The sequence below is a fragment of the Eutrigla gurnardus genome, assembly GCF_963514095.1.
Source record: "Eutrigla gurnardus genome assembly, chromosome: 19".
Classification (NCBI taxonomy): Eukaryota; Metazoa; Chordata; class Actinopteri; order Perciformes; family Triglidae; genus Eutrigla; species Eutrigla gurnardus.
The window spans coordinates 17,390,811-17,533,829 of record NC_139930.1 but is presented as its reverse complement, the minus strand read 5'-3'; the positions used below and the strand labels follow the sequence as shown (position 1 = coordinate 17,533,829).

General features: G+C 42.4%; 7 protein-coding genes across 19 annotated transcripts in view; 4 read left to right on the top strand and 3 right to left on the bottom strand.

Moving 5' to 3' along the window:
* Positions 1-17,895: 17,895 nt before the first annotated feature.
* foxd1 (forkhead box D1) lies at positions 17,896-19,848 on the bottom strand. The gene has a single exon (XM_084035149.1). The coding sequence runs from the start codon at positions 19,497-19,499 to the stop codon at positions 18,444-18,446; it is 1,056 nt and encodes a 351-aa protein (XP_083891275.1). The 5' UTR covers positions 19,500-19,848; the 3' UTR covers positions 17,896-18,443.
* A 3,839-nt stretch (positions 19,849-23,687) lies between these two features.
* Positions 23,688-27,516, top strand: btf3 (basic transcription factor 3). Of its 2 annotated transcripts, none has more exons than XM_084035160.1 (6): positions 23,688-23,752; positions 25,026-25,094; positions 25,769-25,882; positions 25,972-26,173; positions 26,325-26,381; positions 26,994-27,516. In XM_084035160.1, the coding sequence occupies exons 2-6, from the start codon at positions 25,026-25,028 to the stop codon at positions 27,038-27,040; spliced, it is 489 nt and encodes a 162-aa protein (XP_083891286.1). In that variant the 5' UTR covers positions 23,688-23,752; the 3' UTR covers positions 27,041-27,516. The 2 variants fall into 2 exon arrangements, with proteins under 2 accessions (XP_083891286.1, XP_083891287.1); XM_084035161.1 differs by lacking the exon at positions 23,688-23,752 and adding an exon at positions 23,794-23,818.
* A 978-nt stretch (positions 27,517-28,494) lies between these two features.
* ankra2 (ankyrin repeat, family A (RFXANK-like), 2) lies at positions 28,495-31,549 on the bottom strand. The gene is made up of 9 exons (XM_084035153.1): positions 31,414-31,549; positions 30,823-31,158; positions 30,577-30,735; positions 29,899-29,964; positions 29,705-29,802; positions 29,480-29,605; positions 29,240-29,306; positions 28,977-29,057; positions 28,495-28,859 (listed from the first exon to the last, which is right to left on the bottom strand). The coding sequence occupies exons 2-9, from the start codon at positions 31,103-31,105 to the stop codon at positions 28,804-28,806; spliced, it is 936 nt and encodes a 311-aa protein (XP_083891279.1). The 5' UTR covers positions 31,106-31,158; positions 31,414-31,549; the 3' UTR covers positions 28,495-28,803.
* Positions 31,550-32,369: 820 nt separating this feature from the next.
* On the top strand, positions 32,370-40,519 carry srek1 (splicing regulatory glutamine/lysine-rich protein 1). Of its 4 annotated transcripts, none has more exons than XM_084035144.1 (12): positions 32,370-32,618; positions 32,777-32,910; positions 34,956-35,071; positions 35,257-35,312; positions 35,343-35,448; positions 35,731-35,909; positions 35,995-36,125; positions 36,213-36,321; positions 36,419-36,523; positions 36,901-36,972; positions 37,110-37,224; positions 38,244-40,519. In XM_084035144.1, exons 1-12 carry the CDS (start codon positions 32,491-32,493, stop codon positions 38,370-38,372), a joined length of 1,380 nt encoding a protein of 459 aa, XP_083891270.1. In that variant the 5' UTR covers positions 32,370-32,490; the 3' UTR covers positions 38,373-40,519. The 4 variants fall into 4 exon arrangements, with proteins under 4 accessions (XP_083891270.1, XP_083891268.1, XP_083891267.1 ...); XM_084035143.1 differs by having other exon boundaries at positions 32,371-32,618; positions 35,254-35,312; XM_084035142.1 differs by having other exon boundaries at positions 35,257-35,448.
* On the bottom strand, positions 40,252-47,035 carry LOC311029783 (leukemia inhibitory factor receptor). 2 transcript variants are annotated; one of them, XM_084035129.1, is made up of 16 exons: positions 46,898-47,035; positions 46,529-46,579; positions 46,305-46,358; positions 46,103-46,226; positions 44,991-45,139; positions 44,729-44,874; positions 44,274-44,415; positions 44,041-44,129; positions 43,604-43,808; positions 43,341-43,526; positions 42,747-42,878; positions 42,121-42,282; positions 41,834-41,977; positions 41,645-41,726; positions 41,491-41,572; positions 40,252-41,395 (listed from the first exon to the last, which is right to left on the bottom strand). In XM_084035129.1, exons 1-16 carry the CDS (start codon positions 46,929-46,931, stop codon positions 40,982-40,984), a joined length of 2,196 nt encoding a protein of 731 aa, XP_083891255.1. In that variant the 5' UTR covers positions 46,932-47,035; the 3' UTR covers positions 40,252-40,981. The 2 variants fall into 2 exon arrangements, with proteins under 2 accessions (XP_083891255.1, XP_083891256.1); XM_084035130.1 differs by lacking the exon at positions 46,305-46,358.
* A 3,775-nt stretch (positions 47,036-50,810) lies between these two features.
* On the top strand, positions 50,811-113,458 carry mast4 (microtubule associated serine/threonine kinase family member 4). 8 transcript variants are annotated; one of them, XM_084035101.1, is made up of 31 exons: positions 50,811-51,259; positions 60,973-61,126; positions 63,364-63,497; positions 75,765-75,796; positions 83,286-83,366; positions 91,838-91,926; positions 92,501-92,570; positions 92,725-92,745; positions 93,010-93,088; positions 93,677-93,813; positions 93,896-93,971; positions 94,190-94,399; positions 94,835-94,936; positions 95,506-95,638; positions 96,882-96,943; positions 97,057-97,148; positions 98,076-98,284; positions 98,358-98,496; positions 99,390-99,522; positions 99,623-99,788; positions 101,578-101,679; positions 102,458-102,580; positions 103,155-103,264; positions 104,104-104,225; positions 104,956-105,170; positions 105,454-105,657; positions 105,741-105,967; positions 106,060-106,182; positions 106,382-106,518; positions 107,282-107,466; positions 107,542-113,458. In XM_084035101.1, exons 1-31 carry the CDS (start codon positions 51,050-51,052, stop codon positions 111,216-111,218), a joined length of 7,554 nt encoding a protein of 2,517 aa, XP_083891227.1. In that variant the 5' UTR covers positions 50,811-51,049; the 3' UTR covers positions 111,219-113,458. The 8 variants fall into 8 exon arrangements, with proteins under 8 accessions (XP_083891227.1, XP_083891226.1, XP_083891228.1 ...); XM_084035100.1 differs by having other exon boundaries at positions 93,659-93,813; XM_084035102.1 differs by lacking the exon at positions 83,286-83,366 and having other exon boundaries at positions 93,659-93,813.
* A 24,790-nt stretch (positions 113,459-138,248) lies between these two features.
* The window catches only part of pik3r1 (phosphoinositide-3-kinase, regulatory subunit 1 (alpha)), a 24,066-nt gene continuing 19,295 nt past the window's right edge, over positions 138,249-143,019 (top strand). The window contains exons 1-2 of the mRNA XM_084035131.1: positions 138,249-138,507; positions 139,588-140,230. Coding sequence (XP_083891257.1) covers positions 139,894-140,230 — 337 coding nt within the window. The 5' untranslated portion in view covers positions 138,249-138,507; positions 139,588-139,893. The remainder of the gene's footprint in view (positions 138,508-139,587; positions 140,231-143,019) is intronic.

The window sequence follows — 143,019 nt, the reverse complement described above, 5'->3', positions numbered from 1 at the left end:
CTGAGGAGAAGGAGGAGGAGGAGGAGGAGGAAGGGGGTTGGGTTGGATGGTCTGAAGGAGTTTCACACCACCAACAACAACAACAACAACAACAACAACAACGCTTAGAGGGGGATCGGTGGATGCTCCTGCAGACGTTACCGACGGCGACATGAAATATGTCAAAATAAGGAAACGTTCAGGGGATCTGTGATCTGGTGGCTCTGAGCCAAGCAGCCGGTTCATTACCACTGAATCAGCTCCAGTAGACTAACACCCAGACTTCAACCCGGATACCTCACAGCTCTGACGAGACCCCCGCCTCCTCCTCCTCCTCCTCCTCCTCCTCCTCCTCCTCCTCCTGATGGTTAGAAACCTCCTCTCTTTTGTGCTTACAGCTCCGTGACCTCCGACGCAGTAAAAAACAAACCTAACAAGAGCTTTTCAGGTTGTTTGTGTTTGTGTGTTTTATCCGACCCCGGGAACACGTTTCTTTTTTTTTTTTAAACTTCCACTGGACCGGGTCTATTATTTAAGGTCAGTGTTGTTAAAGAAAGAAGCTTATTCGCTCCCCCACTCATCAAACAGCCCGGTCTCAAACAGTCAGGAAATGCAATCCGTGGAAAGTTAAAGCAGACAAGCAAATGAAATGATGCAACGGCCAAAGTGACGAAGTATTAGATATCAAGAAATGGTGGAGAGGGGTCCAACAACGACACCCCCATGTCCCAAAGAAAAATAAGTCCAGAAATAATATAGACAATTCGTGTCTCTTAGCATTAAAAGCAATAGCTTAAATTTCATGACATGTTTCACTTGTTACGTTGACGGTGTCTTTTCAAAATAAACCTCACAGAAAGGTCGCTCAAGATTTACAGCTACTCAGTTGGGTTTTAGGAAAAGATGTTAACATCACTGACTTAATTTAATTTTTCATTAAAATTGGCTAGGTCATCATTTTACTCTTCTTACCGAGGGTCAAGACAAATTCATGCTGTTTAAAAGTTCAGTTAATGAAAGAAAAGTTGAGCTTAGCTTAGTTTATGTGTGTTTATTTATCTATGAAAGAAAGAATGTAATGGTTGGTACAACAACTTGTAAAGGAAAACAAGAATATGTTAATTATTGAGCTTTTTTTTTTTACTTTGGACAGACGGGCTAGCTGTTTCCTGTTTCCACTCTTGTTTTTGACTTATCTACCAAACAGTCTTCTCGTGGAACACTGAAATAAAAAAATATTGCTTTGGATTTACTCAATCATTTAATTGCACAAAGATCATTTGCTTTGGCAGAAACCCATAAAACACAAGTAATGTGTGTTGAACAAAAGTGTTTCGATAAAGTAAATTCAACTCTTTGATCGTTTCACTCCTAAACAATTTCATCAATTTATTCCAACACAATTCATCCCTTTTTACTGGAACACTTTTTCACCACTTAATTCTAACAATATTTATGATTTAATGTCAGTCTTATAAATGCATTAGTTAAGTTACAATTAATGTATTAAATATTTATTTTAATTGAAATATAAGACAACATGCAACAAGAAGGCAAATGAGCAAATTTCCCAAATAGTTCAACTTTAATAAAGTGTAGGTTGTGTGAACGGGTCACATGATGTGCAGAATTCACTTCAGCGGGACTAAACAGCAGCAGAATCCGCCTCCGAAATCATCTCTGATAAATGAAAACATATGCAGCCGGCCGGCTCTTCTTAGAGGGGAAGAAAAATGATTGAGTGCCTCAATTGAAAGAGGAAGTAAAGAAGGTCAAAAAGTGATCTTTATTTTCTTAAGCATCCCTACCTCTGCTATTAGCCGGTGGTAGTTTCTTAACCTTTCTGGTCTTGAATCAAGGGCCTGCTCTGGTTGATCCCCCCCCCCCCCCCACCCCCACCCAACCAAAATGGAATTAGACTAAAATTACAGCATGAGGTCATGGCTCCCTGGCAATGAACTCAACAACTAAAAAGGAGCTAAAAAAAAGAGATTTAAACCTTTTGAAGAGCATGGCTTGGTATAGAAATAATCATAAAAAATGAAGTATATTCAGTGAAGTATGTCAGAGCACGTCGGAGCCAGAAACCTCAGAGTGGGAGGACCGTAGCGGGAGTTTTATGGAAGTGGCCAGTTTCGGCATTCTTGTGATATTCCCAAAGGAACTAAAGATAGCAGGGTTGTAAAGTACACATAAAGGCTGGTGTGCAACAAAGACACACACACACACACACACACACACACGTAGTGCCTTATGCAAAGTTTAAAGCTCAGAAAGGTACCGAAAATATGAGGTCTGTTTTCATTGTTTTTACAATCGCGTCCGCTCGCCTTCTAATTATGTGATCTTGCAAAACGGTTGCGGTGTTGCATAAAGTTTATATTGTCGAGGACGGCAGCAGCGAGAGTCCGAAAGCACCAAAGCGGAGGAAGAAACATCGGCATTGTTCTCAAACTTTACACTTTGTTTTGATAGCCGCGTACGACGATGGCCGGGGGAAAGTTGTGTTTTGCCTCTTTTGGGGTTTTTTGTTTTTTTTATAAAGTGCAGGTTCCTCCGCTTTGCTTGTGGTTCGTCTTCGTCCCCGACAGCTTCACTTATGGGCCTTTTAAAACAAACGTCCCGGGGCCATTGCTGTAACCGCGCTAGCTTCGTGATGCGGTCCTTTTGCTCGTTTTTAAAGAGCCGATGTCGGATGTAACCGCAGGAAAAACCGATGGAATTCACCTCACAACAGAACAGATCTTCCTCAGCTTCTTATATACAGGATATGACAACATATGACAACATGGCAACACACAACAAAACGTCATCAGCAAAATAACAAATACTATATAAAACAAATTCATATAACCATAGAAAAGTTTAAGAAGAAGTTGGTTTCATGAAAATGAGTAAAAACACGAGAATGTGGTCGAGCAACGGAATAAGGACAATAAAACAGTTATAATGATGAAGAAAATCCATAATAAACAAAAACACAAAGTAGGTGGAAAAGGAGGCAATAAATACAATTTGAGGGTGGAAAAAATGGCCAAAGTATTTGAACATTTTAAGTTGTTCCAGACGGTTAGAGGACCTTTCCTCAGGTGACCACAGCCGACATGAACGTTGAGGCTTCGCTGAGTAACGCCACTTAAAGTAATGAAGAAATGATTTTTAATGTGAAAGTGGGAGAACATAGTGTAATCAGGGTAATGTGAGCAGGCTGTTTTGATGTTTGTTAAAAAATAGTATTTTGTTCGTCGTTAGCGATGCCCTATCGTACACACACACACACACACACACACACACACACACACGAACAAACAAAACCTCCAACAGAGATGAACCCAAAAGATGTCCTATCAACACAACCGTGATGGACCCGTCTACGGCCAAAAGCAAAACTGCAACGCGAACAATTCAAGCTATTTATCACTTTTTTGTGATTACAGCTGAAGTAGATATTTTTTAATCAGTGAAATAAACGCCTTAATGTGTATTTCGGATGTTGTGGAAAATAAAAATGGCCGAAAATCTCAATATTGAACCAGTGTATGAAAAAAATGTTTTTATCTGAGGCGCCTTCCTTTTAATGTTCTGTTCTACGACATAAAATACGCCAGTAAATATCCTGTGAAAAGGGAAGCATTCTCTCTGCTGGCCACCAGGGGGCGACTCCTCTCTGGTTGTATAGAAGTCTATGAGAAAATGGTCCTACTTCTCTCTTGATGTATTATCTCAGTAAACACTGTAAACATTAGTTTATGGTCTCAAATTCTAGTTTCAAGTCTTCTTCAATCCAGCATGATGTTCATTTAGTACATGATGGTCCATTTAGAGTCCACCAGACCAGAAAGCAGGGTTTTCTTTAGGGGGCGGGGCTAACCTGCTGATTGACAGGTCGCTACCAAACCACCAATGCAGTTAGTTAATAAGATGACTTTAAAACTTAGCTGTAAAGTTGACCTTGAATTATAGAAGCTAACTTTGTTAGTCGCTTGTGTTTCTTCAGATCCACCCGTCGCTCCTCCGCAGCCCAAATATAGTCACTTCCTTCACTGGTTGCCAGAATTCCAATATGGCGACGGTGAAAATGACAAACTCCAGGCCGAAGTCTACGACGAAGTGGAAAAAGTGAGTTTTTCATGATATGTTCCTCCTTTAATGTGTTCATGTTCTTAATGTTGTCATGAATCATAATAATGTTGATGGTGGAAGATCTGTAAAAGGTGGGTGGCTGAAACAACACACACACACACACACACACACACACACACACACACACACACACACACACACACATGCTAAATCAGAAGAGGTCAGAGCGAGTTTGTGAAACATGGACCACATGTCACATGTCAAGTAGCGGTTAAGCTCCGGGATGAATTAAACATTTAATCTGCTGCTCTGCTGTGCATCATCGAGACGAGTGTCAAAAAAAGCGTGGGTGGTCGATCTGCACGCCGTTAAGACATCGCACGCCGCACGGAGGCTGCCTCGGCGAAGTCGCACACACGCTGCAGATTACTGGACGACGATGCGACGTGTCGTGAGTTTGCAAATTCCTTCCGATGAATGAGAATCTGTCTCTTTGTCTAATCCCACACGTACGACTTTAATGACCTCAGCTGTACAAACAGAGAGCGTGCTCGTCCTACGGCGGGTCCCTGGGGGACGCCGTTGGACGAGGGAGGGAGGGGGTTCGGGGGAGTTCGGGGGTCCCAGATGCACGGTTTGAAGGAAGCTAAATAACTTCAAGGTTCACTTAGCCGAGCGCCGTAAGACATATTTCAACACTTCCTTGGCTCTCTCTCGGTGGGAGCGCCTCCGCTGTATGTTTGTGCAAGGCGGCGCGAGAGTGTTGTTTCTCCAACGCCGATCAATCCGCTTGCATCCGCCGCCACCAAACGGCGTCTCGGGCCAGAGAATGTGACATCAGGAATCGAGTGCAATGCACGTTTTTAGGAAAAACAAACACGTGGTCGAAGCGGCGAATAGAAATGTTATGGTGAGTAAGTGCGAGTGAAGTAGTTAAACACTTCCATTCTCTCTCTCTCTCTCTCTCTTTGCCCCCTCAGGCTCCATAAAATGGCGGTGGATAGCAGGCCGTCCCTGCGGAGCATCGCTAGGATAAACATGCGCTTATGAATGGCGTGCATTGAGCCTTCGGCTGGAAGGAGGATGCAGGGGGAATACAGGGAGGTCACCGGCGGACCCCCCTCCTGCCCTGGGGGTCACCACACTGATCGGCCTCCTCGCAGCAGCCGAAGACAAGGAGGATGAATTGCTTGGTGAACCCCGTCCCAGCCCCCTCCTCACTCCCCTCCTCGCTCCTACAAGGCCGAGTCGATGCCCCCCCCTCGGCTACCGGGACCCCTATTGTTTGTTTAGACTGGGAAAGTCGTTAAGCATTAACGAGGGAGGATCATTCTGTCAGCTTGAGGTACACTCCGAACTGGAAATCAGGTAACAACAGTGAAAAGCACTTTAATGAAATGAAAACAAAGATGTGTACGGTAATAAACTTGCGTGACCTTATTTCGGAAGTAATAACGCACGATAGTCGACGGCGAGAGACGAGTACATTTCTGATCCTGTTTGAAGTGACAAAAACAAAGTCCTTTTGTCGTATAACTGTAAAAAAATCCCTCAGTAGAAACCCAAAATTATCGCCGGCGTGTTCGGTACCAGGATGTAACGTTACTCACGCTAACGACAGGAGTCGCTCGTTCTTCCTCTTCCCGGCTGAGAAGAAGAGTCGCTGGATGAAACGCATCAGGTAAGATAACATTACATTTGTGATGGGACCTAGCCACGTTAGCTAGCTATGCTAACTGAGCTCAGCTACCTAAGTTAGCTAGCTAGAAAACCAGGGTGACGTCCGTGTCGTTTTACGTAAGACGATGCTTTCTTACTGCAGCTTCGAAGGAACTTCGGGTCAGTAAGTTCTTCTTCTTCTTGATGTTTTCAGAGAAGTGCAACCGACTGACTTCTTTTTCTTCTGGTAAACATGAGTTTATGGTCTCAATCTCTAGTTTCAAGTCTTCTTCAATCCAGCATGATGTTCATTTGGTACATTATGGTCCATTTAGAGTCCACCAGACCAGAAAGCAGGGGATGTTTTAGGGGGCGGGGCTTACCTGCTGATTAACAGGTCGCTATCACAGTGTTGTCTGGTCTGGGATTGTTTTCATAGAACCTTTCACAGCTTTTTCCCCCAGTTCATTAACGTTAATTTGAACATTTCAGGCGGCTAAGCGTTCGGTTTGTACTCCACCTTCTCGTCACTTCTGGTTGCAAACATCTTATATGTAGTCTGTGATGCTTTTAGAGCCAAAGGCATCGATCAGTCAACGTAAAAGTGTGGAATCCTCCTTCCACTGCTGTCTAGAAGGAGGTGAGAAGTATGAGCTGAGGGAGGACAAGTTTGAAGGGTAAAAAATGAACCAGCGTTCAGTTGTATGTGTTCGCTGTGACATCATCACATCTGACCAGCACCGCACTTAGCCCCTCGTCCCTCGTCGGCACGGTAACCCTATCCTCCCCTCTCTCAAGGCAGGGAAATGGAAACACGCTGATCTGTGTAGCATATGTGCATACGCTGGACCGAGACCAGGTCCTGGACCCCCCTAGTCCGCCTGGATCCACCTGAGTGACAAAGGGAGTAGGATGGAAGAAGATCAAGAAGAGGAGACCAGTGAATCAATTAAGCTACTGTTGCTACCGTCGGCATGCCAACGACTTCAGACCACGTCTTGTTTTAGGAGTTAATATGCGAGATCCCCTTTAACGTATCTTTAATGAACAGGCGGTTTGTCCCATCAGGCTCCTTTTTGAAAGCAATTTCCCTCTAAGCCGTTTGTTAAAACCCTCCACTGTGTTTATCCGCCACCTAATAGCTTTGCTTTTCAAAACAAGAAAGTCGCTGCAGTCCAGTTGTTTTGTTGTCGAACGTTTCCAAATGTATTATGGTACGGTGTTTGAGTTGGCGGCGTCGGGCCGCAGCGCCAGCATGACTCAGCGAAAACCAAACAGCCACCGAAGAACCATCCGGGGCGTCGTTTCAGAAAAAAGTCCAGAGTTTTAAACAGATGTAAGATGTAAGACCACGAAATATTGTTTCCAGATAAGATGAGAACATGTCACCATGTTTCATGTCCAAGTTGTCGTGATTCATTTTGGTTGATTCATTGAAAAGGAAAATAAAAGTACAGAGCTGCGTGCACGAGAGACACCTGACCAAACACATAAACCTCATTCTCATTGTCTTTGATTTCAGCGCCGGAGAGCTTATTCTCTGTTTAAAACACCAGAACAGAACAATTATAAGAGATTAAACCCGGGTCGTACAAATACTGAGGTTTATAAATTCTCAACCCACAAATGAATTTCTATCATCTACCAAAACATTTTAAGTTTATTTAAATACAAACATAATAAAACAGTTTTTTAAACTAAATTGTTTATAATTGCAACAAATTATTATTTTCATTGTACTTCTGCTGGATAGCTTAATTTAGAACAAAGCATTGTGTGTTTGGTGTGCATAAAATCTTAAATTGTAAAGTAACTTGTAACTAAAGATGTCAGATACAAGTATAACATGTTTGCTTCTGGATTGTAGAAGTAGAGAAGTAGCGTGAAAAGACTAAAAGTAGCTGATATTTGTATATGTGTATTAATTGAGTAAATGTACTTCCATCACTGCAGCCTGTAGATGTTAATTAGATGTAAAATACAATATTATATTCTTTTAAAATTCAAATCAAAGATATCTAATCATCCATCACGTTTAATTTGCAGCATACAAACTAAGTTGCTCGTTGAAACGAGATGAAATAAGCATTCTGGTTTCCCAGAGCACCGTTTCCTGGTAAAACCCCGATATGTTGCACGTTTTGGGGAGAAGTCTGCTTGCAGAGCGATGGCACCGATAGTTCCCACTATCGCATGGCGATGGTGATGGTGATGGTGGTAATTAGTCTTGGTGTTTAAGAGTGTGTGTGCACCGATGGTTATGTGGGCGTGTAAAAGCCACTTTTCTAGCGTACGAGAGGCGAAAAAATGGAAACATAAGTGAGGCACTCTGAGCATTGGAGATAAAACATGTGAGAAAAATAAAGTGATTAACTGGGGATACGTGAAGCGAGTTCAGATTATGGGACTCCAGTAAACACACAAGATGGACCTCTTGACGGCGCTGTGATCGGTTCAATTTGTGGGAATTGAGTAGGAGTGCAGCTTTTTGGTCCCGATCACGTTTATTCAGTCGCATTAAAAAAAGCCTTTAAAACGTATAGACTTTGCTAACACTCAGAGTCTACATTTCTGCTGCACCCCGCCGTGATCCTGGATCCGGATCCGGTTACCTGCCATGGTGGAGCCGCTTCACGGATCCAACAGAGACCCAGCTTGACCACCCTGAAGCACGGGGGGAAACTGAGCACCCGAAGTTATACTTTGATAGAGGCCCCCTGAAAATGTTGTGACGGTGGGGGGAACAGGAAGTGCTTACCGCCTTGGGAGGAAGTATCAAATAGAACCGCGTCTTCACGTTGGTCAGATGTTTTCTATAGTTTTACTGCTTGTGTGCTCCGGACAAAAGGAGGCTTTCAGCAGTGGATCGACACCGTGTTGATACAGTTTCTCTCCTCCCTTTGAGAGAGGCAACATTGCTGTTACACACCAGGTGTGTGTTTTCTCTTCATTATTCGATCAAACCTTTGTGGAGGAAACGTCCGTCAATCCTCCAGAAAGAGACGTGAGCTGCACATGCACACATGCATGCACACATGCATGCAGCGGTTGGGGGGAAATGAACACTCAAATACTCACATTTACTGTACTTCCTCACACTCATCCCCCCCTCCCCAGTAATTGTTCCTTTTCCAGGAATTACCGAGTCATGACTCAGAGGGCCGGTTGACAATTTATTTCTAAAGGGATTTTCCTCACCTCGGCAATGTCATACATAACCATGCAGCGTGTGATCACGAAAATCAAACGCTCAGATCCTTAATATGTTGCAGAGGGTCATGGTTGTGTGTCTTTTATGTGGCTGGCGTTTTTCTGGCAGCGGCTGTAATACATCGGAGGGGTCGGGGGTGCTTGTGAGTGTATCCTAGAAGGCTCTGGATCTAATTGTGGGTCGATCCCGAAGAGCACGTATATGAAAATATCGAGACGGATTCAGGGCAAACGTCCAAAAAGACGCAGCGACACAGAAAAAGGAGGTGGGGTGCCTCGACCCCCCCCCCCCCCCCCACCCACATCCACCACCCGACCACTTAAACGCTCAGCTCCGGCGTCTCCCTGTTCCCTTTTCAGAGATCCGAGTCATCTGCCACGGACACTTTGTGGTCGAGTCAATGAGGCGGAGAGCTGGAGAAAGAGAGGAGGGTGGGGTGAGGAATATACAAACAGAAGGGAATGTTTCGGTGGTGGTGGTGATGGGGGGGGGGGGGGGGGGGGGGTGAGGGGGGCGGGGTATTTAGGAAAAGGAAAAGTGAGGAGCGAATGGTTCCTACATGCACTGTTAGAAATTTTCCTGTAAAAAACCAGTAAAGAACTGGCAGCTGGGTTGCCATTATGTTACTGTAAAATTAACATCTTTTTGCTGTCACTCAAAGTTACAGCTTTAAACTGTAAATAAAAAAACAGTGTGAACTGTAAAAAAAACAGTAATGAACTGGCAGCTGGGTTGCCATTATGTTTCTGTAAAATCTACATATTTTTACTGTTACTCAATTTACAGTTTTGTCTTGTAAATGAAAAACACAGTGTAAACTGATATTTAAAATTACTTTCACTGTGTTTTACAATTAAATGACTATTTAGTTTGTATTATTTATACATTTCAATAATCTATTAAAAAAATATGATTGCACACAGTTAAAGGCACTTTTGTTAAGAAAAACATGTTACATGTGACTGACTTTAGGTTTCACTAAATCTCTGTTTGAACCTGGCCACAAGCACGGAAGGCAAACCATAATAAATTAACCTACTGATATTTCAATCCTGTGATTAAAATGTAAGAGAAAAAGCAGCTTCTTATTGCACTTTACTTTTATTTGAATGTAAAGATTACATGTAAAAACTTCACACGCTGAACAAATTGCATGTTAAAAACAGTATTACATGTTAAAATGACATGTTAAAAACAGTGTTACGAACATTTATATATTAACAGTATTACAAACATATACAGTACTGTTAGTGTGGAAGTCCAAGAACATCGGCAGGAGAGTTACAGCTCACTCGAAGACACCAGGTTTCTCAATCCAGCCTGCAAGTAGCCGTGTGTGTGTGTGTGTGCGAGTGTGTGGGTGTGTGTGTGGGGGTGTGTGTGTGTTTGCCTGTGTGTGTGTGTGAGAGAGAGAGAGAGAGGGGGGGGGGAGAGAGAGAGAGAGAGATCAGCTCTAAAATAACTTATATTCGCAACAACTTACACTTATATTGCATACAAAATTAAAATTTCTGCCCCTCATTCCCCCCATCCTGATAAAAAAAATGTCCCAAGCCACGAACTAACACCTCAGCAAACCATAACATTCCAACCTTAAACATCCTCCTGCTACCTTTAATAGAAAATGTTGTTGCTTGCATATGCAGTGGTGTAAACATACCAAGTAGTATCAGACGAGGAGTTTCAGGTATGTTGATGGTCCTCTCAATGTCAGCTGTAGTGGCAGATCCCTAGGACATAGAAAGTGAATTACAAACTGTGTTGTTATAAGATGAGTCATTGTATGACATAGTATATGTATATATAAAAAGAAAACGTACATCTGCAAGTAGGATCAGATCTGTAATGTTCTCGGAAAAGTGAGCCATCAGAAGCTGGAGGACACAATATGACAGCTCAACATCTTCACAGAGAGAGAACTTCCTCATTACAAATTACCAGAGGTCCCCAGGTAATACTTATCTCGTGCGAATAGAGTAAATTACATAGACGGTAAAATGTTTACACAAACTATCATAAAGTTTCATTAATTCACTGATAAAATCCAGCGGTCAACAAACGTTAACTTTGTAGAAATTAAAATGTGCTCCTTGTGTTGTTTGACTATCAGCTTTGAAAATTTAGCTAGCTGCTAACCAAACTCATTCTAGCATGTGCATATGCTGTAATCATCAATGCTAACAAAACTAATCAAAACTAATCAAATCAAACAATAATATAATATGTAATATAAAACAATCAAATAAAGTTGCTACTCACCAAGTAATTAGTAAGATGGAGATGGATCAGGAATAGCAGGTAACTAGCTTCACATGTGCAGCTCAGGCAATGCTCTTCCCAGAATGCCAAAAATAATGCATGATACTGTTATCTAATACACTTTAACAGTAAAGTGTTGTATAATAGGAATACATTAGAGTTCTGTTAAAAAAAACAGTAAATGAGCTGTAATTTCACTTATTTTCTGTAATATTAACAGTAAAGCACTGTTTATTAAAAAACACCTTACTACTGTTGAAATTCCGCCGTAAATTTACAGAAATTGTTTACAGTGTGGGTGGCTTCCAGTGGTGATGTTTTTTTTTCCCTTTTTGAGTGACAGCGTCGTCGTGACATAACAGAGGATGCAGACTTCAAACTTGAACACACACACACACACACACACCATACACAAGCAGATTCTACCTGGTTGACTGGAACACAGCCCGACCATACTGATGGCCGGCGGTCTGCTTTAGCAGCTCAGAGGAAACGTTGGGGGGCTCTGCCTTGTGTCAGCATGCAGCCGCTGGTGTGGATTACCTGCGGGCGTCACCATGATGAACGGGCTGCAGGAGCTCGATGAAGTGTTTATGACCGAGAGGCGTTGTTGCGTGTAACTAATCAGGCCTGAAGCTGGTAGTCGGCGGCGCTTCTTGGGCCCCTTTTTTTCCGAAGGGGTAACGCGATGATGCTTAATGATGTGTAGGATGCAAACGGTCAGCGGACGCCGCAGTGACATCACGCAGCTGCTGCTGCCGCTGCTAGCCGGGATTGTGGGCTTTTTTTCCCCCAACTGGCTACATGTGCAGCCAAGTCCTTTTTTTAGTTGTATTTATTGTTGTAACCCAAGTAGGATATGTCGAGGTAACCTCTGTACTTTGTTCCAAGTGGACAGAATAATAAATTCTGCTGTGACAAATGGTTTGTTTCAAGCCGCCTGTTATTTTATCATCACATTCTGCACAAGCGTGATGGATCATCTATACGGGCTCCCCGGTTGTTTGCATGAGCCGATGGCGTGCCAAAGCAAACACCGTGCAACAAGAAAAAAGTGAAAAAGGAGGCAGCGACATAATTCTGCGGTGGATCCGAGGGCCGGGGTTCACACCGGGGTGAGACAGGCAAGATGTAGAACAAATAAAAACACCTCTGCAGAACGTCTTCGGCTGAATAAATGATGTGCAAGGACGCGTAGACGCTCGCACTTCATGAAGTGGTGAAAAGCGAAGCGTTTCTCCTCCGAGGCCACGTCTGAAGAGAGGCTTTCACTGCTCCGTCACACGGCAGCTCATGGATCTCTGCAGCTGTAGCTGGAACTGTGAAGATGCCTTCAGCTGCTTTGTTCATCTTCTGGAAGTCCTATACACCACTAAAGTCTTCATACCTTTATCCGGAAGGTGCTTGTAGATTTCATAGAGCCGTATTATATTACGGTGCATATGTTTATAGTGGCCTTTTTTAAATTTAGGGTCATTTTTTTTGTTTATTTATGTTCTTGACAGCAGTACTTTGCTTTATTGTTTATTCTTTATTGTTTATTTTTTGTAAATATCGTGCACACTGAACAGGAAGGCAAATTCCTTGTATGTGAAAACGTACTTGGCATTAAACCCCTTTCTAATTCTGATTCTGTGTTCAGGCGATATGAAGTAAGCCTGCTTCACTGCAGCGGTCGCTCTGCTTCGGAAACAAAACAAAACGTTGGGATTTAATTGCAATAAACGGATAAAGATCACGCCAAAGTAACGATGCTTACAAGTCCAAAGTCATGGTTTGTTAAGACAATGCGCAAATAACTTTTAAAATGCTTGTTTTGGCAATGGAGCTATGCTACGCTAACACCATAGCTATGCTACGCTAACACCATAGCTATAGGCTACGCTAACACCGTAGATGCTCCATAAACACTAGAAAATAAAGCCGTCTCGGCATGAATACGGCAGACCACAGACGGTCTCTGGTTTGTACTCACAGTTTGGTTCGGCCTCTGTATGAAACCGGAAGATTCTATCGTAGAGCTCCGGGAGACCCCAGACCACCGCTACGATACATTTTTGCCTCCATTATTGATTCGCCAGTGACGACATGAAGAGAATCTCAACGCCGGTTGGCTTCGCGTCACCAAATTTGTATCGCTCGATGAAAAGTTCCACCGCGGAAATCTCGTGGCGGTCGATGTGAAGGTTTAGGTGAACCTTTGATCGCTGCTGTCGGTCGGATCAGAAGAGCTACTTTGTTCTTCTTTAGCATAGAAGAGAAGAAAGACGGGAAATAAAAGAGAGAAAGTAATGGAAAGAGCAAAACGATGGCATTACAAAAGGAGGGGGGGGGGAGGCAGAATCTACCCCAAAGCCACTCTTGTGTAGCAGGTCCTTTGCAATTGTGAGCGGCCTCTAATTAGAGTAGTATTCAGGGGTGGCATTAGTTCCCAAACTTTTTAATGGGGTGGAAAGCGGCGCTCCTTTCTGCAGAGAGGGGATAAGTGTAGCGACTGTTCCATACACTGAATAGCCAGATGGAGAGATCCTGCACCTCCCTGGGAGGTATTCACTCGCTTTTTACGCCTTTTTCCTCCTCCTCCTACCCAATTTCAATCCTTTTCTTTTTTCAATTGCTCTCTTTTTCTTCATATTTCTGCTCTGTGTTCAACACATTTCACTTCCACAGATGTTGAGAGCTTCAGAGTGCTGCTGTTCGATGTGTCGCTGAGATCAATGAACCATTATTAACAGATGTAAAACTCGGTTGTATTTAGTATTTACATTTTTTTTTCTTGAATGGAGCTCAAACCTGATTGCATAAAAATAAATTCCTGACCTCAATGTTATCTTCAAAACACCAAATATTTTTCAAACTTTCTCAAACAAGATAGAAAATTGGCTTTTATTTAGGATATTTTTCTGTGTCTTCCCTTCGAGATGTCTTTTCTTAATTATATATATATTCCTTTGTGTTTTTATTGGTGTTGGACATTTTTTGGGGAAAGTTTTTTTTATGAGGTATAACATATTGTGAGAACTTATTATTAGTTTGTTCGACTTGTGCTCTAATATATAACAATTACTAATACATCCTTAAGTAGTATAGGAATTATTGTGACTATAATTGTTATAGTCACAATTGACTCAATTGTTATTATGAACATTTTTTATTGTTATGGAGAATAATAAAAAAAAACATATAAATCGCTTTGGTTCAGGACATCGGGTTACCCCTAATGCATTGCACCTGGGCTGGTAAATAATTCAACGTTTTATAAAGGAATTATGTGTCCAGAAACATGTTCACTATTACACTCCTTCATAAAAAAAAACTGTTTTTACTGAGACAAAAAATAAAAGATCAGGTCAGCTTGTATTTATTATTTATTAGTGAAGGATCATAAAAATGTTCGCTGTAAGTATTTAAATAGTTCTCATTAGGCAGAAACACAAAATAGTGTTAAAAAATCCTACTTTTTACCACATGGGGTCATAAATAAGTTTAAGTCATACTATGTTGAAAGTATTTCTAAAAAAGAAATATCAATACAATAAGACTTTTTTTTTCATTTTCAAATATTTGTGCATTATTTATCTGTTTTATTTCATAACAAGAACGACGTTTGAAGCCAGGACTCATTTATTAATCCTAATTTGCATGCATGTGTTTTGTTTTTTGCAGTTTGAATCCAGCTATGAGGCGGGTTGAGTGTATTTGTTGCAGGTTTTCTGCTGCTGTGTGAAGCTGTGGAGGTCAGTACGAGACTCATTTATTCATACAGGCGTCTCATGAACCACCGGTTTACCCCCCGAGTTTAAAGTATAGCCAAAAGTCTTTATGACTTCCTTTGAAATATAGATTATTCTCACAGCCCCGAATGCCCCGACACATTTTACCCAAAGCCCAATGTCTTTTATGGGCTGAGTGTGGTGCTTTATCCCCTCTCCTCATGACCTGTGACCCAGCAGGATAAACTGCTAACTGAGCTTCAGTCATGCTCAAGGAGGCTGATTCCCACATGATCCATGACATTTCATGAAAAGACCTCCTTTTCTCTTTCAAACTGCAGGACTACATTTCCCTCTGTTGTTGGTACACTGACCATGACAAAACAATCTATAGTCGACTTGATCAATTACACGTGTTTGTGTTTGACTGGTCTCTGATCAGCTTTGTTTGTCCTCGTTTTGTAGCTGCGTGGTTGTAAAGTGGAGTTAAACGCCTTGTGTGTGTGTGTGTGTGTGTGTGTGTGTGTGTGTGTGTGTGTGTGTGTGTGTGTGTGTGTGTGTGTGTGTGTGTGTATGTGAGAACTTAATAAAGCTGATTCAGATTCTGAGCTTCAAAAAGTACGTTTTTTTTGGGTTGCAGCAAATCAACACCCTTAAACATTGTCATCGAAGGACTTCCCCTTTATTTTAAATATTATGCACTAATGACGTGATCAACGTATTTAATTATTTATTCATTATATTTCAGAGTGGTGCTTTTACTACACTACTTGATATATTACTTATAATATAAGTATATAATAATAACGCTCAGAATATAGTAATGCATGTATTAACATAAAAAGACAATTTTGGCGATTTGGCAATTATTTTTGACTACAACATTATAATCAATGAAACTATTACAGACTATTTGATATATAGATAGATAGATAGATAGATAGATAGATAGATAGATAGATAGATAGATAGATAGATAGATAGATAGATAGATAGATAGATAGATATCGCCGTTTCGATCAATTGTGCGCGTATGTTATTATTATTAGTCTTTCTATTTTTTTAAGTGTATTTATTCAACTATCAACCTTTTTTTTTGCAGCGTAACAGAGTCACGTGACAAAAAATGAATATAATTTCCAGCGTTGCCATCCAGCTCAGTATAGCTTAGTAACGCAGACTCCAGGCCCTGAGAGGAGAGAGAGGCTTCTTCATGAATTCTTCATGAAACGTCTTTTCAACATGGCGTTTGGATGCTCGTGAAGAAAAGCAGTGCTTCCAATTGAACTTTATAAATAATTCCAAGCCCGAGGAGCCTATAGTCCCACATATTGGCATCTAATATTTGTCACGTTATTACCAGACCGCGTTTACTCCATTATCATAGAAATATGTCACATAGATGCCATAAAACACCATGACAGGGTTCACTAAAAGTGCAACACCTTTAAAGGTATAACACACACTGCTGGTGAATAAAACTACGTGGAATAGCTGAATATTATGAATTAAAATACCATAACAGCCACAATGTATATCCCACTGTTACTGTGGATAAAATAAATGAAGCAATTGGAAGGAGGAAAATACCTCGCGCGGCTACACACGTTAATACGGCGCTTATTGGGTGAATTATTCCGGCATTTTTAAAGCTTTTCTATTTGTAAACAAGCCCATACAGTACAACTGACCTCCTTCCCTGATCCCCCCCCCCCCCTCTCTCTGTCAGTGTGTGTGTGTGTGTGTGTGTGCGCGCGTGTCTCTCTCTCTCGTTGCGTGTTACATCATCACGCAATAGCTGTCCTCCCGTGGCCTAGTGAACTGGCTCTAAGCGCTGCACCAATTTAGCCATCCACTACACACACACACACACACACACGTCACACACACACACGTTGCCCTGAATCGGGAGGCTGCAGACAGTCACGGAAGCAGCGCGCCTGTACAGTATACTACTACTACACACACACTGTAGGCTGCAGAGCTCATGAAATATTAAAACAAAATTAAATAAAGGGTGTCCCATGAATGCATCATCACAATCACGGGGGGGGGGGGGCTAAGCTTCTGAAATGGGTTTAGGAAATGAATAATAATGAAGTAATCCAACATCTCCGTATGGCGCGTAATTTGCTTCGTGCGTAAAAACCCCGAAAGTCAAATGGCACTCCATTACAGTAAACACACACGACACGGTGAGTGGGTTTAACCCCCACAGCACGGCCGTGAGCCCCGCTGCCCCTCCCTTGTTGCCCCCCACATACAGAGCGAGCAGACGTGTCAGATATAAGAGCCCATAATGGAAATATTACTGCGGAGGAGTGTTTCTCTTAAGAGCCGTGACCGGCGTGGCGACACCAGGGCCCCGCACAGAATCACCGGCCTGGAGCGGCAAGAGGCTCGCCCTGCTGACACCTTCCCTGTCCGCTCACCGCAATTACGACGTGTGTGTGTGTGTGTGTGTGTGTGTGTGTGTGTGTGTGTGTGTGTGTGTGTGTGTGTGTGTGTGTGTGTGTGTGTGTGTGTGTGTGTGTGTGAGCGCGAGAGGTCAGGTGAACACGCAGGGTGCGCCTCCGTGTGCGCATGTGCCAACGCTGGAGAGCGTGCAACAAACATCTCAACAAACGGGTATACGATCCATGAACAAGTATGCTGCTTTGTGTGTGTGTGTGTGTGTGTGTGTGTGTGTGTGTGTGTGTGTGTGTGTGTGTGTGTGTGTGTGTGTGTGTGTGTGTGTGTGTGTGAAAACCCTCTCTATACCCTAAAGCCACACGTGTGGCTGATTCATAAGCAAGTGTAAAATTAATAATATTTAGCCTATAATTTCCTCCTGAATCCTGCAAACTCAACATTATTTACACAAATATATTCCCAAATAAAACTACCTTTTTTTTGTTTTGTTTTGTTTTTTTTTGCAAAACGAAATTTATTCTTGTTGAAAAACAAACCGTGTAAAAATATCACACTTCAGTTACACAAAACTTGCCCCCACCACCCCAAAAAATGTACAATGTTTTATTACTGAAATAAACACACACTGCATATTATTATTATTATTAATATTATTATAAATGTATGACTTTTGCTTTCTGTTTTGTTTTGTTTTGAATAAAAATCAAAACCATTTGAAAATGTTTTGATTTGCAAATCCAATCAGAGAAAAAAACATGGATGTGTTTGACACAAATAACATTATTTAGTCTATATTTTTTTTAAAACAAACGTGATCATTTATAAGCTGTCCGTTATTCTCCTGAGACGCCCTAAAACAGTGACTGAAATGAAATACTTCATGGAAAAACACAAAAAAGAAGAGTTCGTCTGATTCACACCGAGATTGAACATAAATATATCCTTTAAACAGCATGAATATAGGCACAAATAGTGTTTGTTTCGTTTCCATGTCCATCATTCAGCTGCGTGCTATAAAACAAACATACAAAAATAATCCTACCTTCAAAGAGGGGCGTTTTTTTGTTTTGCTGCTCTTTTTTTTTAAAGTTTAGTTTAGTTTCTTGAAAAGTTTGTAAGACATTTTTTTAACAGTCGCCGACGACCCTGCTGGGAAAGTTTTCTACCGGGTGTAAAACAGCTCCGGGGTGGACGGTCTGCGGCTGGGTGGCCCCTGGAGGCCCCAAAGAGGACGCTAAGACGACCGGAGAAGTCCTGGAGGGGCTCAGCGACCCCCCGATGATGCTCTCTATGGAGAAGGGGGACCGCTGCACCACCGGGGAGCTGGACTTCTGCACCGGGGCTGCAGCCTGCACGCCGGCTGAGCCCAGACTGGAGCTGAGCTGCGGGTAAAACCTAGTCCGGGCCAAGTCCGCGGAGGTGGCCATCAAAGAGGGCGCGGGGATAAGGGTCCCCGTGTGTGGATGCGAGTGCCTGGAGTGCTGCTGTTGCTGCTGTTGCTGCTGTTGGAACGCAAAAAGTGCAGAGTGCGTGTGGTAGGACTGGAGCTGGATGCCGTATCCCCCGCAGCCGTACGGTCCGTACCCGTACGCGGCGGCTGCGGCTGCGGGGATAAAGCTGTTGTGCTCCCGCAGCAGGTCCTGCGCCTGCTGCCGCTTGAAGCGCTTCCTCCGCCGCAGGAAGCTCCCGTTGTCGAACATGTCGGCCGACTCCGGGTCCAGGGTCCAGTAGTTGCCCTTCCCGGGGTTCCCCGGCTCCCTCGGTATCTTCACGAAGCAGTCGTTGAGGGACAAGTTGTGCCTGATGGAGTTCTGCCACGCCGGGAACTTCTCCCGGTAGTACGGGAAGCGGCTGCTGATGAAGTCGCAGATCTCGCTGAGCGTGAGCCTCTTCTTGGGACTCTGCAGGATGGCCATGGTGATGAGGGCGATGTAGGAGTACGGGGGCTTCACCAGGGTGTTCTTGCCCGCCGGCTTGTAGGCATCCCTCGGGGAGGTGGAGCCGTCCAGGCACGGCGGCGGAGGCGAGCCGGACAGCAGGATGCCGTCGTCGCGCATCTGCGCCACCTCGTCCGCGTACGCGGAGCGCGTCTGGCCGTCTCCATCCTCCCCCTCGCCGACCACGTCTATGTCCGTCTCTTCCGACAGGATGGAGGCATCCGACATCTCTGAGCTCAGAGTCATGGCTCTCTCTCTCTCTCTCTCGCTCACACACGCAGGCACACGGCTGGAGAACCTCCGACGCCAGATGAGGAAGACGAGGAGCTGCCCTGCCCTCCCTCTTCAGCAGCTCCTAAGAGGAGGAGGAGGAGGGGGGGAGAGGAGAGGAGCACGTGTCGGTGAGAGCTCTGCTTTCTCGCTATTTCCATATGCTTTAAGGTTGTTGTTTTTTTTTTATTTCGATCAGCCGACTAAAAAAAAAACACCGGTCCAGTCGACGGGCAGGCTGGAGAGAATGCGCCGGGAAAACCTGCAAACTGGGGGCCACAACCTGAATCACAGAGGGGGCGGATCTTCTCCCGGTATTTATACGGCCGTCCTGATCACATGGGGGAGGAAACGTCACCAACGAGAGAGAGAGAGAGAGAGAGGGAGAGAGAGAGAGAAAATAAATAACACAAAAGGTCTTTGAAAATTAACCGTGAGTGATTTAAAAAAAAAAAAAAAAAAAAAAAAAAAAGCTTAAAAAAGTTGCCTTCATCCCTTTTTGGCGGTTAATCGCGGTGACCTAGAGGCCACATCCGGTGTTTTTACACCGAAAAAATGGATGTTGGAATAAAAAAACCAGAGGAAAGTCTAATTAAAGGTTTGTACTTAAGATCGTATATCTTGCAAACCGATTTAATTATTTAGGTTTTATTACTGTGATACATAAGGGGAGCAAATTCACATTTAAACCTCAAAATAATGGGATTTTATTTTTAAAAAATGCTTTAAGGTTTCTCCGATAATATACAATTTAAATATCAAATTCGCGAGATTTAATATGAATGGCTTCTGAAACAGTGCAGACTGGTGCACCGTATCCAGGCAGCTCCGTTTGCGTGATCCGGTAGTTATCTAGATTATCCGCGAGCCATTTGTAATGGAAAAGAGTCAGCTGTTAACTCGAATCAGTCACGGGTCACGCAGAGCATGCAAGCCGCCACAGAGAAGGCCTCCGTGCGTCTGGAGAGGCTGGGTGTGTGCGTGCAAGCGTGTGTGTGTGTGTGTGTGACATTTATATTATTTTATTTTAAAAGGATGGAATAAATTATTATTATTTAAGGTGCAAAAAAAAAAAAAGTTTGCAGGTTACTCCCATAAAATAAATAATAAATAATAAAGCGAGTTAAATAAATAAATGCGTGTAACGTGTGTCCCATTAAAATGCACGATAATTGCCCACATCTACGTCTGTGTGTATTCAGACGCACCGAGATAAAGCACGTGAGGCTCATTCATGTTATTCTCCTCGCGGTTCATTTGACTTTTATGGTTTTTCAACTTTACTATGAGGGACAACAGAAGAAATACCAATACTATTTTTTATAATTTTATTTTAGCAAAAAATGTATAAATAAATTCACATTTACCGAAAATATGTCACTCGGCTGAATTGAATAATTATTGATAAATACATTTTTAAAAAACTCCCAAAGTTTTTTATTTCTCCATTTTTCTATTCTAAAATAAATGAGCTAATGTTCCTATTCTGTGTGCATCTAAACAGGTTATACTCCAAATAAAAATCTATATAAGAGGTTTCTTCTATTGCACTTTTGTTTTTAAGCTCCTGGATGCGTTCAGGTGCTGTGTGGCCCTTCAGGAACTTCAGGTTCACATTTAACCGGCGACATCTAGTGGTGAATTTATCTCACCATTAAAAAGCATAAAAGTTTTTTCTTTCTTTTTTTAAACTGTTGCAGCTGCATTTGTGACAGCAGAGCAGCTCCGTGCTGACTTCCCATAAACTTCACATTTTAATATAGAGTTTGGTGAAGAGTTTATCTGACTTGTCAACTTGGTAAAGCTCTAAAAAATATATACTGGCCTCTATGAATAATAAAGTTTTATGCATACTAATTGTAAAATAAATGAGAAAGTTCTTGGTGGGGAGAATACAATATTTTCTGTAATTTCTGCTAACATTTTTTATTTTATTTTCAATTGAAGCCGCAATTTTATATGTTATTCATGACATCACAATATGAAAAGACATGATAATACACATAATACATTGTATTTATTCATATTATTGTGGTGGAAAAACCTGTATACAGTAAATTAGTTATTTAATAATTAAATGAATGATTTTTCATTAGTTATATTCAAATAAAGTGAATGAGTCATGGACGCAGACAACATGTCGGGGTTTTTTATTATCGAATAGTTTTGCCTGATTAGTTTGATTTAGCTTAATAATCAATGAGCAGCAGTAAGATTGTGCGATGATGCGTTCAAATGTATTGGGAATGTTGGGAAGCTAAAAACAACCCAAGTTGGATTTATCAAAATAACTTTTTCAAGTGGAAGTTCTTTTTTAAATAAATAAAAAACTAGAAAGTTAGTTTAATTGTTAAAAAAGCAACAAACGTGTTAATTGAATGACGTTTTCAATGAAAGCACAATAATTATGTGAATTTACTGACTGACAGTGTCAGAGTTTTTTGGCTTTATAAGACCTGCAGACTTCCATCACTCTCGCATGTGTGCTAAACCACCTCTAACGTGTGTCTGGATCCCTCCTCGCGATCCGAGGGTCGCCCCCCCCCCCCCCCCCCCCCTGCCCGCCTGCCTCTTGGCTCTGACAACCCCTGAGTGTCACCGGAGCGGTCCGCCCGAGAGAAGGGGGTCTGCGGGGCCATGTGATCACATGCAGCCGAGGCGAGACGGAGGACCGTGGGTGCAGGAAGGGAACTCAGACTGAGTCACATTCAATATATATATATATATATATATATATATATATATATATATATATATATATTTACACAATTGCATTAAAAGCCTTAGAAATAGAGACACGTGTTGCAGATGAAGGATACAGATGGTTTTCATTTCTCAATATGGCTCTTAAAAGCTTCATTAGCGTTCCTCAGAGCTCCATGTTCAACATATGTCTCCTTTTAAATGTTTCCTGTCATATTACTGAACCAAACTATCAATTATAGAGTAAAAAATAAAAATAAATATATATAAAGTAGTATATATGGAGCGGAAAAGGAACTAATGGTTATTTATGGGTGTAGCCCCTCCCTAAATGTTTATTGTATATATACATCTAAAAGAAAATGTGCTTATTTGTTTATTTATTGTTTGGTGTTTCAAAGTTTTAAAGGTACACACACATAAAAACACAAACTATTCAACTAAATACTGTGGAAATATATTCATTATTTATGTTGTATTTTGTTTTTATATATATGTTTAGGAAGATCAACCAGGGTGCACTACTACTGCACGGGTGTCATTTTAATTAATTATTGATTATCAGACAGGCGTTACAGTCTAACAGCAACCTCAACTGACCAGAATGCAATGCGGCGACCAGACTACAGCTGATCCAAGGTGACATCCTGTCAGAGCTGATATGATGTCATCATTCACCTTCTTCATCAGGACCTTCATCACTTTCACTGCAGCAAACAGGTGAGCTGGGATTAAGAGGAAGGGTTGTGTTACTACTGTTTATACGTGTGTGTGTGTGTGTGTGTGTGTGTGTGTGTGTGTGTGTGTGTGTGTGTGTGTGTGTGTGTGTGTGTATTTGTGCATTTGTGCATTTGTATATGTTGTACATGATAAGATCTAATTAAACATTGCTGATACATTTCAATAATTGAATATAAAATTGAATAATGTTGTTCCTCATGAAACCGTTGCCTCTGATGAACACTGACTGTCACTATGAATCAAAAACAGGCCTCAAACCATCAAACCCAGTCAGGTCCTGGTACCAGATTCCCTTCTGCTCTCTCCACAGGTGTATGTCACACACCTGCAGATCAGCTGCATCTTTGGCCTGTTGGGCTGTTTTTCCATCAGACGCGGACTCTTTACTTTCAACCATCCCGCCAACAGATGACCTCTGAAAAGCTGTAGGGCAGAAAGGAGTGCCTCCTTTACAGTGAAGCTGCTGGATAAAGAAATCCCATTAACAGTTCACAAGATGTGTTTAGGGGGGTATAAATGGTTATATTAGGTCCATATCATTACTTATTTATGAGCTTAAACAAAGGTGTAGGCTTTATTATTATACGTGTCCTAATTATCTGACGTTACATTTTATTCATATGATTGTTTCAAGTGGTGAACGTGTTGCCTGCAAGCTAAACTGAGGGCTAAGAAAACACCCGCCTCTCTCGCTCTGCTCCTGCGCTTTTCGCTCTACGTCACTTCCGCCTTCCTCTCTCTCGCTTCCATCTTGCTCCGCGCATGTGTCTGCTGTTAGTTTACAGGTCAGTGTGGCGCTTTAAATACCTTCTTCCCCGCACTGTTTCCCTCCCCGATCCGACGGCAAAGAGGTAAACGAAAGCCTTCTCTTACTAAGATGGCCAACAAGAGCTAACGAAGCTAACGGAGCTAAAGAAGCTAACGGTTACTGTTTGACAGGCCAGGGCTAGCCCGGTTAGCCGAGAAGCTAGCTTTCAAGTTAGCTCGCAAGTTATCGCAACAAAAGCTCAACCACACCTGCTTGCCTCGGTAGGATTGTGAGTCCGCAGACGGTAGTTTTTAAATTTACACAACGTCACGCTACCTAGATGTCCTTGTTTGTTGTCTACATCACAGAAAAGGGCGTTAGCTTTCGGATGCTAGCTTTAAGCTAACACTTACAGCGCATTTTTTTGGCTGTGACACTGACAGCTCCTCCCCGGCTTTTTATTTAAAGTCTACCGCTATGGATGTGGTGTGGTGTAACCGCGGACTAACACACCGAGCTGCTGCTTCCTGTGTGTGTGTTGTATGTGTGTTTACATGTAGGAGCTCTCCAACAACAACATGGTTTTAACACCATGTTAATCACTAGGACAACAGGCTTTAAGTGAATATTTTAATTTATAAGGAAAGAAATGGTGTAAATATGGGTTTTTGACGTGGCTGTTATATAACTGCACATAAATCAGTAATTCGGCGTGGGTTTAGTGCATGCATTACCTGAATATAAGGATGTATATCATTGCTCTGTGTAGATTATTTAAATGCTTTTTTTAAGTGTGCAAACGTGCATGACAAAAAAGAAAGCGAAGAATAAATACAATCATCACTTTGTCAGGATGTCACATTTCACTTCCCATAGTTCATGTTGTCAGAATGGTGTGTTCAAGTACACGGCAACGTAGTTCTGTTGAAACCCCAGAGGAGAAATAAAGACCATGAAGCATTCACCTGATGGCACCATACATTTTCTATTTCTATTCTACTTCTTCTTACACACCGTACGTGTAAACCATAGATTGTGTTTGCAGTGATCAATGAGATCAGAGTCTTCAGTTGGCACCTGATCGAATCCGATCAGACCAGACCAGATCAGATCAGATCAGATCCCATCAGTGCTCGATGACCCTCAGTCAGATAACTTAGGATTTCCAGTTCGTTTTTAATCTCCTTTTTAATTTTTTGTGATATTTACAATATTGCCGTATTACACAATTGAATTGCTAAATATCCAAAATGTATAGAAAAAGGTTTGTTAAACACGTAGTAATGTACTTTGCTTTTTTTTCCCCCCAGATGAAAGAATCAATTATGAATCAGGAAAAACTTGCTAAACTACAGGCACAAGTCCGCATCGGCGGAAAGGTACGTGACAAAGTAGACTCGTCGTCATGGGTTTCGTGAAATGCTGGATTTTCTGATGTTTCTTAGTGCGCTAAGACATGTGAGGCTGTGCAGCTCAATACAACGGTTTCCATGACAACCGACAATTTCCGACACCGTTGATCGCGGCGAGCTTCCATTATCGGGATAATCGTAAATATCAGCAGCAGTGACTTGATTCAGCTGTCAAGCCTGTTTTCATCTATGAGTAGTGAAATAAAAATAATAAAGTAATACAATAAATACAAATAATTTGATTTATTTGACCTTTACTTATGCAGGGAGATCATTTATGATAATCTTATGTAATGTTATTTTATTATTTTTCAGTTAAAAGAATGTTTTATCTGTGATGCAATCAAAACTATTGTTTCATTACTAAAAGTAAAGGGATTCCAGCATGTTTTAGTGCCATATTAAGAGTTTTAAGGACACTTTGATGATTATAGGGATAATATCATAATTCACAATTCTATTGGCTAAGGATAATCGAGACGTGAGATATTCATATCATCCTGTGTGGATGACAGAGTAAGGTCAGCTTTCAGGCCAATGAAAGTCCCACATCAAGCCTTCATGACGATGGATACAGAAGCATGACTAGATGGTTCAGAACTGGAGGCTTACATACATGTTTGCATTAATCGTCCCGACAGGGAAGCGCCCGCAGAAAGAAGAAGGTCGTTCACAGAACAGCAACTGCAGACGACAAGAAGCTGCAGTTCTCCTTAAAGAAACTCGGCGTCAACAACATCTCCGGCATCGAGGAGGTAGGCGTAAAACTTTAACCTCGTCCCACTTCGTCCTTTCAGCTCGTCATATCGTTGTTAACAGTGCAAAAACCTTCGGCGTGTTGCAGGTTAACATGTTTACAAATCAAGGCACGGTCATCCACTTCAACAATCCCAAAGTGCAGGCCTCACTGGCCGCCAACACCTTCACCATCACCGGCCACGCCGAGACCAAGCAGCTGACCGAGATGCTGCCGGGCATCCTGAACCAGCTGGGAGCCGACAGCCTGACGAGCCTCAGGAGACTCGCCGAGGCGCTGCCCAAACAGGGTCAGGATCCCGTCACACCACAGCTTGTTCTGTATTTCCTGTTTAGTCCAAAACCTGTTGAATAGAGACGAGTCCCGCTGCTCTCGGGAGTTTAAGCTTGATTGTTTCGTGGCTGCTTCAAGCTTCTCACACGTCTCTTCTGTTCTTGCAGCTTCAGATGGAAGAGCGCCAATCGCAACAGTAGAAGAAGAAGACGACGACGTTCCAGGTGAGCGTCCAGTTAATGTCTCTTCTTCTCTTCCACTCAGTTATTTGTTCAACCATTCAAAATCCAAGATTGTTCCTCTGCAGTCTTCTTTGGAAATGCTTCTTCACGTTTGTCCTTTAATTTTTTTAGGGCATCATCGCTGACTTTAGAGTGATCTTTAGGGTCTTGTATGCAAATATCACGTTCACTGTTTATGATATCTTGAGATCCAGTTTGCGACGCATGAGGTTACCATTACAATGAGCTCAGCTCTTCCCGGCACTTCTTCTCACTAATGTAACAAACGATTACGCGTGGATCCGTCTTTTGAAGCCCGATGGCATTATGGAGGGGGGGGGGGGTTATGGAGTAATTGAAGACAACCATTTGAAAGTGTTGCCCCATCATTTTTTACAGCTGCTTTCAGCCCCATCTGTCGAGCACATTGCACTCTTATGTGGAAGTGTGAGCACATCGTTTGGATTACATTGCACCCCCAGTATCACGTTTCATTTGAACATGTTTCCTGAATTGTGAACACCTCCTGAGAATCATTTGTGCGGATAGTCGCGCCTCTCTCCCACGCCTCAAAGCATTTTACCACCGAATCTTTTTTTTGTTTTGTCGTTTCAGATCTGGTGGAGAATTTCGATGAAGCATCCAAGGACGAGGCTAACTAGAGGAAGACGGGGACTTTGTGAAGTGTCCAAACTTGACAGGAACATGTGAGGCACGAGATGTTTTTCTGTCTTATGTCGAGCGGTGGAAAAGCTAATCGTTAACGTACCTGAGAAGATGTCGACTTTTTCTGTGAAATGTGCAACACCTGAACAAACTTGCCTACTGGTATGAATTCTTTTGGAGTAATTTTCTAGAATTAGTACTCTGAAGTATTACAAACTAGGGGAGGGGTATTAAAGCGGAAGCTTTGTTTTAGTAGAACTCATTCCACTTCTTCTTTTCCACCAGACTCTCGAAAAAAAAAAAAAACGCTTGTTGTGCTCTGTATGTTCAGTTAGAGATTGTGTGTAAAATGTTGTGTTTAAGGCTCCTGCTGTACATCTTTTTTTCCTCCATGTTACTGAACCTTAATTCTTTTGTGGCCTCGCTCAAAACCACCATATCTGGAATAAACCTTTGCTACTGTCAATACATAGCCACAAGTTCTGTTTTTATTTTAGGACAATTTTCACATCTGAAATACTGTAGTTAATGGGACAGCATCATTAGTTTATACATTATTATACAACTTATTTAAAGGAGCACAAAAAATGTTTTCTTCTCGCCATTTTGTTTCATGTATTTTCTCTCACAATAATGGCCAAAATCAAAATAAGTCATGACAACCATATGAATAAGAAGGAACATTATAATATAAGGATTAATATATAAGACAATTGTGAAATCTGTATATTTTCAGGCATGCCAGCAGCATGTTATTAGATTCTTAGCTCATATTTAATCCTACAGCTTTAGTGATAGACTTTTCCTCTTCAGTTCAAAAAGATCTTTTAATTAAATAACAGCTTCATATCAGTGACTCAACAGTGGTTTGACCTTTTTTTGATAAACATCCGTACAGATTAGTCAAGTTCTTTTGTCGATCTGCCACTCATTTCTGATATAAAACACTAGCACCGTCACACAGTGGCAAAAAAGCACCGACAACCTTGTTGTATGTTTAATGAGGTGCAAGGTCTGTCTTTCTTTTTTTTTCTTTTTTTAAGTTCACAACACACCAGCGGACATTAGTATCACAATACAAAGGAACAACTGACTTAAAAGCAGTAATACTTTTAGCACATAACACTTCTAAATGATTCAAATAAATAAACCAACACAAAGATCTTCAGGATAAACAAACCAAAAAGCACTCGGTCTCTGTCGTGTCTTCCAGTCTGTACTTTCAACCCATCCAGGCTTCATAAGGGCAACGTGAAACCTCAGAAATGTGCTCGCTGCGAAGACCGGACCATAGGAACAGGCAATTTAACACATTATATTAATATTCTTTAAATGTTAAAATCCGTTTCTTATCCTGGCTAATAAGTTAGTTTAAAAAACACTTAATGGACCAATGATGGCATGTAATATACAATATTAAACGGAAACCTCCATGCTTGTTTAAAGAAAAAAATCAATCCTAGCTCTCCACACATTCAGCAGCATACTACAGGTGGAGTGCAATGCATGCTGGGGTTTAGTGGAGAACTCTTTATCAGTGTATCTAGATCTAGAGCTGCTCCACATTCACTGTGGGGGGAAAAAGTGCAGAGAAGGATGGTTTTAAATTGAAAATTGTCACGCAAACACAAACCGTCAACGAAATAATGTTGATTTAGATGCAACGCCATTGAAATATCCCCACAGCCTGAGCGCGCTACATGATTGTCCAGAGCTCAGCGCCGTCCCTTCGGTGTTCGCCTTCCTCAGGCGCCACACTTCATTCTCTGATTCCCATCAGTAACTTCAGTAAGTGTGCCTCCATCACCTGTTGGACTAAACAGAGAAAACCTACGGTATTTAATTTGACAGGGCTGCGTATCATTTTAGAATTCTTATATTGTCCTCACAAGACAAATATCCATTTGTGTGTGTGTTTATCTACACACATACCATTCCGGTGACCCATAGCAACGGCCATGTCCATCGCATTGAATCCAGAATCCGACTCAATGGTTGGATCAGCACCATTCTCTGGAAGACACACCCAAACTTTATTATTGCACATGTTTATGTCAGAGACCTGAACACAAAATAATGATGTTTATCCTGTGAGATGTATTCCAGGTTGATATTTCTGACCACAGGTGTTACAGATTCCCCGAACGGGACAATAAATCTACTTTCAATTAAAAAAAAAAAAGATTTGTCGTCACCTAACAAGATTTCAACACAGCGTACGTGGTTCCCGTGGACGGCATACAGCAGAGGGGCTCCTCCGTTCTGAAACCCAGAGAAGGAACATCATCCAAGTGAAGCTTCCACAGAGCTTCATTTGATAGCAAGACCAGCAGAGTGAGTGAAAGATCTCCCTTTTTAACACGGCAGCATGGTTTTTGTTGTTGTGACATTCTATGTAAGCAGACGCGATGCGATAAAAGCTCGGCGTTTCTCACCCAGTCATATTCATTGACATCGACGCCGCAGTCGAGGAGCATCTTCACGATATCGGTGTATCCCTTACTGCAGGCTAAGGACAACGCACTCTCCCTCCCTTTGGCCAGGAGGTTGGGGTCGGCACCCTACGGCCAAGAACGTGACGAGTGAATCAATATAATAATAACACTGATATAATAATAATAATAAATAAAAAAAAACGAGATTGAAATAAAATCAAGTACATTTTGGAGCAGAAACTCGACCACGGCGATTTGTCCGTGTGCAGCTGCCCACATCAGGGGGGTAAAGCCTTCCTCATCTTGGAGGTTGATAACTGTCTCTGTTAATACAATACACAAAATCCATTAAATTCTTCTATATAATTTCATCATCAATACCCACTTATCTGTTGTAGGATTTTAACAGCCCAGCTTACCTTGTTCGATCCTGCTGGCCAGAAACACCATTTCCCCCTGAGCTGCAAGCTGATGGATGGACAAAGCTGAGAGGAGGAAACATGCAGATATTGATTAACAATTTTACTTGATTCAAGTCTATTTTAGTCGGGGTTCCTACATCTTCTCCAAAGTCAGATTCAAGCACTTTTCAAGCATTTCAAGGTGCATTTCCATGCTTTTCCAGCACCTTCCAGCTGTGGTAAACTCCATATTTGTATCAATCCAATCCTCAGTATTCAGTCTACTTATTGTGTCACTCGTTCATCACATTAAATGAGATGTTATTGTCCTATAAACAACCAACATGATGTTTGGAGACAGCTTTTTACAGAAGGACCACAAATGAAAGGAAAACTAATTCCACTAACAGATCCACAGAAATATAATCACCAACTATTTTCATCATCTGTTCATCATCAAAAGTCATTTTTCATAAAGAAATGTCAGGAAATGCTGTTTTCAGTCCCTCAAATATGGAGATCTTCTTTTCTCTGTTCTATCATATATGTCATCACATAGAACACACATTTCAAGACCTTTATTCTAAATCCAAGCACATTTCAAACCTTGAAAACCCCATACTCATGAATTGCAAGTGTTTTCAAGGATTTCCAGCACCTGTAAGAACTGTCAGAATTAAAGTGAGCAGCACTTACAATGCACCAACAGCGGCGTGGAAGACACCTCGTTGCCCCGGTGTTTGTTGGTGAGTGTGGTGGACTGTTTGATGGGGGAGAAATGTTTGGTCGTGGATGGCGTGTAAACATGACGCACTTGTATTCCTGGGGAAGGAGACGTCTGGATGTTGCACTCGGCTGCAAGAGAGAAGAGGAAAACATTGGTTTGGTCAGTCAGCTCAGCCTCAGACTTACTCACATGATGAACAAAGCAGGACGTCCCACCTTTGAATAAAACGGAAGCCACCTCCAGGTCAGAGTTCACCTGGTCCTGGATGTTCTTGCTGTCCTCCTCGTTGAGCGACTTGACGAACCTGGAGCAGACGTTCATGTCGAAGCGGTTGGGCAGGATGAACTTTATGCCCATGGCCACGTTCTGGGTGCCCTGGGTGTCGTCTGGGCTCGCACCCATCGACTGCTCGGTCTTGATGGCACTCAAGTCCGGCATCACGCAGATCCCCTCCATGTCCTCCGCGGTCCCCCCGGAGCCGGACACGTTAACGTCCATTCTCTCCGACCTTTGAGCCGTCACACCGGGATGAAACAGGAGCCAGCGGCCGCCTGGAACACATTTAATTACATTAACATTAAGTTAAATTAACATTAAACAATACGTGATACGTTAATGTTACCTAGGTTTGGCTGACGGAGCTAATTTAAATACCTAAGGTCCCTAATGTGTTAGCTATCTGTTAGCATCCTAGCTATTGTTTTCGTAACCTTCCGTTAATCACAATAAAACATCTTGGCGAACACATTTCAGAATGTAAAAACGTTAATATTATTATTATAATTCGGCATAAAGACATTTCTTACTCGATAAGACATGATTTATTCAAATATCCTCATGCGGTCAACCCTCTCTCCGTTCGGTGTTATGATACATTCACGCATGGGCAGTGGATTCCACAACAACGGTGCATCCACTATTAGCCTCCCCGCTTTTAGTTCCGGGAGTTCCGCGGCGAGCGGAACGGGCCGGCGGCGAACCTACCAGGCCGGTACCAGGCAGGCCACCGGTACCGGAGGGTTCGGCGAGTGGAGCGGCACGGTACCGGCGGCAATCCCGGTCCGTCACTTCAAGAAACGTAAAGTTAAACTAAACATCACTGAGTGACAATCTAGGAACATAAAACATTTCACTTTTTCTTTATTCATGCTGGTCGGTTCTTGTGCTCCATTATTGCTCTTATTTATTTAACAGTCTTCTGTGGGGTTTAAGACCTTGGTAATACAATTGTAAATACTCTGAAATAAAATGTAAAAAAATAATAATAATAATTTATAACAGAATGGCTGTACCTCTGGTGCCACCTCCAGGCCAAACTTCTTAAAAAATGATAAGGGCAGTCTGCACAAGTTGAGTGTCATTTATTTTATTTTATTTTTTTATTATTATTATTTTATTTTTTCTATTTTATTTTTTTGTATTGTATTTTGTATTGTGCACTGCTCTGTAATTTGCACTCCTCACAATCCACAACTCAATTGTATTAATGATTTATCTTTCAATTCAACACACTAACAGGATTAAATAGAACTACTGTTTTTGTTTTTATATTCTTTACATTTTTATATTTATATATTTTATTTTAGCTGCGAACTAGAGACTAGAGATGCTCCTCTATCTCAATATTGTACTAAGATCTCCCTGCTGTAGCTTCGTTGAAGGCGCCAACCGTTTTGTTGTAATGTACCATCCGACACTGCAGGGGGCGATAGTGCACCTCAATGTTATTGTCAACTCTTGGAGGAAGCCAGTGAATTCTCTCGTTCCGCCTCCCTGGATGTACTGTGCATAGCTACGACTGGGGGGTGCCTGAGAGAGATACATATTGTATATATATATTTATATATCACACATTAAATATTGTTTTTTTATCTGCCGAAACAATGAGCGGGATTCCAGGGACGGCTGTCGTCCAGGTCACCAATCTGTCCTCGGCCGTGAGCAGCGAGCAGATGCGCACTCTGTTCGGTTTCCTGGGAGACATCGAGGAGCTGCGGCTCTACCCGCCCGAGTAAGAGACACCGAGTAGCTCAGGCAACGCCGCGGCTCTGCGGCCTTAAAAAAAAAAAAAAAAACGTAAACATTCCAATTAAGAACTCGCGGGTGAAATTAAAGTGACTAACCCCGTGTTGTATGTTGTTTTTTTCTGTCTTTTCGTTTCTCTCACAGCAATGCTCCTCTGTCTTTCTCGTCCAAAGTGTGCTATATAAAGTACCGAGAGTCATCCAGTGTTGGTGTGGCGCAACATCTCACCAATACTGTTTTTATTGACAGAGCTTTGATAGTAGTGCCATGTGCGGAAGGTGAGTGCAAAACATTTATTCTAGACAATAAAAGTATAAGCTGTCTCAGTGGACTTGGCTATGGCCTCCTCCTTCCCCCTTTTGAATCCAACGGTTTTTTGTTTTGTTTTTTTGGTTGAATTCTATTTATTTATTTTTATTTTTTTAATTCATATGGGAAAAAATGGTATGTTTTGCCATTTAGTCACCTTTTTTTGTCACAAGTATGTGATGGTTGTATCTAGTTAGATTATTTTGGGGGGGAAAAGCCCCCAAAATGTTTCTGTTTTTCTGGCACAAGGTGGTCTCTTTACATGTAACATTAAAAGCTATTTTGAATGTTTAAAAAGTCATTATGCAATATTTATGTATATGTAAAAAAAACACTGGATTCTCTTCAACAAAAGTGTGTATTAATGTGGAAATGAAAAAGTCCATTCCCATCACAGCTAACTTAATCCTCTCTCTCTCTCTCTCTCTCTCTCTCTCTCTCTCTCTCTCTCTCTCTCTCTCTCTCTCTCTCTCTCATATTATTGTTTGTGCTCTTTTTCTTTAAATTCCTCCCCCTTTGGTGCCACTGTTGTGTACAGTTAAAAAAAAAAAAAAAAATATGATATCACCTCTAACTTGATGCTTTTTGTCCACGTGACTTGGTGCTTGGATGGCTACTGAGTTTATTAATTTGGTTTTGTATGTTTTTTCTGTGTGATTATGTGTGCATATCAGATGACTAGACTGGCCCAGCTGTTACACTACACTAGCCTGAGTCAGGCATTGTTTTCCAAGCCACTATCCCCGATCGGGCCAACGCTGCCTTCAAGGGGGGATGTGACCAGGAGAATAGCCTGCTGAACCTTCCAAGATGGACACCTTGTCTCTTTTTTTTTATTTATTTATTTATTTTATTTTGGTTTGTTTCCTTTCATACTTTCCCATGTTGTCCACTCTCTACTGTCTCTATCTAGAAAACTACAGTATTGCTTATCTCTTAGCTTTTTGTGTTTTATATTTGTTATTTTTGGTTTTTGTTGTTTTGATTATTGTCCAACCCCCCACCCCCTCTCTCTCTTCTGCTACAGCTGCAGCTTGTGTGTGATTGAATTCTGTCCAGGTTGCTACGGCATACCGGTGGGATGTGTATCACACATGGGAGGCTAGGAGGATCACTAACACTTTACTCTATTGTCACCCCACTCCTGTTGACATAGTGAGAGGGGCTAGACGTTATAAAAAGTGAGACCCAGTAGAATCTTTTGAATTCTATTTGCACTTTTTTTTCACCTGTGCTGTAAATCTGTAGTCTAAAAGGTCCCCCCCCCCCCTTCTCATGTCACCACATTTAGTATTTAATTATAACACAGCCACTCTCCTTTTCAACGCCATTCTCTCTTTTGAACTTGTTTGTTATTGGTCTTAACGTAGCTCTCTTCTCCAGCTATGAAAGCAGCAGACTTTAATCCAGAGTGGAACGAGCAAAATTCCCTAATTGTTTTTTTTATACATATCTATATATATAGCTAAGTCTTGGCCTACAGTTCTTAAAATTGCTGTTCTTTTCTGTATCTGATGTCCTGTGTGCTATTAGTGATGCAGCCATTGGGGTTGTCTTGTGTTGCACACCTTTCCAACACTGCGAAAACGAGTCTTGCCCCCTCCCCCAAAAGCGTCCATGCTCGATATCGTATGGTTCATGACCAATATGTTTCCAGTACAGGTGACCCATGCATCAAAGTGTTGACTCATTCTCTGCATTGTGTTTTTTTGTTTTGTTTTTTTTCAATGAAAAGAGACCAAGGACAGAAAAAACAGTGTTCTTTTTGTTTCTGGGGAAAAAAACAGATATTCTTTGAGAATAATGATTGAGATTTGAGAAGAATAGTTTAACACAAAGCAAAGTAAAGGATGCTCGGTCTCCAGTAGTAGACAGTAGATGACTTGTAGGTTTTTGCAGGGAAGTGTATGCTCTCTTTCTCTCTAGAGTACAGTGGGATTAATGTGCAGACATAGAGGAGACAGAGAAAAGACTCCCTCTATTGCCTTCACTAATATTTGCTTCTGTCCTGCAGGGAAAATCCCAGAAGAGGCCAAGGCGTTGTCACTCTTGGCCCCGGCCGCCCCGGCACCCAGTCTGGTTCCTGGTGGGGGGCTGCTCCCGATTCCTGCGCCGACGCCGCTTCAGAATGTGAGTCTCCAACTCGTTCACACGACACGACAATCAAAGCTGTCAGATCGCCACCTTGTTATCGTGAGTCGGGTGCAGCCATATCTTCCCCTCTTGCCCCATGATTGGCTGTAGCTCCCTAACAGACTCCCTGACGACTCCAGATATTTAGTGTGTGTGTGTGTGTGTGTGTTTCACACCAGCAGCTGAACCTTCCCGTAGTGAACCGGCTGTCGGCTAGTCTGGACCCCGCAGCAGCAGCGGCAGCGGCGGCAGCAGCAGCAGCAGCAGCAGCAGCAGCATCATCGCTCGCCCAGCCCCCCCTCATGGGAAATGTGGATCCCTCCAAAGTGGATGAGATCAGGAGGACCGTGTACGTCGGCAACTTGAACTCTCAGGTAACGTGATGTCATGTGTGTGTGTGTTGGATGTTTTTAATGGTTTTAGGGACAAAAATGGAGCTCTGCGGCTTATTAATTAGGCTTAATTGATAATTTATAAGCTCTTTGTAGCCAGGAGAAATATAAATAAAGCCTTATTTTTGGTTGGACCACGTGGCACTGATGATGTAGGACAACAGACCACTAAACCAGGCCCACGGTCCAGACTACACCTGGACCCTGTTCCCGAGGTTCCCCCGATCCGAGTGCTGTTACACCTTTATGTGGTCTCTCCCACAGACCACCACTGCAGACCAGCTGTTGGAGTTCTTCAAGGCGGTGGGAGATGTCAAGTTTGTGCGGATGGCGGGAGACGAGACTCAGCCGACACGCTTCGCCTTCGTGGAGTTCGTGGAGCAGGAGTCCGTCTCCAGAGCCCTGACCTTCAACGGAGTCATGTTCGGAGACAGACCCCTCAAGTATGTGTTATATATATATCCTCAGTCAGCAAAGAAATGTGCTTAAAATGAAGTCCTCTTTATGTAATATTGTTATTTCTTTCAGGGTGAATCATTCCAATAACGCCATCGTGAAGCCCCCGGAGATGACGGCGCAGGCGGCTGCTAAGGAGCTGGAGAGCGTGATGAAGAGGGTGAGGGAAGCCCAGTGCACCATTGCTGCCGCCATAGACCCGGGTACGTGTCGCTCTGATGCGTGTGTCAAAGGTTTTAGTAATGCACTGAAGAAGATGTTCTGATGTTGAGACTGCCGTTTCTTTTCAGCCGACCTAAAGAAGCGTTCCTCCAGTCGGTCTGGAAGGTCCCGGCGGTCCCGCTCGCCGTCCTGCTCCCGCTCCAGAACACGCAGGAAACGCTCCCGTTCCAAACACAGGTGTTCTGAGATTTCACTCGTACGACGCTGTGATCACTATGATCGGGTCCAGGCACTGACTTTTTATCTCATTTCCCCTTCCTTCTTGTTGGAGCAGACCGGCGCCGAAGTTGTTGCCGAGGACCGACTCCCACAATTCCAAGAGCGGCCACAAGAGGCGTTCTCGCTCCCGAGACAAGAGACACAGTCGCAGTCGCTCCAAGTACGTTGTCCAAGACGCTGTTTCAGCTGCTACTGTAGTTTTAATTTAAGTTATTACAGTGGATTAATCCAGGAGGTCACATAATGTTTTATGAAGATGTGTAGTTCCTGCGCCGGCCAGCAGAGGTCACCGGGTCCTTAGTGAGTCTGGAGCTGCCTTGGATTGGCTCCTGTTATGTTGCATCTGGCACCATGGGTCAAAAATGTATCTGATGATCTTATAAACCTTATTATATCTGATTAACCTTTTGGAACAATAAGGTGACTTTGGACTTTGTGTCATTCATGCATATTTACTCACACTGACTAAAAGCCGCCTCCAGGCTACCAAATCACTGTGAGATCGGGGCCTTAAACCAGGTTATGTGTTGTTATCAGGGGCCACAGGAGGAGGAGCAAGGACCGGTCCAAGAGCCCTCGGAGGAAAGTCAAATCCCCCTCACCAAAAAGGTAAATCCACCTCTTCCCATCATCCTCCCTGATTTCAGATGTTCTCCATCGTTTTTATGTTTCAAAACATATTTTTGAGCTTGTGAGATTGTGATTGACCCCTTTTTTTTTGTTTTGTTTGCGTTGGCTTCGTTCAGAGGGAGGAAGGACAAGAGAAGGGAGCGCAGCAAGGACAGAAAGGACCGCTCTTCGTCGAGGAAGAGGAGCCGTAAAGACGAGGACAGGATAAAGAGCAAGGCCAGGCCAAAGAAGGTAATGACGCCGTCGATTTAATGAGCCGACGTTGTCAGACAACGGAGCGGAAAAACACTGTCCAAAAACAAGATCAATCTGGTTTCTTTGGTTCACCGTCCGGCTGGAGAACCGAACCACATGAACGCCGACCTACTTTTGAAAGTTCACTCTAAAGGTCACACAGAGGTGATGGCTGTGAGATAAAAGGCTGCTGTTGATAACGATCGCAGCGTCTTCATGCTGTGTGAAAATGTTCTCAGAAACGACTGCAAATCTGCAAAATGCTCGTTTTGTCGACGTATACTTGAGTTTAGGTAAATGATACTACACTCCAGATCCTCCTCCTGTAGACTTTATGATCACAGCCTGTTATTATTAAGCTGCTGTAAATGGGGGGGGGGATGTATTTTAAGCATCCATAGAAACATCGTACTCTTCTCTCTGAACCGCTGCCAGTAATCGACTCTACATATATAACGGCAAACTTTCATAAACGGAAATGGAGGTGAAACCTCATCGGCTGTTCATTGTGATTGTTTGCGGCGATTACTTTTTTTTATGTCTACAACTGTGTGTTTTTATAGAGGTTTAGTGTCGGATGCTGGACTGGATCCTAACTGGGAATAATAATAAAACCATTAAAAATCTGAAGATAAGAAAAAGCAGTATTCCTTTAAAAACTAGAATATTACTGAGTATATATATTAGAGTGTGGTCCTAGTTTTTCAGTTTCAGTACAGTTGTAGTTAAAAATGTTCTGTTTTTGTTATTTATCGTTTCATATTTATTCTCTAGCCTTGTTTTTGTGATGAGTAGAGGGCGTGTCCACCAAAGCCCATATTTTAAACGTTTTGCAATGACGCTTCAATATAAGATAAAGTGATTCCAGTATTGTTTTAGTGCCATTTTAAGCATATTTTGATGATTATTGGGATAATATGGCAGTTATTTTGGTTTGGTGAGGCCCTTATGTGTTTGTTAATGAATGAAAGGTAAAATAAATGAGAAGTTAAGCTCCGGCTTCGTTGGGTTTCCAGGTGGAAAGGGACTACGACCGGGAGGACTACGAGAGCGACCGAGAAGACTCGGTGGCGCTCAGCGAGGACGTGACGTCGTCGTCGCCCTGCGCCCGCCACAACGGCAGCTACAAGACCTCGCACTGCTGAGTCGGCACCTACGGGTGCTGAGTCGGCACCTACGGGGTGCAGCCGGCTCCCGAGTGATAATCACGACGCCGCAGGAACTTGATCACGTGATCTCAGCGCACCGTCGCGTGCGGATAACCACTCACACCGGTGTGTCTCTCACACGCCGTCATCTCCTGATTCTTTTGTTTTTAACAGCACGTTCTTTGGCAACACGTGGATTCAGCTGATTATCAGAATCTCACTTAAAGGGCAAGTGAGCACACAGTGGAGATCGAACCAAGCTGAAGACGGAAGTAACAGTACGACACTAAATACTACAACCTCAGAAAGTCAACGCCTCAACAACAACTGGACAGAAGCACGCAGATTGGATAACTGCATACTGCTTTTATGCAGGTGATATCGTGTCCCACCTCCTGTATGTGCTAATTACTCTAAATACCTGTTATTCTTTCTGTGTGGATACCAAACCTGTAGTACCCCTTTTTGCTTTTTGAAACTCGGTCAGAAGAAAGACGAGCCTGAGAGGAGACGGTGATTCATTCTCATCGATTTCTCATCGATCGTTGTCCCAATATTACAAATATTACACATTTTGTACCTAAATATGAAAAGACCACATTCTTGCTTCTCCATTCCTCAGTAGTGCAAAAGTCCTTTGACGCCCTGTGATCAGTATTGCAGTCATACTGTAGCGTGTGTGCTGAGTTTGGTTCACTACTTCAGGCAGCGTTTAATACGACGTATTAAAAAGTTGTAGGAAAAGTACTGCAGTAAAATTCGTATTCTGTAGTTTCTCATGACTTTCCACTTATCATAAAGCTTCTAGAGTTTTCGACAGTTGAATTTTGTCAAAACAAAAACTAACCTGCAGGAAAAAAAATGATTATAGTGTAATCCAGGTTCATTATCGTGTTTTCATCTTCTGTGTTACGTATTTAATACACGTTTCTCGTATGCGTGGGAACAGGAACCCAATCAGTGTATAGATGCATTTAAAACAAAATAAATGCTCACTTGCCCTTTCTGTGGTGTTAAATCTACCAGGCCTGTGAAGAGTCCTTTATTTCCTCTGTTCTGCAGCGTTTATTTTTTCCTTCAACATGTACGCTGTTGATTTTAAGACTTGAATGCTGTAATTATGAGAATGCAGAATCTGTTGCTGATATATTGATCTCATTTCATCAGACACAAATACAGTTTCCATTTTATGGTTCTACATTGCATTTTTTTTTAATGTTTCTGATTCGTCACGACAATATATCATCTTTTCCCTGTTATTGTTGTAATGCTGTGAGATAAAAAAAAATACTATTTACTGTTTTATAGATCCAAAATCAAGCCTATACTGTAAAAAATGCTAGTGGTGTGCAGAGCGTCTGTCGGTTCACATTGTTCAAGGTCAACTAACTGCTTGCAAGCACAGAAGGGTCAAAGTGCCTAGACTAAGATTGTACAGAATATTCTAATAAAATACGGAGACTTATTGACAAATGCAACCTGAATTTATTGTTTAGGATGTTAAAAAGCTAAAAAAAAAAAAAAAAAAAAAAGACTAATGATATGTTCTATTTAAGTATTGTCAGATGTCTTTAGTTATTAATAGAGTAGATTGAACATTCATGGGACTTTTGTGAATTTGTCTTTTTTATTTTATTTTAACATTTGTCATTTTTTGGGGTGTTTCAGTTTGCAGTACTGTGATTGTGTCAAAAATGTGTCGGCAAACATTGAGATCAGTGTTTTTTCTTTGTTTTCTTAAGTTTCAAGGGGAACTTTTAAAAGGAGATTTAAATTCCTACCTAATGCTTTTACAAACCTAATTTAATTCTTTTTTTATTGTACACAAGGCTTCAGTTTGAAGTGGTGAACTCGTGATACAGAAAAAGAAAAAAAATATTTCCAACACAACCAATTTTATTTTTTTATATCCATGTATCCACTGTGTAAGGTAAAATACTGTAGAACTGACTCATGGTTTCACTCCGGGGGGGCAGTGGCATTCGATATCTGTGTTTTTTGGGGGGGATTTGATGTAAAAAGGTTTGGAAACACTGTTTTTTGAAGAGCTCGGATGTGTGTATGTGGTCCTCGGTTTTGAAACTTTAACACCGGATCCGTTTCCCAAAAAAAAACACTCAATAAAGAGACTTTTCATTCAGTTATTTTGTTTCCGTGCCGTCGTTGTGTCGTAAATATTGGAAAAACCCCAAATAGTCCAAAGAGAGCTGGATGCAGTGTAACCGTAAAAAAGTGGCAGCAAAAAACTACAAAATTCAGATAAAATTACTTAGATCCTTCAGTGATAATATAATAATAAAAATATACCGACATCTCTTCCCCATTGTGAGTCCATGGGGAGGAAAAACCTCCATCCATCCTTTTTTTTTTCTGTGTTCTAGTAATGTTAATGTTCAATTGTTTGTTGATGACGTCCCGATATTCATGGTGCTCAGAGGATGAATCCCACGTCGGAGATCCTGTGGCTTTTCCCCTGCAGTTTCAAGGGTCCCGGCATAAATACTTCTTCTGGGTATCTCCTTCATCGTGACTTCTGGACCACATGATACGAGAACATTCAAACATTCGGAGGGTTCTCATGATCCCGTGTTCTTTGCTCTTCATGGTCACAAAATAGGCGACATCTCCTCGTGGTCCCAGATCGGACTGGTGCTAAATTGCCGAGTATAGTCCAACCCCGGTGTGACCTCCGGTTTTGTTTCCGTGACCGCCGTGTTCGTTCCCTGAAGCACCCCCTGCTGAAACAACGCCATCGTTGTGTAGCCACTTGAAAAGGCCAAAGGAGAACTTCGGGGTTCTGGTTGGTGAACGTCTGGGAACATTTCCGCGGTGATGTCCGATGGGAAGTCTCCGGTCGCGTCCCAGTGCCGAATTGATTCCAGCGAGTCTTCCTCGTCTTCCGAGGCGTCTAGAAGAGGCAACGTTGGCGGCATTGGGATGGTTTCTTCTTTCTCGAATATCCGAAGGCTGTCCGTGTCCCATTCTTCCACCTTCAGAGTTTTGATGGACTCCAGGAGTTCCTGATGGGGAAGTCAAATAAAAACTTCACAGTCTGACTAGTCGCTTGAGGGTTTTGTCGTAAGTGGAAAAAATGGTGATACAGTAACACACTTACCAGTTCACAGGGCTCTTCTATCTTCCGCATCGCTTTACTGTTCCCAGGGTTCGGTATGTTTGGCCACAGGATCGCTTTCGTTCTAGAAGTAGTAGTTTAGAATCTAAATTCTATTTTAAAATGTTGGGCGTCGCATGTAAGAAGGCGGCTGTACCTTTTTATTATCGGAGGTCCACAAATCAGCACCGTGGCCACAACTGCAACAATTGTGACGATGCCACCGAGATTTGAAAATTCTACGGAAAAAGAACCAAAAGGCCGGATAAACACGACACGTAAGTACGTTTCGTTGCAAATGTAAGTATCAGAAATGACATTTTATGAATGATTGACGGGATACAACCTTGATCTTTGGTTTTAAACAGACTTGCTGTGCTTCGTACTCCGACTCCCGCCCGGGTAAAACCCGACATCTGGACTTCGTACGCGGTGCCGGCTTTGAGGTGCCCCAATTCGTAACTGTTTAGCGTCGGATCGACTGTGACGTCTGCAATTAAACAAGTGAGTTTTTCATCATTTTCACAAATGCAACTTGAAACACTGGATTGTTAGTAGTTGTTAGTATATATGATTATGTTAATGAGCGAGAACGCCACATAAGTGACCTAGCTTCAGGTGGACGATGCTTACTTCTCTCCGCGGTCGTCCCTCCTCCTTGGTATTCGGTGTAGTAAATCACGTAACCCAGCAGAAAACCTCGGATATCGTCTTCTGGAATGGACGACCAACGCAGCTCCGCCGAGTTCAGCGTCACTTTGTGGCTGCTGATGTTTTCGGGAGCACCGATGGGAGCTTTGGGTAGCAAAATGTCAAGAAATCAGCTCTGGATCAGATAAGAAGGAGATTTTCTACAGTTTCATGGTCCCCAGAGGAGTTTTTGTATAGATATTCATGATCCCCAGAGAAGATTTTGTATATATATATATATATTCATGGCCCGAGAGGAGATTTTGTATTTATATTCATGGTCCCTAGAGCAGATTTTGTATAGATATTCATGGTCCCCAGAGGATGAGTCCTGATGCTGATTTCGTGACTACTACTACCAGCTGTCAAAATTCCACAGGGAATTTCCCCCGATATCTACAAGAAAAAGTTCTGTTCAGTCATTCGTGTTCCCAGGAGGATGAACCCTAAAGATTTTTAGCAATCACATGACTTTCCCCATACCACCACCAACATTTGAAAAGGTCTTTGCAACTGAATTTTTGGTGCAGACATCACGACGGTGGGAAGTCGGAAGGCCGGCGACTCACCTCCTTCGGCGAGGTAGAAGTGCGTGGTCCCGTAGGTGCTCTCGCTGTTGTTCACGTGCTTCATGTTGCAGGTGTTCTTGTCGGGCCGCGTGTGCAGCGTGATGCTGTATCTCTTGTACGCCGCCAATGGCTCTGGTTGTTTCAATGAGAACCAGATTCAGGATCAGGACACATGCAAATACAGATATCTGTCTTCCATATTTTACATACTCATTCACATTAGCAACACCACGATTTTATTTATTTATTTTAATAAATGTGTTGTGTTAATTTTATGTTTATGCACATTAAGGTTAAGGATGATTGTGGATCTTTTCCAAAACTTAAAGGCAGAGTAGATCATTTGGCAAAACCACAGAGATTTTGACTTTGAACGCATCGCTGAACCGAATAAGCCCCGCCCCCTTCGTTCAGACCTCTGTTCAAAGCCGGCAAACAGGAAGTAAGTATTGACAGACAGGCAATACGACCAACTTTTTTGATTGGACGGAGTTTTGTTTTTATTTTAATGAATAAATGCAATTAATGTATTCATTGCTGTCGGCATGTTACGAGGATTTCAAGTCGTATAAAAGAAGGTGGTGATCTACCCACCTGGTAAAGGAGTTAAGGTCCTGTAGTTGTTTGTTTTCTGGTAAAAGGACATGTACGAAGCTTTGCGTCCCGTCTTCATCCACTCCACAGAGAAGCACACGTAGCTTTTGATGAGATCGTCTCTCCAGAAAACCGTAAAAGACGTGTTGCTGTGGACCGTCACGTTCAGCTTCCCGTCTCCCGTATCTGTGGAGGAGGACACTGATATATTTATCTTCTTATTCTGCAGGATGGCGTTCTCCCAGAACAGGTTGGATCCCCACCGTTCCCGCCCCGCCGCCGGATCGCCTGCCTCACGGCCGGCGAGGTGCTGGCGTTGTTCACAGCGCTGATGTCGAGCTCGTACGCCGAGTCGGAGAGAATCAGTTTGATCTCAGGCCGTGTGGTGTTCAGGCGTTCCCGCGGTTCCTCTCCCGACGCTTTCCCGATGCTCACGCGGTACCCATCATGCATCTGGTCGGCTGGAAACTAATGTAACAGAGGTAAAAATGCACTTTATTCATCTTCACATTTGTATTTGTGAGTTTTATTCAGACTTTAATTATTCTTTCATGAATTTAATTGTATAGGATGCCTTTTATAGTGTTCATCCAGAATATATCTGTTCTCATCTCGTCTCTCATCAGTACTGTGCACAGTGAGTTGAGAATATATTGTACTGTCAAAAAATATATGTATGTATTTTGATTGAAATGTGTACCTTCCAGGTTAAGGTAAGCAGCCGGCAGCCTTTTCTTCCCACGACGTCAACATCTTCAATACTGACGATGAACGGCTGCGTGGTCAGTTCTGCAAGACCACATTTTTATTTATCGTGAAATGAGACATTTCAAATTCCATCTGCTCTTGTAATCGTAAAGCTTTTCTTTCGTCACAATTAACAGCATATTTATAAAAAAAAAAACTTTATTTTTTTGCAGGAAGCCAGCTGACCTGTCGGGACGGTGTAGTCTCCACTCCACACACACTGCGAGCATTTCTTGTTCGTGACGCATCGTATCTGTACGACGTAAACCAGCGAGGAGTTCAGATTCTCCGCCACACATTTCTCTCCGTTTGCCGGTTGATCCGGTGACTGTTAGGAATAAAACAAAACACGAGTTGTTTTTTTCCCCTGGAAATGCTCATCGTTAAACTCCTTTTTTTAAATCATCTAATTTTATCAAGATCGTACGTAAAAATAAAACTTGGTCACAGGCGACTAAAGATAAATTAAAAGGGGAAACTCATAATTGTCAGTTTACTTGTTTGTGGCCTTAAAACACGTCTTCTGCAAATCTAGAGCTTTACAAAGTTTATTGCTTTTAGCCATTTAGCACTTTTAGCGTTTGGAGTTAGTGTTAGCATGCTTAGCTAAAGACCGTGAACATGATGGTTAGCGTGCTGACCTGGCTCCACGACCTTTCGCCCATTGCCTTATATCTCACAGAGTAGTGTTTGACGGCCTCGGCGTCCTCCTGCAGCCAGCTCACGTTCACCAGGAGTTTCCCGGAGTGGCGTCGGAAGGACGCGTCGTACGGCGGACCACATCGTACTGAAACACACACACACACACAAAAATCCACCCATATTCAGTCAGAGACGCATCATCGTCGTCAAAACGATGGGAAATCAAAAAGGACCATTTTTAATATTTTATGTGGCACTTACGCAAGTTCTCCAGCGAACCCGCGAAAACTGCTTTTGTGCAATTTGCTGATGCGGCGTTTTCCAAAACCTCTGCGGTCATGTTGTACTTTTGAAACACTGCGATCTTTTGAGAGACTTCAGTGATGTTGTCGTAAGCGTAGCAATATTTTCTGCGTGTGGAAGGTAGAAAATGCTTTTAAAAAATCATTATTTTATCATCAGATCATCATCGCAAATGTACGACGACATATTAGGGCCACTGTAGGAAAAAAACAGAGCCGTGAGAGGGGGCGATATTCAGAGAAAAAAGTCGCAAATTTGCGAGTTTATTTAGTGGCAGATTTGCGAGTTTATTAAGGGGCAAATTTGCGAGTTTATAAAGTGGCAAAATTGCGAGTCCATAAAGTGGCAAATTTGTGGGTTTATTAAGTGGCACATTTGCGAGTTTATAAAGTGGCAAAATTGCGAGTTTATTAAGTGGCAAATTTGCGAGTTTATAAAGTGGCAAAATTGCGAGTTTATTAAGTGGCAAATTTGCGAGTGTAAGAAGTGGCAAATTTGCGAGTCCATAAAGTGGCAAATTTGTGGGTTTATTAAGTGGCACATTTGCGAGTTTATAAAGTGGCAAAATTGCGAGTTTATTAAGTGGCAAATTTGCGAGTTTATAAAGTGGCAAAATTGCGAGTTTATTAAGTGGCAAATTTGCGAGTGTAAGAAGTGGCAAATTTGCGAGTCCATAAAGTGGCAAATTTGTGGGTTTATTAAGTGGCACATTTGCGAGTTTATAAAGTGGCAAAATTGCGAGTTTATTAAGTGGCAAATTTGCGAGTTTATAAAGTGGCAAAATTGCGAGTTTATTGCGATGCTAACAGCTTGCATTTATGGTCCTTGGTGTGATGATGTTGATGGTTATTGTTGTCACACGTTGTGATGGATTAATTAGAAAAATGTATGCGTACATTCATGGGAGTTAGCTAGCATAGATGCCGGTTGTTATCATCGTAAGAAACTCGGAAATGTGCAACTTTTTTCTCTGAATATTGCCTCTCTCGGCTCCTTGTTTCTTTCTGATCTGCAGTCGTATTTTAGTATGTCAAACAATACGTGGAAAGGATTGAATTTGAACATCGTACTTGTACTGCTGTTGTATGATGAGTGTGTACGTCTTCTTTGAATCGTACTTTCCAGGTTTCCACACGCAGCGTTTTACACCACGTGGTGTATATTTACCGAAACAATCCAGAGTGTGAACTCCGTCTGAAAGATATCAAAGGTTAGAAATAATCTTAATCTAATCTCACAGATGATTCATTCTGCGTTTTCTTCTTTTTTTACCTCGGTGAGTCACACAGTGTTGATATTTGGAAGAAATGTTCTGTGAGCTGCAATCTGAAAATGGTGAGAAACTACATGACATATTCATTCCTCATTTTTACATCAACTCTAAATATGATACAACTTTATAGGAAATGGAATATAAGAAATCCTTTATTAGTATTTCAGCCGCAATATGACGAGTAATAAGTTGAAAATATGTTACAAAAATAAAAACATCCTACCTGAACTTGAAGCGTGAACACGAGAGGAAGTGTAGAAAGTGAGGGTCAGACCTTGAATTGAACAGAATGAAGACACATTTGACAGAAATATGACTATATTTAATAGAGCAGTTTACTTACAACTTGATTTCACTACAGATACATCTGTTGTGTTGCTTTTATTTATCTTTGTATTCATGTTTTGTAAGGCGCTAAAAAATAAAATGTTTTATTATTATCATTAGTTAACAGGGTGCAAAAAACTTAACTCCTTGACACTTGAATAAAAGAAAATGAAAAAGGTCAAAGATCTGCAAAAACATGACAGTGCGTCTTTATTTTTTATCTAAAAACAATCAAACAAAATACTAATAATTTAAGATCACATACCGAGGATGAAAACACACAGATGGAGTCCGACCATGTCGCCTGGGACCGAGGACTGAAACCACCGGGGAGGACCGGTGGAGGGTCTCACGCCTCCGTTGTGCCCCCATCCACAGTCATCGTGCTGCACTCAAACGCAACTCTCCAAGAGTGAATGACAGGGAGAACTTTTCAGAGGGGGGGGGGAGGAGTAATGCACCCGAAGGTGCAGGGGCGGGTTGACACACTTCACAGCACATTCAGAGCGACAATAAACCGACGATTTGGAGTTTTACTTCTTCTTTCCACAAATAGCATGCGGGGTCAGACCACTTCTGACGCTCCCTGAACGCATCTCTCTTTTTATCTTTTAACTGAAAGCAGCTTCTTCTTCTTCTTCTTCTTCTCTGCTTCATTTGACTCAAAGACTAATAGTTTCAGGAACTTTTGCTTTTTTTTAATTTTGCTTTCAATGAACTCAACTTGCATTTTTCATTTTCAGAAATTATTCAACTTCAGATTTCGCTTTTAATGTTTTACAGAGAACAGACAGTGACGGGTCTTTAGGAGTTTCCTGGAAATGTGAGGGAATGATTCACCGTGCACACACACACACACACACACACACACTCATTCTGACTTGCAGAACAAAGTTTGTCATTAGAAGAACGTTACCAATCAAAGTTTAACTGTAAACTCTGGTCGTTCTGTCGCCAATGTTTGCACTTTGCACATGTTTGTGCTGTTAGCTGCAAGCCGCCGACTCAGCCGTCATAGAAATGCCCTTTTAATGGATAAATCATATCATACAAACATTTTTTTAGTGAAAGCAGAATATTTTATGTCTTCAATAAAAAAAAATGTTTTACTTTGAGTGAAAAATCTACTGTTTCTCAACTGTTTCAGAAAACATAAATGTGAACATTATAAATGTCGTTAATGACAATACAGTAGATTGAGTCATTATGTGGTCAGTTTCTCAGAGTCACTTTAGCAGTCAGTGGTTGGAGTCACTTTAGCAGCAAGTTCCTTGTTTTTTAAGTTTTAAGTTTTAAGAATTCACGAGATGTCGTTTTGAGGAAATCTACTTCCTACCACCATTTATTAGAGATGCCAAGAAAGCGCTGCTGCTCATTGGCTGTTACCATGGAGACGAGAGATGAGGATAGAAGCAAAAATCATCAAAAAACAGTGTTATTCAAAAAGGTGTCGTCAGTTTTCTCCCTCGTGTGACTTTAGCTGCACGTTCCTGCTTCGCTGCTGAACTGAACAGGAAGTTGAGTTCTCACCTCGCTGACTCCACAAGGCCCAAACAACGTCATCGCTGCTGCTTATCATCACCTCCATCAAACACCCAAACACGTTCAAGAAGACAAATGACTTCAACAGTATGTTTTATGAGGATTAAATACATTCAAATAAAAGCAGAGATTGAAATGAGATTTTTTTTTTAGAAATCCTTGCCACAGGAAATGAATTTCCGCCTGCCTACTCGTGTTTCTCAGACGTAAAGAAATTTCCCCCACCTTTCCTCTTATCATCCCTAAGATCAGCGAGGTGCTGTTACTCAGCCGAGGTGTCGAAAGAGTCGATGTGACGCTTTGATCAGAACCTCTCAGTTTGACATCCAGGGCAGAGTTCACGTAACGCTGTAGATCTACACCAGTCGTCACATTCTGCTTCGGAAAACAATCAATACAAACTATATGGCTCAAAATGCTTCACCGTATTATAAAGGATCGTGTGCTTACAAGGGTGCCAAATATAATAAAAATGAGAAAGAAAAACAGAGACAAAAACAACAATTAAATTAAAATACATTTTTACAGATTTTTGTAAATCATATTCTTCAATAATGTTAAACAGTTTCATTGCATTCACTTTTTTTTATAACTTCAAGGGATTTGACATAATAAATATAAATTCATGGTGAAACATAATAAAGAAGGTCTCACTTTCATACACTTGGATTTGTTTATATGAAATTTTCCAGGAATGAGGATGTTGTTGACAAAAAAAGTCATTTTTGGTGTCATAAAGAGACCATAAACAATGTGCTTTGGATCACACACACACACACACACACACGCACACACACACACACACACACACGCACACACACACACACACACACACACACACATGCTTGTGTTAAACCTATGACGTCAACAGAGGAGCGAGACATCCAGAAACACACTGATCCGTCCCCTCTTTGCATCAACATTAGCAAACAGCGCCCTCTTGAGGACAAACGGTGTCAGTGAACACGCTGCATGTTAACGATACTCAAGACAAGCAGCAGGTGTCGCTGCACCTCAAGATAAACATTCAAATCCATAAAGAGATGCATGGGAATAAATAAAATAAACGTCCTGCATTCAAATCTTACTTGAGTAAAAGTTTAAATGTTTTATAAGCAAAACTGAAAATATCAAAATAAAAAATAGGAGTCGACCGAGGTAAGAAGCACCTTTTAAGAGCAATGTCTATTTTCTGTTCAAATATATATATCATTTGAACGTCAATATAATCTGTACACAAAAAGTATGTTCACTAACACATTAATAAGATAATTAAATAATAATAATGTTATTTGTTAAGACACCCAAGGACACCTTCCAAAACATTAATAAGAAGTGTTTTACTATGATATATGATGTATTTGCATATTCCAGCTCACCCAAGGTTGTTGTTCTCTGATTGTTTATCCGTCGTATGAAGTTGGATCATTTTCAGTCACACCAGGAACAACAAGGTGATATTTTTTCACACCGTTTCCTTGAAATCTAAATGAGTGCTGTCACGCCTTCAATTAAAACAGGTTTGCTTTAATGGAGGGGAAAATAAAGCGTGAGTCAGCATCTGGATGACCTCAATTCAATTTCCTCCAAAAAAAATCAATATTCTCAGTGGGATGAAAAGGTTCATCAGGCTGAGCAGTGAGACCAGAGGGGCAACGTGTTGACTGTAAACAGGATCTGAGGGATGTGGTTCTTCTGTTGTTGTTTTCTGTTGCCCAGTGTGTGTTTAAGGTGTGTGTGGTCTTAGATTTTAAACTGTTCTCTCTGCTCTTGACGAGGGTGTGACAGACGAATTTGGCTGTTGTGTTTTAAGTCATAATGGCAGTACATAAAATAAATACAAAGTAAATATAAATGGCTGTACTACTAGAGTTCTAAAAGACTTAAAGTCGAGTATCTTCTGTATCGTGACCTATTTCAGAGTCGGGATCGGCAGGCAGGAATGTCACAATGTTACTGGTTGAAATTGGTTTGGTGCGAGCTGATGTAAGCACACGTCATATATTCTTTTACAGGAACAAAAGGGTTAGATGGTGTTATAAAAATAAGAAAAAGGTTGGATGTTTTTTCAGCATATATTGCTAAAATTATACAATATGATGTGATCTAAATGGGTTAAAAGGTCATTTTTTCATTTCAGCTCAACTTTAATGTTTTATTTTTAATTTTAGAAGTTTAATCAACGCAGGGTTTTCATCAATGTGTATTAATGTACACTATCCCTGTTAAATAAATTAATAAATGATCAACAAATGGCATTAACTATTTTAAAAGAAAAGAAAATTGTAAAAAAAAAAAAAAACATTCCATTTTTACGATGACACACTTTCACACACTGAATCTGAATATTATGTATTATTCCTCTTGGCAATCCTTCAATCCTTTTGTATCGATGGCAGGTGATGATGACGTCATGTTTAATGTGCATGTCAATTAAAAAAAAAAAGAAGAAAGAAAAGTAGGTCAGAAGATTTGTTGCAGAGAGCCTGGAGGCAAACTTCTCCCGTGTGCTTTTAACCCCGCCTCTGTTTTGAAGCTGCTGCGATCTTGATTGGCTCTGCGCGCTGTGGGCGTGGCTTGTTTTGTCGAGGGAGCAGTGTGCGCGTGGGGCTCCGGTAAAGCAACACAGAAGAGGCAACTTTGTAGCTCGGAGAAGCGCTCGCGCTCCCCGCCAGACGAGCAGGAAGACTCTTGTTGTTTCCTCGGTTCAAACAAACAAACAAAGGTGTGCTTTTATGGACTCGCGACCCGAACCGACCATGCAGTCAGCGGACAGGTGCGTCCACAGGTTCGTTAGCGGCGACGCTGTGTTGTGACGTCGAGTCTTTACGTGCTCGGTGATCGATACATTTAAAAAAGAAGAAGAAAAGAAGAAATGGAGAAGGGGCGTTATCCGTCAGAGGGACTGCAGCCGTCCGGAGATGGAGACGACGACCACAACTCGAGCTGTGAGAGCGTGGACGAGGCGGAGGAGGAAGACCGGGAGCAAGACCTGGAGCAAGACCTGGAGGAAGACCGGGATCAAGACCTGGAGGAAGACCTGGAGACGCCGAGGGATGAGGACAGCGAGGACGAGGACGAAAAGGTAACCAGCCGGAAACTGTGACGGTCATTTTAACTCCCGCTGTCAAAGTAGGTTGTAAACAAAGTGCAGCAAGTTTACACTTTATTATCTTCCTCGTCACGTGTCCTTCAATACACTGCATGAACCACTATGAGACGATGTAAAAAACGTCATATCGCGATTATCCTGGCAAAAAAAAAAAAAACTGCTATTAACGATATGATCCCAGATAATCATTAAAAAGGTTGTCAATGTTTTTTAAGTTTTCTTATAGTGGAAAAAGCTCAAATAATCTTAAATTAGATGAAAACTGATATTTTTTATATCCTGTATTCTTTTAAATCAGACTATTTGTCACTTCACTACCACGATAGCTAGCTAAACTTATTTTTCCAATTCACTCGTGACGATATTTATGATTATCCCAATAATAAATATCTACAGTATAAACCCTGAAAACAGTGGAAAGTGAAATAAGGATGTTGAGCTCTGGGACTTGAATGTTGTGTACATGAGGTTTGTTCAGGAAACAGATGGAGAGGGGGAACTGAGGAAGATGAACTTTTACATTTCTCTAGCTGTGGACTGGTTTGACTGGCCTGATGAAGTCTTCAGGGTGTGTTTGTTTGTTAGAGAGCTCACCGACCGATAAAGCTTTTCCAAATCCTAACAAGCAGCAGAACTGAAGGCTGAGTGTGGCGGTGTGTCGTCCTCATTCATTCATTCATTCATTCACATCTCCTCTCAGCAGCACACAACACTGATGGATTACTCCACACTCCTTTTTTATTTCCTCTATCTTTTATTCATATTTTCTCCATCCTTTATTCATCTTTTCTCCATCCTTTCTCCATATTTTCTCCATATATTTTTTTAATTCAAGGATAGGCATCCAATCTAAACATTCCGATGTTTGAATCATGGCTTTGTCACAGGAAGTTGGGTTTGCTCAGACCTGCAGACGGGACCCACGTTTGTGTTGCTGCTTTTAAACCACTCGGTTAAATCCTCTTCTTTTATCTCAATAAACCAACAAAGAGAAGCAAAGAGCCGGAGCAGCGTACTCGACGAACCCTGTTTTCTCCTCCTGGTTTGACCCCGGTGACCTCTGAGAGAGGAAACGGTAACCTGACCTGTTAGGCTGCACCGTAAAGGTCACGTCAGCGGCCGAAGCGCCGCACGGGAGTTACGGTGAGCCGCTCGGCTGAAGCTTCCTCTGGTGTTACCGCGGGGATATTCAGGGAACTCCGACCTTTGCCCTTTGGAGTTAAAGAAGGAAAGTCTTCTGGGAAGCCAGCGTGACGTCTTCTTTCCAGACTTAGCAACGGTGCAGTGTGTCGAGGAGGGAGATGTTTACTGGGTTGCTGCTTCGCCAAGTTGCTGCTTCGCCAAGTTGCCCATTGCCCGTCTGTCTTCATAACATCTCAGCATCTATTCTCTCTCTTCAATCCATCTTTTCTCTATGTTCTATCCATCTTTTCTCCCTCTTCTATTGTAGATGTTAGATACAAGCTTGCACACTGTTGACAAGGTACACAATCGGTGTGTGTTAATCATTGTGTTGGTTGTCTCTGTGTTTTATATCCCCTCCATAATCATAAATCCTCCGTTCCCACGCCTCTGATCCCGACTTCGCATGTTGCGTTAGCTGACTATGGGAATTGCCAGTAGTGCGATGCTTAATCTCACCATTTCCTACTCTATGTTTGTATGTTCCTGCTGCAACAACACCATTTCTTATTAAGCCTTGAATGTTGTTCCTTCAGCAGCATTCCCACCGCGGCGTGGTGAGTCAGAGAGACTTGGAGTGAACGTCTCGCAACAACAACAGTGATTATTATTCCTGTTCTTCCCGGCGGTTCACTCTCTCGGCTGCTGTTTGTGCAGCTCGGTACTTACTTAACAATCAGCTGGAATATCTTCGGCACACACAGCGAGCACCAACGTAAACTCTGCATGGCGTCCCGTGCAGCGCAGAGAAACACAGTTATGGGTAGTTTGACAGGGTGGCGGTCTACGGCTCGATGTTTAATTAGAAGTACGAAGCATCAAATGTGAAGGGAATTATAACGCTCAGGTCTGGTTTTTAAAAGTCCCCATCTATCTCTAATAAATAAAAAGATTAAAGCGGCAAAAAGAAATAAAATGCTAAATATGCTCACCATTTGTTTTTTATTATGTGACATTAAGAGGAAATATCTCTTTAGTTTTGAAGCAACATTTTGGGCCATTTTTCACTACTTTTTTCACACTTTTTCTGATTACTTTCTTTATTAATCAATTGATTGTTTAGTCTCTAAGAGAGTAGCAATGATTTGTTGATTATCTTTATGGAATGATGATCAATTAATCGTTTTTACCCAGTTTATACACATAAATGTCAAAATGTGGTGGTTGCAGCTACTCAAGTGTGTGTATATACAGTATATATATACAAATATATCAATATATATATAAAAGTTGTTCTTTATACATTCAATGATTAACTTGATGTTTCCGTGAGTTGTCTTTATGATGATTAGTGCATCTAAACGGGGACTTTTAGAGGATTTATGGAACAAGAATAGACGAGTGAAACATTTCAGCTGCTGAGGTTGAGCTGTGCTCGTTGCTGAGTCAGCATGTTTGGTAAAAGAATGTCTGACACACGATGATGTCATTTTATCTTGCATTATAGGAATATGATCGCTTCAAACGGGATTTTTTTATAAACGTTAAACATATTTTTGGATTTGATTCTTAATTACAAACAACCAAGTCGAGCTGTGAATCGTCTCTCCTTCCCCTTTTCTAATTTCTATTTAAGTCCTGGACGTAATCCTTGTGGTTTATTTTACTGTTCTAGAAGAGTGGAAGGGCAACTGGTGCTGCATCAGCCAGTGCTCTTTGAATATCAATATTTGCCTCTTGGTTGACAAATGTTTAACTTTGTGTGTGTGTAATGGTTCTGGGCTGCCGTTTCTTTAAAGTGAGCTCAGTCAGGGTTATTACAGGGACGTCCCAGTGTCGCCGCACGCTACGCTAAAGAGGATTAACACAATCTGGTTAACACTCTCAGATCGCTGATCTGTGACTCTTCCTTTTTCTTCTTCTTCTTCATCCGAGTTTAACCGACACTTTGTGATGCCTGAACGTTCAAAGTGACAACAGGAGGAGACTAGTTCGTTGGTACATAAAACAAAATGTCTCTGGGTCGGAATTTACCTTCAGGTCGTCGTCCGTCGTCGGAGGGAAGCAAGGTAAGAACCGACTGGAGGGAGCAGAGAGAATGATGGGAGCTAGCGGAATGGTTTGACCCGAATCAATATCGCATGTAATAATTTCACAAATGTTTCAGAAGCTGATATTTAGTCTTATTTAGCAACAGTAGTGTATGACGGTAAAGTAAACGTCTGCCGCGAAGTTAAATTTAAATGTATTAGAAATACTGTAATTATATTTATTTAAACGGGGACAGTGCACATCAAAACATTAGCATTTATACAAATCAAGGAGATTAGCATTTTGCTATTTTCCACCTGTTGCAGGTTGGTGGCACAATACATTAATTATAAAAAAACGATTAAATCTAAATAGACTATAAAAAAAACCTACATCATCAAACACAATTTGCACAAAGTTGCAATAAAAAGTGTACATTAATTGTTATACTCAATGTTTATATTGGGAAGAATGCTAAATAGGAGGTTTAAAGTAACGCTGTGATCTGATTGGTTGGGATTACCTTCTCTCCTCTGTCATACTGACCTCCAGTCACACAGCTGTGAAGGCATTTTTTAAACCAGTAACGAGGTCGTTGAGGAGCAGCCTTCACGCGTTTCCTCACAATAGTCCAGTTTCTGCAGAATTAAACGGGATTCTTCAATCTGGAGAAAGAAAGTAAAGACGAGTTTCACGAGTGAATCGGAGTCACAAACCTGGTCGTTTCTCCGACACATCAAAATGTACTCGCTGGTTGAGGATCTGAGGTCCCAGATCATAAGGAATGCATAGGTACGCCTGAGAGGCTCGTTGCTAAAATGCAGCAGAACAAGACTTTCTTGGTGGAAGACATAATTCACGGTTTGATTCTTGACATGCTGAAGATGATTAGAAAAGAGAAGCACTGCTGTATTTTCCCCAACGTTTAGATTATGTCAACACAGGAAACCGAATTCCCTGGTGAGTTCTGAGAAATCCAGAGGTTTGGATCACGTCGGAGGACAGAGATGTTGGAGGACTCCAGCTCCGACGGGTTTCCATCGAATCGTTGTTGAGATTCGAGCCGTGAGACTTTTGTTTTTTTTTCTCTGGAGTGAAAACGAAGAGGAATTCGGGGGAGAGTTGAAGTAGACAGATGTCGGGTGAGGAGGTCGGCCAGAACGTCGTTTGTTCTACTAGAAGTTGACCCTGAGAAAAAAAAAAGGAGTAAAGAACATCCCGGATCACGAGTTCATCACGTCGCAGATATTATTGCACAAAGTTGGAGAATCACATCACACGACTAAAAAAGGAAATGTTTGAGAAAGTATAACAATCCTCCTCCAATACATCCCTTCAACCACCTGACTGTTCTCTTAAACCCCGCCCCCTCCGGACAGTGATCGTCCAATCACAGCCTCTCGCTGAACCAGCGCCAGAAGGTTCTTTAATCTCATGCAAACTTTGTTTTACCGTCTTTTTTTATTAATTCTAAACAAGTCATGTAAATGTAAATACCAAGAGAGCAGCATTTACAGACACATTTTATTAATTAAGATTAACAAGCATATTATAATGAACCTTTGTAATATATAACTATTTAGGCTCACAGTCATTAATATGGAAAACAGCTCGAATCGTACTGGAATCACAGAGGGGAAATATTGTGTTTTTTTTTAAATCTATATATAATTTGACACCGATGTTCTTTCATGTATTTTTATACGGTGACAAGACAAGAAGTACTTTTTAATCGTGTTCTGTTCCTCCAACAATAGGTGAAAAACCAGGTTGATGACATTTTGACTGTAAACCAACCATGAGACGGGGAGATGATGTAACTCTGCTGTCTGTCGTGTACTTAGGAAGGCAACAACATGGAAACCTATAGATTTTTTACTTTTAAACTTTGTTTGTTATTCAGCGTGTAACGCAGGTGTATCCAGTCCGTTTTTAGGGGTGCTCTAGCACCCTCAATTAAGTCCCAGCACCCCTAAAAATATATTGTTTTTTTAAATGCAAGTCTGTGTTTGACGAGCTTAAACATGGTCACAAAACCATCAACAGTACTTATGGTTTACTTAACCCCCCCCCCCCCCCAACCCCGTCATGATGGAATGGTACGATCCACTTTCTCTCCCATCTGCCCCGTTCACCCCCGTTATACCTCCATTATCTTTTAATTTTAATACTATTTCATGTGTACGACTTTGTATTGGCTCAGCATTAAAGTAAGATTTCCTGTCACAGTGATTTCCCCAAAAGTCTGACTTCCAGTCACAAATGTGGGAATGATGGTCCAAAATAACGTTAAAATGTACAGTTTTTTGTTTAAGTTTGGGACCATTGGGTGCTCTAAAGCTCTGTTCCTAGAATCGCCCACGGCTTTCGTGATTGAAAACAAATCTTCTTTTCCTGTGCACATGCTCAGTTTATGATGTGAAAAGTGTGATTGATAATTTTTATTGTTATTATTATAAGTGGAAAGTGGTCAACCAAGAGGCTTTACACTCTGTCTTCCTGTTTTATTGTAAACCCCCATTGTCTCCTAGCAACCAATGAAAGACTCTTAATAACAGTTTGTTCCCTTCATCCTTCCCAGTGAAGCGATAAACAACACGTCGCCTCCAACCCTTCAAAGGGAATTAATGTCCCGGCGTGTGAATGCGTTTGCTAATTCTGCCCCTTTTTGCTCGTCTACTTTATATAATTTATTATTTAAAATGAGGACATCGTGACTCGACTCCTCTTTAAGCTTTTTGTAATGCAGAGCAGCTCTTGTGTGGTGAAGTATACCGTTAAATATGAAGTTATTGTAGATCCTGGAGTATTTCCGACTCAAGCGTCCCTGTGTGAGCTTTGCTTTCTTTCATCCTCCATTCTGCCTTTGGATCTCTGCTTCCTGTCTGCGTTTGTTTAGGTAGCTGTGTGCTTGTGTGTCTAGAACAGAAAAAAGTATTTCTCCGTCGCCGATCTATGTGGTCTTTGTAGTTTTGTCTATTAAAGGGTCAACAGATGTTATCCACTATAAAGGCTTTACATTTCTTTGTTTTATCATGTCTCTTCCACGTTTTCTGGGCCTGACTTTCCGTTTCCTTAGTCCACTTATTCTTTAATAATCTCTTGTGAAAAGACGAGATATTCCCTTCAGTAAGTTGGTCGAGACCAAAAATGGAGTTTAAACAGGAATGCTAATGTGGCTCTGTAACCGCTGGAGGTGGAAATAGGTAATTGTTTGTCATATGAAGAAGTTAAAACGGGTATCAGTCAATGCCCGTTTAAAGTTTTTAATGATTTGGTATAAAATGTATTATATTGATGCATTTTTGAGTGGAAGGAAGAGTGTTCTTGTAAGTCGCTTTGGGAAAAAAAGTGAAGTGAATGTCGTGGTTGATGAGATGCGGTGAACCACCGGGGCATCGGATCAGGATGCAGTCTGACTCATCATGACACAACAGCATCTAAAACCAAGCTTATATAGAATAAAGTCTCTTTACGGGTGGAGGTCGTCTCATCTCTCAGGCTTTGTCTGTCTCTCTTCTTGCTTGTTGTTGTGACAACAACGGCTTGTTGGTACTGTCCACTGTGTGTGTGTGTGTGTGTGTGTGTGCACGTGTGTGTGTGTGTGTGGACAGAGGATGAGGAGGATGGAGGTGGGAGGGGCGGCTCAGGTTTGATCTTGCTCTGCTGCAGGAACGCTGGGTGAAAGGTCGGCGGCGGCTGCCAGAACGAAACGGCAACGTGCGCGCTTAACGGCGAGCTAACCGTCGAAGTACTGACGACGCCCACTTTTAAAAACCGATACAGATGTTTGGGCCCAGCAGAAACATGACTAATATCCTGTAATAACGGAGCTTACTGCCGACTTTATAAGAGCCTGAAATACAGATGTGCATGCAACGGGAAATGTTTTTACTGATGATTACCCAGACGATCGCACGTAATTGGCCGATAATGACGAGCTCAGCCGACCCCAACAAAAAAAAAATGAGATCAAACTCTGAGCAGCTTTGGCATCCCTCCAGGCTCTCTGTTTGTGTGCAGCAGTCAGGAGGATGAAGGCAAAAGGTTGCAGGGATTTCCAGGCTTATGCAGTTTAGTTTGTTGTGTGTAAAATGAGCAGCTTGTGACTGTTTACAGACTATAACTGTGTTTTTCTTAAAATACAATATTGATGTTTGCAAGTGAAAGCAAATGTCAGACCAAAACATACCACACGCCCTCTAAACTTCCGACTTTGACCCCGCACTGAGATAGAAGATGGAAATGCTGATTATCTTACTTCCTTCTGTGAGTTGAAAGCTGCTCGTAGATATTTATTAGAATGGGATCTACTTGTAAGTTTTGTGTTTTTATTTATTATTACATAACAGGAATGCAATAATCCCAAAATATTGTTTCTCTCAAAGCCACTTGAGGGGAAACAACAACAACAAGACATGGAATATAATGAGAAATACAGTGACTCCTATACAAATGTATGTCTTCCTTTGGTGACTCACCGTGACCCCGCTGTGATGTCATCGTACGTGTCACTACGGTCAACAGCCTGTTAAGATAACTGAATAAACAATCAAATAAAATAGACAAAACTTATGTTAGCATTTTAATATGAAGCTGATAGTTTAGACTCTTTAACAGTTAAAGAAGTTGGAGGTGTTGCAGCTGGTCGTTCTGTTAGCACTGTTTGCACTCTTAGCACTGTTTGCACAGTTTGCACTGTTAGCACTGTTTGCACTGCTTGCATTGTTAGCACTGTTAGCCCCGCTTGCACTGTTAGCACTGTTTGCACAGTTTGCACTGTTAGCTTTGTTTGCACTGTTAACACTGTTTGCACTGCTTGCATTGTTAGCACTGTTAGCCCCGCTTGCACTGTTAGCACTGTTAGCTTTGTTTGCCCTGTTAGCACTGTTAACACTGTTTGCACTGTTTGCACTGTTAGCCCTGTTTGCACTGTTTGCACTGTTTGCACTGTTTGCACTGTTAGCACTGTTAACACTGTTTGCACTGTTTGCACTGTTAGCCCTGTTTGCAATGGTAGCCCTATTAGCCCCGTTTGCACGGTTAGCCCCATTTGCACTGTTGGAATTGTTAGCACTGTTAGCTGCGAGCCACCAGCTTGCCGTCACCATGATGAGAGCCGTTGAGAAGCAACTGAAACCCTCCCAACTGTCACCTTCCACCTTTTTTAAAGACATTTCTGAAGTTGTACAGGGTGCAGCCTCGTTTTAGTTGTATTAAAAGTAAAAGCTGGTGTAATCCAACCCTGAGCTAATGTTGTCACTGAACCTCTGCTGTTACTCGTTAGAAGAGCGTTCAAACAGGAAGCCAGATGTTGCAACACCGATCAGCTGCGGGCTTTGGCAAAACAGACTTTTAGAAAGTAAATGATCATGTCGTCGTGCAGTAACACGTCTGGGGAAAACAGATGGACCGGCAAAGCAACTTGTTATTTTCTACTCTTTAATGTATTTTTTCTTTTGGGTTGAAGACAGAAATTTAACCAAGTAATTCAAAAGCAAAATCCAAATCAACATTTGGCATCTGCAGCTCTTCATTTCACTGTTATTGGCTGAATATTATACACAGTTTAAACGACTTCCAATGTTACAAAAAACTCCTCTATTCAAAAAGGAAAAAAGCTTGTACGAATCTTCCTCTTTTACAAGCCTTGTTTTTTTGCACGGATGGAAGGTTTTCATCCAGTCGCAGCACGACGTTGTATAATGAAACAAATGTGGTCGCTGAGTACTCACAGAGTACACGCAGTACACGCAGAGTACATGAAATATGACCGCGTGCCAGCCGAATATATAAATAGCCGAGCAGACGTGTCTGTGTTTGGACGTAGCCGAGAGGCGAGTCCTCTTCTTAACCGATTCTGGATTCTCCGTTTTCTGCCGTGATGCCGTCATGTGACCCCGTCAAAGAAACCTGGTCTTGGTTGTCCTTAAGTGTCCCGGATCATGAGTCCTCCCTCGGAGAGAGTTTCCTTCCAGAGAGAAGGCTCCGAGCCTGGTTGTGTATATCTTTGTGTTCTCAGGGAGGGCCTCTTCCTCGCCACCGGCCATTGTTACGCTCTGAACCTCTCGCGAGGTCATTATCTGCCGAGAAGATGTGCGTCATGTTATAACTCTTACTATTGTTTATTTTATAATATCTGTCATTTCCCTGATGCTCACCTATTAGTTGGAGAAAAGGGCCAAACCTTTTTTTTTAAATATATACAGGAAATGTTAAGTGGTTCTGTCGTTTTCAAACAGTTACACTGTAAAAAAATCTGTTTCTAAACTAGAAAACGATAAAAAATGCATCTTTTCCAATTTCTTAGAAATATTAGCTGTATGTATTTATTTTTAACAGGCAGTGAGTTGTACCACATATGATCCAGTGAATGCATCATCATCATATTTTCAACCGGATAATGCAAACTGAATATTCTATTTCCACATTATTTTTTTAGTGAGATATTTTCCTTAAATACTGTAATTTATTATTATCATTATTATTTATAATTATTATCGTGATTAAGCGTTTGCCTCTCTTGCCCCCAGCTGGACCACATCATCTGCCCCCCCTCCACGTACCTCAGGAAGTCCAGCGACCCCGAGCTGACCCACGGATTGAGTCCGGCTCTCAAGTTCAAGCGACATCTCGGCGAGGATGGGAAGAACGTTCGTAGGCGGAGCCTCGGCGGCGGTCTCACAGGTAACGGCTTCACGTGTCTTCAGGTTCTCTGAGGAGTAGTAGTAGTAGTAGTAGTAGTAGTAGTAGTACATTTATAGGCAACTGAAGCCACACCGTCGTTTTTGTGTGTTGATTGGCTGGAGGCAAAAGAGTTGAACCGATTTGTATTTAAAATTTTACTTCACACAGCCGATGGAACATTTCATGCAAGAGGAGTTTTCTTTCTGGTGATTTCAACATAATTGTTGTTATATTATAACTAGTTTGTACTTGCAGCTTGTAAACTACCCGAGGATTCGTACTTCAGACCTGCTTGACAGGTGATGAAGGTCGGATTTAAACAGTTTCACAACGCTGAGTTTGCACCGTGGTCGGTGAGTCTGACGGGATGAGTCAGCGTGGATTACCTCGGCTGACACACTTTTTATGTGAAATGTATTTTCCACGTCTTGATTCAAGCAGCAGAGGCGGGTTTGAAACGGAGGTCACGAGGTCGGGGGGGATCAGAGCGGTCTGACCCGACGAATACATGAATTAGAAATCTCACATCCTCCGATACTCCCGTTTCTAAAAGCGTGGACTCGTTCCTGGAAAGAGGTTTCCTTTATGCCGGGACGCGATGAGTTGGAGTGAGGGAAGGTTTTGCCGGTAAAGGAAGGAAGGACGGTTCTTCAGTCCTCATCCTGTTTGGTTTCCCTTCAACCCCTTTGATTTTACTACAGACATCATAGAATATATATCGGAGGAGTGAGAAGAAGAAGACGTGTTAACTCGTCTTCTCTTTTTGTGTTTTTGAGAGTAGAAAAGGAAAACTACAACGGCGTTTTAGGGCATCTAGGGAAAAAAAACACGGAGCTGAGAGAGGGAGGCAGTATTCAGAGAAAAAAAGTGCCAAATTTGCAGGTTTATTCCGATGCTAACAACCGTCATCTATGCTAGCTAACGTCCCATGAATGTCCATTTATGTTTGTAATGAATCATCCCAACGTGTGACAACACCTCGTTAAGGTCGTTAGGGTGATGATGTTGATGCTTATTGTTGCTTTTATTTATATAAGGATAAACTGTCATGTTATGGGTGTTTATTGATCGTAGCTTTCAATAAACTACAGTGAGAGAGAAGGTTCTCTTGGTTGTTTTATTTGACATAACTCTAAATTCCCTTGCACGTCTCTAAAGCAGAAATGGTGTTCTGAAAGTTCTGCTATGAGCAGGAGTGGATTTATGAAGCGGCCGTCTCCAGTTTCTAAGAGCTTAACATCTAATCCTTAAAGGTTTACTTAACAGGAAATGGAAATATACACAAGATGACAAGACTTCCATGAATCACTTCTTTTTTTTATTGTGCAAAAAAAACCAAAGGTGATTGAGATTGTGTTAATCTGTGTTGCTTTGGTGAGGTTTTGCGCCATCTAGCTGCCATCCAGTGGAGATTTAGTTTCAGTTTGACATCCTTGTCACTTCCCATCGTCCGACCTTTGTGGTGAGCTGGGGCTTTTGGTTATGTAATGATCTCTTAATGCCTCCCCTCATTTAACCTTTGACATCCGGCAGACAGCTCAAGGATTATCTTACGTTGCTGGTATGTCACTCGACCTGAACGTCTCCCCACCCACGTTTACTCCCTCTTGTTGTGGGTCGGAGGTGGGGGACGGTAGATGATGATGATGGTTGTGATGATTACCCGTAGTGGATCTGGCTCCATGTGGATTCTGGTGTGAAGCCGTTTAAACAAAGTTAGCTTCCATAATTCAAGGTGAGCTTTTTACAGCTTAGTGTTCGGGAGATCGGCTTCATTTTCCAGCACAATCACACGACAGGAGGGACGATTGATTGGATTCCCCGAGCGTCTGCAGTAGTCTGCTTCAATACAAGATCAGAAACATATACTATTTATTTGAAAAAGGTTCTATTGTGTATCAGCTGGCATCCATTCAACGTACCCAAAAAAAGAGTTGAAGAGTTAAAAGTTGTCAATTGCCATTTTTTTTAAAGTACCAATACATGAATGTTGAATTGTTCTTACATCACTAGTTTGTTAGTAACTACTAACAATCTGTTTTAGTCCCAACTTGAAATAAATCTATAGATTTATGAGACAGTTTATGGTTTTCATGAAATAATTGACACTTTCACCTCTAATTTAAGCCTGTCAAAGTGATTTAAATCACACTATTTGGGAAGTTTAGGGGTGGAATCGCTCCTTTTGAGATAAAAAAGAATGAAACATTGACCTCTTTGCCGTCGTCGCTCTGCAGGAAAGTACCTCCTGCTGCCGAACACCATCCAGCAGACGCAGGCGGCCTGCCACGCGTCGTCGGAGACCTCCAACCTGGTCCGCATGCGCTCCCTGAACCTCGGGAAGTCGGACCCCTCCCTCACCTCCAGTCTGGTGAGTTCCTCCGTCTCCCCTCGTCCTTTAAACTCCGCTTTTGTCACAACAAAACGATCTTTATGTTGGATTTTCCTAACGAGGTGAATGTCTGAATACATAATAATTTACACTTGGCCTCCAGATATGACTGGACAGTCAGACATCAATATGGAATAATCATAGTATACACAATATCCCCATACATACATATGTGCATACATAAACTTATTATTTTCGATGGATATGTCGAACAATCGCTGCTCAAATCGCTACTTTAAATATTCTGTGTAAGAAGGAATTCAGGCATAAATCTTAATTAAAGTCATAATGAGGCACTCCCTGTCTTAAGTCTTCAGTTTGAATGTTGTCACCCAGGCTAGAGGTGACCTTCAGCGCGACCTTCCCAGTCTGTTCTAGAAGATGACACTCCGAGATCCTCCGATGAGGTGAATCGTGATCTCGTTGTCTCGGGAGCGAGATCGCAATCTTTAGAGGTTAATCCAATGCCGTTAAGCCGTGAGTCATTCCCCGCCGCGTCCTCGCCATCAGTTAGAGGAAACGGTTAATGTCATTACAAAATAAATATGCGTACCTGTGTGCTAGTGTGTGAATGTGTGTGAATGTGTTTGTTTTTTTATGTATATTTTGGTTACCGAGGTGTGAAAATAAAGGAGCTGGAACCTGAGCTGGAACTACTTTCTCAGGCGACTCACGCCGTCACGGTGACCCTGTTTACACTAATAACATAATACCACTAAATACCAGCATGTGATGCAAGTACAACATGCCTTAACTCGTTCTGTGCAGCGGGGGGCGCTGGTGCGTTTAACACGTAGAATCCCTTTATTTGTTCCCTGCAGAGTGAATGGATACAGAACTTCCTCCACTGTTTTGCTTTTTTTCATTCTTTTTTTTTTTTTTTTTACTAGAACTGCTGGAAAAAGTGACAATATTGTATATAAGTTTAATAATAACACTGGTTGATGAAATGCCAATGTTTCAGTTTGTCAGGTCTGTTGGGTTTAAACTACCGATTATCCTCGTTATCAATTAATCAGTTATAGACTCATGAGTCTATAATATCAGTCAGAACGAGGTGAAAATGTCCAACTAAAAATCCTTACAGCTTCGAAAAATGACTTAACGAATGATCAATTATCAAACCAATGACAGCTGACGTAGTAAAAAGTATTGATCTGTGTGTCTATTGTTCATAGTTCTATAGCTGTTTACCTCCTCGCCTCCTTCTTGTCGTCTTCACTGGAGGTCAAAGCCCCCCCCCCCCTCCTAAGTCTCCCATCATGCCCCTGGCTCTCTCTGATGCTCTCTGACAGAAAATCATTACTTTACCTCTGGTGTGATATGGAGATAAGACGCTCATAATCCCGATGTCGGGTCTTTGTGGATGATGGTCGGTGATGTCCTTCACTGATAACGCCGTTGTCCGAGCGGCTCGCCGTCGCTAGAGGAGGGAGCCGCCGTTCGCACGTGCACACATGAGATTTAAAAAAAAAACCACACTTTTTATCAGCTCAGCTCTCATGAGAAAATCCGATTATCTGGCCTGAGTCGCTGAGAAACAGGAGAGGTAAAATAAGTTACTCCGATGCTCCTCATCGATCCGTTTGTCTGCCGGTTCCTCGTCTTCTTCAGCTTCACGCCGTTAAAATGTGGCCTCTAAGCCGTTATATGTTGGTATTTGTATGACGTAATCAACACGTTTCCACGTTTTGCAATTTGGAGAAGAGAAATTAATCTTCCTTTAAAAAAAAAAAAAAAAGTTATTAAATAATTTTTCATTTAAAGTTATCTCGGGACACAAAAATACGAATTAACCCTTCCACCTTATTTAAATGCTGGAATGCTGTTTATTCATCTCCGAGAGATTGCCCGTCTGTATTCCAGCAACGTTGCTATAACAATAAACAAGCGTAACACCACCTTTACTGCATTAAAACAATTAGCTCTGAGGTGCTTTCATCCCTCCCTCCCTCCCTCCCTCCCTCCCATCGTCACGCTTTCCAAAAAAATTGCAAACGTTGCTGTAAACATGCGGTGTGATATTTAAATGAAACTGTCACTCCGGATAAAGTAATTGCAGCTGAGACGCTGACCCCGGATTCAAACGTGCAACCTTGTTGTTTATTTGAAATTTGAGAAGAAAGTCTTCGCTGCTCTGAACCCAACAAATATATAAGATTATTATTTATTTTTCACGACGGGAATAGAAGATCAAATTTGTTATTTTATATAATGTCCAGTCTATGAAAATCACAATCCAAAGGTGTTTAATTTAAATGATGTAAAATAGAGAAAAAGCAGCAAATCGTCACATTTGAGAAGCGTTTTTTTTTTAGGTTCTTTTGGAAATATCTCAACAATTATACGACGGATTACCATGACATTTTTAACAGACGTTCATGGTCCCCAGATGATTTACCTTAATGGCTTTGGTTATGTCCTGGCTCTTCCCTCTAGCGCCACCAGCAGTTTAAAACTTGAACTGTGAAATATCTCCCTGATTCCCATCATCCTCCGCTGTGCTTATTAGCAATTAGCAGGCTAACACGCTAAACACTATAGCCACTAACATTTGCATGTTGCTGCAACAATGTTGACGATGAATCCAGTTTCATTAATCATTTGATATGTTTCTATGCTGATATTGTGCTTGTTCAAGCCTCTTTACAGCAGAGTTCATACAGCAGCTTTAAATGTCGTAGTTTATTAAGAGCAGAGAGCCTCCCTCGTCCTCCTGTAGCTTCACATCCATCCTCCAATGTGGGAATTTGTCTTAATTGTTGCGCCGAGCAGCTGGCGACTTGAGCGATGACTCGAGAGCCCGTCTGTCGAACGTTACGGGATTCTTTAATTCTCTCAGGTAATCTGGAGAGCATTGTTCAGGCTGGGAGGAAAAAAAAGTTGACTTCTGTAATCCTCGTCCTCTGAGGGTTTTAAGAGGGTTTTATTAAAAAGTCAGCCTGATTACTTGGGCTCAGACCTGAGCTGTCTGCTTTCTTATCGGCACTCAAATGACGAGCCGCCACCGCGACACTCCATCAGCTTTCTTTTGTGCAGGTTTTTCAAAAAATGTGAAAAGATGAACTAAAGTTGAGGCAGTGGGCACCTGTCTGACAGCCATGCATCTCCTCCAGCAGCCTCACAGCCGAGGCTACAGCTGTCAGTCCAAGCCATCCTCTCTCAGAGAAATCATTTGAGCTTGGCTGGAGATGAGGAGAATGGAAGAGGCCCACTTAATATTCACAGAGCAGAACCTCGGTGAATGGAAATGAGAGAGGAGGGGACCGGCAAGAAAACAGACTGAAACAGAATGCAAAATTACAAGGGAATCGAAATCAGCAGCATCGTGGATAGAAGTTATATTCCCCCCAAAAAGAATCACTCAGGACGTTGTTTAGTGGGTGTGAAGATCTTTTCGGTCGGACTAAATAAATAAAGAAACTCATCTCCGGGTGTCGAGCTGTGAGAGAGACAGAAGCGGTGCGTGAAATTGTTGGAAATTGACACACAGGATATGCAGTTGCATGAAGAAAGGGGAAGTGCGGTGTGATTTCCAGCATGATAATGACTCCGCTGTTGGTTCGGGGTTTCCTGAGTGAAAAAGCATAAATTGGCCCCCCGGCAGTTTGGGTGACATTTTCACTGCAGGTTTTTAAAAAGGTCTCGTTTTTTTACTTAAAGCCAGCATGCCTGGTTATTATTCTCTCCTCCTCCTCCTCCTCCTCCTCCTCCTCCTCCTCCTCCTCCCGTCTGCATTGTCTCGGTCATCGTGTTTCCTCCACGCGTGTGTTTAGTAGTCTTAATGTGACTCATTAGCTGCATGAAGTCCACTGAGGTCTTGCCTGCCTGCCTGTCTGTCTGTCTGTCTGTCTGCCTGCCTGTCTGTCTGTCTGCAGACAGGATGCCAGATGCATTGTGGAGGTCGCAGCAGAACAATGCTGTGGAAGGATATCCTCTGGTTTTCATGGTCACCTGGTGCCCAAACAGCGAGGCTTGCTCAGAGAAAATGAGTCTTGGGGGCTCCCAGTTCCCCCCTCCTCCCCCGGTTACCCCCCCCCCCCCCAACCCGTTGCTACGCTAAATTAGAACCTCCCTCTCTCTCTCTCTCCTCCCTCCCTCTCTCTCTCGCTCGCTCCCTCTCTCTCTCACTTGCTCCCGTCTCTCCCTCACTCCTGAAGTTACAGAGAGGGAGAGAGGACCGACGGAGAGGGGTCAGCTGACTGCTCCCTTCCAATCGGATAAGTTCTGATGGAAAGTGTTTAGCAGCTTGCTAAGATCAGATTCAGCCTGAGGGAGGGCGAGAGAGAGGGAGAGAGGGAGGCGGCGTGGCGATGCACCGGTAGGCAGGCGTGAAACGCCGGCGCTCCGTGACGATGGACGAGTCCAGCATCCTGAGGAGACGAGGGCTACAGGTAGAGTGTGTGTGTGTGTGTGTGTGTGTGTCTTGGCGTAGCACTAAATCTTGTTATGGATCTGAAGGTTGAACGGCTTGTTGTACTTTTTGAAATGGTCTGATTTGATTGGTCAGCAGCTCGTCAGCAGGTGGACGGGGACGTGAACTCTCCCCGCTGGCTTTCCTCTGCTTCTTATTGACTTTTTAGTTTTGGACAATGAATCGTCGGCATGAACGAGGCTTTGGCTCTTCTGTCAGAAATGCTGATTTGAGGCGACGGCCCTCACAAACAGATATCCTCTGACATCACACCAGATATAACGATGCAGGTGAATCAGTGTGCTGTGAAGGAGTTAGAGTGAAGCGCTAATTGGCTGAGATTTATAATTTGTGCCAAGCTTTTTTATTTATTTGTTTTTTAAAACAACTGTGTGTGTGTGTGTGTGTGTGTGTGTGTGTGTGTGTGTGTGTGTGTGTGTGTGTGTGTATTAAGGAGCCGCACTAAAGCAATTAAACTGCCATTGTTTGTCCCAACGTTGATTTCATAATCAGCCGAGGTGAGTTTTGCTTGTTTGTGATGTTTTATTGATTGTTTCTTTACTTTCATGTCACAGATTTAGTCAACGTGCTCCTCTGTGATTATGAATCCGTCTGACATTCTGACGTCTAATTCATGCTCTTTGAGTTTTTTGAATAAGGAGAAACCAATGACTTTTTTTTGGTAATTGCAATTATTGAAAGCTTTTCAAAACAGTTATTTTGTGCACAGAAGCTCTAATCTGTTTCTTTGTTGGAAGTGACTTCCTCCCTCTCTCTCTCTCCCCCCCCCTCTCTCTCCCTCTCTCTCTCTCCCTCTCTCTCCCTCTCTCTCTCTCCCTCCCCCTCTCTCTCCCTCTCTCCCCCCTCTCTCTCCCTCCCCCTCTCTCCCTCTCTCTCTCCCTCTCTCTCTCACTCTCCCTCTATCCCACTCTCTCTCTCACTCCCCCTCTCTCTCCCTCTCTCTCTCTCTCCCTCTCTCTTCTCCCTCCCCCTTCTCTCTCTCTCTCTTTCCCCCTCTCTCCCTCCCCTCTCTCCCCCTCCCTCTCTCTCTCCCCCCTCTCTCTCTCTCTTTCCCCCTCTCTCCCTCTCCCTCTCTCCCTCCCCCTCTCTCTCCCTCCCCCCTCTCTCCCCCTCCCTCTCCCTCTCTCACTCCCCCCCTAACTCACTCTTAACTTTCTCATTCAAAAGGAAGCACAGAAGTTAGTTTGTCAGATAAATGAATGCGGCCGGTTCAAAGTTTCCCCGTAGATTCTGAGAACAGGAAGTGATGTCATCATCACAGGCGACCTTGGGTCTGTGGAGTGGATGGGACAGGGAGAACTGGCATAGATGTGGACATATTTCAACATTTCATTCATCTTTAATATAGTTTCGTATTAAGTTTTGTGTCTTAACATTTCTTTAAGATCTTGCTTTTTTATTCATTAATCTGTTAAATCAATTTTGAATCTCGTTTGTTGTAATCCATATTAAATTGTGGGATTATGTGCCGGATTATTTCTGGGCCAGAAGCAGTGTTTCCAGTCTTTGTGCTAAGCTATGGACATGAGTCTGAAACTAAGCAGCAACATATTCAGCGATATGAAATAGGTGGCATTATTTAACACCCGTTAATGGTGTTCACCTGTGATCAGGTGAGCTGGAGCAAGAAAGCGTCCAAACGGTGACGAGATCCTCCATCAGGAAGAACGAGGAGGAAACGCTTCCTCGCTGATTCCTAATGACTCTATTTTCAGACTAACCAGGAATACGCAGGAGGATTGTTGGTTCTCTGCTTCGGATCCATTAATGAGCTCTGAAATAAACCGCTGGTCTAAACTTTGTGTTTCCTCGTCTGGAGGATTTTTAGGTAAAGTTATTGTTTTTAGGAAATACTGTAGAATATTGATTCCCAGGGATCTACATCTCACTTGATTTACTTTTGATTTTTTTAGTTGTAAATAAAACCAACCAAACATAAAATACATTATATATATATATAATATATAGCATTTTCATCCAAAAGGAAACTCAATAAAATATCTCACAGTAGTTTCGGCTTTACAACCCTTTACCCCTGACAGACGATGCTCAGGGTCCAGAGGATCAACATAGCTGGTTCTCTGCATGTAACAACCTTTTGATTAAAAAAGAAGCTATGTAGCTCACTATCATGACTATAAAGTGAAGCTTTATGTGTTATTACGTATACAGAGGCTTCATTAACAACCTGTGAAAAACAGACATAAAATAGATGCGTAAACGGTCGCACGCGTTTGTAAAACCAGAGTTTCAGACGGAGCTGAAACACTCGGTGTTCCTGTTCACAGCTTTCTTCAGAACTCATGCAAACAAGTTCACACTTCCTTGTAGTGTTGTCACGATACCAACATTTTGGTACCGGTACCGGTACCAACATGTGTTTCGGTACTTTTCGGTACTTTTCGATACTTTTTCAAATAAAAAAGTGAACGCAAAAAATGTCATTACTGACTTTATTTTAATAGAAAATCTTAGAACAATAACATATTAATCAGCAAATAAAATAAAATACCACAAAGACAAGCTTTTCTAATGCACACAATTTAAAAAATGTTAAAATATAAATACAATAATATAATATAAAATATAATATAAATAAACCAGCTCTATTTTTTTGTTTCCAGAGCTACTTTTGTTAAGAGTGAAGGGGGGTGGCGCTTGCTTTTAGCACTGAATGTGGCTTTTTTTCCTGAGTAAATGACCTGTCGTTCCCTGAGTTCAGTGTGCAGGTCTGGGTGCTGGTCCTTTAAGTGTTCGGCTAGTCGGAGGTGTTTCCGCCGTTGGCCATGCATGTTTTAAACACCGTTTACACAGTGGTGCATCAGCGTTAACTGCCTCGCTTTGCGCATTTGTTTTAAGCTAAAGTACGGCCATATCGCACTTCGCGGCGCTGGTTTGTCCGCAAGTTGCGGCGTGGTGACGGTGGCAGCAGCCATTCTCCTCTCCGTGCATCTCTCGCTCGCGCTCTCCCGCTCTCTCTCTCTCTCTCTCTCTCTCTCTCTCTCTCTCTCTCTCTCTTTCTCTCTCTTGCTCTCTCTCCTCTCTCTCTCTCTCTCCAAGCTTTCCTCCTGCTCCGTTTGTTGCTACCGTCCACGCTGCTCGCTAACTTGCTAGCGGTTTCCTCCGGCTTGCTTGCTTTTTCCTTTTATCTCCCCAAGCTGCGGCTCGCTCCTCGTCCTCTCAGCTGTAGTTACAACGCGGTGACGTCACGCGGCGAGTTCGCCACGCTGTTGCGGGCGCTGCCGGCGGCGCTGCAAGTATCGGTCCCGTCCAAATGCAATATAGTACCGTTTTAAATGCCTCAGTACCCCGGTACCAAATTAGTACCGGTATACCGTGCAACCCTACTTCCTTGGCTCCTGAGCAATGCATCCTCCATGATGGAGTTTAGTCGAGCTAATCACAGTCAGACCCCCCCAAACAGCTATAGAAACATCAACAATAACAAATCAACAATGACTCTTTCTCTGCAATAAATGCAAGTCATATAATCATTAGAAGCCTGTACACACACACACACACACACACCTGACAGATCTAGAATATTGTTTCCTCTCCTGGCAGGTATAAGAGCATCCCGCTGCGCCCCCCGTAACACTCCTCTCTGTGAATCTTCATTTAAATTCGTCCTCGGGGCCTCGGGGCCTTGAGTCGCGTTTCCTCCGAAAGGAAAACATCGTATCCACCTCGAACACAGTCGAGTAGATTTAAGGACATCGCCACGATAATGACAAGTACACATTTGAATACAGGGATTTCACAGTTTTACTTCGGGGGGGAAAGTTTTCTCTCTGCTGATACGACAGTTAGAGAAGCTGGAACATGGAGCATCACGTTGTCTTCCTCACCAGGAAGAAGTCATGGCTTCGATCACACCGGCGAAATGTTCTCCAGGCGACATGCTGGAGTCTGCAGAGCCTTGAAGCTCCGCCCCCTCCCAGTCCGCTCGCTTTACTCGACACTTATTTAGATTTAATCGTTGGTCCAACAGCAAAACACCCGACAAGTGTGAAGCAGATCGGACGAGCCGTTCCTGAGATATGCAAAGGACAGACAGACGGAGAGAGACAGACAGATACACAGAGAGACAGACAGATACACAGAGACAGACAGACGGAGAGACATACAGACAGACAGATACACAGACAGACAGACGGAGAGAGACATACAGATACACAGAGACAGACAGATACACAGAGAGACAGACAGATACACAGAGACAGACAAATACACAGAGAGACAGACAGATACACAGAGACAGACAGATACACAGAGAGACAGACAGATACACAGAGAGACAGACAGATACACAGAGAGACAGACAGATACACAGAGACAGACAGATACACAGAGAGACAGACAGATACACAGAGACAGACAGATACACAGAGAGACAGACAGATACACAGAGACAGACAGACAGATACACGGAGAGACATACAGACAGACAGATACACACACACACATACACACACACACACACAGACAGACGGAGAGAGACAGGCGGACGGACGGACAGACGGAGAGAGACAGACAGATACACAGAGAGACAGACAGACAGACTCACTCCCTGCTGCTGGTTGGATGGAGCCTCTGAACTACTTTAAACTGATTTATATTGATGATGAATGAATTTCTGATCGACGACAGAAACAACTTCTCATCTCTAGTTATCAGAATACTTCATTCGTGTATTAGTCTAGTTATCAGAATACTTCATTCGTGTATTTAATCTTTCAGAGTCTATTATCACGGCGTTAGAAATCCGTGTCGGCCTCAGATGAATCGCTTCCCACTTACGACGACGAGTTAAGCATTTATAACACCGAACATCCCGGCTCCCAAATCAATAAATCACTAGCTTTCAACTCGGCATAATGGTGGAAAATATGTCTTCAAACTGACAGTAGGTTGGATTTACTGATGTAGTTGTCAGGGTTAATAGACGTGGAGTTTCTACGTGATGCATATTCTTTTTCATTGGTTGTGTATAAATGTGCAGAGCAGATAATCAGATTTATTGATCGGTTTGACCATCTCCTAATCTGTGGTGTAATCGGTGTAATTTTGTCAAATGTATAATTTAGTTTGTATGTTATTAAGTCAACCTCATCCTGTTTTTTGAAGCGTGAATTAAGTAAAAAGTAAAAACTTATGGTGTTCCACGTTTAAGGAGCCAAGGTGTTGATTGGACGACTTTGTCTCGAGGGTTTTTTTCCCGCCATTCAGCAGCAAACCGCCTTAAAAACCCTAAGTTCACCTTTTTGATCTCGAGATGTCAGAGAATTCAAATGAATAAATCAAAGGGAATAATTAATGAAGCACTTCTCTACAGGCTTTGATGTGGCGACTCGGAGAGGAAAATATTGTTTCTAGAAGTCAGTAACTGACATTTTCACCCGCGCGGAACAATTAACCGTCTTCAGGTTCAACAAGAAGATTTACAAGATCAACAATTCAATTACCAGGTTTTTGGTTCTTTCTAGAGATGAAAGGTTTTCACACAATAACTCCGTTTGTATCAGATGTTTGACGGCTTTCTAAACCTCTAAAGGAGCATCACGGTGAATAAGAAGTACTTGTATTTATGTAAAGTATTAATACACACAGGAGGCCGTTACTTTGCTAATTCAATCTCAGATGTCACAGAAAGTTGCATATTTAATGTTTTTGCAGAGACTTAAACTGGGGATTTCATAATCATTTTATTTACTGTTATTGAGATCCTTTGAGAATATGCTGAATCAACAATAACCCAATTAAATAACAGGGTTGAGCAGAAAAATGTACAACACAGCAGGTATTACTATAAGAAGAGATTACAGGGACTGTACAGGGGAGATGTAGGAAGTACATGATGTATAGTTACACAGCAGGTATGCAGGACGGATACTGCACGTATGGTTCCCATGACAACGCTCTCATTGGATTCATTTGAAACAGCGTGACTCTGTTTGACCGCGACATCGGGGGGGGTTTAGCTCAGGAGGTAGGACTGGCAACCGGAAGATTGCCGGTTCAATCCCCGGCTCCTCCTAGCTGAGTGCCTGGTGTCCCTGAGCAAGACACCTCAGCACCCCAATTGCTCCTGACGAGCTGGCTGTCGCCCTGCGTGGTTGACTCCGCCGTCGGTGTGTGAATGTGTGAGTGAATGGGTGAATGACAGTCATTCCTGTAAAGCGCTTTGGAGAAAAGTGCTATATAAATGAGGCCATTTACCATTTACATCGACACTCCGGTCCGACTCATCCGACTAAAAGGCAGAAAACGACTATGCTACCAAGTTTTCACCACTACGCCAGGAAGTGTCACAGCCTTTAAGCCCCTTTTACGCTGCTTTTTGTTTTGGGAGTATAGAAAGTCGGTAGTTTATGTAACTAGTAAGTCGTGTAAATGTGCACGACTAGTAAATGTTCACCTTTCATTGTTGTTTTGGTGCTCTGCAGCTCATCAACACGTATTTAATACTTCACACTACCATCGACGGCGATGTGTGACAGGCCACGCCCTCTGTGGTTCCTCAAACCGGGATGCTTCTGTAGACGCCAAAGTTCCTTATAAAAGGTGCGATCGCAGAATCTCAGCGTGCAAAACGCCTTTAAACCCCTCCTAGTGCGACTAGCCAGCAGAGTGATGCCCAATGAGATAAAAGGACGTGTTCCTGGAAAAGAAACGTATGTTTATTTCAACATTCTGCTCTTTTCCATTTAGGGGAGAATAAACAAGGCCATTTATCAGATCTCCCCGAAACCGATGACGGCACCGTCTGAGATGGAGAGGAGAAGTTATAGCCTCGGGCTGCTTGGCTTGTTTTCTGTGAATCCCTTTCGTGCATTTGAAGGCATTTTGTTAATTCCACGTGGGAATGGCGGACCCTGCCAGTAACAATGAAAACTGCTATATAGTATACAGTATAACAATGTTAGGCGGAAGGAGAGCAGTGGGCTGTAATGTTGTTCACTAGAGTTATGTGATTCCTTCCCTATTTTTTGGGGGTAAAATGTGATTAGTTTCTATAAACTAAGAGTTTCTGGTGTTCTGGTTCTGCATGATCTTGTTGTAATAAACCGTCGTTTTGATGTTCGTTTGTATGCTCTCTCTTCCATCCCATGGAATCGGGTTTGATCTTCCACATCCTTCATGTTCATCTTCTCCAGCTGTTGATGTTGAAACGTCCAGTCCAGGGATGTAACATGTATCACACCTGCTCTGGGATCTGTTTCACGAGGCTTAATAAAGATGCAGCTGCAGCAGAAGCAGCGTCCTGAGCTCAATCATTCTCTCTTTCTTTACTTTGGTTTGCACGTTTCTCTGTACCTTCACTGCTCTTCATTGATGCTTGTTAGTTACAAAAGAAAACACAAATACGAGAGTATTAATATCTTGATATGAGGCCGGATATTGTCTTGGATGTTGGATGGTAATGTGGTATAAATGTGGTCTTTTCCTGGTCTGAAATGCCGCTTTACAGCAAAGTGATGTCATTTACAAAACTGTTGTAGCTGTTTTATTACATCTATCAGTAGATCTGGTACATTTAGCTGCTTTGCACTATTTGATTGGTTTTTATTCAGGGTATAAAAGGGAAAAAAACGGATATAAAAAGGTTCATAAAAGCGTAAATGCAACACTGATTTCCAACGAGGACCTCAGTGTTAAGATGATACATCATCATAGGAACGCATCACGTCCGGAACATTGATCTGGTTATGATTGTGATGCTTTTTATTTAGAAATAAGTGTTGTGCAAAGTGACGTGTTATTTAAAATGCACGTTTAAGTTTTGACAGAACTTTTCTTTTCCTTTGCAGAAGGAGCTGAGTCTTCCTAGAAGAGGCAGTCTGTAAGTACCCAGATTACATTCAAAGTTCTAGCTTTTTTACACGTTTATGCCTAAAGACTATATTTAGTCTCCAGTCTGGACATTTGGGCAAATATATAACGGATCGGATGAAAAGTGATGCTTTTATCAATGGCTGGATTCTTGAAGAATTGTGTTTGTTTCATGTTTCTCCACATGAAATATACTTTTTCGCTGCATTTGTGATATATATCATTGATATTCAACTTGTTCATAGATACCAAACACTCGGTTGTGCTCCTTGTTTGTGAGATACAGACGTACTTTATTTAGTCTTTGGCCACATGGGACTGTTTGTTTTAATGGTAGATGAACACAGAAAATATAGTTTTATATCTAAAACATACAATTATATGTGACAACAATGCAATCAAGTGAAGAAAAATACACAGCATTTACAACTGGAACCGTTTCCAGGGGGACACTAAAGAGTGATGCACATACACTTCCTGCAGCTCTTTTTTAAAATGATGCACCTGATGTAAAGTTGATGAAGATGTTTTCTCGGGTTCTTGTTTGTGGTTATTTTTTGCATGTGTTTTCTTAATTTGGCCGCCGTATATCAAAGATGATATTTTTCCTTTTTATTTGCCAGATGAGTTGCAGCCTTCGAAGCCAGTCGAGGGCTGAATAGACTTCCTGGATATTGATTTTTCTTTGGTTTAGTTTGACATATTTCGTGCTGAAGAAAGAAAGATTTATACCCATGATGCCTTGCTGCTCTCTCTGGCACCTAACTGTAATAGAGGTGAGCCATTACTAACAGGCTGCTGTGAGATCACCAGCCGCCGGTTTTATATATATTTAGAGAGCTGGCGCCTCCGGTGACCTTGGTTACCATGGTGATGGTGTTTGGGCAAGACGACGCTGATATAACCGCTTCAAGATTCATCCTAATTTTTGTACACTGCAGAGCCTCAGCTTGGTTTTAAACGTGACAATTAAGCATCAAATCAGCTGTATTTTGTTAAAATGGGCTTCTCTTGATTGGTGTTATATGGCTGTAATCTCAGGTGTAATATTAGGTGTAATCTGAGGTGTAATCTCAGGTGTAATCTCAAATGTAGTCTCACATGTAATCTCAGGTGTAACCCCAGTGTAATCTCAGTTGTAATCTCAGATGTAATCTCAGATGTAATCTCAGGTGTAATGTCAGGTGTAATCTCAAATGTAGTCTCACATGTAATCTCAGGTGTAACCCCAGTGTAATCTCAGTTGTAATCTCAGATGTAATCTCAGATGTAATCTCAGGTGTAATGTCAGGTGTAATCTCAAATGTAGTCTCACATGTAATCTCAGGTGTAACCCCAGTGTAATCTCAGTTGTAATCTCAGATGTAATCTCAGCTGTAATCTCAGGTGTAATGTCAGGTGTAACCCCAGTGTAATCTCAAGTGTAACCCCAGTGTAATCTCAGGTGTAACCCCAGTGTAATCTCAGGTGTAACCCCAGTGTAATCTCAGATGTAATCTCAGGTGTAATCTCAGCTGTAATCTCAGGTGTAATGTCAGCTGTAATCTCAGCTGTAATCTCAGCTGTAATCTCAGGTGTAATCTCAGATGTAATCTCAGTTGTAATCTCAGTTGTAATCTCAACTGTAATCTCAGGTGTAATGTCAGCTTTAATCTCAGATGTAATCTCAGCTGTAATCTCAGGTGTAACCCCAGTGTAATCTCATCTGTAATCTCAGTTGTAACCCCAGTGTAATCTCAGGTGTAACCCCAGTGTAAAATGGTGTAACCCCAGTGTAATCTCAGGTGTAATCTCAGATGTAATCTCAGCTGTAATCTCAGGTGTAACCACAGTGTAATCTCAGCTGTAATATCAGCTGTAATCTCAGGTGTAACCCCAATGTAATCTCAGGTGTAACCCCAGTGTAATCTCAGCTGTAATCTCAGCTGTAATCTCAGCTGTAATCTTGATGTGTTAGACGAGGTGGCGTGCTAAGATGCTAATGTGACAGATGTGGGAGATGAGGAGGGACTGGAGCTCGGTCAAATTTATCTTTAAATCATAAAAGAGACGGTACAAAAATATTTTTAGTATTAAAAGTGCAAATTATTAACTATGTGCTCATTTGCATTTCCAAACATGTAAATCTGAACATGAAGGATGAAGCCACGTTCAAAGTTCTTGTTTCATTTTGTTGAAATATTAAGAGGAATTTTTTATATCTTGTTATATCACTCCATAAATCAGAAAACTCTGTCATCATCAGCCATAAAATGAAAATTAAAGAAACCTTGCCATGTTATTAGGAATAAACCCTTCAGAATATGTAGATTTATAGGAATGAATCTGAGGTTCTGGCTCCAGGTTTAAGAAAACACTGAAATCTCGTTGAGGTTTTCTTCCCGGTGACAGAGAGCCATCTTTAATATTTGACATGAGTGATGACTTGTACCTCTTTTAGATTATATGTCGTATGTGGAAGTTTGTTTTCGTCTGGATGTGATGATGGCTGGGATCTATTTATAAGCTGACCTTAATAACTGGAAGTCCAATTAAGGAACTTGGCAACCGGACGTTAGATTACCGTTTCTCACCTCAACGGCACAAAATCACAACCAGTGTTGCTTATTCAGATCTGGAGCTCCGAAGTTGTTGTTCTTGACGGGATGAAAGAGGATTTCTTGACTGTAGATTCTGTTTGGTGGTGTTTTTTTAATGCTCGTATTAAATTCAGCAGACGTCGTCGGCTGCATTTCCTGAACTCGATCCCTGCAGATGTCAAACATTTACTGAGATTTGTTTTTCTTTTTTGAGGCTGAAATACAACCTCGGTCTGGCACACTTAATTTGTTGACAGCTTATGTTGTTGCTGCCTCAATAATTACTATATTGTACAACATATAGACATGAATTTGATTGTTTTTGCTGATTTTTCCTCGTCGTTTACCTGCATGTTCAGAATGACACCAACATTTTTAGAAAACATGAGTGTTTTCCTACCTATTAGAGGACTTTTGAAGACATTTGTTTTGGTTGTGTGGTTTTATCTTATTCTTAAGAATTGAATTTTCTTTGCTCTCTATTTACTTTACATCAAAGATCTCCAACAGGGGGTCCCAAAAGTTAAAATACGTCCAAAAATACACATTAACATGAATACAACCTAGTTATTATCTTAATGTCTTAGCATTGTATACATCCATCATTACAAAGTACTGTTATACATGGAACTATAGGCTGCACTACACTTTATTATAGTTTAATAAGGAACATTATATGATATAATAGGGGGTCGCTGTAAGACAAGGGGCCTTGACCTCTGGTTTACATAACTATACCATTATAACGGTGACTAAAATGGTTGTAAAATGACGATAATGTCGCTTATCTGTTATTTCTTGGACCAAATATCGTCCAACAATATGAGTTATTGTGACGATGACTCCCTCGACTCCTTCGTTGTAATTCAATAACGGTGTGAAATCTGCAGCTCCTCTCCTGACACGCTCACGCTCCACTTCTCTCCCGTAATAGCAACAATAGTGCTCAGGTTTCACATTGTGAACGGCCTGATTGCCTCCACAACACCTCGGTCATCGTGTCATCAGCGTCACGTTATGGATTCAGATCTGAAAGCTCCACTAATTAATATTGTGTATTAATAGCTGAATGGATGACGATGGTCTCGGAGAAATATCTGCTGAGCATCGGGATGAGAAACACGACTCTTAATTAATGTTTCTTTCTATTTTCAGAATGTGTTTAAAGGTTGTTGCACTGCCCCCAAGTGGACAAATATGATATAATATATATTTATATATATATATATATATATGTAAAATTAAAAAGCATGTGTGTTTTAACAATTATTATTCAGCATCGTTGGCCTCAATTCTGGAGACACATTATAACTTATAATGATCACCAGGTTTTAAGATAATTAAGACAAACAAAGACGTTTTTTTATTAGTTGTGATGTTTAAAAAATAATGCAAGAACATGATTATGTTTACGTTCAGTTGCCAGTTTTTTTTATTCCATAAAAGAAAACAAAGAAACTCCTTTAGCGCCTGTAGTTCCTCTCTGTTGGTGGATTTTATCCTATTTTTGGTGGAGGTCGGAGGTCGTTGGGTCATGTGATAGACCAGGAAGTGAAAGTAGACTTCCTCATCATTGAGTCTGTTTTCTCTGCAGAAAAAAACTCAAAACGGGGCTAAAAGGGTTTTCAAACATGGCCGTTTTATAGTTGATGTGTGATGAGTGAGTTTGGCTGAACTAGTTTCTACTTTTTATGTCTCCTTTTTCTCTCTGCTGCATAATTCCAGACTCATTTGAGAGGGCAGAGGGCGTTTAGCCCATCACCCTGGAAACGCTGCAGTTATGTCTCATTGACTTTCAGAAGGAGAGAAAAACCTTCTGTGTGTGTGATTTAACCAGGCTCACTTCAAAAAAAGAATTAACCCACACTGCAAGATGCCAAAGACATTAAAATAATAATAATAATAATGCAAAAGACACAAGCATATCAGTCTGGAAACTACACGGCAGCATACAGAGCTACATCGTGTAAAGTTTGTAGCCGACTCTTGACCTGCATCCTGTTTACGCTCCACTTCCTGCCTCCACTACTAGTTATGTGTTTGTTTGTTTTTTTTCACAAAAAATATGGATCACTTAAGATGCTTTTACAGAGTTTTTTTTTGTTTTTTTTTGCATAAGCAAGTGTGGTATTAAAAATTAAAAATCCTTGCAGGCAATACTTCCAACTACAGGGCGCTTTACAGACCCCATCTTCACTTCCAGAAGCACAATAATAATAATACAAATAATACATTTTATTTGTAATGTACTTTTCATTGTTAAGAACCATCTCAAGTTGCTACAGAGTAAAACAAAAATAAAATCAGTTTAAGAACAGCACAAAAAGAGTTTACATAAATGTACTCCCTTCTACCTGCTCAGACTTACAGCCCTTATAGTTGTGTGTTTCATGCAGTGTTTCCTCAGCAGCAGCTCCTATATTTCTATATTTCTCCCATTAAACGAATGCATGCAGCAGCAGCAACTGTAGCTGACTCCCTGCAAACACGTTATTGTTGTTGTTGTTGATCTGAATGAGCCCTCCTCGGGGTCGTGCAGTGGTTCATCCTCTCTGCCAGTGATTCATTCTGACTTCTTGTGACTACGACGGTTTGGCTTCTGCAAATAAATGACATCATGATTGTTGTCAGTAATGATGAGCCTGGGAGGGGGGGGGGGGGGGGGTCTTGTAAAAATCCCTGCAGGGCGAGGACACTCTGCTGCGTCATCATGCTTTCATACTTTCAGTCTCAACACTCCTTCATGCCCCTACAGTTAAATGTCATAACAAGTGTTTTTATTTTAACGATCTGTTGCATGAAAAAAGGACTTGAATCCCGAGAGTGCATGCTGCGTCGCTGCCCGCTGACTGACGTGGACGGGTGGCAGGTAGTGCTGCATTATGTTTGGTTTTTTTCTCTCCTCGGGGCGATGACATCATCCCCGTGATCGCGGCGGCATTGCACCGTACGCTGCGTGCGCCTCGAGGTGAGCGTGCTGTCAAGGTGACTGCGTGTTCGAGGAGGAGGAGGAGGAGAGGGAAATGTGTTGATTGCATTCGTATCTGCTCCAATGCAAGTCACCAGCTGGTGGGGGGGAGGGGGGGGGGAGGCAGATATGTGCATGCGTTTGTGAAGGAGCAGGGGGCGTGTATTAGGGGAGGGAGGAGTCCTGCCTCCGTGCCCTCCGCAGGCAGCTGAGGATCTTATTTGACAGCTTCAAGGTGGGAAGTGAGACCAAAACAAGAACCCCCCTTTTTTTTTGCACCCTCCCTTTATTTGTGTTGGAGGGGGGGGGGGACCACTCCGTCTCATCGCACTGTGGTGGCTGGGTTTGGCTCTTTGTCAGTGCAAGGAGGGGGGCAGACAGGCAGGCAGGCAGGCAGACAGGCAGTGTGAATGCATATCATGACCACAATAGAGCACACGAGCACAGTTCAGCCATGAAAGCCCAGCGGGAGAGGCTGAGAATTCCAGGGCTGACGCTAGAGTGAGTATTTCCCTCCGTTATCCTACCGGGGAGCAGTGTGTAGCTTTGTGTGTGTGTGTGTTTGTGTGTGTGAGTGTGTGTGTCTTTCACTGTTGCTTGTGCAGCGTTAGCATTAGCAGCTGCAGCATCTGCAGCAGGAAGTCTAATGTCAGAACCTTCACAGCTACGCAGCAGACGTTTTCTCGTGTGTGTGTGTGTGTGTGTGTGTTTTATGCTTGCATGCACGTGTGTGTGTGTGTGTATGTGAGTGTATGTGTGTGTGTGTGATATGGACAGACCATGCAAAAGGAGTGCCGCAACTGCACAAAAACATGCTTCTGTTTCACGCAGTGCACACACACACACACACACACACACACACACACACACACTCACAACGCACCTCCGAGATGTGGTCGTTTGTGACGGATGTGATCAATAAGGGTGAAGGGCAGTGATTCTCTGTGTGTTTACGTAGCAGGTTTCCCTGTTTCACCAGTCATTTCTTTGACTTGATGCATTTTTATATAAAAAATGAGGTCAACAAGGTATTTGTCACAGTTTTCCTCCGTTTGAGGCGTTAAAAGCTGCGATGAGAGATCATAATTGGACCGATGAGCGACTGCATCAAGACATTATCTCTATGCAGATTACATATATGCAGATTTAATATTTTATTGTGTCAATACGTCCCATGAAAACCTACAGTTAATGTGTTAATCCTTCCCAAACTGGTTGATTCCTACTAAGAGCCGTAATATTCCACAGTGTATTCGTCTGGGACTATTTTCTCCAGCGGATTCATCCACATTTTGGTGTGCTGTGTGTGTATTTACTGCAGCAGTGTGGTGCATAAGTGGACTCTATAAGCAACAGTGTTTTTAAACAGGGTTTGGACATCATGGAAGCAGCTCTGAGGCACGGATGAATAATTGGATTCATACTTTAAAAACTGAGAAAAAAATGTAGAAAAATCACCGGATTTCTCCTTTTTACAAAGTGTGTTTTGGACTTCCACTGCAGTGAAAGTTACTCACCTCTATGTGACCTAACGCTCTGCAGTGCCACTGATCCATAACATCACAGGGGAGAAAAGTCTCAAAGTATTTATATATTTATTAGATTCCACATACTGTAAAAGAAAAATAAATACAATAATAATAAATCAGATTCAGCCAGAAATCTAATACATTGAGAAGAAGCATAAGATAAGAGAAGATGAATCTAACCTTATCACAAGAATGGCCTCATTTATTCAATAACAAACGTGAAATTTGGTAAATCTGTAATATTCATAATCAACCTACGAGATGTCCATTTCAAATACAGACAAACCTGCTATTTAAACATGATTCTGGATCATCTGACGGGGCTCGTTCCTCTGATGCTGCTGTCTTCATGTGATGGATGGATGGATGGGGGGGGGGGTCGTCTGTCTGTTGACTATTCACTCCCCTCCATTTAACTTACAGCCTCACTCCCCGAAGCTTGAGCCCCACTCCCACTAGCCCCTGCAGTCCGTGCAGCCCGCTGCACGCGTTCCATTTCTGGAGGTAAGCTAGCGCTCGTCAACCTGTGTTCATGTTACCGACCCGTGTTCCTGTTACCGACCCGTGTTCCTGTTATCGACCCATGTTCCTGTTACCAACCCGTGTTCCTGTTATCAACCCGTGTTCATGTTACCGACCCGTGTTCCTGTTACCGACCCGTGTTCCTGTTATCGACCCGTGTTCCTGTTACCGACCCGTGTTCCTGTTACCGACCCGTGTTCATGTTGCCGACCAGTGTACCTGTTACCGACCCGTGTTCATGTTACTGACCCGTGTACCGACCCGTGTTCCTGTTACCGACCCGTGTTCATGTTACTGACCCGTGTACCGACCCGTGTTCCTGTTACCGACCCGTGTTCCTGTTACCGACCCGTGTTCATGTTACCGATCCGTGTTCGTGATACTGACCCGTGTTCGTGATACTGACCCGTGTTCCTGTCATGTTACCGACCCGTGTTCCTGTCATGTTACCGACCCGTGTTCCTGTCATGTTCCCGACCTGTGTTCATGTTACCGATCCGTGTTCATGTTACCGATCCGTGTTCATGTTACGACCCGTGTTCATGTTACCGACCCGTGTTCCTGTCATGTTACCAACCCGTGTTCATGTTACCGACCCGTGTTCCTGTTACCGACCCGTGTTCATGTTACCGACCCGTGTTCATGTTACTGGTGCATGTTCAGGTCGGTCCTCGTCATGGAGCATCACAGGGACTGGATGTCCTAAAAAAGGAAAAAATCATCATCTGCCATTGAAATGACATTGAAAGAGAAGGACACGGTGCTTATATAATGTTGATACCCCCCCCCCGTTCCCCCATCTTGCTCCTCTTTCATGTGCTAAGTAGGATTTGTGGCGTTTTGCAAATACATCAAAGTGAAGAACGGTCTGAATCCCGGCTGGATTGATTCATTTAGGAGGCGACGAGTATTTAAAACGGTTAAAAGCTAGTTTGAGATTTTCTCAGTAAGCTTCAGATTACTCGTGACTTTTATCCTCGTGTCACTGAAAGATAATTTCTTTAGGGGGGGTCAGTGATGTCTCAGATGGCATGTCTTCTTCTCAAACTCCTTCTTTTGCACGTCAAGAAGCTCTGAATCCCTCTTTTTTTCTGGGTTTCTCTTTCAAAAGGGTCATTTAGGTCGAAGCCATCTTGTTTGGTTGGATTGGACAGAGGGCTGAAAAGGTGGCCTGGGATGCCCTTTAATGAAATGAATATAGTCAACGCATGCACTAAAGGTGGATTTTTTTTTTGCTGTTAAAGGTGGATTGATTTATTGCTTACTAATATTTCAGTTTTAAGGAATTGAAGAAGAAGCAGAAGGCCAGAAAGCTTCTCTTAAAGGTGCCAAATGTGAAATTCAAAGCATTACCTTTGGTGTCAATATGGCGACGGCTCACCCCGCGGCTAGCAGCTAACAGTGCAAACAACAGCAACAGTGCAGTGTGTTAAACTGAGGGGGGAACAGGAAGTTGGCTGCTACGCTCCTGTGATGATTAGCTGTAACCGCCGTATAGAGGCAGTGCAGGCGGCTACGAGCTAGCCTCACGTGCACGCTCACATGCCCTCACGTGCACACGCGGCCGGCCCTGCTATGTCAACAAAGCACAGAGGAGCTCTGATTACAACACACAGAGGAAGAGTGGCTTCATTCCCCGCTCACTGATCACTCCACTATATCTGTACGAAATACTTGTTTGCTGCTGCTTTTATGGTGAGAACGTTTTGAAGTCCAGTTGGAACCTAAATTGCTTAAACTTTTACAGATTTAAAGAAGAATCGCAGTCGATATTTAATCTGGCAGGTTTTTGTTTGGCTTCATCCAAACTGCTTCTGACAGGAGTTTGTGCCAACAGAAACGGTTGGAATGAAAACTGAACTTCTGTTCATTCAAAACACTCAATATTGAGTTTTTCTGTATCAATGAATAGCATGAAACACCCACACACGACCTCTGACCTCTTTCAGAGCGAGTGGAGCCGAGCAGCGTTTCAGTGACTCAGCTCCATACAAGACTGTGGAGATGTTTTTATCTATTGACGATTTTGATTTTGATCTGATTTGATATAAAATATATATTATATTATATATTGAGGTTCGCTGATGAATTTGAGTTGCAAAGTTAGTGTGACATTGACAGTATTTTAAAGTTTGTTTGCGTGGGTTCTTTGCGCGGTTTGTTTACATGATTTCATGGTTTGTTTATGTTGGTTGTTTACGATGCGTAACACTCACATTCTTTACGTTGGAGGGACATTGCATTTTTTTTTTTTTTTTACGATTTGAATATTAGCTCAAATTAAGAATATAAGATAAATAAAAGCCCGAATGCATAATTAAACATGTGTATATGTTGCATATGTTTTATGAGGAAGTATAGTCATTATGTTGTATGTGGTGAGAAACAATGAACGGGATAGTTACAGAGGAATCGGGTTTATTTTCATATCACTCGGACCCAGGATTTATAAATGATAACAGACTCGTATAATTACTTGGATCCCCTGTGTTTTATTATAGTAGTTCGTTCTCTAGATTGTAAACACAGTAACACTGATTTGCCCATAGAAATACACTGCACACACTTATAATAGCAAAATTAATATAATTGTTCAAATCTTTACATATTTAGAAAATATTGCATTTTTGCCTGTCGAGGATGAAACGAGTCAGACGAGGACACAAACCCACTTTATTTCTTTCTTTTTTTACTTGTGACGATGACCCGAAGTTTGACTTTGAACCGTCGTTTCTTATATGGAACGCTGAAACGGAGCAGAGAGCCATAATTAGAGTGAAGGCTGTCACGCCGGCCTGCAGGGAGGAGGGGGGGGAGAATATGAGAGAGAGAGAGGATGCACACGGAGACTTTATACCCACAAAATGGCTTCTGATTACATTTTATCACACGTGCAGAAGCGTTGTGACTGATCTGCAGCATCCTGACGGTCCTCGGGTCTCACTGGTCCACCTCCTTTCAGTCGGTCTTCTGTTTGAAGTATAACTGACATCATAATGATCTCAGTGGTTCTTTCTTTCTGTAAACGTATGCAAGCGTGACCCGAGATGACCCCTCGGGATGTCGCTGATGATGTAATGCAAACACGTTGTGTAATTTGAGGGTTAGAAGTCCGTGTCGCTGCGGAATAACCGAAAAGTCCAAAGCTCAAATTTTATCATCATATGAGACTTTAAAAACAAAAACAAATATTGCACGACGGCATTTTTCTTTCTTTATAAAGTAGGACATTTGCGAGTTTATTCCGATGCTAACAACCGGCATGTATGCTATCTAACTTCCCATGAATGTACACACACTAATTGACAAAGCCTCGTTAAGGTCCTTAGGGTGATGATGTTGATGCTTATTGTTGGTTTTATTTATATGAGGCCAAATTGTCATCTTATGGGTGTTTATTGATCGGGGCGGTTGGGCTAATAAGTGAATGCTACCGCTAGCATCTTAGCCCAACCGCAAATTTCCCCCCTCTCTCGGCTCAGTTTTTTTTTCCTCCTACAGTGGCCCTGATACGCCGTCGTAATTAATTGTCTTCAAATATACATTTAACTTTCCTTCACCTCCCTTAATTGACTGCTCCACAAATATTAGACCGTTGAAGCACATTACCGTGAGCTGCGTTTGTCTTTGTGTTTACTCGCTCGGTGAATGAGGTCGATATCTATTTCTGTGGCTCGCTGAGACGAAGTGAATGTTTGGAAGCCGCGTTGTGAAAGTGACACCATCAATCGTGTGATTACAGCGACCTCCGGCTCTTATCACGGCTCTCTCGCTTACGTTATTGCAGCCGAGTGTCTGTCTGGAGGCCTGAACTCTGCTCTCTCCTGTGGAGTCTGACAGCTATGATCAGCTGACTGTAAACTCTCACACATACACTCGAAGGACTCCAAAGTCAAATTCATCACTGGACTGACGAAACGGGTGCATGTCTTCCAACCTGCTCTTCCTTTTCCTTGTGAACACAGTTTGCTTATCCATGTTTTGAAGTATTAAGATCGTAAAACGAGGATTAAAGCGTCGGATCAAGAGCGATGAAGTTGAGGTGAAGCTCCCATCGATGTGGAAGGAATCCCTGCAAAAAGCAAAAAATAATCGAGATTTCAAATTCAAATGGGAATCCTGCTTTAATACGCTGACCCACCGACAACTTTTGGAGGGGGGTGCACGGCAACATCTGCTGATGATGCAGCACAAACCGCCCCCCCTCCCCCCCTGCTCGGGACGTGAAGTGGTAGATGCCTGTTACATGAGACGGAGCATGTTGAGCAAAAGGGAAGCGGAGTGAGTGTTTGGGATATGGAGCAGCGAGAGAGAGGAGGGGGGGGGAGAAAACAAATAGTCAGCTGGTGTTCGGTGTCGTATCCCTGCAACAGTGTCGACGCCTGACCTGGATCTCACACACACACACACACACACACACACACACACACACTGTGTACGCTCCAGGATCCTCCCTGGATTACTTTTTATTTGAGGACAGAGGAGGACACGGCGTCCTCTCTGCCGCCGTGTTTATGCCGCAGCTGGCTGCAGATGTGCAGAGGAAGTCGGGACCCAAGCAGAGCTGCTGCTGCAGGAGCGCCCGTCATCAGGACCGCTACGGGGGTCTGGTCCTCCCAAACCCCCAAAAGCCCCCTTTGCATCTCTCCCTCTGGCAGGACTCGGACACGATGTCCGACTCCAGCCTGTGGACGGTGCTGTCCAACTTTAACATGCCGCATTTCTTCAGTGGAGCGCGTCTGCGAAGGTCCAAGAGGTAAAAAACCTTTAGTTAGAAGTTTGCTGCTGTCTATCTGTCTGAGCACAAAAAAAGGTTGGTTGTCTGGACACTGATTGGCTGTCGGGATGTGTTTACAGTATGTCAGCGGACCTGTTTTATGAGGCGAGTGAATAAGAAGCTGGGTGTTTCCTCCAGCCTATTGTGTGTTATTTGCTTTGTGAGTGGAGAGGTAATTGAATGTTTATTGTCGAGGCAGTCTCATGTTTCCTGACCCAGGATGTGTACTTTTCCTATATTCCATCCCCCATTAATTAAGAGTCGGAGAAGAGGAAACGCTGATTGTTTTTCATATTTCGTCAGTGCTATTCAGACAAAGTGCTGCTTCTGAAGAAATGTTGCGTGTGACACCATGCCGTGTATTTAAACTCGACTTTTTAACATTTGTTCCGAGTGTGTAGCCGCCGGTTTATAGCTAAGCCACTTGATCCCAGTTTTTTCTGTATATTTTTCTGTTTGGTGAAGCCCATATAACTGATATTTATCTTTAATCCCTTTCCTGACCCATTTTAGTGCTAAAACAGCTTAACATGAAATACTGGCTGTTTTTTTTATCAGTGTATAAAGAGTTATTTTTTTCATCTGCTGTGAGATTTAGTGAATATTGGAAAAAGTCTCAGAGCGGTTTCTCTGCTATGACGATTGAATGTAAAGCCGAACTGCTGATTTAAGTCAAATGAAATGAGATTGAATGGCTTCCATGTAAATCATATATTTCCCCATGTTATTACAGTTAGTGTTTTTTTTCCCCACTCATTGTTTTAGTAATGATCGGAATATGATATTTGATTTTAATTCAGTTATAAGGCTGCTGTCCTTCATTTTAGTCAACAGAAGAAGAAAATGCAGAAAACTTAAAGATGTAAGAACTTTGCTGCAACTTTTGACCAAGTTACCATCCGTTAAATGCTCTTTTTATGAAAATGTAAGCTCCTGAATCCTGATTATCAAAGCCGAGTCGCTCCAAAGCGATGTATCATACTATACATCTTCAGATATAGAAAATCTGTCTTCGGGGGCTCGAAGAAAAGAGCTGCATTGCTAGTTTTTTAAATACTATTAATAGAGCCGCGTGCGTGTCACACGAGTGACTTTGAATTTTGGGTTTGTCAGCAGCGATTTATGTGGCGTTGTGCTTCGTCAGCTCACCTGACAGCTCTGACAAGAGAGCTAAACCTCTACAGACGTAGAAGGAGATTCATCGTGGCTCTTTGTTGGTGGCGGGTCAGGATCAGACGATCTGGGATTTATCTGGGATTCAGACTGGTGGGAATCAAAAGGCCCCTTCGTCTATTTTTGCCTCTTCCTGTGCCCAAAAATAAGTCTAAAGACATTTTTTTTTTGACAGATTCAGATTACTTTGTAACAATAAAGAGGTACAGTAATTTAGGTCAGCGTAGAAAATATGTGTAATAATATTTTTAATGATATGTAAAAATAATAGTTATACTTTTGCATATAACTGGTGATCGGTAAAAACCACTCCTATAGGATCCGTTCCAGGAATCTCACACATCTGCAGTACAGCGAACAACGCTGGCCTACTTTCTCCGTATCGTCTTCGCCCAGGGCGGCTTCATCCTTCCCTTTCTTTCGTCTTTTCTCCCCTCACTCGGCCTTTTCTGGCCTCCGATGTGCCTCCGCCGCCACAGCTCGGCGTCACATCAAACAGGATGGAGACGGCCTAACCTGTGGCGTTTTTATAGATTTCTTTGTGCGATATAAACCAGAAGTTTTTAAATGTCCCCATGAGTAGCACCACTCTGTAATAGGGGTTATAATCGTGGGGATGGAGAGCGAAGGGCAACAAGTGGGTTGATTGGGCAGCAGCGTGGCATTCTCTTGGCCTAATCCACAGTGAGAGGGTATAAATAGATCTGGTTAAATCCGATCCTCTTTGACCTGAGCACCTGTGTGCACCAGATATTAGTCGCTCCCTTCCCCATCGCGATGAATGATTCACGCCGTGCGTCCACCACACACTCTTGATTGCAGGTTGGCCTCGGAAAGCACTCGAGTAAACGAGGACGAATGGGGGATTTTGGTTAAAAACGAGGGGGTTTCCCCCCGCCGGGATTTAGGGAGATCACTTTGGATTTCATCATGCTGAAAAGGACTGGGAGCATGGGTTATTCTGTGGACGTTTTTGGGGCTACATGCAACATTTTGCACACATGTTTCAGGTTGGATTCACCAAAGTTTCGTAACAGGACAAACTGTAATTTTGTAATTTCCTCCTCCTTCATGAGGCGTTGGCATTAGTGAGATTTTATCAGGTGCATCATCCATGCCTTTAAAAGAGTCACATGTATATAGAAATGTAACCAAAGACTCTCTCTCAGCTCTACGGATGTTTGTGTGAAGCACAAAACAACATGGAGTCATCTGCATACAGACGAACATTAATGCAAAGTCTTATTGTTGAAACAGGTTCTGGGTTTACGGCGCAGCCTCACTTACCTCACTAACATTGGCAGCAATAAGAATACTATGGTCATCAAAAGCTGCAGTTATATCAAGGAGCACACACACACACACACACACACACACAGAAACTGGAGAATTAATGTTGGTTATTTTTGTGTTGTCTGTATAATGCACGGGAAGGAAATTATTATTAAATAACATCTTAAAAATCCATTTGGAAATGGTTCAGTCCTCCGAGGAGGTTATGTAACAGGATGTCATTGAGCCTCCGACCTTGAAGTGAATTCATGTTCTGCGGCATTTTGGTTTCCTCCGACAGCCTCTCATTTCACAATATATCAACCAGAGACTCATCGAGAACGCCCGAGCTGCTTTTTAGGTGTTGAAATAGTCCTTTTTTTTTCTTCTTCTTTTCTCTCAAGGTTAAAAACTAAAGTACAGATTATCAGTCGCATGTTGTTGATCACAGTTCTGTATTAAAAGCATCCTGAATGCTGTACAAAGAAGTACATCAGAGTCTGTCAGAGAAGCATGTATTTGGCATTCGGTCACAAATTCGTGTCATTCAGTGTTTGTAATGAGTGGAACTGGATTTGTAAAGATTTACTGGTGGCTTTGCATCGTAGGAACGGTTCACTGCCAATAAAAACAAATTGTGTTTCCTTGATTTAATAGTGACATTTATTAATATTAATAATGATCCCTTAGGCCATTAAGGCAAATCTTACATTACAATTTGTCTTTTACTGAGATCATAGTGAACTATAATTTAAACTTTAATTTAGCATTATAAAAATGTATTTATATGCGTTATTCTTTTTTCAGATTTGATTCACTTTATAACTTTATAATGTTAAAAAACGATTATAAAGTAATTCTGAAATGGTTTGTAATGTGTTATGAGTATAAATATAACGTGTTATAAAGCATTATGAGTGCTCATGATGATACGGAATGGTGGCAAATAGTTGAACAGGTAAAAATGTATTGTGTTGACACAAATATGATATGATATGTATGGACGGCCACAAATAAAAGCCAAAAAAAAGGAACATAATATTTAAACGGAACTGAATATTCTTTTGTTGAAGTTTGCAGGAACAATACCAAACCCAAAGGGGGGTTAATCATTCCAAACATCTACTAATTTAAAATGTTTATTTTGCCTGCTGTTTAAAAAGGAAATGAGTGATAAGAAATGTGTCATATTAATAATATTATATTAATATTTGACTTTGTGGTTTCACAGCTGCAGGACGAGCAACAGAAAGAGTCTGATAGGAAGCGGCCAGTCTTCAGGGTTACCGCGACCTCACTCCCCTCTCTCATCCCTCACAGGTAAGTGCGTATTCACGTGCACGTCTTATTATCTCATGTGTGTCACCGTTTCCTCACCCCGGTGTTGCATTATGTTACTGAATGGAAGTAGAAGGTAGAACATTTGACATGAAGCTTAAAAGAGGGGAAAAAAAGGTCCAATGTGCAAATCAGTGACTCTGATGAAAATGATACTTATAACAACCAGCAACCGTTCTGGAAACCGACGACTTCAGTGTCGATGTCAGACGTTTGTGTTCCAGCCTCGAGGTCATAGAGACACAAATGAACAATTAAGGAAAATAATCGGTTATTCATTTGGCGAAACATTTCATTTTCATTGTGTAGAATCTGGTGATATTCTAGAACAAATGCATGACGAAGACAATAATCTGCAGACGAATAATGTAAATGATGCGAGGTAGCGTCTTATCTCCTCTCAAGGAAGATTTCAAGGATTGTTTCAAGGAAGTAAAAACTCCATCAAGCATGTTTGTGATATCGACTCTGCTGGAAGACGATTCTTTGCTTGCAGGTTGTTTTGCCCTTTCTTTGAAATCTGTTTTTTGGTGTTTATCTGGTGTTTTTCTTGCAGGAACGAGCCCACAAGACAGTCCGAGGAACTTCTCCCCCAGTGCCTCAGCTCACTTCTCCTTCGCACGAAGGTAGAAAACACGAACATTTGATCTGCAGCCGAACAAACGAGCCGGTTCAGACAACAAATGCGTTAAAAGTCTCAACATTCAGTACATTGTTTATTTTATGCCATTTGGATATGAAGTAATGGTGTATTATATTTTTGTTTATTATAATCCACAGTCATTGCCACAGAGCAGACAGGTAAACTCCATATCAGGCTTTTTATAATCCCCGTATATATAGTTTAATCTCCCTTCATCAGTTTGTCTCGTAGTCTTCATCGCTTCTCTAATTCTAAGAACAAAACAGCAAAAAAAGGTCACTTTTCATCTGTAATCATGTGATCACTACGACTCTGAGTGTACATTTACGTGTTTTGAATGCAAACGTGGATTTTTTTCTGCATATTTCACGTTTTTTAAAAGATAATTTTGTTTATTTTGCGTTTGTCTTGTTGTGCGACAGGACGGACGGGCGTCGCTGGTCGTTGGCTTCGCTTCCCTCGTCTGGATATGGAACCAACACGCCGAGTTCCACCGTCTCTGTAAGTATCCACACAAGCTCACAGATTTTAAAATGATCATTTTCACTATATGGAAAAAAACTGCTCAGCCCGAAGAAAACCCTCATTAGATGATGCTTGAATATGATGTAAAGTGTCTGCAGCTTCTTATTTCTTCTATTCTGATACAAAATATATGATCTGCAGACGGAGCATATGATGCATGTAAACACTCACGTTTTACAGGAATTGCAGTGAGTCATGTGTTTTTTGTTTTGTGTGGTTTTTGGCATTTCCTTCCATTCACGGCGCCGACTGACGGATGGGCGTCCCTTGTTCTGTAAAACGTCACGTCGTTCTAGAAACAGTAGCTTTGGTTTGTTATAAATGCAATATAAGTACTTTTTATTTACCTGTTTAGGATGATTGTAAAGGAACAGTTATATTTATCTCCCTGCTAGAAAGTGAAAGAGCTTCCTTCTCAAAATGACTATTCCTAAAATATTGCAGGAAAACATAGGATTTTCTGTTCTGATATTTTTCTTGAAACACCAAAGAAATATATCTCTATTTTTTTCTTTTCATGTATGAATATATGTGTTTCATTTCCAGTCGTCCTGTTCATCACAGGAGAAGCTGCACCAGCTGCCCTTCCAGCCGACGCCCGACGAGCTGCACTTCCTCTCCAAGCACTTCTGCACTGAGAGCATCTCCGGGGACGAATGCCGGCGGGCGACCGCCATGCGCCCGCGCTCACGCAGCCTCAGGTACATGCCTTCTCCGGACCAACCCTCACGTTGTCACGGAAACCACCTCAGACGCTGATTATTATTTATTTTTCCTTTCCAGCCCCGGCAGATCTCCGTCGTGTTACGACCACGAGATTATCATGATGAATCACGTCTACAAGGAGCGGTTTCCTCGGGTAAGTCACTTTTTTTTACCGAAAAATTCAAATATGTCCAAAAAATCCACATTAACATGACTACAAACCTATAATACGCAAATATAAATCTTCCTGTTTGTTAAAAGTGGTAAACGAGGCAGTTGTATTTGTATAGCAGCTTTCAACAACAAGGTCCTGGGCCTGGAAAGCATTGCAGACCTCCGATCTAACGACTTACACCTCCCCCCCCCCTGCAGGCCACGGCTCAGATGGAGGAGCGTATTCAGGAGGTGATCCGCAGCAGCTCCCCGGAGAGCGTGCTCCCCCTGGCGGACGGCGTGCTCGGCTTCGCCCACCACCAGATCATCGAGCTGGCCCGAGACTGTCTGGAGAAGAGCCGGCTGGGACTCGTCACCTCCAGCTACTTCTGTGAGCTCACCGACAAGCTGGAGAGGCTCGTCCAGGAGGTGAGCTCCGTCCTCGGGAACCACGCGGCTTCAAACCAAACATCTTCAATATGAGGACCCAGTGCTTTCCTTGAGTTATGAAATATGATATCTGGGAAAATAGTAGTCTTTATGGACTTTTTTACAGGTTGCAAATATGTTTCCTGATCCAGGTAGAATCTTTTTTTATGGTTTTTGCAAGAAAAATGTTAGTTTCATTTATTTGGATTAGAATAAAAAGAAGTACAAAAAATGTTTTGCTTTTTGTTTTTTTTTAAATCATGCAACCACGTTTATAAAAGTCTTTAAGGTTTCTGGAAATATCTTCATAACAGTAATCTTTGTTAAATGACTCTGGGTTTTTATTTTCGGGGGGAAATTAGATGTTTAGAGCTCAAATGTGATCGTGATACATGAGTTTTGTGTGAAAAACTACAAATGGTGTTGCTGTTGTAGTCCACAGAGAGGTCGGACAGCGAGGAGGTGAACTTCATCAGAGAGCTGGTGAAGAAGATCCTCATCATCATCGCCCGGCCGGCACGGCTGCTGGAATGTCTGGTAGGTTCAAGCATTCATAGTTATAATGCAAATACATCTGTTTGTAGTTTTTAATTATTATCTTCCTGAGTCTGTCAGCCAATAGGAGAGCAGTGCATTTGTTTTCTTACTTGCCTACTTCTCTTCTTTAAAACATTATTTTTACTATCTTTTATTATCTAGCAGGCATCTCTTGCATATCATTTACATACATCCAGGTTAAATAAAGGTTAAAAAAGCACTAACAATCTACCAAATGATAATGTATGACAGGTTTTTTTTTTTATTGTCGCTAGGCAACTAGTGAACGGGTTTTTAAATGAGCCGTGAACTGTACGCTACCTTTATAGTTAATTATACAGTTTAAATGAATGCTAACAACGTACCAAAATGAATTTACCTCCCGCTGTTTCCTGCTCAGATCTTTTCCAGCGTTCAAAACGCTGAACGCTGCTTTAAATCCCCGAAGGTGCATAAAGCAGGACGATGAGACGCTGAATCAGACTTTTTTTTCACGTCTTAAAAAAACGTACCAGGTTCTCCTCCAAAAACCCTCCAGATATGTATTAAAGCGCCCCGTTGTTGTGCAGGAGTTTGACCCGGAGGAGTTCTACCACCTTCTGGAGGCCGCTGAAGGTCACGCAAAAGAGGGCCAGGGCATCAAAACGGACATCCCGCGCTACATCATCAGCCAGCTGGGACTCACCAGAGACCCTCTGGAAGGTAACGGGATAGTTATAATAATAATAATAATAATAATAATAATACAATTATTCAAACATCTTCCCGGTTAGACTTCAACGACTAATGTGTCATAACACTAGGGGTGAGTATTCATAAGAACCTCACGATACGATACGTATCACGATACTTTGGTCTCGATACGATACGATACGTATCACGATATTGCGATATAAATAAAGATGAAAACACAAGTACCTGTATATGTACATCAGATGATATTGATCAGAGGACAAATTGAGTCAAAACTATTTCATTCAAAACAGCCTCTCCATTTTATTAATTCCCATGAAATTCACTGGAATAAATATTGAAAATAAAATGAAAAAGGATAAAGTACTGCACAACGCGTCTAAACATGAATCTTTTTTTTTTTATCGATCTTTGGAGTTGAAAAATCGATATTGTATTGGGCGGCAAAGTATCGCGATATATTGCCGTATCGATATTTTTACCCACCCCTACATAACACCATGAAATGAATGATCCAATATGGGAGAAGAGTAGTTAATTAAGTTCCGCTTGGCATCGGATCGTCGTTATCGTAGTTTCTTGGAGAAGCAAAGTGATGATTCTATAAATAAATATAATGCTGAGTGTCGTTGTCGGCGGCGATGCGAAGGATGTGAAGACGTTGTAAGTGTCGTGGTCGAGGGGCCGTTAAAAAACACATGACTTAATGTCCTGCACCCAACAGCCTGTCTCTCTCTAATGACCCGTCTGTCTCTCCTGATTCACATTCATTAGGACTAATTAGAAAGCGATGGCGTCCCCACACACCGTCACCCAGATCCACTCAGGATCGCCCAGCGCAGCAACGCTTTACGAGCAAGGACAGATGTTAAATAGCACGTTGGAAATGTGTTTATGGGCCCTCGAGGGGACGACAACACACACACACACACACATGGACTTTGGCATGGCTGCACACACACACACACACACCATAATAAAAGATGCAAGGTGGTTTCTAATGAGCACTTTCTGGAGTGGTGATTTTCTAAATGGGTGTTTGTGTCGCCACATCTGCTTCCCGCTCCATTTATCCTCCGTTCCGATTACCTCCGAGTCAGCACCTCCACCTAATAGCTTTATAAAGGCTGCTGCTTTTTGGTTATAGGTTTAAAAAAACAAAAAACTGCCCAACAGAACATGATGGCAGGTTTCCATATGAAGTTATAGGTTTATGATGCACTAAACTTTCTTATTATTTGATTTTCTTTAGAAATCGCTCAGCTGACCAGCTGTGACAGCGGCATCGCAGAAACACCAGAAACGGACGACTCTGTAAGCTCTCGGGAATTGATTTCTGCGTGTTTTGATCTGCTCCATCATCTTTTAGCTCGCAGGTAAAAGATTTCATCAGTGTGATGAGTTCATGAGTCTCTTCCTGCCTTCAGTGTCAGAGCCTCAGCGCGGCCCTGCGGAGCCGACGGAAACCCTGCGAACTGGACTTCGAGATGACGAAACTCATCAGCAACGGCGCCTACGGGTGAGGACGTCCTTCCATATCGGATTAGCTAATCTCACCAACTGTTTCTCCGAGGGCTGTCCTTCTGTTTCCTACTATTGTAGGTTAAAAATGGAAATAGAAATAAAAACAGAGCAGAGAGAGGGGGGCAATATTCCAAGACAAACGTAGCAGATTTACCAGATTATAAAGTAAAAAATGTACAAGAAAAAAATCGAAAATTAACGAGATTATAAAGTCGCAAATGTACGAGAAAAAAGTTGCAAATTTAGCCAGATTATAAAATTGCAATTTTACGAGATTATAAAATTGTGAATTTACACATTTACGAAACGCTAATGTTGCTACTTTAACAACGCACAATAATTTAAACACAGCAATATAAAATATAATACACATCGGACATCGTACACAGCAAGAGTTATTTTTTTCTTGTAAATATGACTTTATAAACTTGTAAATTTGTGACTTTTTTTCTCATAACTATGCAACTTTATATACTCAAATACACAATTCACTGATGAATTTGCAATTTTTTCGTTTACCTTTTCTATTTTTTTTCTCATCAATTTGCAAAAAAAATCTAATAAATTTACGACTTTTTTCTCATAAATTTGCAAAAGAAATTCTCAGAAACTTGCCACTTTTTTCCAGTGCATTTGCACATTTTTTCTCTCTGAATATTGCCCCCATCTCTCATGTTTTTTTTTATTTTTTATTTTTTTCTAAAACGCCGCTGTAGTTGTAGGAGTTAGAACCTCTAGGAGGTTATAATAGATAATTTTAACAGATTTGATTAGACAACCTGCTATAATATCAGGTAATATCTATTTTTCTTTTATAAAGATGCATTTTATGGAAGTAAGTTATTCCCTCATTCTGGGAAGGATGAACCAGTGTGGGCGGAGTTAAACCCCAGCTGACCGGTAGCCTGTTTTCCAAACACAGAGCCGTCTATCTGGTCCGTCACAAGGAATCGAAGCAGCGGTTCGCCATGAAGAAGATCAACAAGCAGAACCTGATCCTGAGGAACCAGATCCAGCAGGCCTTCGTGGAGAGAGACATCCTCACCTTCGCCGAGAACCCCTTCGTGGTGTCCATGTACTGCTCCTTCGAGACGCGGCGCCACCTGTGCATGGTCATGGAGTACGTGGAAGGTCAGCGGTAGTTTGCTTGTTTGTAAATGCTCAGCTCTCAGTTGGCCTCTGACCCCGTGGTCCATGTCTGCAGGCGGAGACTGTGCCACCCTCCTGAAGAACATGGGCCCGCTGCCCGTCGACATGGCCCGCATGTACTTCGCAGAGACGGTGCTGGCTCTGGAGTACCTGCACAACTACGGCATCGTCCACCGAGACCTCAAACCAGACAAGTGAGACCTCATCAGCATATTTGGATGTTAACCAAACAGTCTGTAAACTTTTGTTTGGTCAAATCAGGCGTTCAAATTAAAGACCGTGAGCCGCCGGCCGTTTAGCTGCTAGACATGTTAATGAGAAAGACTCATAAATAGAATTAAATTCTCAATATTTATTTACTGATCTGAAATGCAAAAAGCAAGGAAGTGTTTTCTTGTTATATATATTACTTTTTACGTTGTGATATTAAAACTGCTACTTAAGTAAAGGATCTGATACTCTCCTCTTCCTCTCCTCTTGCTCACGTCTCCCTCTCGTCTTCCTCTTATTTTCCTCTCGTCTTCCTCTTGTCTTCCTCTCTTCTTCCTTTCCTCTTCCTCACCTCTTCCTCTCATCTTCTTATCGTCTTCCTCTTGTCTTCCTCTCATCTTCCTCTTGTCTTCCTCTTCCTCTCATTTTTCCTCTCGTCTTCCTCTCCTCTTACTCTTGTCTTCCTCTCCTCTTCCTCTCTTCTTCCTCTCCTCCTCCTCACATCTTTCTCTCCTCTTCCTATCGTCTTCCTCTCCTCTTCCTCTCGTCTTCCTCTCATCTTCCTCTTGTCTTCCTCTTCCTCCCATTTGTCCTCTCGTCTTCCTCTCCTCTTCCTCTTGTCTTCCTCTCATTTGTCCTCTCGTCTTCCTCTCCTCTTCCTCGTCTTCCTCTCGTATTCCTCTTCCTCTTGTCTCCCTCTCGTCTTCCTCTTCCTCTCGTCTTCCTCTTCCTCACGTCTTCCTCTCTTCTTCCTCTTCTTCTCCTCTTCATCTTCCTCACCTCTTCCTATCGTCTTCCTCTCCTCTTCCACACGTCTTCCTCTTCCTCTCTTCTTCCTCTTCTTCTCCTCTTCATCTTCCTCTCCTCTTCCTCTCAGTCTGCTGGTGACGTCGATGGGACACATTAAGCTGACGGACTTCGGCTTGTCCAAAGTCGGGCTGATGAACATGACGACCAACCTCTACGAGGGACACATCGAGAAAGACGCCCGCGAGTTTTCTGATAAACAGGTTTGTCTTTTTTTTTCGTTATTATCTGAGGTTTTTGTACTTTTTCCACAAAGCGTATTTGGAGTATTTCTTGTGTTTTTCCTGTGTTTTTGTGTATCAGGTGTGTGGAACACCGGAGTACATCGCCCCGGAGGTGATCCTGAGACAAGGCTACGGGAAGCCGGTGGACTGGTGGGCGATGGGCATCATCCTCTACGAGTTCCTGGTCGGCTGCGTGCCGTTCTTCGGAGACACGCCGGAGGAACTGTTCGGTCAGGTCATCAGCGGTCAGTAGAGCAACTTAACATCACATTAACATGACTGTTGATGCCTCATGAAGAAGAATGCTGTCAACCACTAAACATATTTCCTTCATTATTGATAATATAATATTTTTTTATATGTTTTCTTCTCAACCATTACACACAGTATCTTTTATGACTTATTTATTACATTTAAAAAAGACAGAAGAAAAGATTATATTCTATTATACGACGGCTTATTTGGGAGCGAAAGGGGAAACATTACGAGAAAAAAGTCACAAATTTACGAGAAATAAGTAGCAGATTTACGTTTACATACAGATGAGTTTATTTTCATGTAGGTCTACTAGAGAATTATTTCTAATATTGATGGATGAATAACTTAACAGAATATAATACACACAGGCTTCATACACATCAAGTGAGCAAATACTTTATAAACTCATACATTTGCATTTGAATGTTATTTTCTGAATATTGCCCGCCCTCTTAGCTCTAATACGCCACCGTATTGAGGATTGACTAAGAAAAAAATGAATAAAAGCAAATCAGAAAATAACAAAATAACTAATTACATCAAGGTAAAAACAGAGTTAATTGTCCGCTCGTAGTCCTGAGAGGATGAACGGGTAAATTCAGTGGTTCCTTCCGCTCCTTCAAGGGTTTTAATTACAGAACATGCAGTTATTAAAAAAAAAAAGTTTTTAATGCTCTCTGATGTTTGTATTTAAAGATGAAAATAAACTACACTCATTAATTCATGTCAGTTTATGGATTATAAAGAATTACTAAACATTCTCACAGCGTCTGGCTTTTTAGATTCTGTCGAGTGCGCAAGAGAAAAATAAAATATGTATATATATGTAAATATTAATATTTCTCTATTTATTAGACTCGAGATTTCCCCGGAGCGCCAGCAGCAGAAACAGATGGCAGTAAATGTAATCGGCTTGACTTTTAGACCACGGGTGAAGGTTTTAATACATTCTGATGATGTCACTCCGTGTTCTTCTTGTCGTCTCCACGGCAACCGAACTCTTCATCTTTGTCATCTTGTCGTCGGTTCGGGCTCAGATGTGTTGGTTTGGGAGTTGTTGTGTTTTTTATCTGACGGCTGATTTGCTCTGCTCTCCGTCAAACAGCAGCGAGTCTGAGAGTGACGGTTAATTAACGAGGTCTGAACATGTTCCACCGCCCGCACATACATATTCATAACCCCCCTTCCCCAAATTTGATTAAAAAGGGGGACAAACGGTGCAGACAATCAGCATAACACAGACAGGCTTTACCCCCCCTTCATTCTTTATCCACGAGGCTTTTCACCAAAAATAAAAATGTAAATGACCTCATTCTTCGTTATGCTTACGCCTCAGAACTGAATCTGGTTTCTGCCCGGCGTTGCTGCTGAAGCTGTTTTTGAAAAAAGTGTCACGATTAGGTGAAAATTCAATCGTAGAATTTAAAAAGAAAATGCTTGCAATGATAATCTTATTGTTCTGGTTTTGTGTCACGTAGGAGTCTTTGTGTGTCTCACGACTCGATTCATAACGATCCCCACATCTAATGTTGTCTTTGAGTACCTAAAAAAGCACTATATAAATCATGTTAATTATTATTATTACCTTAAAACGGGTTTCTGCAAATCCACCTTAAATGCAAAAACGCTAATTATGAATGTTTCCTTCCTCATATTCACCATTAAGTTTGGAATGTTTCTCGTTCACGGCATTAAAGCGGATGTAATGGAGCTTCCTGGTTTGTCGGTGTCGCTGAGTTTTTATGATTCTGACGTCGACCTTTGTGTGTTTTCCAGATGAGATCAACTGGCCCGAGGGTGAAGATGCTCCGCCTCCCGACTCCCAGGAGCTCATCACCTTGCTCCTCCGACAGAATCCTCTGGAGAGGATGGGCACAGGTACAGAGCTCGGTCTGGACCAGACCAGACCACCATTAATCCCCATGTGACCCCCTTAGCGCCGCTTCCTAACTCTGATTCACGACTAAGGGAAGAAACTGAGGTCATGAAAGGTCATGAGCAGTTTATTCCGCGGCCTCCTCACCTCTTCCCTTTTTGATCAACATTTCCCCAACAGTCCGTGAATCTAGTTTCTGAGCCGGGACAGGGGGACTCACGTTAGTCCAGTACAGTCTGGACCTCCCCATCTCGAAAGAAAAAAGTAGCAATTTGCCAATTAAAAGAAAAAAGTAGCAAGTTCACAAGAAAAAAGTAGCAAATTAAAAGAGAAAAAGGAGCAAATTAAAAGAAAAAAGTAGCTAATTTACAAGAAAAAAGGAGCAAATTAAAAGAAAAAAGTAGCTAATTTACAAGAAAAAAGTAGCAAATTAAAAGAAAAAAGGAGAAATTAAAAGAAAAAAGTAGCTAATTTTTACGAAAAAAGTCACAATTTAACAAGATTATGAAGTCGCAAATTTACGAGAAAAAAGTTACAAATGTTCTAAAAAGAGAGGGGGGATATTAAGTGAAAATGTATCTTTTTTAAAAGATAGTAAAAATAGTAAATATTTTTTCAATAAGTCACAAATTAACAAGATTATGAAGTCCACATTCCTGAGAAAAAAAGTTACAAATGTAGGAAACAAATTTCAGAGAAAAAAATGACAAATTTCCGAGAAAACATTTCCCCTGAAAGCTTGTTTGAATGTTTTTTTGATTTAATGAATCCCTTCGGCAGGAGGAGCCGGCGAAGTGAAGCAGCATCCGTTCTTCCACAACCTGGACTGGAACAGTCTGCTGAGGCAGAAGGCCGAGTTCATTCCTCAGCTGGAGTCCGAAGACGACACCAGCTACTTCGACAGTGAGTCATCCAAACCCACGACCGCTCACAAATCAGGGAGCTGCTGGTCGTCGGCCATGTTTGGAAGTTTGATTCAAAATGATTCCTCATCATTTAGACGATGTGACGTGGAGTAATTTGGAGGCTTGAATTTCCACCAATCAGCCGTATAAAAATATTCGTAACTAGCTTTGAAAAGTACATTAAATAAACAAGGTAGACATTAACTATAACTCCCATGGTGCATTTCAGCAAGAACCATCCAATCACAGAGCTTAAAACAGTCGGAACAACATCAGCAGCTTAAACCAATTGTTTTATGTTTAGAAATGAAACTCAATCATTTTAATTTCCATAAAACTGTGTGAGAACATTATTTATATATATATATATATATATATATATATATATATATATATATATATATATATATATATATATATATATATATTCAAATGAAATCTGATTGTAATGTAATTTCTCCTCCTTGAATCACCTGGTGGCTCTTATAATAATAATAATAATAATAATGATAAGACGTAGTAAGTGATTGCATTGGGAAGAGAAAGCCGTCTAACTGTCCCGTGTCCTCTAGCTCGCTCTGAGAGATACCATCACCTGGAGACGGAGGAAGACGACACCAACGATGAAGACTTCAACGTGGAGCTGCGTCAGTTCTCCTCCTGTTCTCACCGGTTCTCCAAGGTACGACGCGAGAACACGATGGACATGAGCGTCCGTCGTTTTCTTTTCTCTCGTGGGAACAGAAAGCATGAGGGAGTCGTGTTTTATATGGAAATGTCTAGAAAACACAAGCCCACGCTATTAAAACCTAGATGTCGGCTTTGCATATATTTTCCGCTTGCAAATCAGATTGGGGGGGGGGGGGTTATTGTGGGAAACAATGCAGTGGTGGAGCCGGGGGTGCGTGTTTTAGTGCTGCATTGCAGTACGCTCCCCTCTCACGTCAACACAAAGCAGTACAGTGTCTCAGCAAGCAGCGGGGCGCCTCAAAGGAAGTTTTTTTTTCTCCCTCAGCTGCACCTAAAACTAAAACTAAGACTAAGACGTGATGAAGTCTACACCCAGACAGAAACAGCACCTCCACATGGGAAATGTTAAAAACCCTGATTTAATAGATCATTTTAATTTTACTATCTTTATTTTATTTTATTTGTATTTATTTATTTATTTTCGTTTCTTTTTTTTTCTTTTTATCTTTTTATAGATTTATTATTTTTTTATTTAATTTATTTCTTTTTCTTTTTCATATGATTTTTTTTTTCATTTCATTTTTAAGTTGTGCTGTATAATGTACTCAAATTTAGATTTCAATAAAAATTTGAATGAAAAAAAACAATAAATAACCTTTATAGTTGCAAGATTTGAAAACTACAATTCAGTGTAAAAAAAAATGCATTTACATCACAAACATGTATTTGCCGTTACTTGTCCTCGTAGATCATAAACATGACGATGTGTGTTTTTGACTCTCATCTTGCCTGCATGCACTGAAGTAACTGGTGGTCTCTGGGGGTCTTCAGGTCTACAGCAGTCTGGATTTGTCCCGGGGTCTCCTGGAGGAGAAGGGCGAGTCGGAGGGGAAGAAGAGCGAGAGCCCGCTGACCGTCGACTCCCTCAGCTGGACGCCCGACTTCACTGAAATGTAAATATTGAATTCAGAGATGATTTACATCTCGGGGGTCAAAGGGTCACCAGATAAATCTGAGGGGTCATGAGATGATTCATGGGAGAAAAGAGAAGGAAAAACAAAGCTCTGTATTGTATTTAGAAGCTTATAATGTGTTTTTATTTGCAGATTTTTTGCTATAAACTGAGTCAATATATGTAATTTTGTGGTAATTGATAATATTCGATTAAAGAGATGCAATTATTTTTAGAAAATCACCGACTGCACCCTTATGAAGAACGAAAAATAAATGATTTATTTATTCTTCTGAAAAAATGGGTTTGTGTCTCTAACCGACAATTTTCTTATTTTTCTGTATTTTTTTTTTGTAAATTATTCTCACAAGTTGAGTCATTTAAGCCACTTGGTCTATAATTTGTTCCACTATCCATCAATACTCTGAGTAGTTTGTAGCTTTAATGATTTGGTCCTCGAAGTAGACGAGCAATAATCCTTCTTTGTAGGAGCAGCTTGTCTGCAGCAAAAGCAAGGCTCTATTATTATTATTATTATTATTATTGATGCAAACTAACATTTATTCCACCGCCCTCCTTCAATAACTGCAGATTAATGAACCGTCTCCATTACAAATCTCAGCACAAATACACGGTTATAGTAGTTTCCCTCATACATCATATATTATTCACAGATATCGAGCAGCGTTCAAACTGAACACTAAAAGATAAACTTCTGTTCCGTCCTGCAGGCCTTCGCTGTCTCACTCCACGGACACGGACGCCGTGAGTCGCGGCCTTCATCCCGCCGCGCTGCCGAAGTTCGCCATCTCCGCGGAGAGCGAGGGGGACGAGACCTCCGGCCTCGGAGACGCCAGCAAGACCTCCTACTCCACCGGAGAGCTGCTGCTGGACGAACCCGACGCCACCACACCGGGCAGCACCCACAGCGGGGCCACGCTCTCCGGTACGACGGGCTTCATTTCTAAAATAAAAATAAATAAAACACTTCATCCAAGCTTCTGCTGTTCAGTGTGGATGAGAAGATCGATGCCACTCTCATATCTTCACTCTAAATATGAAGCTATATCATGATTCAAGAATAATTAATAATGTATCCTGGTAGAAAACCATGTGTGTTTCCCCAAATCTCCAACAGCTGTTTTAAAGAATGGAAGAATTATATCTATAATCCAAACAAATGCAAAAGTCAACTGCTCACTCGACGCTCATCTTTGTCTGATAACCAGGAAGCTTCTCCGAACATCTGGACCAGCTGACACCCAGAGGTGAAGGCCCAGAAAGCCCCGACGGTCCCGGCCTCACCTCCTCGGACCCCCGGGTTCCCCAGAACAACTCTCTGAGGCCGGAGAGCGCGGCGGAGAAGACCGGCGCCGTGGCCAGAGTCCCGAAGTCCGTGTCCACCGGCGCCCTCTCCCTCACCATCCCCGGAGGTAAGACCACCGATCCGGGGAGATCGTATCAGTGTGAAGGAGCCCAGCTTCCTACAAACACTGATTGTTTTATTTTCCCCCAGATATCTTCGGGGTGTCTCCGCTGGCGAGCCCCCTCTCCCCGTACTCCCTCTCCTCGGACCCTTCCTCCCGAGACTCCTCCCCCAGCCGGGACTCCTCCCTCTGCACGGCGAGCCCGCGGCAGCCCGTCCTCATCCACAGCTCGGGCAAGAAGTTCGGCTTCACGCTGCGGGCCATCCGGGTGTACGCCTGCGACGGAGACATCTACACCGTCTACCACATGGTCTGGGTGAGGAGGACGCGACCTTTGACCTCCAGGCTGCTTTCGTGACGTTTTGTGGCGTTAAAGTAAACCCTGTGTGTGTGTGTTTGTTGTATCAGAACGTGGAGGACAGCGGGCCGGCTCACAAAGCCGGACTCAAAGCCGGAGACCTCATCACTCATGTGAACGGGGAGCCGGTCCACGGTCTGGTCCACACCGAGGTGGTGGAGCTCCTGCTCAAGGTGAACCTCTTTAAACTGCACCTTTAAAATATTTAGTCTTCAGTTATACGTTCTTCATGAGGCTGAAATGAACATTTAGTTTTGTTCTTGAGTAAATATTAATTTAGTTACCGAACTTAAATCAGCTTGAGGACCAAAACTGGATCCTTTCAACGACAGAAAAGACTTCTGTCTCTAAAGTTTCTTCCTTCCTCTTCAGAGCGGCAGCAAAGTGGCGATCTCCACCACCGCGTTTGAAAACACGTCGATAAAAACGGGTCCGGCCAGGAGGAACAGCTACCGGAGCAAGATGGTGAGATGTTCCAAGAAGCCCAAGAAGGAGAAGACGCCAGAAAGGTAGCGACCTTCTACGGAGACTGTGTTTGTTGTTTTAAATGTGACCACGTGGTTTGGATTTATTCTTAAATGTTCCTAAATATACATTTGATGCACTTATTTGGTTATTTTTTAATGTATATTTAACCTTTAATTAGCCCCATTGAGAATTTAAATCTCTCTCAATGGAGTGAAGGCCAAGTTTCACACATAAAAGCACAAAAAAACGATTTCAATTTAAAACCGAAAAAATTAAAAATTTAAGAACAACATGAAAAGTTTGTCTCTGAAAACTAAAAAGGAAAGTCAGATGGAAGACCTCTGAGCTCAGTTTATCAGCAGTGCAGTAAAAGAGCTGAGTGAATGACGTGAGGGAGTGTGTATGTCTCCTGTTGGCCTCTAGGGGGCAGATGCACAACACTGAGGCAGGATTCCAATGAGTGTTCTGCCTACAGGAAGGTTATTCAGCATATAAAACACAGTTAAAGCAGCCTGTAGAAATGTGAATTATAGACACAAGTGTTTATTTTGAATCATATTGCAACTCCTATTTTATGTTATTGTTGTATTCCTGTATGTATATTTATCCATAGATTTTAAATCAACAATGCAAGTAAACCTGAAATCTGTGCTAAATGTGACATTTTCAGTTCTTGCTTCTCTTGTTTTTAATACTTTTGTATTACACAGTATTACTGTGATGTACTTTATGAGTGTTTGTTATTATCTGTGTGCTTGTATTGTTTTATGAAGGTCTTTTGTGTCTGTCTGACTTCTTTCCCAGACGGCGTTCTGTTTTCCGGCGGTTCGCGATGCAGCCGTCTCCTCTCCTGCACACGAGTCGCAGCTTCTCCTCCCTCAACCACTCGCTGTCCTCCGGTGAGAGTCTCCCCGGCTCCCCCACCCACAGCCTCTCCCCCCGCTCCCCCACCGCCACCTTCCGCCCCGCCCCCGAGCTCACCCAGTCAGGTGGAGATCTTTATCTACTTCTACTCTTATTGTCATCTCATAGATTCTATATTAAGTTTAATTTTTACCCTCCAGGTGGAAACTCGTCCCAGAGCAGCTCCCCGAGCTCCAGCGCCCCGAACTCCCCCGCCGGCTCCGGCCACATCCGTCCCAGCACCCTCCACGGCCTCGGCCCCAAGCTGCCGGGTCAGCGGCTCCGCCAGGGGCGCCGCAAGTCCGCCGGCAGCATCCCTCTCTCTCCTCTGGCTCGCACGCCCTCGCCCACCCCACAGCCCACATCTCCCCAGCGCTCGCCCTCCCCCCTCCTCAGCGGGCATCCCGTCGCCATTTCCAAGACGACGCAGGCCTTCCCGGCCAAGATACATTCCCCGCCCACCATCGTGCGCCACATCGTGCGCCCAAAGAGTGCCGAGCCTCCTCGCTCGCCCCTCCTGAAACGCGTCCAGTCCGAGGAGAAGCTGTCGCCGTCGTACACGGGCGATAAGAAGCACCTTTGTCCCAGGAAGCACAGCCTGGAGGTGACGCAGGAGGAGGCGCTGGACGAGGAGCTGAGGCCCGGCGAGCGCGACTACACCGTCCTGCAGAGCGTGGAGGAAACGGCGTGCGAGTCGCTGGCGATGGCCCGGATCCGCCCCGTGGAGCAGGGCTGCCTGAAGAGGCCCGCCGGCCGCAAGATGAGCCGGCAGGAGTCCGTGGAGGAGCTGGACAAGGAGAAGCTGAAGTCCAAGATGGTGGCGAAGAGACAGGACTGGTCCGAGAGGCGGGAGTCTCTGCAGAAGCAGGACGCCCTGCGGGACGCCGACTCATCGTTGTGTGGCGACGACCGGGACGAGGGTTTCCTGGTCCGAGGCCCGGACTCCGAGGCCAAAACCGGCACCCTCAAAGACGTTCTGTACAAGAAACTGGGCGTGGCTGAAACGTCCGGCTGCTGCGACAGCGACGGCGGACTCAGGTCGACCCTCTGCTCCGTTCACCCCGAGTGGCAGCACCCGAGCAGACCGGGCAAAGACGGCATGAAGCCGGACCGACTGGACTTCAAGGCTCCCAACATGGAGTTCACCAGGAAGAGGCTCTCCTTCGAGGAGCGGGAGGACTGCATGTGTCGCCTGTCCTCCGGCATCCACGAGAACCTGCACTTCGGCTCCACCAGGTCTAAGAGCCTCCAGCTGGACGCCGCCATGGGGGGCATTCACGCCAGCGCCGAGGGCCTCTCACCAAAGCTCTTCCCCGGCCGAGGAGGAGGAGGCGGAGAGAGCGCCGTGGAAAAGCTGCAGCTCATCTCCTCCGCGGACTCGCCGCTCCGGAAGACGTCGTCCGAGTATAAACTGGAAGGACGCCACGTCTCCTCCCTGAAACCCCTGGAGGGGACCCTGGACATCGGTCTGCTCTCGGGGCCCAGAGTCTCCAAAACGGAAACCTGTTTATCCAAGATGGCGGAGAACGCGAGTGACAGCGTTCCCTTGAGTCCTCCCATTTGGCTCCAGACCCCCGCCGAGAGACTAATCCCCCAGGTGAAGACCGTGGACAAGCTGAAGAGTCCCCTGCCATGTTCCCCGAGCCCTGAAGCCGTTTCCTCTCTAAACAGCATCGTCGCCTCCAAAGATCAGGCGAAGAACGGCGAGGTGAAAGTTGGCGACTCGTTAAAGACTCAGAGCGGCAAAGCGGAGGCGTCGAGTTTCGCCATCAAACAGGAAACCAGGACGGCTCTGAAGTCCAGCTCCTCGCTGGCTCACGAACACAGAAATCCCCGACACACTTCCCACTTCTCCTCCTGTGGAAAAACGCCGTCCATACGGGAAGTCAGCAACGAGGACCAGGAGGACGAAGCGGAGGCGGAGGAAGTCGAGACAGACGCGTCTTTGACTTCGGCGGAGCCGGAGGTGAACATGAAAGCCGAGCCGACTCCGGCTGCCAGCGAACCGTTCGCCGTGAGCATGAGCTGTGGTTTGGCTGGAGGTCGGTGTCGGAGCGTTGAGACAAACACCACCTCGGTTCCTGAGGTGAACGGACAGAACAAGTCTGTTCCAGAGAACGTGCAGCTGCTACATATCTGCATTTCAAACACAGAACCGGTTTCTGTCACATCGGCCTCCGCTCCCGGGCGCCAAGATAAAACCTGCAGCTTGACATCGGAAGGTGAAAGATCCGTTGGAGAGGACGATTTGCGATCTAACGGATCGGCCGTGAAAGAGAAGACGGAGGAAGTCGACACCTGCGTTGCGGTTTCCTCGTTAAATAATGTTATGCTGAGCGTGAATAAAAAGTTGGTGGACGCCGTCGGCGGAGTGGAGAGTAGCAGCGCGATGCTGCTGAAAAAAGGGACTCTCGTCTCGCCGAAGACGAAAACCAACGTGATCGAAGCACAACTCAAACCGTCTGATCCAGAACGCTGCACCGCCAAGAGAGAAGAAATCAAAGAAAACGCTGCAAAACAGAAGTCGCCAGCAAATGAAAACGCTTCGATGCCCAAAAGTAAGTGGAGGCCTGACTCACAGCCTTCACCGCACGCCGCCGCCATGAAGACGGAGATGAAACCACGAGAGGTGAAATCTCCCGTTCCAGCTGGCAAAAGTAGTCCGACTTCAAAACCGAAAGATCCGTCAAAAGAATCTCCGCTCTCGACTTCAAACGCTCACGACTCCAAACGGCGAGACGCCTCGTTTCCTTCCAGGCGAGAGGAAGCGCTCCAGCTGACTCATTCTCCCGCTGAGTTGAAGCAGCAAGAAGCTCCGCCCAAAGGCTGTGTGGCGACCTCGGTTCACATGGACTCCAAGGCGAAAGCTCTCCCTCTGAAAACCAAAACATCACCGCCAACGCAGAAGACCCCTGTAGCTCAAACGCTGACGCTGAAGACCCCTGTATCTCCAACCCCAACACCGCAGATCCCCGTAGCTCCAACGCCGACGTCGAAGACCCCTGTATCTCCAACCCCAACACCGAAGACCCCCGTAGCTCCAAGACCAACGCCGAAGACCCCCGTATCTCCAACCCCAACACCGAAGACCCCCGTAGCTCCAACGCCAACGTTGAAGACCCCCGTAGCTCCGATGCCAACGTCAAAGACCCCAGTAGCCCCAGCTCCAACACCAACGACAAAGACCCCTGTAGCTCCAGCTCCAACGACGAAGACCCCCATAGCTCCTACGCCGAAGACCCCCCTAATTCCAACACCAACACTGAAGACCCCCGTAGCTCCAATGCCATCGTCGAAGACCCCCGTAGCTCCAACACCATCGCCGAATACCCCCGTAGCACCAACACCATCACTGAAGACCCACGTAGCTCCAACGCCAGTTATAAAACTCGATGCCAAACACAAAGACTCCTCCCCCAAAAACCAGGCTGTGTCTGTGAGGAACCATCACGGCCAGAAACCAAAAGAAGCTTCTTGTTCGCCTCGTCAGCCGGCGTCGGACATCCCCTCCACGCCGGATCCACCGCCACCGGTGCTGCCGAAAACAGCGGCCCACGGCAGGATCTCCGGCTGTGTGACCCAGGAGGGTTTGGTCAGGGTCTCCAAGGAAGGCCCCAAGGTGGACGTTCAAAAGGACCCGGATCCCAGAACCACCACCACCTCCAAGTCCCCAGATAAGCCGGCGTCCCCCAACAAGAAGGAGGCGGCCGAGAGGAAGAAGGTGGCTCACGAGGTCCCGTCTGCACAGAAAAACACTAAACGAGACGCGTGCAGAGCCGCCGCCGCTGACAGGAAGCAGCAGAAGGAGTCGCCGCGTAGTTCTGGCAACAAAAAGTAAACAAGGACGGGTTGAATATATCAGCTGAATTATTATTACTATTACATTAGTGCAAAACATCATCACCATGCCTTTTTTTTGTTGTTTAGTTTTGTTTGAGGACCGGGCAAGCTGTTACACAGAGGTGTGTGTGTGTGTGTGTGTGTGTGTGTGTGTGTGTGAGTGTGTGAGTGTGTGTGAGTGTGTGAGTGTGTGAGTGTGTGAGTGTGTGTGTGTGTGTGTGTGTGTGTGTGTGTGTGTGTGTGTGTGTAAAGCGATCGTTTGCTGATGATTTCTAGGTGTTTTAGTGAGTTGAATGTTTGGGGGCGTGGTTTCTTGAGGCGTGGCTTTTGGGGGCGTGGCCTCACCACTGTCGCAATGTCCTGCAGAGTCGGTGCCATGAATGATTTTTGAATTGCACTCTTTACGTGGCGTCTCGGAGCAGCTAAAGTCGTTTTAATGCAGTAGAGACCACGACGTTTATCACCCGACCCGTTTCTGTTCAGTGTGATCCGATCTTTTGTACGTTGGGGGTTTTTTTTGTTTGGCGGTACACGAAAGGGGAAACACACTTTTCACCTAAAAATATTAATAAAAAAATGTAAAAAAAAACACACGGAACCATCTCCTGGTTCTCGTTATCCTAAATTAGCTAAAGGGGCCTTAGAATTATGGGAAATACAGCCTTTGCTGTTCTTGGCGTGTGTGTGGTGTTTATTCACATTCCTCTGACATCTGTAAATGTTTTTTTTATGCAATATGGTGTAAATATGACAACACTGTATAAAACCGGGATTCGTGGGCTCACATGATTCGTCGTTTGTATTATATGTATAGATTTCGTCATTTGTTTGTACGCTCGGTATTAAGAGCTCGATAACTGTGGTCTGAAGTAAGCTACCGTGATGTGTCTCAAAGGCATCCTCCTCTTTATTTTTATTATTAGTTTTCTTTTTACATGTTTTCACATGTTTGACGAGAGAGGCTAACTGGGCTATTTCTAAAAAAAAAATGTAGCAGAAAAATACAACAGAACTGTGAGGGTTTTCCCAAGGTCTTTATTGTCGATGAGTAAAATATGAAATATTTGTTGTGCGATTCGAGGGAGTTGAATCAGATATTTCTGTCGGTTTGGGACCCGGTCGTCCCCGGTTACGAGTGTATTTAAGATCACGTGACTCAGAGAGCTGCGGGTTTCAAAAGGGTGATTTTTTTCCTTCGATGTCTGGTTTCAGTCTCGGTGTTGTTCAAGTGAAGTGTTTCGATGTTTCAAAGGACTCTTCGTGAAGAGCAGCAGCTGTTTTTAAAAAAAAAAGCCTCACCTGGGTTTGAGATTTTTATACGAGGATTATTCCACGTACCAATAGTTCGTACATTGGATGTTAAATACTCGGTACTACGCATATAGGCTGTCATATATCCACTTTCTGCAACCGACACACACACACACACACACACATTTCTGTACTGTAGATGCCTTTTTATCTGCAAAACCTCTAAAAGGAGAACCAGACGGTAGCCTAGGACACTAAGTATGTAATGCAGTATTTGCTCCGTTGTACCGGCTATATTAAAAACAATATCATGTCTGCGACCATATACTCTTATTTTGAAAATCCCACTTGACAGAATCCAGTTTATGTAAGAAACGTGAGATTTTAAATGTTAAAAGAATCTGATGTTTGCTGAGAACAAAAATGCACCTTAATGTTCAGTTCAAAGTGTGAGATTAGAACTGAATTCTCCTCTCAGATTTCAATCTCTGAATTTAATTTGAACAAATTGAACAAGCTCCTCCCCCTTCCACATCTTTTTCTTTTTCCCTCCCGTGACGAAACTTAAATCCTCAAAAGCACATTCAATGTTTGTTTACGAAGCATCATGGATGTATATTTTGTATATTGTTGATTTGCCAAATCTGTGTTCTGTGTCAGAGATGCTGTTGTTTATAGTTGTGCGCGACAGGAACGCTTAATAAGAACATTTGTTTGTGATGTAATCAACGTCTTCTCATACGTCACGATACTTTCTCCGCTTGTCTTTTCAGTGTACTTTTTCTTTTCTTCCTCCGTGCAGAAATTAGTATTAGATGAACTCGCTTACGATGGTTTGTCTTTTAGAATATGTGCAATAAAAGTGTTTTGAGTTTTGTATTTTGCCCAAGGAAAGCTCTATGGATGTCATAGATGTTGTATATTAAAACAGATATTTATACTTCTAATGTTGCGTAATACTGAAAATAAAATGGAATTATAAATTAATCTAACCTTTTTGGCCCTCTTTTGATGCATTTGGTACGGTCCGCATAGATTAACAGCCAAATTAAATAGTACAATACAAAAAATCCAGGGCAATGCTTTATTTTATGAGTTCATAATTTCTGAGTAATTGAGAAGTTTCCTGGATTTATTGAAACAATTTGCTCGTAATTTAATGCAAAATTAGAATAGAGTAGAAATAGTCAACTGAACATGCAGAAATAATTAAATAAATACATTTAATATAAATAGTAATGTTTAATTGTATATTCAGTTGTCTACAAGCAGGCATACGATTCAATATATGAGGAGAATAGCATTTGTTATAACTGAATAAAACATTAAAAACATTCTTAATTATATTAATTGTATTTACTTTGGTTTAAATTAAGCAGTTCTGTCATGTAAATTCCTATTTTGCTTTAAATAATAACCAACATACATGTTATTTTCAGGGAAATTCCCAGGAAATTATTAATATAATATAAATGAATATATGACATATTTGTAAAGTTGAGTGTCTCCAGGCTTCAGAACCACCATAGACTTGAGATGGAAACTGAGTTTAGAAATTCCCAGACGGTCCAGAGTCCCCAGAAGTGAATTAGAGACGCTTCCTGTCTTCAAAATGTCTAAAGTGTAAAGTGATTGCTTGAGACCGTGGGAGTTGCAGTGTACCACCAACAGGGGGCGGTATCCTTCCACCTGAGTGCTGTGATGTCACTGCTCAAATAGGTCCTCTGTTGCACAACTTCCAGTGATACAGAGGACACATTTGTGTCATCAGGCCCTCACATAATAATACAGGACATTAATCTGTATTTCAGTTTCAAAAATCTGTGAATTTGCATGATTTGTTTTCTGTTAATGTATTTCTTTGTTTTGAGTCGCGAAAACTCTGATAAATACATAAGCTGTTGGTGTTCAAATGTAATCACGTTGTTAATGACGCAGAGTGATTACTAAGTAAATATATTAGATAGGGTAATGAGTGGGGGAAATCCTCTTAGGGTTTGGGAACAGTTGGGAGAAGCTATATACTATAGGATGAGTCACCACAACATACGTTCTTTACAGGATCTATAGGATTAATGATTAGTGACTCATTTACTGTTATTCATCGGGTCTGGTGTTTTAAAATGAAGCAAAACAAAATCCTCTTTCTCCGTCTCTCCCCGTTGTTGTCGCCTTTCATTACCGCGACTCCCTTTTTAATTTCGCCTTATAAATAAACTAATGGGATGAGCAGCGCAGAGATAATGGATTGTGAGGATAATAAAATGTATCTTCATTGTACATCTTCCAGAGCCTGGAGGCCGGCTGGTCTCTAATCAGCTTTAGACTGATCAATACTAATGATGTGATTGACTATGTGTACATGTGCACACAGGCCACCCATGTACATTGTAGAGAAAAAAACAAAACAAACGGTCTACAGCTGATGGTTAGCAGGTCATAATCAACAATTTAAAATAATAATCATTTTTATAATAAGCACTAAACACAAAGTACAGCTGAGGCTGATGGGAATGTCATTGTTTGTTGGACTAAGTCAAGTTTTGGCCTGATGGTGGCGCTAGATGGAAAGTTAAGAGATCAACAAAGTTATTTCAATTGACAACAACCTCCTGTTCTGAAAAAGTGAAGCCAAAAGTGCCTTAAACTTGCATTCTCTCTGCTGGCCACCAGGGGGCGACTCCTCTCTGGTTGTATAGAAGTCTATGAGAAAATGGTCCTACTTCTCTCTGCTGACCACCAGGGGGCCACTCCTCTCTGGTTGTATAGAAGTCTATGAGAAAATGGTCCTACTTCTCTCTGCTGACCACCAGGGGGCGACTCCTCTCTGGTTGTATAGAAGTCTATGAGAAAATGGTCCTACTTCTCTCTGCTGGCCACCGGGGGGCGACTCCTCTCTGGTTGTATAGAAGTCTATGAGAAAATGGTCCTACTTCTCTCTGCTGGCCACCAGGGGGCGACTCCTCTCTGGTTGTATAGAAGTCTATGAGAAAATGGTCCTACTTCTCTCTGCTGGCCACCGGGGGGCGACTCCTCTCTGGTTGTATAGAAGTCTATGAGAAAATGGTCCTAATTCTCTCTTGATGTATTATCTCAGTAAACATAGTAAACATGAGTTTATGGTCTCAATCTCTAGTTTCAAGTCTTCTTCAATCCAGCATGATGTTCATTTAGTACATTATGGTCCATTTAGAGTCCAACAGACCAGAAAGCAGGGGATGCTTTAGGGGGCGGGGCTTACCTGCTGATTGAAAACAGGTTACCATGGCAGCACTACCGTGGCCATGCTACCAATGCAATTACCTACTAAGATTACAGTAACGCTTAGCTGACTTGGCTAATTTTGTTAGCAGCTTCACACCCGTGACATGGTGTCAGTATGATCCATCCTCTGAAAACCATGAACCTGTCCCAAATTTCCAAGAATTTACGCAATTGTTGAGATGTTTAGCTTTAAACTAATAATGTTAACATCAAGGTGGCTCTAGAGAAAATGTTCGGGGATCACCAGAGTCTTTAGAAATCCTCTGGGGACCATGATATGTAAAATATGTGCCAATCTATGCTGTATGTTTAAAGATAAGCTGGATGAGTTACTATTTTGACGTGCTGGTGGCACTAAAGTGAAAATAAGGGGAGGAAGAAAGTGGTTAAGATGAATCCTCTGGGAACCAAGAATGTCTGCACCAAATGTCATGGCAAACATTTCACTAAAAGTTAAAAACCCGGACCACGTGGTGGCGCCAGAGGGAAATTAGGTGGTTCATCAAAGTCGGCGGGAACCTCTTGGGGACCATGAATGTTCACATATAATATTGGTAGAAGTATTTAATGGAGACCAAAGTGCAAGGATGAGGATGTTGCCAGTAGCTGTGGTTGAAACATAAGATTGTGTTTGTTTCTTTAAGGAGTTTGTGGTCTTTCAGACAAACACAAAAGAGAAGAAAAGGCGGAGTGAGACGTTGAAAGCGGCGGTGGGAAGATTGCTTGTTCCTGTGGACTCACACAATCTCACACAGATACAGATAAATCCACTCTGGCCCGTATTAACTATTGTTGCTGGAATCCGTTCAAGTACATTCTGTGACTTGGGGGCCGGCCAGAAAACTCCAGGCCAGCGCTCATATCTCATGTTGCAACTAATGGCTTCTGGCCTCCGAGCTCCAGTCCTCCGCCACAGGCCGACACGCACATGTAGGGGAGGGGGGGCGAAGCGGGCTCGTGGTGTAGGCGGAGGGTTCAATCCCGTGTTAAGAAGTAGTGTAGTGTTGTGGTTTCTGTGTCTTCGCTTCACCTTTTTGTGATTTTAAAGAAGAAACCTACATTGATCCCAACGTGACTTCTACTTAACTGGCTTTGCACATTAAAGCTGCTGTAAGACACACGTAAATCCTCGCGTTATAATCAAAGTCAGTCGACGTTGAGCCGGCCCTGAAAACGTCCTTGATCCTTATGTAACGGTTCAAACCATCATGTGCCCCCCCTCCCAGAGCCAAACCAGTCGATCATGTGACACATTTCACTGTGTTGACAAAGTCCCTTCTACCACTTTGCATCATGAAGCAACACACACACAGGTAAAAGTGTGTGTGTGGGTGTGTGTGGGCGGTCGAGTGTGGGCGAGCGACTGCCGAAAGCACACACAATATGGAGATTGTGAACGACCCTGGAAACACTAATAACAGAATATTATTTTGAGAGTTTGTGGAAAAATCGGCCCCGTGTTGCAACAATAAAATAAATAAACATTTAGAAACTGAAAATCTCGTGCTGGATGTGATGATGCAATGCTGTTTTTTTTTTAATCGGGTGCTGGGACGTTGGAAGCAGCTTCTTTAGGGGCTCCTTGTGTGGCGGGAGAGAAAAACAAAGCAGCCCGTTGATTAAAAACCTCCTCGGAGGCTGTGTCGTTACGGTGAAATGAGAGGATGACGATGATGTACGGGTGCATGATATTGTGGTTTTTGTGCGAGGCTGCTAAATGGCGGGTGTGCAACCTAACTATGTATAAACCGACTCGGTTGCCTGGGTCATCAAAGTGACTGCACATTACGTACCTTCGGTTTGGGAATTTGCTTTTGTCACTCGATGTATTATTATAGAATGACTTCATGGAAGTCGACGCACAGACTGCTGTTTGTTTTCTAGGTGTTTTAGGCACCACACTTCAACACATCAAGGCTTTACTTTTATTGTTGATTATCAAGCTTACAAATAAAGTGATATAAAGCATTCTGACTGGAACCCATCTACCGAGCATCAGTGGTTTCAGTGACAAGGGGTGCCCGCGTAGAGCCGAAAGGTAAGGTTTTCTTGTGTAGCAATAATCAGTTCTTTTAACATCCCTGTTGTACAATGACAAAAAGTTGAACCTTGAACTTTGACCTTGAAAACACCTTAATCCAGGCATTCCTTACATTTTAAAAGACTGCTGCACCGATTTAGCATTCTTAAAAATGTAATGATAGTCAAAAAAGAAAAAGTAAATATAGATATAGAAGAAAATGTTTTTATTAAATGCATTCTCCTTCCTCAAAACAAGGCATCACCCACAATGCAACTCAATGACTCAGCAGTTTCTGGTGTGTTATGCTAATGTGGCCTCTGGCTAGCGAGCCTGAAGCAGAAGGCTAGTGCGCTACAGAAATCGGGACATTCCCAGATGTTTTTTTGGGCGTTTTTTTTTTTGCTATCAAACTTGTAATCTTGAGCCCCGATCAAAGTTGTGACATCCCTTGAGGCAATTTTTTCGGATTTCATGCAGGTCCCCTCCGGAGACACAAAAGGGCATTTTCCAACATAAACAGTGGCGCTTATCAGTAAAGTAACTGAAAAGTTAAAACAAAATTGTTGTTTCCCGGGGTTGCATCAATAGCTATGGACCAAATGCCTCTGAGTGGTCGAACCTATAGCCAATCAGAGCAACCAAATGTAGCACCGAGCAAACGGATGAATGTAAAGTGAGACGAGCTTCGATGGTGTTGCATCATTCAGGATTTAAAGATAAAAGATGTTCAACGGAAAGTTCCACATCATTTCGGTTGTTTCTCCAAAGTGCTTGATCGTCTGAAACACACTCACTCGTTAGATGTACGGTGGTGATTGGCCCGTCGGCTCTCTCCGGTTACTGGAAGTCCGACCCGAGTAGAGGGGGGACCGTCCAGATGCATCTTTCAGAGCCACTTCCAAGAACTGGATCCGGACTTTGATGTGTAAAATCAGTGGGCTTCCCCTTTAAGGGGCTTTAAACCGCATCTCCTGGTCTTCATTAGTGAAATGAAGTCAACTCAATTGTCATGGATTTGGCTCAACTGTTAGATGCGGTCGAAAGCTCCCACAAGAAAGTAAGGCACTTCAAAGGTGCTAAACGCAACAATTAAGAGTGTATCTGTTGCTTCTCAATGGCTCTCAATATGGCTACAGCTGAGCCGGCTGTTTGCAGTTAGACGTGCTAACAGTGATGCACTTAATGAAGGTTTTCAGTCTCTTTGTTAGCAGCTTCACACCAGATGGATCCAGATCCAGTAAGGCTGCCGCTTGTGTTCAGATCCACCCGTCGCTCCTCCGCAGTCCAAATATGGTCACTTCCTTTAAATGCCGTCATCAGCTCTAACTGCGTTATTAAAGCAGTGCAGAGTGGAGGCCGTGAGCTAGCCATAACAACACACACAGAGGGACTGCGACTTCATTCTGTTCTCAGGTAGAAGTTAGACATTGTTTGATGGTTTATTAATGGTCCGAATGTCAAACAGAGAAGCCGACATCAACGTTGCCTTGTGGAGTTTCCGACCAGGATTGTTGTTTTGTACGAGTCTTTGTTTTGTTTGGATCGATCACGATTATTCCACTCACCAAAAATAAACACCAACCGGCACAAGGATGTAAACATTGCTCAATTTAAAAATATTATTCCAAAATAATCTCCTTTTTCAAAGTTCACTCCCACGAGTCTCACGGACGCCGCCATGCCTTTTGGTGAGTAACGGTGACCGACTGTAAACATAACACGCACACATTTGATGGGATTTCACATTAAAATGTCACACAAATACACAGTAGTTCTTTCTTGGTCAAACTTCATAAGCAATCGGCAAAGCAGAAACACAACACACACACACACACGCATGTGGCTCTCAGATGATCAGCAGTTCATATTGTGTTTGGACTCTGCCAATCATCACTCGCCGTTTTATTCCTGTTAGTCATCCATCACGATGAGAAGTGAACTTTGCATCTTGCGCAACGCGGCGTCAGACCCACAACTCGTTATTTTAAATGGCAAAGAAAGACACACACACACACATGGCAACCATTTGAAATATTCTGGTTTCTGTTTTGTAGATTTATGACTCTTCGAAAATGCACTGAAATCAGCGAGAGAAGCTGGGTAACGTCAAATTACTGCCAATGAGTAAATGCGAATAAAAATAATCTATAATTGCATGCTTCGTCCGCGACCCTCGAGGAGAAATTACACAATCTGTCAGTTTCCATAGCTCAGCTGAAACCACAGAATCCTTTTTCGTTCTTTTTTTGCTTTCTTAAGTTTTCAGCCCGGTCGAGCATAAACTCTAACCAAACTTTACATGACCTCACTCATAAAGGCAAGGGGCAGTAAAAGTGTCTCTTCAAGAACTGCTAGAAGGACAAAATGAATGAGGAATCAGTGGCAGAAGGACGGGAGAAATTTCAATTGGGCATTTCCCTGGGCAAAAAAAAAACAAATGTGCTTTTATTTTTGAAGGGGATTTTTTCCATAGTGCAGGGTTGGTTGTCAAAATAATATCCTCTGCTTTTTTTTTTTTAAAGGGATTTTTCCATAGTGCAGTTTTGGTTGTCAAAATAATATCCTCTGCTTTTATTTTGAAAGGGATTTTTCCATAGTGCAGGGTTGGTTGTCAAAATAATATCCTCTGCTTTTATTTTGAAAGGGATTTTTCCATAGTGCAGGGTTGGTTGTCATCGATTCAGTCAGGGAGTATTCTCAGCTAAAGCTAATTTCAAAATACTTCTATAATTTCAAAATACTTCTCAGTAGTTGTACTTCTTTATTTCATGTATATTTGCATGTCAGCCTTCTGATTAATGTTAGAATAAGTGACTGAATAGTTTTAATAGTTTTATATTCGAGTAGTTTCTTCCTTATTTCATGTTTGTACGTTTTTGCATACTGTCTCAGCTCAGTCTTTCTGCTGTATTTATAGGAACCTGTGGAGGATGAGAGACGCTGGTTAAAGAAGATATGAAGAGGATGAAGAGGAGGCTGATGGGAGTATGGGGGGGGGGGGTCAGTCAGACCCAGGGCAGGGGTCTGGGCTCAGGGGAGTGACACAAGCCCGGTGTGGTCCCACACCAGCGTATTAATGAGCGTCTGAGAGGGGTTTAAGCTCCAGGAGCTTAACTCGGATCAGGATCTGATTCTCCGCCTCGGGGGGAAAACGGAGTCCGAAACTGCCCGGTGATGGAGGCAGCAGGGCATGCTGGGAGAAAAGCAGCACCTGAAACACACTAAAATATGCAACCTTTTCTGCATGACATTTAACTGACATCTGTAGTTAATACTGTAGTCAAATTTGCTAAATTAGCTCCCTCTCAAAAAGGCAAAATTATGCTTTAACCATAATTTTCTTTTCTATGGCGTCTACGCAGTGAAACGGTGCAGTTATTTAATTAATGGTCGATTTAATTTGAGTCGTACGACCATAGAAAACCGAGCTGTGTTTTCCCAACTGTTGCTGTAAACTGGAAAATCCTACAAGGACCAGAATGCATTGCCAGTCAATAACAAGTCCCCTTCTAGAAGGAAACAAAGTGTTTTCTCATCTCTCAAAACCGCACCATTCATATGACCTTTAATACTTTAATTATAGGGAATTGCAGTTTTCAGTAAACTTTTACTTTTTATTATCTCAACATGGTTCCGCATCGCTGCAGCCGCCCTGCTCAAACACAGAAACCAGCCTTTCCACTGGATGTTTGCTCATAAAAAGAATCTATTGTTGACCATTTCAAATTAAAAGTCTGTGAAAGGGACAGAAAAGTAGTCCAGTAGCTGTTTACTGTGCAGGTTACTGTATGATTTCCACATTTCAATAACAATGAAGACACATATCATATATGAAACATGTCTTGGGGTTAAAGGAAGCATTTCTTGAATCCTGACTTCATGATCTCTATATAGAAGCAGAGAGAGAGAGAGAGTGAGAGAGGTTGAGTGTTATGTAAACACATTCCCTGCACGCACAAACCTCCACAGCTGGCTGGCTGTTTTGCGTAAGAGGCCACTGGCACAGACTCGGCCCTCTGCCGTCCGGGGGTTTGGTAGATCTGCTCTGGTTCAGGCCGGTGTCACCGGCACCGCCGGCACGGATTACCGTAAGAGCAGGATTGAGGTTGTCCCAGATCCCCGGAGAATCACAGGAGACGTTTTGTCCCGTTTTCCAGAAGCATTCGGGAAACTTTACTGTCATGTTTTTACTTGTGAGGGAAACTAAAGTTACCCTATGAAGTGTGAGTGAGCCACTATGTTTATGGAGTGACTCCATATACTTTTCCGTTGTCATGGTGAGGAACGTACTTCCTGTTTATTCAGAATCATGTTTTATCGTCTTTTTCTTTAAGTCCCAGAGAAATGGAAGTTAAAGTGTCTCTTGCGTCTCGCTCGTTCCGGTACGGGACCCTGGTAACGGACCTGGTCCATTCGCCCCCGGGAACCGAGCTTGCCGCCAGACCCGGTACAGAACCCAGTCCACTTGCCGCCAGACCCGGCCCAGTACTGGAGCCCGGTCGACTCACGTTGGATCGGCCCAGTACCGGACCCAGTTACTGACCCAGTACCGAACCCGGTCCACTCGCTGCCGGTATCGGGAGTGGACCGGGTTCGTCTCATTCTCTCTCATAGCGTTGTTTTCAGGCGAAGCAGTAAAAGTAAAGGTTCTACATTTTACACAAAGCAAACGGCAGACAGTTGGAGAGTTGGTGGAGACCAAAACTGGAGCTAAAAGAGAGAATAATGACCAGATAAACACACACAACTCCAAATGAACGATAATGTTAATCGCTCATGTTCTCCACATAGAAGATGTCACTCATAAAAAAATCAGTTATTACAGGTTCAAACAGAATGTACCGGAAACGTCTTTGTACATGCTTGTTTCACAGCCGCGATATAAGCTAATCGCTGGAGAAAGCACGCCAAACACTGCTTTGCATATGAATAAGACAATTCAGGGGAGCGACTTTAAGCAAGAGGACTTACCTTGGCAGGATATGAGGGAAGGTCATGCACTTACGAGTACAGCCAGGCACTGATTAGTGCGTAATGCACTTACTTCGGTTAAGTGGTGTAAAGCGCTCGCTGGGTAAAATTGGAATAGACTGGATTTGCTTCGCTCGGTTCTGCCAGCGTGGCACCGCATTAACGCTCGCCTCGGATATACAATCAGCATAACAAGCTACTGTGGAAATACACAACCGGTGGGAGTATACACTTAATGAAACACCTTTTATTTCATTTATGGTCACGTGTTGAGCCCAGTGTTCATTCATGTTATGTAGAAAACCCAGAGAGACATTTTCTCTTTTGTCACTTTTGGATGTTGTGGTGCTGATGGAGGAAGTATTCATATTCTTTCCTTAAATCAGAGTTGCTATATGACAATGTAAAACTACAGAGTTCCTTATTTTATCTGGAGAGTCCATTTTGAAAACTTTACTTGTGACTTTTCTTAAGATTCTCTGCCATACCCCCCCTTCCCTGTTTAGCTCTGCCTGATTGACGTTAAACACATCGCCGGGCCGCCAGCGAAGGAAAGTCCCCGAAGACAACCAGACGTCAGAACTTCAGCACACTGAGAAACACGGTTAACTTCCCACAGTGTTTGAACTCGTCTTGGTGACGGCTTGAATGTCACAGACAGTTCATATATATATATATAGTAGTTTCTGATATAAAAATACTCATCATGTGTTGTGGCGTTTTATTCTTTAGGCTGATGTAGCTGTTAATAATTAATTTAAACACTGTTGTGTACTATATATTTAGCAGGTCATCATAAGTTTTGTATGTAAAAGTACATAAATAGTACTGATGGATTCCTGTGAAACGTTGCAGCGGTGTAGAAGTGTGAAGTGACAGGAAAAGGAAACGCTTTTATTTGTACATCACATCATTTGGTTGATCTTGCATGATGCATGTACACCAGCGCTGTGTCACAGATTACGCTGCGTTAACGTGGCATTTCCTGTCCGTGAACTTGATGTTGAGCAAGACCGCGGTCGTGGTCCAAAAAGCTGAGGGTAAACCTTTTAAAAGCGAAAGTAGCCAAATCTGCTTCTCACACGGCGGAGCCCGGCGGCGACAGACTGGTGGAGCTGCAGATGTTCACAGATTATAGGCTTGTGCAATAATCAGCTTGGTGGAGATGTGAACACTCTCTCATGACAAGTGGCACACGGACTAACAGATCTTTGTCTTTGTGAGATCAAGCTGCACAGATATATGCATGTTTGCAAGTTTGTCGTTATGTAAAAAAAATCATGTGGAGAAAAAAAAAGGAATATGAATGCAGTTTTTTGAAAAATCACACATTTCCAATGGATCATTTACACATGCTTGAAGACACGCTGGTCACAAGCGAGTGCAGGACGAATGAGTACTTCACAAGGGTTCGTTGGAAAAGCAAAGCTGGAATAAAGGACACCGAAGGTCACCTCTGCTGCCAATTATTTGAGTTCAGTCGTTCCAGGAAGCGGCCGGTGCTCTTTGAGGGTCGATAGCTCGATAATTCAGCTGGGAACAACCTGAAAAAAGCAATGTTGGACTATGAGGTGCAGGCTCCGGCCTCTGCAAGTGCTAAAGTAAACGGGTGCAACCATAGTGTGAATATAAGCGGATGTAGTCTTGGTGATGTCACCCGTTGGTTTGTGGTCTACGGTTTTTGAAGCCTCAGGTTTGGTATTTTGCAACCAGTACTCTGAAGTGACTAATGTGAAGCTGCTAACAAAGTTAGCTTCAACATTACAGCTACGTGTTAAAGCTATCTTCGTAGCTAACTTGTTTTGGTAGCATGGTAGCAACCTGTCAATCAGCAGGTAAGCCCCGCCCCCTAAAGCATCCCCTGCTTTCTGGTCTGTTGACTCTAAATGGACCTGTCAATGGCAATGGCAATGTTTAAGGCACTTCAGGATTGGCTTCACTTTTCAGAACTGGAGGTTGGAACACACCATGAGAACGACTGTAACTCAAACAAAAACAATATTTCCCTCTGAAATGTACCAACGCCAAAGTATTTAGTGCGGAAGGATTCTATGATTCTGCTTTTACACCCCTAAAGTGAACTTTTATTTTATTTTTATTTATTTAACCTTTATTTAACCAGGTTTGTCCCATTAAGAATAAAAACCTAATTTTCAAGGGAGACCTGGCCAATAGTTCTCAATCCCTCAAGAGAACTATTCAACCAATAGAATAAGAGGTCGTGCTGTAACCCACATTTGCAAGAAGCATAAATACTTCATGCAAGGTCACTTTTCCTCTCTTTGAGCAGCAAAAAAGCATAACGTTGTTGACTTCATAAAGAACAGATAGCAGCCAGACATCACCACGCCTTTTAAAGCCCATCTCAGTCCTTTCACTCTGATGTTGCATCAAAAGATCCTCATTATGTGCAACCTGCATGCAGGGACACAGCATCCATTGATCCGTTTAGAGAGCGAGCAGGGAAGCTAATCTATGGCAGATAGTTTAGATGGCGAGATACGTTCTATACCATCGGAGCATTTCTTTCATTAAAAGCCTCGACTGAGCACAAACGCTAACATCTGTAGCACCACGGTCTATTTTGGTCTCGCCCTCAGATCGCAGGAAGCACTTCTCTTTTAATGGGTGACTCATGCTGCTACTTGTTGACAAGAACACGGTGCGATGTTCCCAGAGGAGTTGTACTAAAAAGCCTCCCACTCACATTAGCCAGCGCCGGGTTCAATCAAGGTACCCAGGTATAATCAAATGAGGTAAATGCCAAACTCTCCCTCCGGCACACTCATGTTCTCTCCTTGCCGTGTCTTTAACTCGTAGATATCTGGAAACGCGGCAGACACGGAGGCCACACGGCTTCTTTGTTGCCATCCGGGGAACATCACGGTAAACACGTACAGATTGATTTTGAAGTCTTTCAAAGCTAATCGGATTTCACGTGGCGGCGTCGCTCAGCGTTGCACTGATTGTTGTGAACAACATCCAGCAGTACACGGACAGAGAATCAGACTGTAAGAAGTGTTAAGAAACCATACTGAAGCATTTTACAGGGACGGATGCGTGAAGTCAGTAACAATTAGCCGATTATATTGATCTGCATTCCAATTAGCTGCAAAGAGAAGTCGCAGTTTTGTTGTTAAACTGCATCCTCAGTCACATTTATGTAACCCTGAGATTTAAAAAAACAGGTCACAACCGAGTATATACACAAACACCTTATTTAAGAACACATTTGAGAAGGATTTTGGTAATTTAATGGAGTATTTCATTTCCTACAGCAGTAAAACACAACATAAATAACACATTAATGCAGCCGGAATATTAATCCAGAATCATCTTTTATTTTAGTATAACCCTGACAGGGATCATTTTACTGCACAATGAGTACTTTTTACTTTCTTTGAGTAACTTTAGCTGATAATAATGTACTTCAACCACTGCATCATTAAATCAACTCCACATTATTCTTATTTATTCTTTGCATATCAAACATATTTGAGAAGAACAGTCATTTTACAGCTTTAGATATATTTGCATACCTTTACTTGAGTCAGGATCTTGAATGTACTTTCACACTGTGGTGTTGAAGCTGAAGAGTGTGGATAGTTTTTGATTTTGGAAATATCTTAAATGCATGAATTGAACTTTTTGGCCACTTGGGGGCAGCAGAAACAAGCTGTGCACACTCCATTGACATATTATCCCCTTGTAAGCTGATACGTTAAGTTTAGTAGCAAACAGTTGTTCATTTACACATCCAGCTTTCACTCATCCATCTACATACTCGGCCTCTTTAGCTCTGATCTGATCCTCCTGGGGGGAATACCTGCCTCTTTAGCTGCTAAATGCTCCGCTATGTTCCCCACCTCGTCTTTTAACTGTGTGTCTGCCGTTTAGTGCTCAGCAGGTTGTGTACGAGTGTGTTTTTAGGGCTGCAAACAGCTGCATCTGTAAACGCACTGATGAGAGTCAGCACAGTAAAGTTGTTATTTGTATTTTTACAGGCAGGATTAAGCCAAACACAAACATGCCCTTTTAAAGGCTGTTTAAAAGTATCTTATATATGTTGTACATAAGGGTTAAAGAGAGGAGGTCAGAGTCATGTTGAGTTGAGGAGGTTTTGATATTAAAAAGGGAGTTTGGCAGAGAGAGGGTTGAAGAGGCCGGATGTCTGATTCTAAACAGATACCGGAGAGCCGTCTCACAGAACCGTCACCGCACTCGGATCAGATACGAGTCCGTCCCGAGAGAGGTCCGAATCAAAGGCATTAAAAAGCCCCGGGGTCTCTGCAAGCACAACAACAGACTGTGTTCGTAAACACTGAGGCGGCGGCCGTAGTGAGTCCAATCGTTGTATACAAAGCTACTCTACTACTCTATAAGGTACACTTAAACAAACTAATACATTCAAATCAGGCACCAAACTCTTAAAAGAGTCTTCATAGTGAAGCCAAAGCTGAAGTGCCTTAAACTTGCATTCACTCTACTGGCCATCAGGGGGCGACTCCTCCGGTTGTCCTTTTGCATGGAAGAAAATGACCCTACTTCTCACTTTGTTAACATTGTAAACATGAGTTTATGGTCTCCGTCTCCAGTTTCAAGTCTTCTTCAATCCAGCATGATGTTCATTTAGTACATTATGGTCCAAGTCCAACGCCTCTGCAGGCTGCACCTTCACTAATGAATACCTGTCTGACTGAAACTGTCTCACTATCTCTAGTAGAACATATGATAGATTCCCAACAAGACAGGATGATGGACTTTCTTGTTATTATTAACACGTAGATCTTCTTTGCCCCCCGGCCGGCGGCCTCAGAGGTCTCGGCCCTCCGGGGGGAAGATGTGAAATCAGTGTCATGATGAGACACGAGAGTGAGCGGCAATATATATATATACTGTAGAATGCCTCCGAGCGACGTTGGTGAAAGTCAGTCGCGCCCCGGCAGGAGGACGCCGCTCCTTAGATGTGGAACAATCCTCGATCCAGTTTAAAGGGTTGGTCGTCTGAGCCTCCGGTCATGTGGACCTGCCCCGGCCTGCACGCCGAAACCAGACTGCACGCGCTCTGCTTTCTAGTAAAACGGAACGAGGGATGCCGAGGTGATGTCTTCACATCGTTTGTTTTGGACAAACCAAGATATTAAATTCACAATAATACTAAAAAAAAGATGATTTATCATGAAATCAATAGTTTAATATCTTAGATATTGTTAAAAAGGAGACTTACGTAAAAGCAGAACTATGGTGGGCGAGATGTGTGGCTTAGCTTAGTTATCGTCTGTTTCAAATAGAATAGAATAAATGTTTATTGTCACTGTTAGGACAATGACACAAATAGTGTTTTCAGGGGATTGATTTTGTAGTTTCCTTTCATCTCATCCTCACCTGTTCACGCCAACCAGCCCTCGAAACGGGAGAATGCGAAAAATAAAACGCCAATATTTCAAGAATTGTATACTTTGAGTGACAGATCTGGTGTCGAAACAAACCCACAAGTCAATCCTGACTTATTCAGTGTGTGATGGACACTGTGTGGGGCCTCCCTGCTTTTTATGATGCCAGATGGTGGAGCCTTATAATACAATGCAGCTCTCTCTCTCTCTCTCTCTCTCTCTCTACCTATATGCCGGCGGTGGGAACTGGATGTGTGGAGTCCAGATGAAAGGAGCAGATCATCGCTCAGGCTGCTGCTATAACGGGTCTCCAGAGTCCTGGTCGGACCTCCTTTCAGCTCCTCCGCTGCGTTGTTCCTCCTCCTGCTGCACCTCCTCCGCCTCGTGTTTTCATCCTCTCGCCATCTGCTGTCAGACGCATGTTTTAGCCTTCCTCGTCTCAGAAAATGTAGGATTGTATAGTTTGTTGTTCCTTTACAGGGCCGGCCCAAGCCTTTTGGGGACCTTTTGGGGGCACGAAGCAGAATTTGATTTGGGGCCCCTCCCACCACCTGTGCTTGACGTTTTATTTAATTATAAATTATATCACAAACCCTGTGATATTTATCCGAGGGGCCCCATTCAGACATCATAACCTATTTGTATGATGTTGAGTTTCATTCATTTAATATACAAAACCCACGATTGGGGGCCAAGGGGCCCCAAGCAGCCACTTACTTTATGCCTCAGGTTCCCTTAAACGGAGGACGTTACTGAGAGTTCTATCTCTGGCCTTGGACACCAATCATAACATTGTGCTTGTTCCAACATGCAGGAATCTAACAGAACCACGTAGTCTTTATCTTCTTCTACGTCCTGAAACTCTCGGCTCAAGCAGCAACATGACATCCTCCCGAGTACGTCAAGATCATATTTAAATTTAAATTAAATCAATCATTCTTTATATCAATAATAATAACACATTATAAGTAAATATTCCCCTTAAAATCACATTTGAAAGAACATCTCTAATCTCGTCCATGAAAATGACCTGTGGTGGTAATAATAACAATAACATTATTATTATTATTATCACCACAGGTCATTTTCAACAGAAAAAACAAACAACCGAAGGACGTACAAGACGATACCATGGTCTCCTTTTTATTATTATCTAACATATGATACTTTATCTTTTTTCAGTGTTGAATATGTAAGTTTAACACATTTATTCACAAAGGAAAGCAGCAGAATGATCCAATAATACGACGTATCTCACAATCTGGCTGAGAAAGTCACAGCGGAGCATCTACCAGGAAATTCCCTCCGCAGCCAGATCGTATAGCCGCCCTCGTGTAATTCAGATCGACACTTTCGGAAAGCTTGCCGTGTGTCGATGCTGAATTTGAAACACAGGTGAGAAATAGCTGCATGTATCCATCGGCGGTGCGGGAGGGCGAGCGGACCTCCGCTGACGTCCCCCGGGGAAAACTAACTATAGCCACGTTTCTCACCTCCGTTGTTCTTGCCGTCGGGATCTCACATGCAGCATGTTGTAAAAGCTGAAAGGTCAAATGTTTCCACGTGTTTCCAGCAGCGTCGGGGGTTTGAACGTGCGTCCCAGACCAGCGACCGTTAAGTAATAAGGTTTTTATTAATAGTAGGAGGCTCTGCTTCCAACTGAATGCTCACGTCAACATGCTAACATGCTGATGTGCTATTCAGCAGGTCATGCTAATACAAAGCACGGGACTCTCCCAGGAGATGAAAAAATCACTTTATAGGTTTAATTGTTTCCTGGAAATCTTGTTTTGTGCTCCTCTGTAATTTTGGTTGGGAAAGGGGGGGGGGGTACGTACGATAATACCCATGAGTCACGGCTGCTAGTGGCCAATCAGAGGAGCCACTTAGAGAATCCTCTGAATTGACCTCGAATTTAAAGTTGAGATGAAACTCTTTTGGACCAAAAGTTCCCCAGGAGGTAATTGTTCAACACTTTTCTTCCTGTAAAAATAACATCCATCCATCATCAATCTTCAACTTTTTAGCAATATCTCCAAATGACGCCTACTTTTAAGTGGACCAATCAGATGCGAGGGATTGTATTTAAATCCCTCTTCTAACTGAAATGAATATTAGGTACTAAACACGCTGTAATTTCTGTTTTACTGGGACTTTAATATGAATTAACTTAAGTTGTAAAATGTGTTTTCAGTCATCTGTAGCGTAATTTTTTATCATTTCCAGCTCTGTTATTGGATATTTCTTGCCAAAATGCACCATGGGAGTTGGAGTTCAAGCCTAACACTACCTATACATTTTTTATGTCCACCTTAAACCGGATATGTTTTCAGCTTCAGTCCTCTTTTTGGGCTGTTGAGATGTTTTTGCCCCAAAGTTAGCAGACAATTGATGAGCTCACCAACGTCACCAGGGTTCACCCTCTGGTGACCATGAATGTCTAAACAACAATCCACCCGTTGTTGTTGGGAGGTTTCAGTCCAAACGAATACTGAACAAAAAAAACACTGGAAATGGATCTCGTCACCAAGTCAGCCGTACGGAATCACGAGCCGCCTCCGTGGTTTTCGTAACAGTATTATTAAAGTCAAAAAGGCGAAGCGCTCCGCGGCGACGGCGTCCTCCCGTCCTCTGACTGATGGTGTTGACACGGTAACATCCAATCTCTGTGAGTTATTTCCTCCCATCACAGAGCGTCGTGGCAAACACATCAAATAAGGTTACACTTATGGAGCAGAAAGAAAGGGGTGTATTTACTCTCCTCGAGGGAGATGTGTTTAATTTGCCCTGTTGCCCCGGCAACTTGAGTCTCGCTGTTGGCGATAGCCTGTAATTACAGAACAGGCCTCTTCATCAGAGGCTTTTAATCCGGGGGAAAAATGAATATATACGCTCTCGTGGCTGCTTCGTGAGCCTTGTGGCAAAATCACACACCAGGAATAAAGTCTCATTACTGCTGCTGAACCTGTGAACTTCTGAATTTAGTTTGATTTTAAAAAAGGCAATTATGTCATTTTTTTCAAATAAAAAGCAGAGTAATACATGACAAGAAAAAGGGGTTTATTGGTCAAATACTGTGGACCAGATGCTTTTATCTCGTTGGAGGGGGAAATTAATAATTCAAGCCAGGAGAGGATTTCCCTGAACGGGCACTAAAGAAAACGACCACAAAGACACTAAAAGGAGGAGTGAGGCTTATTTACAGGCAAAAGTCTGAAAAAATCAATTTCATAAATAAAAGCTTTTTGTCTGTGACCTCTTAAAGAGTCGTTAAGGAATATATCATATATTTGTATGACTGCTAGCGGCCCTGTGAGGCGGTAAATGCTAACATGCTAACTGTGACAATGTTAACATGCTAGGCAGCCTTTTTTAACAGAATTTATATACATACATATATATATATATATATATATATATACACTATATTATAAATAATATATTAGAATACCAATAACTATACCAGACTACAACAATTACAGTTTACAATATAAAAATGAGATAACATACGATACACAATATATGTGTGGACATTTTCATTATGCAGTATTCGATGCTTTGACCTGCTGCCGCTGGTGCAAGCAGTCAGTTACATTCATCCTCTGGAGACCAAGAATGCAAAAAAAAAAGTGATATTTCCGTCCCGAGATTAAAAGCGGCAAGCTGACGAGACATCCCGTCGTTTCATGCCGCTGTAGCACGGCTAAAAATATAAATACAGAGAAGAAGAAAGAGACATAAAAGCAGAGAAAGCAGGAGGCGGAGGGGCGGGGGGGCGGGGGGTGTATTCAGGTTCCCACCCCCAACAAGAATCCTGTCTCTCTCGTGGACTGGCTTGGAGCCCAAGAGCTCCAAATGAGAGGGCCCCCCGGAGCAAGGTCCCAATCTCTGCCGGCCAAATCACTGGCCTGCTCATCAGCCGTAAACATGTCACTGCTGAACTAGGTCACTGTTCTCGGAGCGCACATCAAACAGGAAGGGGCGGGGCAACGCTTGCAACGCCACTTTTTTCTGTGCTGTACCTCTACATGATGTGGCCCATTTTCCCCTCTTTTGTGCAAGTGACATGTGGGGGGGGGGGGTCGATCTGAGTGTGTGTGTGTGTGTGTGTGGGGGGGGGGGGGGTAGATGTGGGTCAAAGGACTTCCAGATAGACGAGGGTTAACAAGGGAGGTAGAAGCAGAGAGGACAAGACAGGAAGTGTGTGAGCTTAGAGGTTTGAGGTTTGAAACGTGTCTCTGAAGGAATGTCTCTACATTTTACATTTACATTTACATTTACATTTACATTCACATTTTACATTCACATTTACAAAGCGACTTCCAATAAGTACATTTGTCAGAAGAAAGTGAAACAGCTATATATATATATATATATATATATATATATATATATATATATATATATATATATATATAGAACACGTTTCAAGCACTCCTAGTTGCTAGGTTACCACACTGCTGGTAAAGATAGCTAGGCTAAGATGCCAAGTACTATTTTTAAGTGCCAAGACGAGTTAGCGAGGCTCATCCGTCGATCTTATTGGTTTAAAAACAGAAGTGGTTGTAAAGTTTAAAGTTTATGGTTTGTACGACAGTGTATTTGAGCCACTGTAGGAAGAAAAAGGGGGGCAATATTCAGAGAAAAAAAGTCACAAATTTGCAATTTTATTACGATGCTAACAACCAGCATCTATGCTAGCTAACGTCCCATGAATGTACGTTTATGTTTCTTATGAATCATCCCAACGTGTGACAACGCCTCGTTAGGGTCCTTAGGGTGATGACGTTGATGCTTATTGTTGCTTTTATTCATATGAGGCCAAATTGTCATCTTATGTGTGTTTATTGATCGGGGCGGATGGGATAAGATGCTAGCGGTAGCTTTCACTTGTTGTCATTTGTCTGTTATTCGTAGTGATTGTTTTATACGTGGGACCCCCCCTTGTCCAGACATTCCCTTCGGATGATGACAGTCCAGCAGGTTTTTCTATCCGTGTCACTGATTTCCCAGAAGTCTCCACAACAGCTTCACCAACATTATTCATTAAACAGCTGTTTTGTTTCCGAGGCGTCTTGTTTTTGCAGCGACGTGAAGCCGACGTGCAGCAGAACACAACCCTCCTCTTTTCTTCTTCATCCCTTCTTTTGTTGGATTCTTCATGTCAATATTTAAGTGCTGTGTTTATTTGAATTATTTCTGATGACAGAACAAAACAAGATCTTTACATGTCTTTCAAAATAACAGCAAATATCAAATATAAGCAGACATTAAAACATGCTTTAACACATTACTGCAGTGTGGTAACCTTGTCTATAGTCTTCTATTACTCGGACAGTATAAAGATAACGTGATGGGCCCACACACACACCCACACACACACACCCACACACACACACATCACCAGTTTAATCTTCAAAGAAACAAGAAGTGAAAGTTTTGAAATGAACATCACGCCTCTGTATCGATACTCGTTGTCGCCCAAACTTTCATATCTTCTAACATCTGCAGAATCAAAGCAAACTTGTATTATTGTGAAGAACACTCACTTAACAACATGTCATTCGTTCACCACGTATGTTTATCCAATAAGTAAAGCTCCTATCATCTATATATTTTTTATATTTTATGGTGGGGAAACAATGACTCCCTTGTCTTTCAGCCCATTGTTTTTATTTTTATGGCCCATAAAACTTTATTATTTTGGTTCCCAGTTCATCTCATCTGCAAACAGACACAGTTAGCGGCTCAATGGAGCATTATGCTGCTAACAGACATATGTTTGTCTCTAAAATCAGGTTTACATGCTTCAAATCGAGGCTCATGTTGATTCAAAGTTGGTGTGAGTTGTGTTGTGTTGCAGGTTTAAGGTGTATAAATGAGGAGATGCAGATTTGTCAGATAATGAACTAAAACAATAGATTACAATCGAAAAAAATCCTCTTCTTCCTGATTCGCAGCTGTCCGACAACACGTCTGCATGTCCTTTAAAGAATGCCGAAACATCTCGAACCCAAAAAAAACACTTGAACTGTAGCTAATATTGCCAATGAATGATTTATGGATCGCCCGTGGAAGAAGGTCATTGTCTTGTCTTCATCTGATGAGTGGATGGTTGAGGAGAGAAGTGTCCTTTCAGACCGGAGGAATGTTGTTACTGGCGAGCACACAAGCAAGTCTGTGCACCGCTTTGACAGAATGAGGATTCTTTGGATTGCAGGATGAGGAATTAGAGGCAGAAAATCCTGGAGTGGAGAGAAATGTTGCACAAATGGAGATTAAGTCCCGACGATGTTGATTATTCTTTGTGAGTCGGGAAAACCACAGAGAACCAGAAACAGGCAACGCTACTGCTATTAATGACTATTCCTCTTGTCCATGTATGTGCAAAGAAGTTGCTGAAATGAAAAGGTGCCTTTGTACATCCCTGGTCATGTTGTGCACTTATTATTTAATAATTCATGCTGCAAAAATTTTTTTATTTATTCGTATTTTTATATCAAAATCCAATATTTTTTTCTTCCTGGAAAAACAAAATATGCAACGTTAACATCCCGCCTGTCTGTCCTGCTTCACCCAGAAATACGTCATAGAAGCTGGATACTACTAAAAGTACTTATACCACTGTGAACATACTCCACTACAGGTCAAAGTCCTGCATTTAAAATATTACTAGTTGAGACGTATTTTAAATAGTCGAACACCCTGTTTTCAGCTTTGTGACGATGCATCTTCCAGCAGATCTAAGAGGATTTATTAAATGGTTTCTTCATTTTAAGAATGAGGAAGATTTTCAAGTAACTGAAGCTGCAAACAGAAGTATTTCCCTCCGGTATGTAGAGGTATAAAGTTTCATAAAAAGGGAAATACTCAAGTAACGTACAAGTACCGCAAACGTGTATGTAAATGTATAGTTATAACATTCTTATTAATGTGTAAATAGCACATATGTACTAGAACATATTGCATGATAAATAGGTAAATGCTCATTATTATACATGTTTCTACCCAAAGTCCGCCTTTATGTTAATTCCATTAAGTTAGTGAGAATGTTTTCTTCACATTCCTCTCATCGGATAAAGGACACTTCAATAAAAAAAAAGAAAAGTGGAACGAATCGCTGAACAAGCGAATGTGCCGGGAAACGCTGACTGAGAGAGTGTGGAGAACCAAAGCGTAAGGAGGAAGTACCTTTCTTTCTTTTCTCCTCGGGTTTTGGTTAAATACGGCGTCGGTCGGTGACGTATTTCACGAGTTCATCTCATGTTAGTGAGCATTATGGGGGTTACCCATGTGAGAATTCTCAGCTTGCTCACAAAAGTGAAAGCATCAGTGAATAGAGGGAGAGAGGGATAAAAGCTGGGAGCCTGAGAGCTCTACACACTAAAGTTAGCCATTATTAAAGCCTGAAAACGCTGCATAGATTAATGGTTTAAGGGGCCCGATCCAGCAGAATGAATTCTTTCAAAGTAACATGAAAGCAGTCGAGTACCTGCAGCTTTACTTTCAGAGCTCATACGGCACAGATTTACATTCTCTTTTGCTCTACACTTTAAAACAAATAAATACAAGTTACACATTCTGATACTTGGTTTATTTCATCTTTATTTCCCTCGAATATAAAGTAGAATATTTACATGACGTGAAATACATCATCGTATGAAGAAAAAGACAATAAAAATAATCAATAAAATCTTTCAAGTTCAAGAAGGAAGCAAAGCTTATCTTGTCCCGCCTTTTCATTGCATTATCACTTATAATTTACAGTAAAATTGTGTGAAATAGGCATTATCTAAATTTGAATATGAGCTTTATTCAACACAAAATAATAATAACACAAAGAATCCTGTAACCTATAACCATCCTAGTGTTCTTTATTACTTTATACATAAATACTTCATGGAAGGTGTGCAGAAATGTAAATATGCTGCCCTTTTCACGTTTTCTATTCTAAATGATAATTTTTACTCGATGCTAGATTTTGTAAATACACCCGCGGTATTATTCTGCATTCCTGACCTATTTTCCCGACTGTTGTGGAATGTCGTGGCTCAGTAGGTGGTCTGAGAGCGGCTCCACACTTTGAGAAAATTAGCATGAGAAAAGCCGAGGAGGTCTATGCGCTGGAGCTCGAGTACTGTTCGCTGGAATGTATGTCAAGTCATGTGAATTATTCAAGAAGCCAACAGCCCAAAAATAGATATTTAGACGGGGGTGGGGGGTAAAATCAGAGAGATTATTCACTTTCTTGCCAAAATGTAGATGCAAAATCACTCTCGTGTCTGTCTGCTATAGGTATGAAGCTTAGCTGTTAGCTTAGCTTAGCATAAAGGCTGGGCACAATCAATAATAACACGGTATATCTTGTTGTGGAGTGCCAGGCTAGCTGCTAACCCCCCACCCCACCCCCGCTCCCAATATCCAGTCTTTATGCTATGCTAAACTAAGCTAGCTGGCTGTAGATTACGACAGGTTTGAGCAAGAAAGTGAGGAAACAACTTTAAGGTACATTTTTTATCAAACAGCTTCTTAGAACGGATGACCCCCCCCCCCCCCCAATATAGTATATCCATAACTTCATACATATATTGCTGCTAAACTGCACAGACTGTGAATACCTCTTACTTCTTGTTCTTTTGTACATATATTTATAGGTTCATTTAGATTTTAGTATTTTATTCTTGACTTCGTATTTTCTATTTGAGGGGAAACTGTGAAATAAGAATGCTCAGTGTGAACTATGTTCCTATATGACAAATAATAAATCTTGAAATCTATATTAAAGACAAATAATTAATGATAAGTATAAACAGTCATGGAAATGTTTAGAAATGATTCTGAAATGTCATATAAACAACCGAGAGGCCAATGTAGGAGCAGGGCTAAATGTGTACTTGTACACTTAAAGAGTAACTTTCTGATTGAAGAATAACCACCAACATAACTTTGCTTGTTTGTGCAATATTCTACTGTGCCTTCAACGTTAATGGGACGTGGGGGATTGATGTTTTGTTTTATGTCTTGCCCTGATATGTCTGCTTATATGAAGTATCTAATAAAGGTGCTGTGTGGGTCGATAGCGGAGGGTAGTTTGGGTATCTGCAGGACGATGGGTCACCAGAGCCCAGCTATTTAAGTCAAGGAGGGTGAGGTGTGCCGGCACAGTGGAGGGATTAAAGAGTGGTGGCTCTGTTGTTAATTTCCATCATCTGCAGAAGTAATATTCATCTTGACTATAATATACCCTGTGGTAATATCTACTGTAGAAAAAGTTTGGTCTTGCATTTAAGAGAAACTAAATCTTGTCAATGCAAACACGAGTGGTAGAAGGGAAGTGTAAGGTCACATTTGTGCAGTTGGTAGTTTATTTTTTTGGGGGAAAAATGTTAATGTGAGTCATGGAAAGACGTCAAAAGTGCATTTCACTTCCCAACAGCACCGCAGCAGCAGTTTGAAGTTCCTATAGCTGCTATCGATTTCACACCACATATTCTCCACGCTCCTTCCTCTTTTCTCTCCGGGTGAAGGCCAACTGATGACTATCTGACAGCAGAACACACTCAGAGAGAGGCCTACCCCCTTTGCACAAAAGCTGCTTACAGCCTCTTTTAGCACAGCCGGCAGGGACAGTAGGGTTTATACTTGATAGGGGATTTTCTGCCAGCAGCCAGACCATAATTAGGCCACCCACATTCATGGTCATGCGCCCTCAGATGACTCTTTGAGGTGACTCTTGTTAAGATGTTGGTACCTTCCACACTGAGACAATGTAATGGGTTTTTTTTACCCCAAAAGAAACAAAAAGTTATGAATAAATAACATGAAACGTGGCTTCCTGGATGTTTTCATTTCGTTCTGAAAAAAAAAATCACAAAAAAACAGAGTTCATAGCACTGAACTGACTTTTTTTTAACATTTCGTGCAGAAAGTTATGTAATTTCGATGTGTGTTGCGTGCGGAGGGAGTCCGGAAATGTGATTGGTCCGATTGAGTGACGTTGATGATTGACAGAGACGCGGGGCCAATGAGCGGCCGTGGTTGCGTCTCGTCTCTCTGCTGGCGGCGGAGGAGGCGGCGCCGCTCAGGGGAAGGGTTCACTTTTGTTCAGGACGGAGGGGGGGGGGGGTTGAAAACCGTGCCGTTATGTGGAGCAGCCGTGTGCGGTTGTAACCGTTCGTATTGCCCGTTAAAACGGGATTTTAAACGCAAGTAGAGGATTTTTGTTGTTGTTGCTGTTGTTGTTTCTGGTTTTAACCCGTGACGGTAAAAAAAAAAGGATCCGTTCGGGCGTTTTTATTGATTAAATACCCGCGAAGTTTTGACGAAGTGGACGGCGTAAAACCGACTCGGTGGATTCCGGACTGTGGTGGACCCATGCAGACTCGGTATGTGAGATCCTTCTTGTTTCAAGATCGCTAACGTAGTCAGCAAAACGTCTAAAACAAGTTTTTATAATAACTACGTAATAACGTCTCTTATTAACGTTAACCTCAATGTAGTTAGCAGCTTCGGGTTAACTTACACGTACTGAGTTTTCTTCTACTTTTTTCTTAATGTATATGTATATGTATGTACTGCTTAACCATTGGATGTTTGCTTCTCGTTGTAATAAGCAACTTTTTAAAGTTGTAATTACGTCCAGCTAATTAACGCTAGTCGATAAGCTTACTGTAAGCTAGCTGGTTACAGTTCGCTAGTTAGCTCGTTAGCTAACAGTAACCAGTCTGCTACCTCGACTTTTTATTTTTATTTATTTTTTTACTTTTTTCGACCCAAGTTACGTCACTTCGTTGGACTCTATAAAAACTTAAGGTTTAATATCTTCGTTTGTAAAGCCACAAGATCGCAAAGTTACCAAAAAAAAAGGTTGCAAAAATGTCACTGATGATGCTCATTTGCAATATTTTTGTTGTTGTTGTTGTTTGCCAAACAGAACTCTAAATGTACAATTTAACCCCAACAGCTATTTACTCATTGCACCATTCAAATAGTGCATTTGGACCATATGTTAGTCAAAAAATAGTAATAATTCAATTAATTAACTGCTTTATGTTACATTTTATTGAACACACTGCAAATATATCTTATTTAATTAAAATATGATCATTTCCCCATGTGTCATAGCAGAGTTGCAAAGGTAGTATGATGTAATAATATACTTACTGTACTTGAATACTACTCTTATTCTTAGTATTATTACTCTGAATACTCTATTTTATCTTTTGCTTTGTTTGTTCTTTTATTCCTTTTCCTTTCTATACTAATTTATAGGCTATTATTCCATCAACCAGGAAAATAACAATTTCTGGCCTTTTTCCATCCACCTATCACTGTATTCAATATTTTATACATGATCTTTTTTTTCTTTGTATTCTTGTAATAATCACAGAATTGTGAGGTGAGTTGCTGTGCTGTAAATTGTGTTATGCAATGTATTGCAAATGGCCTCTGGTCTCATCTTGCAGGTCTGGATAGCATTCTCAAGATTGCAGCTGCAGGCCATATACTGATGGGTACATACTGCGAGGCTATTATTCCATCAACACGCCGAGATAACTGCAAACTGTTTGGAGGGAACTGTGAAAGAATGAAGACGAGCTAGATGGTGTCGTCTCCAAAGAACCTTGGAAAGATTTCTTGGAAGTGTACACATACGACGACTATTTGAACTAGCAAATGTGTACCCTGGACTAGGATAGGAGAAACCTGAAAAGTGACTTTTGCCAGTTGATTCTTGGAAAGAAAAAACACCTCAATACCAAGAGATCAACATGAGTGCTGAAGGATATCAGTACAGAGCCCTTTATGACTACAAGAAGGAGAGGGAGGAGGATATCAATCTGCATGTGGGGGATATACTGCTGGTAAGCAAAGGAGCTCTGGTGACTTTCGGGTACACCGACGGCCTGGAACAGAGACCAGATGAGATTGGCTGGCTGCCAGGCTTAAATGAAACCACTCAGGAAAAAGGCGACTTCCCTGGGACATATGTCGAGTTTATAGGAAAGAAGAGGATCTCTCCCCCCACCCCCAAGCCGAGGCCCCTGAGACCCTTACCTGTAGCTCCAGGAGGCTTCAGGTCGGAGGCGGACTCGGACTCAGAGCAAGGTGAGTTCAACGCCACACCACAGAACCGTAAAACCACGTAGTCCCGCTCCAAAAACCGTCTTCCATCACCCGACAATTACTTTTCTTGATTAACAGTAGCGGGTTTACAAAATGTCAGCAAATAGTGAACAATGTTCAAATAACAAATATATTCACTTTACAGTTATAGGCATGTTAGAAAACCAGAAAATTACTTTAACGATTATTCTATTATCAAAATTGTAGCAGATTAATTTCCTGTCAAGGACTACTAATTGGTTTAAGGATTTTAACGTTGCAGCTCTAATAATAATTAATGAGTAGTTTCAGTTATTATTGATCAAGCTGGTATTTTATATTATTTTTTCCAAGTTAATCATGCAAAGAAAGTCCGATTTTGTGCAGAATATGTTGAAAAGACGCAACATTTAGGATGAGGAAATTCAACTTCTTCACGAAAAAGCTATAGTTTTAAATGTTTACACGTGAACTACATAAAGCCATATAGTCTTAAAGGAACAGTAAACAACATTCAGAGCATTAATAACAGGATATGTAAAGAAATAGAGGAGTAATGTCTACCTGAGCAGTCTACCCTCTGTGTGTGTTGTTCTCCGAGCTTCTCCGAGCTGTGTTCACACACTCGAGCATGTGGCTAGCTCATGGCGCTAAACGCTGTTAGCGCTGTCAGTACATTTGTTTTAGTTTGTCCTGTTAGCGTCGTTAGCACCGTTAGCTGGCGGGTCATCGGCTTGTTGAGAGAGAGGCAATTAAAAATGCTTCCGACCTCAACCAGCCGACTCCCCCTCCGTTGATGACTAATCCATGGTTGAATGAAAACATAAACGGCTCGCGGATCCGGATGCAGGTTTAATACGTTACGGGAAAGATGCTGATTTTGCGGAACAGTTGCGGTCCTTGACAACAAGTGTCCCGAGCTGTGCAGCTGCACTGGATGTGAACCAAGCCCAGTCCCAGAGAGACAATGCTGGCGTTTATCCAGGCTATATAGTACGCCAGAGCGTATTGGGGGGGCAGCCATATGTTACCAGTGGATCTCATCTGTGTTTCCCCCACAAAGACACATCTTAAGGGAGTGTACCCCCCCCCCCCCCCCCCCCCCCATCACTGTTGAGAAAAGAAGATTAGATCACCATACTGGTGATTAAGGCAAATTGCTCTGAAAGCCTGAGGGAAGAGTTAAATGAACTCCATCATAACTGGCATCCCACGTCCCCACACTGTCTTATTTGCATTGTTTTAGCTTATAAGCTGGTAATATACATCTTTTTCATGATCCTGCTCTGTCTAACTTGGCGACACTCCAAGGAGCTCCTATACTGACACATCCTCGTTTTGACGTCCCTAATTTAATACATTTAACATGATACGGCGTGTAATGGAAGACATCTTTATTAGAAGCAGAAACGGTGTACACTTTTATTGTACTTTCTGTGCGATGGCAAACAAAAGACAGACTTTCCCTTTAAAACAAGTAAGTGTTTGGATGGCATCTAGAAAACAATAAAAGTACTGCTTTACAGTTGTTTTTTATAGCAAGCTATGTGAAAGAAGATGTATTTAGCATGTTTCTGTGAATTTCAAGATCGCTGCATAAAAAAGCGTTGCTGCTGAAAACCACAACTATGAACTGCAATTAAAAACTTTGCATCTTTTTAAAGACACTGCGGCTTTAAGGCCTTCTGCTCACCTAAAGAGCAGCTGGAGCTGCCCGGGGTGAATTTCTGCACTTTTGTGGTGCGATTGTGAAATTCTTTGCAGCGGTTTGCAGGGTGAGCTGCATGAACAGGGGGGGGGGGGTGAATGGCCCGTGATGTGGTTGAGTGGCAGTGCCGAAGCCCGGGGCGAGTGTGAATGTAGCACCGGGAGAAGAAAAGTCTCTGTGTCCTCCAGAGAAAGAGAGAAGGGGCCTCCGAGGTTGTGCTTGCTTAAGAGTCCATGCAACGATAGTATGCTGAAGGATCAGGACTGGAGCGGGGCTGGGGGGCTTGGTTAGAGGGGCTGATGCAGGCATGGGGTACAGGGGAGGAGGGGGGGGGGGGGGGCATTGGGAGGGACTCAAGGGGGCTTTGAAGAGGGGCTCTGCGATGGAGGCAGGGCTCTTGTTGCTCCCAGAGTGTTTGTGATTTATTGCCCACTACCAAGGGACCTCTCTCACTTCCTCCTACTCCTTTTTTTTTCTCTTCTGTCCTCCCTCCTCCTTTTTTAATGTTTTGATAGTTCCTACAGTCAGCTCTGGTAGAGGGGGGTGGAGAATGGAGGGGCCTCTCTTCTCAGAGCCACAAGGGTTTACATGAGTGCAGCAGATGTGGGAGAACGAGGAGAGGACCGGGCTGGGAAACTATTCCGCCTCATTCCAGCTCTCAGCCCTTTTTTTTTTTTTTTTTTTTTCTTAAACATTAAAGTGTTGCTCCTTTCCTGGGCCTCTCAGTTGGGAGAAGATCCACGTGTTGGCCCCCGCCGAGTGAAAGAACCCCTCTAAAAATCCTCTTTTGGTTATTTGATTCATACGTAAATGTGGGATGTTTATATTGAGAATGTTCACCACCTTCTGTTATCTGCAGAGTCTGAGTGAACATTCTTCCTAATGTTGGAGATAAAGCTTTGAATAACTGGTTGTTACTCTCTCTACATGCTCCCACATGGTTCAGCCCGGCGTGTTTAGTCTTGTCAAAGACAAATATTTGATGCCGTCAGGCTTCTTCTCTGTCTGAGCTTTATCAATGTTTCACGTTAAAGAATAAGACTGGTGAATATGTAGAGTATGATTATTTTATGTAAACATTATG

Bases quoted from the DNA above. Each gene is read 5' to 3' on its own strand.
- foxd1 (XM_084035149.1), bottom strand. From the start codon at position 19,499: ATGACTCTGAGCTCAGAGATGTCGGATGCCTCCATCCTGTCGGAAGAG.
- btf3 (XM_084035160.1), top strand. From the start codon at position 25,026: ATGAAAGAATCAATTATGAATCAGGAAAAACTTGCTAAACTACAGGCA. The intron at 25,095-25,768 runs GTACGTGACAAA...TCGTCCCGACAG, and splicing joins AAGTCCGCATCGGCGGAAAG to GGAAGCGCCCGCAGAAAGAA. The intron at 26,174-26,324 runs GTCAGGATCCCG...CTGTTCTTGCAG, and splicing joins CGAGGCGCTGCCCAAACAGG to CTTCAGATGGAAGAGCGCCA.
- ankra2 (XM_084035153.1), bottom strand. From the start codon at position 31,105: ATGGACGTTAACGTGTCCGGCTCCGGGGGGACCGCGGAGGACATGGAG. The intron at 29,803-29,898 runs GTAAGCTGGGCT...TTGTATTAACAG, and splicing joins GGCCAGCAGGATCGAACAAG to AGACAGTTATCAACCTCCAA. The intron at 29,606-29,704 runs GTACTTGATTTT...TCTTGGCCGTAG, and splicing joins TCGAGTTTCTGCTCCAAAAT to GGTGCCGACCCCAACCTCCT.
- srek1 (XM_084035141.1), top strand. From the start codon at position 32,491: ATGAGCGGGATTCCAGGGACGGCTGTCGTCCAGGTCACCAATCTGTCC. The intron at 32,911-34,955 runs GTGAGTGCAAAA...TCTGTCCTGCAG, and splicing joins AGTAGTGCCATGTGCGGAAG to GGAAAATCCCAGAAGAGGCC. The intron at 35,910-35,994 runs GTATGTGTTATA...TATTTCTTTCAG, and splicing joins TTCGGAGACAGACCCCTCAA to GGTGAATCATTCCAATAACG.
- LOC311029783 (XM_084035129.1), bottom strand. From the start codon at position 46,931: ATGGTCGGACTCCATCTGTGTGTTTTCATCCTCG. The intron at 46,359-46,528 runs GTAGGATGTTTT...CACCATTTTCAG, and splicing joins TGTTCACGCTTCAAGTTCAG to ATTGCAGCTCACAGAACATT. The intron at 41,573-41,644 runs GTACAGCCGCCT...TACTACTTCTAG, and splicing joins GGACCTCCGATAATAAAAAG to AACGAAAGCGATCCTGTGGC.
- mast4 (XM_084035100.1), top strand. From the start codon at position 51,050: ATGGAGAAGGGGCGTTATCCGTCAGAGGGACTGCAGCCGTCCGGAGAT. The intron at 51,260-60,972 runs GTAACCAGCCGG...TCTTGCCCCCAG, and splicing joins GCGAGGACGAGGACGAAAAG to CTGGACCACATCATCTGCCC. The intron at 99,789-101,577 runs GTCAGTAGAGCA...TGTGTTTTCCAG, and splicing joins GTTCGGTCAGGTCATCAGCG to ATGAGATCAACTGGCCCGAG.